The 142501-nt window shown below is 39.6% G+C and overlaps 11 protein-coding genes across 23 annotated transcripts in view; 3 read left to right on the forward strand and 8 right to left on the reverse strand.

The window, feature by feature from the left end:
- Window positions 1-2517: 2517 nt before the first annotated feature.
- Window positions 2518-10596, reverse strand: dhodh (dihydroorotate dehydrogenase). Of its 2 annotated transcripts, none has more exons than XM_028578173.1 (9): window positions 10491-10596; window positions 8153-8295; window positions 7858-8057; window positions 6603-6685; window positions 6025-6212; window positions 4996-5109; window positions 3612-3765; window positions 3367-3526; window positions 2518-3194 (listed from the first exon to the last, which is right to left on the reverse strand). In XM_028578173.1, the coding sequence occupies exons 2-9, from the start codon at window positions 8261-8263 to the stop codon at window positions 3068-3070; spliced, it is 1137 nt and encodes a 378-aa protein (XP_028433974.1). In that variant the 5' UTR covers window positions 8264-8295; window positions 10491-10596; the 3' UTR covers window positions 2518-3067. The 2 variants fall into 2 exon arrangements, with proteins under 2 accessions (XP_028433974.1, XP_028433965.1); XM_028578164.1 differs by having other exon boundaries at window positions 8153-8365.
- Window positions 10597-10694: 98 nt separating this feature from the next.
- On the forward strand, window positions 10695-23405 carry pkd1l3 (polycystic kidney disease 1-like 3). Of its 2 annotated transcripts, XM_028583260.1 has the most exons (24): window positions 10695-10791; window positions 11173-11378; window positions 11975-12070; window positions 12257-12282; window positions 12368-12404; window positions 12522-12583; window positions 12704-12766; window positions 12911-13069; window positions 13160-13272; window positions 13418-13541; window positions 13663-13785; window positions 14440-14659; window positions 14808-14989; window positions 15297-15527; window positions 16116-16217; window positions 17172-17350; window positions 18214-18360; window positions 18444-18646; window positions 20034-20221; window positions 20452-20584; window positions 21161-21356; window positions 21479-21698; window positions 21815-21899; window positions 22909-23405. In XM_028583260.1, the coding sequence occupies exons 2-24, from the start codon at window positions 11264-11266 to the stop codon at window positions 22953-22955; spliced, it is 3051 nt and encodes a 1016-aa protein (XP_028439061.1). In that variant the 5' UTR covers window positions 10695-10791; window positions 11173-11263; the 3' UTR covers window positions 22956-23405. The 2 variants fall into 2 exon arrangements, with proteins under 2 accessions (XP_028439061.1, XP_028439051.1); XM_028583250.1 differs by lacking the exon at window positions 10695-10791 and having other exon boundaries at window positions 10916-11378.
- A 3000-nt stretch (window positions 23406-26405) lies between these two features.
- On the reverse strand, window positions 26406-32559 carry ist1 (IST1 factor associated with ESCRT-III). Of its 6 annotated transcripts, none has more exons than XM_028585206.1 (11): window positions 32452-32554; window positions 31753-31853; window positions 31427-31607; window positions 31171-31258; window positions 30967-31050; window positions 30757-30867; window positions 30458-30655; window positions 29474-29575; window positions 28927-28972; window positions 28174-28358; window positions 26406-28131 (listed from the first exon to the last, which is right to left on the reverse strand). In XM_028585206.1, exons 2-10 carry the CDS (start codon window positions 31838-31840, stop codon window positions 28204-28206), a joined length of 1053 nt encoding a protein of 350 aa, XP_028441007.1. In that variant the 5' UTR covers window positions 31841-31853; window positions 32452-32554; the 3' UTR covers window positions 26406-28131; window positions 28174-28203. The 6 variants fall into 6 exon arrangements, with proteins under 6 accessions (XP_028441007.1, XP_028441000.1, XP_028441016.1 ...); XM_028585199.1 differs by having other exon boundaries at window positions 26406-28137; XM_028585215.1 differs by having other exon boundaries at window positions 26406-28132; window positions 28169-28358.
- A 789-nt stretch (window positions 32560-33348) lies between these two features.
- Window positions 33349-39989, reverse strand: mphosph10 (M-phase phosphoprotein 10 (U3 small nucleolar ribonucleoprotein)). Its single transcript, XM_028586590.1, has 11 exons — window positions 39785-39989; window positions 38054-38696; window positions 37802-37971; window positions 37563-37719; window positions 36465-36606; window positions 36247-36314; window positions 36007-36144; window positions 35803-35910; window positions 35393-35500; window positions 35072-35302; window positions 33349-33758 (listed from the first exon to the last, which is right to left on the reverse strand). The coding sequence occupies exons 1-11, from the start codon at window positions 39868-39870 to the stop codon at window positions 33612-33614; spliced, it is 1998 nt and encodes a 665-aa protein (XP_028442391.1). The 5' UTR covers window positions 39871-39989; the 3' UTR covers window positions 33349-33611.
- On the forward strand, window positions 39862-42169 carry mcee (methylmalonyl CoA epimerase). Its single transcript, XM_028586609.1, has 3 exons — window positions 39862-39988; window positions 40766-41106; window positions 41831-42169. The coding sequence occupies exons 1-3, from the start codon at window positions 39961-39963 to the stop codon at window positions 41981-41983; spliced, it is 522 nt and encodes a 173-aa protein (XP_028442410.1). The 5' UTR covers window positions 39862-39960; the 3' UTR covers window positions 41984-42169.
- A 1105-nt stretch (window positions 42170-43274) lies between these two features.
- fth1a (ferritin, heavy polypeptide 1a) lies at window positions 43275-46699 on the reverse strand. The gene is made up of 5 exons (XM_028586598.1): window positions 46384-46699; window positions 45657-45762; window positions 44860-45006; window positions 44445-44570; window positions 43275-43748 (listed from the first exon to the last, which is right to left on the reverse strand). The coding sequence occupies exons 2-5, from the start codon at window positions 45756-45758 to the stop codon at window positions 43590-43592; spliced, it is 534 nt and encodes a 177-aa protein (XP_028442399.1). The 5' UTR covers window positions 45759-45762; window positions 46384-46699; the 3' UTR covers window positions 43275-43589.
- A 2315-nt stretch (window positions 46700-49014) lies between these two features.
- Window positions 49015-51827, reverse strand: rplp2b (ribosomal protein, large P2 b). Its single transcript, XM_028574622.1, has 5 exons — window positions 51721-51827; window positions 50406-50529; window positions 50250-50298; window positions 49819-49911; window positions 49015-49131 (listed from the first exon to the last, which is right to left on the reverse strand). The coding sequence occupies exons 2-5, from the start codon at window positions 50526-50528 to the stop codon at window positions 49055-49057; spliced, it is 342 nt and encodes a 113-aa protein (XP_028430423.1). The 5' UTR covers window position 50529; window positions 51721-51827; the 3' UTR covers window positions 49015-49054.
- A 5293-nt stretch (window positions 51828-57120) lies between these two features.
- On the reverse strand, window positions 57121-61578 carry lin7c (lin-7 homolog C (C. elegans)). Its single transcript, XM_028575083.1, has 5 exons — window positions 61394-61578; window positions 60597-60715; window positions 60340-60411; window positions 59969-60178; window positions 57121-58204 (listed from the first exon to the last, which is right to left on the reverse strand). The coding sequence occupies exons 1-5, from the start codon at window positions 61428-61430 to the stop codon at window positions 58037-58039; spliced, it is 606 nt and encodes a 201-aa protein (XP_028430884.1). The 5' UTR covers window positions 61431-61578; the 3' UTR covers window positions 57121-58036.
- A 3149-nt stretch (window positions 61579-64727) lies between these two features.
- On the reverse strand, window positions 64728-80168 carry bdnf (brain-derived neurotrophic factor). Of its 4 annotated transcripts, none has more exons than XM_028581794.1 (2): window positions 80037-80168; window positions 64728-66120 (listed from the first exon to the last, which is right to left on the reverse strand). In XM_028581794.1, exon 2 carries the CDS (start codon window positions 66097-66099, stop codon window positions 65290-65292), a length of 810 nt encoding a protein of 269 aa, XP_028437595.1. In that variant the 5' UTR covers window positions 66100-66120; window positions 80037-80168; the 3' UTR covers window positions 64728-65289. The 4 variants fall into 4 exon arrangements, with proteins under 4 accessions (XP_028437595.1, XP_028437584.1, XP_028437603.1 ...); XM_028581783.1 differs by lacking the exon at window positions 80037-80168 and adding an exon at window positions 79326-79398; XM_028581802.1 differs by lacking the exon at window positions 80037-80168 and adding an exon at window positions 79100-79168.
- A 24321-nt stretch (window positions 80169-104489) lies between these two features.
- Window positions 104490-141007, reverse strand: kif18a (kinesin family member 18A). Of its 2 annotated transcripts, none has more exons than XM_028573053.1 (18): window positions 140611-141007; window positions 139081-139423; window positions 136608-136765; window positions 135540-135644; window positions 134808-134918; window positions 134351-134548; window positions 128897-129073; window positions 128696-128770; window positions 128445-128545; window positions 124655-124817; window positions 123990-124154; window positions 123052-123173; window positions 122636-122913; window positions 118485-118541; window positions 113709-114090; window positions 107211-107303; window positions 106907-107004; window positions 104490-105042 (listed from the first exon to the last, which is right to left on the reverse strand). In XM_028573053.1, the coding sequence occupies exons 2-18, from the start codon at window positions 139391-139393 to the stop codon at window positions 104912-104914; spliced, it is 2727 nt and encodes a 908-aa protein (XP_028428854.1). In that variant the 5' UTR covers window positions 139394-139423; window positions 140611-141007; the 3' UTR covers window positions 104490-104911. The 2 variants fall into 2 exon arrangements, with proteins under 2 accessions (XP_028428854.1, XP_028428847.1); XM_028573046.1 differs by having other exon boundaries at window positions 106907-107007; window positions 140611-141005.
- The window catches only part of mettl15 (methyltransferase 15, mitochondrial 12S rRNA N4-cytidine), a 64633-nt gene continuing 63084 nt past the window's right edge, over window positions 140953-142501 (forward strand). For both annotated transcript variants that reach the window (XM_028573067.1, XM_028573075.1), the window contains exon 1: window positions 140953-141021. The gene's annotated coding sequence lies outside the window, so the exon portion shown is untranslated. The remainder of the gene's footprint in view (window positions 141022-142501) is intronic.

Here is a 142501-nt window from a genome sequence, read left to right on the forward strand (position 1 = left end):
GGTTATAATCCCCCCTGTAAATTATGCCTTATGTCTGTATCAATAGTCGAGACATCTCCCTAAAAATAAAACATATCAACCTGCTGGTCAGCTGCCTTTGGTTCTGGACTGATTAAAAAAACTCTTTGAGGAGATCACCTTGGTTTCTGGGATTTTCTGAAATTCAAATACAAAATTCAATTTCAAAACTGAAAAACTATTTACTGTAGGTTCCTATAGCCCTAACAGAGTGATGTAGTTGTATTCCTTAATAAGAAGAAAGCCATCTGACCTCAGTCAATTTCTGTTGTATCAGACTGTGTGTTGTATGTTCATTCACTGCTGTATTTTTTCTTTGTTTCTCTACCTCTGCAGTCAAACAAGAACTAATTCCCTCCTCTTCACTGGCTGCATGTCTACTACTAAGACTTCTGCTCTCCAGAGATAACCGCTTATTACTGTTGGTTCGTCACACTACTGTATGTGATAGAAAAGCAACGCTTGAACTCTCGAACCTCGTGAATACATGCATATTGCTAGATACAATAGACGTATATCATCTCCTTCAAGATGATATACGACCTGACCTTTTTTTTCATGTTAGCTTTCAGACTGGGACAGATAAGGGCTGCCTCATAGCTATGATCGATGTATTATGAGGACACCATGCATCTAAGTTAAAGTTGTGCTTGTCTGTAAGCCAGGTCTCACCTCTCCTCCCTGTGTAACAACACATACAGAATACAAGCCTGTCTGGACCTGGCCTCCGGGAGAGGGAGAAGGAGGATAGAGCTGCCCGGCAGCTCACAGCTGATCCTCACAGTACTGCTGCCTTCACTGGCTATGTCTAATGACTGCTGTTTATTCTGGGATTAGCAGGCGGTAATGTAATAGGCTATGACGGCATCTCAATGTGTCGATAAGGGAGGAAAACCCCAAAATAACAATAACAGCAGCAGCCTCTACCCCCAGTGGGAGGCCATGATAACCACAGCTAAAAAGAACAGAGGAGAGTGAGAGTTTAGCTGAAGGGAAGAGGACTTGAAGGGCTTTCTCTATTGCTGCTGGGAACATAGCAAAGTCATTTTAGTTCTATCAAGGCTGAAAATCTCTTAAATCATACAGCACTCCACTGTTTTGGCTGCTGCTACAGATGATTAGGAAGAATAAGTTGACTACACTCTGTTCAGGCAGAAGATGTTTCTCAGCAGCTCTTCCACAGTGTAACCTTGTTCTTGTTTTGCATATTTTTCAGTCTGTGTGATTCATTCGCCTAAACATGTGCTGTTCTCTGAAACTGATGAAATCTAAGGGCGGTACACTGTACAAGTACATTCACAACAAATACATCTCTTTAAAAAGGTAATGTGTTGATGAAAACCATGTGTAGAACTATATAATATTATTGAGGAGGTGGAGCATCATGATGCATCGTGATATTGAATCGATTGTTGTTGTAATCGAATCACATCGTGATACCAGTGAAGATTCGCACCCCTAACGTGTATGATGGGTTTATGGTGTCGTCATTTATACATATTATATGGTCTATAGTTTATTGTGTATTTTGTTATTATTTTGTTGTATGGTCTTGAACATTGTAGTTACTGTGTCATCTTTTCTTGATTTTTGTTTGGGTGGGTGGGTCTGGGATATAGTCATAGCCGCTTTCCGACCGGAGGGATTTTTGCAGTTCCTAGAACATAAAATTCCTAGAACTCCTTTTTTTCTCGTGTTCCGACTGGACAAACGGGAACCTGTGGTTAACTGTCTTTTCGGAATTAAACTCCATAAGTGTGCCCTGCGGGCTTGACAACCTCGCTGTCCGGCCGTCACGCACACACACACACAAAACGCACACACACAAACGCACACACACACACACACACACACACACACACACACACACACACACACACACACACACACACACACACACACACACACACACACACACACACACACACACACACACACACACACACACACACACACACACACACACACACACACACACACACACACACACACACAGAGGAGAGAGAGATACCCGTTTCTCTTCGGGAGACTTGTTTAAATTATGACAAATATTCTATATACATTAGATTTAGTATTTAGTTCATACTTTTTTGGTGTATTTGTTTTCTGATTTTAACGCCATAAAGACTGTTGCCGTGCTTGCATTACTCTTATTGCATTACCCCTCCTATAGTCCCTATGCGGCCAGTGTGAATGCAAATGGAAAAAACGGTTTTGGGGGAGAGTAGTTAGTAGAACTGCGTAGAAGTGGACTTTTCCTATAACTACGTTCCTGTAACTACTTGGTCGGAAAGCGGCTCATGTTGCAAATTGTATCTTTTGTTGTATGGCCCATAACAATCTCTTTTGTCACACACTTTAAGTCATAATTCCATATTATAAAAATAATACAAATCAAGGCTCCAGTTAAAGGACACAGATTATCTAGAATTAATTTATTTATTTTTTGTTATGACTCATGCTATAACAGTATTTTTACTCCAGTTATGCATCTCCCACACTGGAACAAATATCTTTAATATACAGTTCTATGAGGGAAATCTTTTTATGTCAGTTGTCAGGGATTGGACTTTCCTCTTTCTGTGCATTATCATCTTAAATGTGTCTTCATAAGGTTTTTTCACTCAGCTATTCATGTATGAAACGTCTATTTGAAGATGGTTAACACAATGTCAAAATTTCAACTTCTGTATTAGACAGGTCCTGAAACTAAGGATAACAAGTTTTGCCATTTCATCCATATAACATCATGTCAGATTTTTGTCTTTTTGGCTGTTACAAAGTAACAAAGATGAAAGTCTGAAATACAGTTACAAATGCACCACACCTTCTCAACACAACATCAAAGACTTTTCATTACGGACTTCGCCATAATGTTCAAGTAAAGGAGAAAAACTGAGATTTGGTGCCTGGTTTTAAACAGCTAACAGTTCGGACCATATCTCGTCCTGAAAATCAGGGCGGATGGATGGACAATCGCAAATACTCTGCATTTATTACAGTTCAGGAAAAGTTAAGGATCATGTTGCCTGGTCGGAGGAGATGGCAGCTACAGGTGCGGCTTGTCTGTGTTAACATTTACCATCTCTTTCAGCACACTCTGCGCATGTGTCAACCCATCTGCTCCCCTGTGATCTGCTCCAACTGCCTCTGATACACTGCTGAAACCTTGTTCTCTGTAAAAAATAAAATGCATTTATGTTGAAAATTAAGGAGATTGGTCCAATAATAAGACCAATGTTATTAAAAAGGAACCCCTTAAAAAAGGTCTTTAAAATTACACTAAAAGATTTGACCCTAACTTTATAAAAGAAAAACCCTTTAATTCCGATTCACGGGCATACTCACTTAAGAAGTTGTTCCAATTCTCGCTTTATCTTCGTCACTATGGGCGGACCCTGGTAGGTCAAAGCTGTGTAAAGCTGAACCAGTGATGCACCGGCACGGATCTTATCCATAGCATCTTGTCCACTGGCCACACCACCGATTCCAACAATTAGTATTTTACCTGCAAAAAAATCATAAGTGTATTTTATATGTACTTTCTTAATTCTCCGGTGATCGGAAAAAGTACAGAAAATGTAAATAAGTACCTTTGGTGAGGTTGTACATCTCTCTTACAGTGCTAGTAGAGAGGTCTTTGAGAGGCTGGCCACTCAGCCCACCAATTTCAGACTTGTGCAAATCCTGAAGCGTCTCTGGTCTGGACACCGTGGTGTTAGACACCATTAAGCCATCCACTCTGAGCTGCAACAGACACCAAGGATAACATGAAATGAGTGATGTGTATGACTGCATCTACAGGAGCAGAACTGATGTATGTAGGTGACTTTGACTAAAGACCTCTAATGTGAAATGTACTATGGCAACAAAAGAGAGACAGAGTGCTCTTTAAAAAAAAAAATTTTTAAACTACTGAAGTAGTGCAGTGTTTACCAGAGCTGAGAGGAAGAGAGAAGCCAAATGTTTTCAAATGTAAACTAAAGACAGTGTTCTGGTCAGGCAGATACAATAGAGTACAATAGCAAAACAGTCAGCTGAGATATCAAGCAGCAAAAAACACGTGTGGCTTACATAATCATGTAAAAGAACTCCACAGTGACCTTAAACTGAATACATCTGACACATGGTGATCAGGGGAGGAGAAAATAAAGCTCAAAATCTTACATTTCTTTACAAAACAACGACAGTTAGCAAGTAAATTATTTTTTTTCATTAACCATAAGATTGTTGTGCAAAATAAAATGCCAAATTAAAAACCTTGTGAAACAACAAGGAACCTAAATATGTAACTAACATTATATCAGTTAACAGTGCTATAATTTTAACTATAAAAAGCTTTGCCTGAGGATCTGAGGCTTGCGGATTCAGTAACATTTTTTAAATCACTTATAAAAAACTTTTTTAAAAAGCCTTTTATCAATGTTAGCATAAATATTTAATGGTTTCCATTTTTAATGCCATATCTGTTTTATTTAGTTTGCATAAGAGCATGCGATATTGGGTGACTCAAGTTATCAGTACAGTCACCTCAGAGAAGGACCCGAACTTGAATTCAGTTTTTTTCCAGTGAAACGTTTGTAGGTTCTTAAAGGAATAAAAGAACAACACAAATATAAACACTACATATTCAAGATGTATGTCTATAAAAGCAGAATGCGTAAACCTGAAAAGTATTTTTTTCTGGTATTTTTTTTCTTGTTAGCCAGATTTACATTTAAAAACAAATTAAATCTCTATCCCTCCAATAAAAAAAACTAGACTCTACGGATGCAAGGGACACGATCTTATCTGAATTAAAGTTGTACGTACCCATAAATGTAAAACATGGCAGAAATAAAAAAAAATAATTTAAACATTAGTCCTCAAGGAATAAAAGGAAATTAGATTATAATGAAATTAAATTAAAAACAAGTTATACAATACACTCAAAGACCACATTAGGAAATTAAATGACTGCAACAAATAACTTCCAACCTCAGTGACAACATCAGCAATGTCTTGTTTGTCCTGGGCAGTGAGGTCAGGAGCGATCTTCACCAGGACCGGGGGTTTGCGTTCTCCCTGCAGGGCATCACGCTCCTTCAACACCTGAGCAGATTGTATGAGAATGTGAGTATTTCAGGTAAAGCAGCGGAGAGAGCTACAACTATTGGAAACAAGACAGAAACAAGAGTTATTGTGCTGTAAACCTTAAAAATTCAGCCCATAAATGTATGGATGATGGGCTTAACAACAAAAAAACAGAGTAGTTACTTTCTTTAAATAGCCACTTAAGACCATATTTAAGCTTGAATGCATCCTCTTTACCAATTAAAAACATGCTTTCAAATCCTCACATACATCTTACGATGGGGTTTGATAGCATTTTACAGAATATGAATCCAGTTCTTATTCCGCTAACAGATTCAAATTCAATTTTAGTTAGTTTGGTCTGGATTTATGAACTCTGAGTTTTTTATTACACTCAGTATCATACCTAAACCACAGAGATTCTACTGGACATTACCTGAAGGTAGATTTTGTGTGAAGTTAGTTTTTAAACCGCCATATGATTAACTGATCAATTTAACACTTTGTTTTTTTAAAAACCCAACGTTTGCACTGTCAATTCAAACCAAGAATGAGTTTGAGTCTGCCAGCAAGCTGGGCCTACCCAAGATGTATTACTTTTTCCTCCTTTTTAGTCTTTTCTAAGGAGTTCTTTTGCATTTATTATGAGGGTCAAAAGCTAGTGGTGCTAATTTTGCTCCATAATGTTGGTAAGCTTGTTATGTTCCTTTAAGATGCTATTAAGATTCTTATTGTCATTTAAGACATTTTTTAAGATTTATCTACTGTATATAACGATGACTTTTTTAATTTGTAATTTAAATGCAAGTTCAATATTTTTGAAGGGGAAAGGCTGAGCAACAAAGCCAAATGATGAATTTTCATTGAGTTTACATTTTTGTGTTGCTGTTGGACCACAACCCAGGAATTTAGTGAACATTCAGACAGTCCTACCGTATGTAGGAGCTTGCGGAGCTCAACCTTGCCCTGTAGATCCCGGAGACCTGGCGTATTAGGACTGCTGATGTTGACCACCAGGTAGTCAGCCAGCGGGCCCAGCACTCTTACCCCCTCCAAGTAATCTGCCCCTGCGTTCTGGGACAGCTTGTTCTTCCCCAGGTTGATGCCCAGGGGAAGGCCAGCTATACACACACACACACACACACACACACAGACACACACAGACACACACAGACACACACAGACACACACAGACAAACATGACTCAACTGGGTCAGAGGCTGCTGATGTGCTAAATGAGCTGTAAGCAGGTATGGATCAGTCACAATAAAACGTGAGACAAGGACAGGGCCAGGGTCATCAAAATAGAAAAATTGAACCACATACCCAATTTAGTATTTGGCTTCCCTGTTACAAACTAAGGGACTAGTAAATAATAAATGCAAAAACAGGACAAATTTAGATCAGACTTATTATGGTAATAAAACTGTAAGCAAACTCAATGTTTAAAAAGGAAAACTAAAAACAGGTTGAAATTTTCCCACTGAGATGAGAAGTCGCTGCCTGCTAACCTTTACTTTTCTGTTTCTGTGTGTCTCCCCTAGACTTCAGTCTCTGTTGTGCTTCTGCCAAACCACAGCTGTTGAATCCATACCTGGCGAGAAGTGCACACACGCACAATATGTTAACTTACAAATAACAATAATTTTAAAAGCTACTCAAACAACAAATTGAAAAATAACTTTTACACTTTCTTTTCAGTGATAACCAACTGTACTATACCACATAAATAATGACGTGAAGATGTTGATAACTAAATCTCCCCTTTGGGGCTAAAAATACATTAAAGTTCAGCTTGTTAAGGAATGTGAGTACTGGCTTCCTTCCAGCCAGGGTTAAAGTATCATGATAAAATCACATCCTTTGAACGACACGTCTTGTTATGAAATACAACCTCTATTGCTTTGACAACACACGTAAATATTATGTGAAACTTCCAGGCAGGTTTACTCTTATTTGTTGGTATATCTGTGTGAATGGCAATTTTTAGAGAGATGTTGTCATTGCATTATACATGTTTGTTTAGTGATACATATGTACGAACTAAGAAGATATAGCACTCGTCTTAAGAGTTTATTGTGCAAATACTGTACTGCTGTATAAATGATAGCTAACTAGCTCATCCTTAGAATACACCTAATTAAGTCACTCAATATTACAACCTTAACATAAAAATATCTATAGAATATGGAATCATTTAAATCAGATTTTTCAAGGGCCTCTGGCAAAGATTTATATTCCCAGGTGAATTCGCTCTTGTAATAACTCAACACTATAAATATAAATTAACATAAATAACCAATTTGAGTGTGTATTATGAATGAATATAAAGCTATCCTTTGTTTCGCTCCTTAAAATCTGTGTTGCAAATGAATCCTGCAAAGAAAAAGAGGTAAACCCATGAACTCTTATTCACAGCTTTATAAATGTGAACCCTTTGGTAGCCAACCTGTAGGCAGCATAATCTCTTTAAGCACACTGAGCGATGTGATAAAGAACATTATACTGTACAGCTACATTACCGTGTCCTGCTCGTTTTCTGTCTCAAGGATTTTAACATGAACTAAGACTAATGTGACTCCTTTCCTGTTATATAAACTGAATAAGCTCTTTGTGAGACGTTACATAAAAGGAGGGCATTAATCTACAGAGCATGGTTGATAAAAGAAAATTCTACAATAAAGCAAGCAACTAAAAATCAGCATCTTCAGTTGAGCACACCCTTACAATGTCTATCCCTTTGACAAAAGTGTATCAAAAACTTACCTGTTAATAATTGCATGATCTGTAGTGAGTCGAAACACACGTGGTTTGGGGTTCCCCTCCTGAGGTTTAGGAGTGATCGTACCAACTTCAACAAAGCCAAAACCCACCTTGTACAACCCGTCTATGGCCTCTCCATTCTTGTCGAAGCCAGCCGCAATCCCAATAGGGTTTTTGAACTTTAATCCCAGGACGTTCACTTCCTTTAGATTAGATAAAAACAAACAAAACAAAGTCGTAAAGTGTCTAGGATCAATGGAAAACAAATTGTGAGCAGAAAGTAAGGTTATATACTTACCAATGATGCAGGGTCCTGGTAGCGGTTTAGAGGAACCAGACCCAGACCGATCATCTTCACTGCCAACACATGTGCCGTCTCTGCCCCCACAATCCTCTGCAGCAGGGGCATCAGCTGATTGGCATAAAAACGCTCATCTCCAACTGCAGTGAGGTAGGAGGCAAACAGAAAGCTACCTGAGCCGATGACCTTCACTGCGTCTTTTAACTGCTTCTGTGGACGAGAGCATCAATCATTGTATTCGCCCAAATGTACAATGTACACAAGAAAATGATAAATGCATCAAAGCACTAAAAATGAATGCATTCAATTGTCTTTATAGGATTCACATCACACATAAATGACTGTGGATAGACTTGTAGTAGTTCAATAAAAACATTCACGTTTACTTTGTAGTAAGACAATTTTCACAATAAGTTTGTACTGTGTTTTTTTTATAAGGTTGTTGGGAGGGACTTTGCTTGTGCCTTATGTGTTTCAAGTCAATGAGTTTAAACCTGGAATAACTGACATATCATCAAGTTGATATAGTAAACTTGTTACAAAACCATAGTCATTCATTTGGGGTTGTATTTCTGCAACTGGTGAATGTAAATCCAATATTTACGCTGTTTTAGCTCTGTTTATGGTCTCTACCAACTCCTGAAGAGAATATCTGGCTCCAATGTTGATTATAGCTGCTTTAAAGATGCAGGTTAAGTTACTTAAGGAGTTAATTAGAGGCGGAAGATGCTGTCAGACTCACATTCAGTATGCTGGTTTGTCATTCTCTAGGTCTAGAGTATAGGATAGATAGGGTGTACTAGGGAATAGGGAACTACTTGTTTTGTTCTCTGGATTTTTGTTTGTTGGAAGATCACACTAAAGACAGAACAAGTTTGTCATTCACATTGTTGATATTTCTGTCTTTATATATTTAAAAACAGACAAAGCATGAGTAAACTTTTAATATCCACTGTAGCTGTATATTGGCTTCCAATACCGTTACTTTATCTTCATACACTTTACTTGAGAACTGTCATATACATACATACATACATACATATATATATATACATACATACACTACCGGTCAAAAGTTTGGGGTCACTTAGAAATTTCCATTCCAGACAGAATACCAGCAGAGATCAGTTGCATTGTTTTTTTTAATCAGGGCAGCAGTTTTCAGATTACATTATGTGCTTATATAATTGCAAAATGGTTCTCGACTGTTGTAGACAGAAGTGGCTGAAGAAATGCTTGAAATTCCATGCTTTTTGGTCTAAACGTCATACCCAAATTAAAAGTGGTACAGCTCCCATATACTTTGACACTTAGGGGTGTGCCTGATATCATTGGAAAGGAAACACTCAAGTTGTGTCAGGGTGATTCTAGGCCTTACTGACACAGAGTTACAGAGGCTAGAATGGAGATTTTTTATTTCTGTCCAAGTTATAAATCTGTAAAATTATTAAAATAAACTGCTGTAAACACATCTGACAGGTGACAGACAACACAGCATTAGCCACGTCTCAGCTTACTACAGAAAAAAATTCAGAAGCTAAAAGACTCAAAAATGGATTTTATATGAATTCTTTTCTACAAATATGTCTGTGCGTTTTTTTATTTCTATTTGAAAAGTGCAAATAAAAAAGCCAAAAAACTACAAAATACAACACTCAAATACACAAACAAACCCACATCAATCCCCTTTCCAATGATATCAGGCACACCCCTGAGTGTCAAAGTAAATAGGAGTTGTACCACTTTTAATTTGGGTATGACGTTTAGACCAAAAAGCATGAATTTCAAGTGTTTCTTCAGCCACTTCTTTCTAGAACAGTCGAGAACCCTTTTGCAATTATGTAAGCAAATAATGTAATCTGAAAACTGCTGCCCTGGTTAAAAAAAACAATACAACTGCAGCAGGTATTGTGTCTGGAATGGAGTGGAATGGAAATTTCTAAGTGACCCCAAACTTTTGACCGGTAGTGTATATACTTTTCATTATGCATATATCACTATTCCTGTTATGGAGAAGTATAAAGTAGCATAAAAAAAGAGGCTACTCTGACTTACTAAAAGCATAGCCTACTGCTAAATACATAACTCTAAACATCTGTCTTTGTGCCGTTTTCTTACAATAACCGCCCAAGTTCTCAAATAAAACTCCACAGCGTGTGTTGTTGTATGCAAAGACACAGCAAAGCTAACCTGCAGTGTTTCCTGGCTTAACGTTACTTTTGGGCGGAGCAACCGAGCTAGCAAACAAGAACTGTCCCATCAAGTTTCGTGGCGACTTTCTAAATGATCGCATTCTCCTACAAAAAAGATTAAATTAGATTGTATGTGGAAATACCTTCAGATGTCCCGCCATGGTCGCAGTGCTGTCATTGCATTAAAGGACATTGAATGCATTTCCTAACATGAAACACACGCGGCAACAACTTCCTATACATCCTCTCGCGATATTTCCATCATGGGTTGTAAAAAGCTAAATAGAGATGCAGAGATGTTGGCCATTAGTAAATTTGCTTTTCAAGAGACGAAGTGAAGGCACTGAGTAGCCTATTTAGGGTGATTTAGTTTGAGAATAAGATATATATATATATATATATATTAAGAATATATCATTGTAATACATATGATGATAAGATACAGTAAGTTTTTCATGTTAACAGCAAAACATTTCCTTGGTCAGTATGGCAGGTTCAGCTTTTGTGAACTTTGGTGATGCCAACTTTACTTTGCATCTTGTTTGAGTGTCTGCAGTGATTTTCCTAATGTATTGAGAACATATGCAGAGTTTTTCTGGAGAAAGCTCTCTGATTTCCATGTGACAGACGGAAGTGATCTTGCTCAGCTCCAGCAACAGATCCTGCAGCATTATGTGCTTTAGCTCTGTACATTATTATAACTATGGGCATGTTACTTCAAACCTCTGTCTTTTTGTGGATATCAGTTGGATTTCTATCTTTACCAAAGACGTCTGATGCCTATACAGGCAATTACTCCCTTGCGCGGTGTGAATTTGTTTTCAGAAATGTCTGTTTTGAGTTTGTTGGGGGATCTAAAACCTGGTCCCAAGCCAGGAGCAGCTGTGAAAAGCGAGGAGGGGAGCTCCTGAAGGTGATGAACAGCCCGATCAAAATGTTCCTAAAGAACATCACCAGAGAGGGAAACACCGGCAACTTCACCTGGTGGCTAGGGAAGGGGGTCCAAGGGCAATACCAGGAACCCACCTTATGTGAGTTTTCTTTTTCTTTTTACAGTTTATTGTGTTTTTCACTTGTGATCATTGAAATGAAACAGTGTATGTTCGAGACCTGTCACAATCTTTACATGCAAAGTGGTGGACAGTTCAAGCACATTCAGTTTTTTTTTTCAGGTTGTTTGATTTGAGTCAATTTTAGAGGCCTTGTGGCTAAAGGTTATTCAATATTTCAAAGAGAATTAAGTACACATTAGAAAAATTTAGGAATTTAGGGGTCAACAATTTTGTTGTTGTTGATAAAACATATCTTCCAGCTCCTAAAATATGAGGATTTGCTGCATTTCTTTGCATTATATCATTGATATATATCACAAAATAAATATGTTGTGATTTTGTTGGTTAGACAAAACAAGCAATTTGACTTTTTTTACATTCTTTTTCACATTTTATAGACTAGTTGATAAATAACAGATTAATCAATAGTTGTAGTAGTCAGCCTACTTGTTTTTGTCTTTATTGGGTTCAGGGTAATGCAATTGTAGCTCAAAGCAATGTCCCAAAAATTAAGCTTTTCTAATGACATGTCTGTGTGTTTATGTACACACACATTTATTTTTTTGGCAAAACAGTAAATGCTGAGAACTGCACGTACATGAAGCTGAATCCTCTTAAGCTCATCAAAACATCGGACTGCAAGCAGAGACGAGGCTTCCTCTGCACCCACAGTATGCAACAACAGCTTACTTTAACTCTGTCCTTCTTTACCTTTTGTCTTTCCTTTTTCTCTGTCTCTCTGTCTTCCTTTCTTCTCTTGCATTCATAACTGAGTGAAGTTTATTACAGTTTAATTCTTTTAATTTCACTTTACATGCAATATGCTGTTTGTTCAAAGTTTCCTTCTTGTTTTAAAGATGCGTGGTCTTCTTCAAACACAAAGGTAAGAGATAATGTTCACAGTCGGTAGGAAGCTGTATTAACATCCAGACTCAATTTTCATGCTAGTTTTGTTCTTGTTTTCTTAGCAGAGCACAATCGTGTCTAGTCCTGCAACCAGATCTCGTAAGTTGAATTGAAACATTATGTGTCGCATCAACAATAAAAGTGGGGAATGTAAGAAGTGGGATGTGTATCTGCCTCTCCTACTTTCTCTACATCTCAAACACACTTTGATTTCAGGACCAAAAAGGGATGTAAATGCCATGGCTTTGTCTGTTTCAAACATTCACACACTTCTCCTGGTGAGAGATGCCTCATTAATTTCACATACAGATTGTTTGACCCACAAATCATGAAACCCATTGAATAGTAATAGTAGTTAATAATACCCCAAGTTCACAAGTGCTGTTCTTCTGACATAGGAAGCAGATGCAGAACTGCTGCGAATGGAAACGACAGTAGGGGAGCCAACAAACGACAACAGGGTGGGTACCTTCACTTCATGGAAAGTGTTACATTATTGTTGTTGCATTATTCACCTTTTTTATGCTGAGAGATTAAGTCATTAATTTCTTTAATGTTTTTTTTTTCCTTTTCTCTTTTTTCCTTTCCTTTTTTTCCTTTCTCAGGACAAATTCATTCAGTATTTGTTGAATGGCGTTAAAAACCTTGCTAAAGATTTTTTTTTGCAAAGCAATGACACTATCAGTCACATCATCAACTGTAGCAGTGGCATCCTCCTTCTCTCATTGACCAAATGTGACATCCAGACTAACACGAACCCTACCGTAAGTACTGTGACAGCATTTCACTTTTGTCATCATTATGGCTGGTACACTCAGGTGATGTTGCACCCCCCCCCACCCCCCCCTCTCCAGTCTTTGTTTGAGGAGGTCTTTGAAATCTTTCGGACAGTCGCAATGCTGGTGGGTTTATCATCCAAACAGAGCATTGTCATCAGGTACCCAACAGGCACCATCTATCAGAACACGTAGGTATTTTCTTTCAGAGTATCACTCGTCTGGTATTTCTGGTATTGCAAACACATTTGCAATTTTTAACCATATAAAAATGTCAGCAAGTATGTTTAAAAACTGCTACACAGTATATTCTAAATGTGATTTCCCTCCTTTCAGTTACACACCTGCTGACCTCGGCAATGCTGTGCTGGGTTCAAAGCAAGATGGTGTGTTCATCAAACTCCCCTCATTTGCAGCATTTCAGCCTCAGCTTGGAACACAAAGCACAATCATCGCTCAGGTGTGTGTGTGTGTGTGTGTGTGTGTGTGTGTGTGTGTGTGTGTGTGTATGTGTTATTGTCATGTGTATGTGTTTTTGTTGTCATCTACAGTCTTTTCAACAGAGCTTTTCTCCTTCTTAGATGGCTGTATTCTCACAGAATCCCCATCCATCTAATAACAGCATCTCAGGAACTGTTTGCAGCCTCATACTTAATAATGGAGTATCAGACATAAAGCTGGCCAACCTGCCAGAGATGATAGAGGTACAACCAATTTGAGAATTGGGTATCATTTGTGTCATTTGTACAATAGTGCTAATTTTTGGATGTAGGTGGCAAGCAAATGTGACATTTGCAGAACAATACAGATAATTTAATACCATGATTAATCCATAGAGTCAGTTATTGCAATTTTGAAATTGGCAGAGGTGAGATTAACATGTCACATGACATGAACCAGGAAACAACCAGTTTTATTAGAAAGGTTCATCAGAGCGACTGCACAGAGAGTGAAGCTCTTCGCTGGCAGGTGAAAAGAAGCAGCTAGTGACACCTTGTTTATCAGAGCACTAACCCTTGCCAGATCCACAGTGAAGTAAGCAGTGACAAAAAACACAAAACAGAAGAATTTACTGTTTCAAATTGGGGACAAAAACGTGGTCACATCCTTTGTTTAATGTATTTGAAAAACTCCCTTCAGGCAGACAGTATAGGGTACCCACATCTGTTTCAAATTAGATTTTTTTTTTCTCACGCAATCTATTTTTGTCCAGAACATTGTCGAATTTGCCAACTTTATTGTTTAGAGGAAAAATACCTCTTCTTAATTGTTAAATAGTAAAATATGATTCAGGGCTATGTTTTTGCTTGATTAAGATATTCTTTAGTAATACTAACTTGCTCTCTCTGGTTTTCTAGATCTTTTTGCCTCGTCCAAATGCTTCAATACTGATGAACAGTACCGTTGTGTTGGAGAAAAACACAAAAGCGCTGACCAATATCAACGTCTCAGACGCTAATATGACCATCTTCTTCAGCGTGGAGTCCAGTGCTAATGTGTCCTTGGTTCTTAGGTTGTCTCAAGGGTCACCTCCTAATGATACATATTTCAGCAACACAACCACCTTGAACCTAACAAGTAACTGCCACTACATGCAGGCATTGCTGCATACCATAACCTCTGATTGTGTAGTTACTGAGTTCCTGTAACACTGTCTAGAATAGGAGAGACAATATTTTATTGGTATATTGGTATGAAGTCATATGTTGGCTGATTTTTGCAACAGGAGGCTATCGCTGGATGATAACCCCGAAGATGTTACAGCATACACCTGGAGTCTGGTATGTTGACACTGGACTCTTCGATTCTACTTGGAAGCCAGGTCTGACGCTGAGGATCACTTCTTTTATGAGCAAGTGCTTGTACTGGGACATAGCGAATGAGACATGGAGCACTGAGGGCTGCCGGGTGAGTTTTCACCTGGATACTTTGGCCCTGCATGAGCAGAAATGTTCTAGCAGCACCATTTTAGTTTAGTTTATTTAAGGATTGCTATCAGAAGCACACACATGTGCCTCTGGTCTTCCTGGGGTCCTGAACATAAAGATACAAGACATACAATAAAATTACAGACATTTTAAGACATAACACAATCTCCTAGACAGATGCACAAATGAGAATAATTAAGGACTTAGCAGTACAATTAAATATGAAAACAAAGAGAGAAGTAGTTCCATAACTGACGATATCAGTGATGTGCTGTCTTTCATCTCAGGTGGGGGACAAAAGCACTCCAGAACAAACACAGTGTCTGTGTAACCACCTCACCCTCTTTGGGAGCTCCTTTTTTGTGATGCCAAACTACGTGGACCTTTCTCGCACAGCAGAGCTGTTTTCCACCTTGTCTCAAAATTATGTGGTGCTGGCACTGCTGTGCGCTTTCTTCGGGCTCTACCTGGTCACTCTGCTGTGGGCCTGCTATGCCGACCGCAGGGCACGCTCTAAGGTCAGTCTCTCCTAACAGCTCTCATAAGACGTCTTTTTGTATGTGTGTTTCATACTATGTGATGTTTCAATCAGTGATGGAAGAAGTACTTGCATATTTTACTTAAGTAAAAGTAGCAATACCTCAGTGTAAAAATAAATCCTACATTCTAAATCATACTAAAGTAAAAGTAGCCTACGCAAGTATTAGCGCTAATTTCTCATATCCTGCAGGGTTACTTAATCATAATAATACAACTTATTTTATTAGTTGATTTATATTTTGTATTTATAAAGGACAAGTACAAAATTGTACTAAAGTACAGTACTTGAGTAAATATACTTAGTTACTTTCCACCACTGGTTTTAACCCACAGTCCAATGTTACCATGTATTCAGCTACGAGTAATCTTCCAGCCACATTAGGAAAATGCATACTCTCTTGTTAATTATGAGCTATTTTTAAGTGTGCCGTCTCCCAACATTAAGCCATAAATGTCCTTTTTTTGGAATGGTGGATATTTTGTTTGGAAACCAAACTATTCATATTCATTCCACCTGTCAACACATTCTTATTTATGAACCACCATGTTTTATGTTGAACTGTCAGAGAAAGATGACTCTGCTGGAAGACAACCACCCAGGCGCTCAGTACAACTATCTGATCGGTGTCCAAACTGGCCATCGCAAGAATGCTGGGACCACCGCCAATGTAAGAGTCTTCTTTCATTGACAGAATTATGGTTTGTTCCTATTTACTATTGTTTACTGCTACCATACATCTTGGCTTAAAGATCCATACTGTATGTTTAAGCCTGTTTACAACAAATTGTGTATACTTCAGATTAATGCATTTTCGCCTACTTCTCAGAGTGCTAGTTGGTTCACTTCAAGTTACAATATGAAAATAGTTGATGCTAAACATTTTTAGTATGTTGAAAGCATGGATTCTTTTTAAATCTTTGCTGAGGGAAGCCACAACATTTGAGTTTAACTGAATAGCATTGCATTCACATGTATCTTCTCATAAAATCTAATCCAGAAGGCAACAAGCAAACATAGCCATTGTGAAAAGGATAATGTAAACTTGGGATAAACCCTAAAGAACAGGGTTACAATTTTTAAAGTCTGTCTTAAACCAATAGTAAGGGGCTTATATGAACAACAGTCCATATAGACAGGGGGACTGATTACAGCAAGCAAAACCTTTTTCAACAGTCATATGGGCACCTGACTATTGTTTTCAGACAGACTTGAAAAATTGTGAACGTATTCTTTAACAATTAAAGTAGTTTTTGGGCCAACTCACAAGTCTTTGATGTTCAAACTTCGCACCAACACCTAAATGCATCAGAATGCTGGACCCAGCCACTTACAATAATAATCACTATATAGAGAGGTAATAACTGAATGTGAATACATTGAAGGGCAAAAATGAGGTGTGATTTAATAAAAAAGTTAAATATTTTTTAAAAATCAAGTATGAAAGTATTAAAAATGCACTGATTAGTTTAAATCTATGACCTGGTAGTTATGTAAAGTTACACAATTTATAGTAAATGGACTAAACTATGACACTAAAGTGTGGTCCTTTACACAATCTTGGTTCAGGTCACTGATGTATGAACCCAGTGCTGTTACATCTGTTTGTTGTGCTGTCATGTAGGTGACAGTGAAGCTGATTGGCTCAGATGGCGAGAGTGACATACACATCCTCACAGATCCTGAGAAACCTGTGTTTGAGAGAGGAGCTGTGGATATGTTTCTGTTGGCCACCCCCTACCCACTGGGCGAAGTGCAAAACCTCAGGCTTCAGCACGACAACTCTGGAGGTCACCCATCATGGTACTAGGGAAGCAATTAATACATGTAGTACTATTCCAGAGCAGGGCACAGTGATAAAAAAAAATGAAGTTTTTCAGATATACAGAAACGCTAATTTCCTATAGTTGTCCATGGCAGCTTTCTGAAAATGGCATGATTTGTTTTAAAACAAGTATAAATTCAGTTAACTTGCAGGTTCTTTTTTAGGTTGTACCTTGACGTGAAATTTTACATAGTTGTGTAGTTTTTTATGCCTGAGTTTATTCAGCTCTACACTGGACATGTGAATAATTGGTGGGTCTTACTGTAAAACTGTAAACAGGGTTGTTACAGTAGAGCTGTGTACAGGTAGCTTTTATTGCCTCTCTACAGGACAGCTTGCTGGCTTCTTCACAGTGACACTTTGAAATGTCAGGCCTGTCTCATCATTTAACACTACCTTGTTAACACTTCTCATTAAATACCACTCTCAGCATACTGTTCTCATACACACACTTTGAGGAGAATATATCTGAGCTACAGTATAATATAGAAAGGAAATTGGTCATAAAGAATCGCACAAAATGCTTTGGGCAATATGCAGTGCTGTAGTACTTCCAATATGACCAATGTATCGGAGGTTGATGCTAGCTTTAATATTAGCTTCGCCCACTGTCAAGAAATCCATGTGTACAGTAAGTGGTAAATGGAAACTTAAAAATAAAATACACAACATACATAATATGTATATAAAATTCTCTAATTGTGCTACCATTTGCTGCTCCCTCTTTGCAAAGTTGCCCAGTGTAGCTTAAATATTATCTAACATCTGCATATCTCACATAAAATTACTCTTATGGTAAACGTTTAATGTTTGTTGTTTTATGAATTCCCCTTATAATAAGGTATATAAACAAGGTGACTGTACAAGACCTCCAAACACGACATGTGATTCACTTCTTTTGTGACTGCTGGTTGAGTGCTGACCGTGGAGACAACATGACAAAGAAAACCTTCAATGCTGCCAAGAACAACGAGATTGCCAGCTTCAGGTCAGACCACTTTACACTGCTGAAATAAACAAACTCAGCTCTTGAGGAAATGTCATTTTTGGGTTTCTGTTTTTCTTTGCCAGGAATATTTTCCATAGCAGAACATCGACTGGCTTCAGGGATGAACACATCTGGGTGTCCATAGTGGATCCTCCCTCACGTAGTCCGTTCACACGTGCCCAGAGGGTCTCTTGCTGCATGAGCCTGCTCCTCTGCACCATGGCCATTAATATCGCCTTCTGGAACATTCCCATTGATATGAACTCGCCAGTAGTCTTCAAGATTGGTGAATTGTGGAGTCTTTAATTATTTTAGCTGTTGATTAGCTTCATGTCCTGAAGTGTGAGGTTTCATTCAAGAGGGAAAGCTAATATTTATGTTAATTTCATCAGTGTTGTTGTTGGTTGTTAATAATTGTGTTATAGGTGTCTAAAGATGTTTCTAGAATATAAGGTCACTTACACAACAAACCTACAGTTGCATAAGAAAGTCACTGTATTGATCGTAAAACCTACCAAACATCTAAATTGTAATATAATGAAAGGTTTTCTTCAGGTCTCAAAGTTTTGAATGAAATGATAAAAGGTAGGAGACAGTTTCCGAGCTGTAGGGGAGGATGTAATTGAGAATCAAGTTAATTGGCTGTTGGTTTTCCCTTGATATAATGTATTATCTCCAAAACCTCTGCTTCCACATGTGCAAGTGAAGCATTTCAAACTGTGGAGGCGTCAGCACAGCCTCAGAATAAATGAATATGTGTGGGATGAGGAACTAGAGCCCCCTTTACAAACATTTCCGTAATGTTGACATGGTAGCTGGGTTTTATCTAATTAACTCACTCATTCACATTTAGCCGAATGCAGAATGTCTACACGAGAGAGCTGTTTAGTCAGTCTCTGACCAGCTCTGCATGGTAACAGTAAATGCTGCGGAGGTACACATGTTGATGTCGCCACCTGCAGGCAAAAGAAAGTAATAATAGTTATAAGTAAGCTTAACACTGACAGGCATTCAGGCATGGTAACAGCCTGTGTGTGTGTGTGTGTGTGTGTGTGTGTGTGTGTGTGTGTGTGTGTGTGTGTGTGTGTGTGTGTGTGTGTGTGTGTGTGTGTGTGTGTGTGTGTGTGTGTGTGTGTGTGTGTGTGTGTTTGGGATTTATCATTTTACACTGGGGCTTTTGTTTTCTTTTAAAATCAGCTGGTTGGCATAGAAACACTCATCCGCAGTGAGGTCGGAGGCAAACAGAAAGCTGCCTGAGCTGATGACCTTCACTGTGTCTTTTAACTCCTTCCGTTGACAAGAGCATAACAATTAATACATAATAAAAAAATGTTTTCAAAGGACTCGCATCAGACATGAATTAGCCTACTGTTAATAGACTGGTAATAGTTCAATAGAAAGAATGAATGGTAGCCTTCATTAGTAGTCCTTGAATCCTGTTAGCTCCATTTCGCTCTCCACCCACTCCTAAAGGGAAATATCTGCCCCTTAAGCCAAATGCTCCACAATTTTCACCAGTCAGTCACTAACTTTGTCAGTTTGCCATTTGGTCTTGGGCATAGGGATAGTGAACAGACTTTATCAGAGCTTTAATTAGGTTAAAGAGAGCCATGAAACCAATTCAGTTGCTTCTCATCACTGACACTGTGTCCTTGTTTTTGTTGTATTTCCAGGTTCATTGCAAATCACCTGGCAGGAGGTCATGGTGGGGATAGAGAGTGGTCTTCTCATGTTTCCAATCAACATCCTCATCATCACCATCTTCCGAAGCATCAGACCTCGCGTGATTTCAAAATCTCAAAAAGGCGACTCTGAGGAGAACTTAAGACCCCCTGCAGTTAATATACCAACTATTCTGAAGGTGTGTTTTGCATGATGTAATCTCTAAAGGTGTGACTGTGTTTAGCACTTTTTTTTGTGTGATTTGTGCATTACTCTGATTGCCTCATCACTGACCTTGTAAGCCCAGTAACACATTTCCCATTCAGTTTATGTTGCAGTTACTGCAGGTGCCCTGTGCGGCTTTAACGTCTGCTGACCTTTATATTGTAAAATATTGGTATTTTTTGTGCATCCCTCGAACATCCCTAGGACACAGAGAAGGTGATTTCTTTGGTGAGCAGTAGTCCGAGAAACAAGATGTCAGAGATGCTCAGGCTGGAGTCCACCGCTGACCTCTACCCTGCTTTGGACAGGGTGCATGAATTCATCCAGCTTATGCAAGGTGTTTTTTTTATTTTTGTGTTTTTGTGTTATATATCTTTTTTGTGCACGTTATAGGTTTACAAAGTGAAAAAGCCCAAAGTCCACCCGAAAGGGACTTACCATCTCAAACAGAAAACACTGTTCACAAACTGCTCCAAACAGCTCTATTGTAGTCCAGCCTTTACTTCTGTGACGAACGTGCATCACTTTGTAACACGTTATAATGCTCGCCTAGCTGCTAGCATGGCACGCCCTCATGCTCTGCTTCTGACTGGGTAGTAGTCCTTACCTAGGTACTGTGCATGTGCGACTCCCAACAAAGGAATAGAAGTGTGATGCCTCACTCATAGCTAAAACAGAGAGCTCAACACACAGGGTGACAAGAGGAGCTGCAGCAATGTGCAGTACAACAAAAATATGGTGTTTTTTGAAAATTAAACCATGTAAACCTATTCTGATATCACCTCTAAATACAATTATGAACCTGAAAATGAGCATAATATGAGCACTTTAATTTAAAAAAGTGAGCATTGGAGTGTATATGCTGTGCAGAGAAATGTAATGGCATGCTGGGCTGTATGTAATCCTGTCAAAGGGGAGAGTGAGAGTGACCCCCACTGGGTGTACTGCAGCAAGTTCCTTCTGGCTGGTCTCTGTCACCTCCTGATGTGCCTGGAGAAACTGGATGAAAAGCACTTCCCGAGTCCACAGGAGTACCAGCAGACCCTCAACTTCACAAACCTGCTGGTTCGCAAGGCTGAGATGGTCTTCAGTAGCCACTTGGCCTACTGGTCAGCACTCCAGCCGACACACAGACATAACAACTGAAATATTTGTATAGAGTAGTTCTGGTTTTATTTGACTGGAACATTGTGTGTGTTTTCCTCTCATTCCTTCCTTCTCCTTGGCCCAGCCCGCCTCCCTTAAAGAAGAAGAAGAAGAAGAAGGCGAGCTGCTGGCTGCCCTGGTGGTGTGTGTTCCTGGGCTGGTTCTTGTTGCTGTCCATCAGTGGATTATCCACTTACTTCACTCTGGTGTTTGGCTTGTACTACGGCAAAGAAAAGTCAATCAAGTGGGTCATGTCTCTGGGCCTCTCCCTGTTCCAGAGCATCTTTGTACTGCAGCCTCTCAAGGTGGGTAAATACGGAAAAACTTAAAACTATATTCTTTCCAGCATGCCACACCAGATAAAGGATAATATGACTACATGTAAGATAATTTTCTTTCTTGTGGCTTGTTTTGTTCACAGGTCCTAGGCGTTGCTGTGTTTTTTGCCCTGCTGCTGAAACCTGTAGCTGTTGAGGAGTCTGAAGAAATTGAGCAGGTGAAGTTAGGTAAGAAAAACATTATGCAGTCCATCTGTTACCAGAACAGGTTGCTGTTGGTGAAATATTGTGTAGTAAGTGCTTTGCTCAAAAATGTCATGTCTGCTACAATGTGTCATGCATTATGTAATCTTTTCTTTGTCTTTAATATTGTCGGTATTCATCTACCTGCGATGTTTAGTACTGAGATCTGTTTTTCATCATCCTTAAAGCTGGCACAATCAATATTTTACATTAACAATGGGTCAAATGAGTACTGTAGGTAACAAACCGACAGAGAATTATCACCCACCTCTGCAGTTCCGCTCGGCTCTTGTCTTTTAATGCATTGTGTTGGTTTTACAGCCCAAACCTAAATTGTTTTTGTTCACTCTCAAAGTGTTGTTTTCGGATGCAGCAGACTTTGAAACCCACTGTATGCTACCTGCTCACTACCAAACAGCAGAGTTAGCAAGTAGCTGGTGAACATAGTGGAGCATTTATCTGCTAAAGAGCCACGTATTTAAATGAGGAGTTGGTGGAGACCAAAAACAGAGCCCCATGGCTGCTGTATGTGTAAATAAGCAACTGTAACACATTGATAAAACGTTTGCCATGACAGCTTAAAAGTGATAATATGTCTTATAAATAATATGTTTTATAAACTAGCAAAAACTCCTGAGTAGAAAAACTACCTTCTAGGATAAAACGTGAGATGCTGGATTGCAAGATTAGAAAAAGCCTGTAAATTTCATTTATCGCATAAATTGTTTAGTCCAAACTACCTATTCATAATTCATTAAGCAGACAGAGGTATACATTCCATTTTCTTTCAGGTTGACTGCAGAGAGCTCTGATGTAATGATGCATATGAAATAGTAAAAATATTTGCTTTGACAAATATAAACTACTGACCCTTTTAGTTTCCTGCTTCTCCCGAGTGACTTTTTTTTTCCTTAAGTGTATCGGTGCATTCTTCCTTTAGTTAAAGAGCAGTAAAGTACTAAGAGTCTTACTGTTCTTCTTCTCCATTTAACAGAGCAACAAGACAAGTGTAGACGGTACTCTGGCAGGGACACACTGTGAGGAAGCTGTATTTAGCCGGATAAGCTGTCTTCTCCAACGGGCACAGCTGTGACCCACGGCACCCTCACTTCTTAAACACTCTTTTGCACTTATTATTAGTTCTAACTTTCTGGATATGTATAAAAAATATATTCAGTTTTTTTGTATGTGTACAGAATTTCCAAAGCCTGAAACGTGAGTCAGAGTAAATGGGTAATAGGTTGTTCTAGCATATCAAAGTGTTGTTTTTTCCAAGTAATTTACTATCTTTGATGATGCATATGTAAAGACAATTTCTGGTTGCTTTACTTCAATTCATGTCAACATACAAAATTAGTAGACTCCATTTAGAGCTTTAAGAGACATTACCTGCACCTTTAGATATCGAAAACTGTAAGACATATCATGAGCTCTTTGAGATATTTTGAGAGTAAACTGTCTTCAATCAATCAATAAAGTAATGGAATAGAAGCCCTGCTAGAATTATTGAATTTCTTTCCAGATATACTATATAAAAAGTATGTATACAATCTTTCAAAGACAAAAATATATTTATTTTGTTCTTTTTGTTAATTTTTGAGTTTATTTAATTTGGGTTTTAGTGGAGCATTTAGTGTTCCATTATCATTATGAACAATATTTCAAGACTCAACAAAGCGAGAAAATCCTTACAAAATGATAAAAACCTTACCATATTAATTATTGGCACAAATTAGTTGCTATTAGCAACTTTGAATAATTGATATGGTCGGCATTCAAAGACAACAGCCACAGCCTACTGCTGTTAACATGACTAGTCGTACCATTGTATCAAGGCTTTTAGAAGAGTGAGAAGGTGCTTTTATTGTATTTTACAAATGGGAGCTGATTATTAATTTACCACTTTTTTTTAAACCTTCATGTCACTGTAATTCATGCTGAAGGTGCATGTCATAACTTTTCATCTTACATGCCTACTTCTATGCGATTCAGCCTGTCCTCCTGTTGAATGATTGATGTAGCAGAACTAACTACATTTAAGTTTGTGCTTTTGGTTTGGGAATACAAGCAGGTCTGCGGATGCTTTAATGCCCTGTCTTAGACCTCCTGTTTTTATTTAATCACTGATTTTTTTTTTTTTTCATTTATTGATAATGTGTACGTATTGTATGTGTGAACTTGAATAAACAGATCTATATTATCTTTATTATTTAATACCCTAATGCATTTAATCCATTAGTGACTTATAACTAAAAGAGCTGAAGACATATCTTGCTGTCTAATAATTTACTATCACTTCTGAAAAAGGCAGTACATGACCTACTTCACTGACATTCTGGTTAATCCAACAGCCCACACCTCATTTTGTATCATTTTTCTTCACAGCACTCCAGCAGAGTCGCTCGACCCACATTAATGTCAAAGTAATTGGCTGATACACACCTTCACTGAATAAAAGGAGGAGGTGACGTCAATACCGCTGTGTATTCTAAGCTAATAATGAATAGTTTGTTACCAATGAAAAGCTGCAAAACTCACTGGCTCAAAGATCAGATATGTGACATTGTGACGCTTAAAGGGGAATTACGCCCATTATTTCCATACATGTTATTCCTATGGTCTAAGACAGTCCAAAAATATTAGTAAACATGAACAGTTCTCTCCTAAATCCAAACTAAGTGCTAAAAATCTAATTTGTAATGCCGTCAAGTATGAAGTATGGAACTGCTCCATAGACAATGAATTGGGAAAGATGTTATAGATGACACAGAGTACTAAGGGGAATGTTCTTTGTATGGGTACACTTTTGGCAACACGTTTTAGAACTGTGATCAATAGAATAATGCTCATTTGGGTAAAAATGTAGGTCCAAATAAATATTCTCCCATTCATTGGCTATGATGCAACTCCAGACTTTATACTTGATGACATCACAGGCCGAAGACTTACTTCTCTGGTTTCTGGCTCTAAGAGAGAGTAGCTCATGTTCACAAATATTGATTGAACTTTCCTAGACCATGGAAATAACATGTTGGAATTTGTAATTTAAGTGATGTTCCCCTTTTAAACTTTTGTTAAAAAGTCAACCCAAATAATTTATTTTAAATGAAATAATTTGAACTGCTTCGCGTCGGGGTCCTGATCACCCTGTCTGGGTCAACCTCCTCGCTCTACATTATCCTTACTTAACATCTAGCTTGTGTAGGTTGAATGCACTTATTGTAAGCCACTTTGAACAAAAGTGTCAAATGCATGCATGTCATGTAAACTAATATGCTTTGTTTATTCAACAAAGCACTGTTTAAAGAAGGGTTGACGTTTCAATCTTAAAATGTCCTGCTCATACACACAGAAAGCACAATTCCGGGATTGGAGAAAAACATGCTCTGGTTTATTGGCATTTCTTTAAACCAATCACAATCGTCAAGGTGCCTCTGCAAAATAGCCTTGGAAAGGAACTTGTTTTGGTGGAACATGTGTAGTTCAAAAGTTGTTTTAATAGTGTAACAGAAAACTCAGATTGGACAGGTAGTCTATGTAGCTGTCTGGATTTACCCTGCAGAGATCTGAGGAGCAATTAACCATAGTCCTCATAAATCGACCAGAGTTTAAAATTCCAACACAATGAAAGCGGAAGGAAACGGACATTGGCAAAAATAAATGCATCCGGCGGAATTTCCTGCAGCACCGGAGCAATCCTGGAATGAACATCATGGATATAGACTAGCAAACACTAGACTTTGAGTATTTATACCCTACCACCAGTATTTGAACCACCATTTTAGTTGTATTGAGTCAAATATACTCTCTTCTCAGTCACAGCTTGTCTTTTTACAGACATTGAATACTGATTGTAAGACTTAATGAAAAGAAGAGTCCACAAAAAAAGACTACGTCTACAAACATGACTCCCCCAACTTACAGTCTAACTCTTCAGTCTCTTATGCTAGTGGATATTGTCCAAAATCTTATTTCCAAATGCCTCATCTGCTACATTCTGCATTATGCAATGAGTTCTACAAACTCAACAGAACTGCAGATCTATCTCACCTTTCAAGCTATTTATCTATATCCTAAAGTTAATAGGTAATAGTCTGAATGCTAACAGTTACCACTATGACCATCTTCCCAGCTGCCCTTACTTGTGCCCTCTTAAAGAAATGGTTGTCTGAGTTTATCTTCAGGTAGCAGGTAGAACTTGTCTCAATACGATGCAGGCTTGTCAAAACAGAATTATTGGGATCCATAAAGAAAGTAAACAGAATCTGATCAGAAATAATAATAAAAAAAAAAAAAACTAAACATCAAAGATAAATAATCCACTTAATCTATAACTAGAGGCTTGTTGTAGGTCACGGCTACTCATATTTCTCTTTAGGAATAACTATTTCACTTTACACTAAGGACCTCTGCTGGTTACCATTCCACATTACAGCATTATAAAGCAGAGGAAGAGTTGTAAGCAAATAATCTAAAAAAAATCTTACCAGCTTCCAGTTCCAAATAATCTTTTATTAAATTTTTGTTTTAGTATACAGTGGAAAAAAAACTCATTTTTTGCAACAAGACACCATTTTGTGTCTCAATGTTTATCATGAAAGAACAATCCAACATATATAAGACAGTGAGCAGATCACAGTTCTGTAGTGTTAATAACGTCTCTCTCTACTTTATCCAACATATGTAAAACCTATCAATAAACTGAGTCTATCACCCAGCTGGAAAGCTTTTTAATTTGCTTTCCAGAGATTGCTGAATCATGTTATTCAAGGCCATCGTCCATTTGCCATGAAAGCAGAGCTGGGTGGGGTTAGGTTGCAGTGACGCGTCACGTCTGTATGTCAACAAAACCTTGGAAGAAATACAAACATCGACCTCTATTGCCAGTATAGGTGTTTTTTCAAATACACAAATTTCAACTTAACAGGTTTTTAGAGAATTGCATTTGGGCAAAGCTAATAAAGGAAAGTGTAATCTAATCAACTGGGAACCAATACAGGTAACCTGTATCCAGTCTTGATGGACAACAAATGCATAATCCATAATAATACAGACTGGCAAGGCATCCGATGAGAAATGGTGACTAAGGCAAATGCAGTGGTGTTGCACATACAGAATAAGACACATGCACACACGATCACAGAGGACTAAACCAACCGATCAATATTTATATCAAATCAATCAAATAAGGTTGCTGTGTGGCTGCTCATGTCTGCACACATTTTGCTTGTAAATTAAGTACTTTAACAATAAGAAGGTGCATGTATTTGACATTCAAAGGGGCAAAAAAAACAACCTTTATTTGGAGCTACTGTATATAAAAACTAGATTTGTCAAATATGGACAACTCCCTACTACCAAACTTTATGCTTTACAGTTCAAATCATTCCTGTAAATAGGTCTATATATCTTTATTGTATTATATTACAGATTTCCATACACTATACCCCTGTAACAGGTTTGACATGTGTCCCCATGAGCTTTTCCTGAAGAGCTCATACACCCCTTTTTTCTAGTATAAATAAACCTTGAAGAGAGGGTTTTAAAACATCATTTCCGCAGTGACAAAACTGCATGACTGCGCAAGACACTGAAAATATGGCTTCCATCAGTCTCGATACCTTTATGCGAAGAAAATTGTTGTGTATTGTGCCCTTAGCTCAGAAATTATCTCTAGCCTTTGTTACCGTGAACGCCAGCTTCTCATCAAACTGGGGCGGCCAGTCGGGCCCGTTTGACTAGTCTGAGCCTGAACTGAGGGACACAGCATGTGCAAGGTCAAATCAAGGCATGTACTGTAAATATTCGTCAGACCCAAAAAAGTCTCCCGGAAAAACAATTAAAATCTAAGTTATATAGTAGATCACACAGACAAATTGGAAACGTTAAAAGTCGGTATGACCTTAAATGAGAAGGAGTGAACAGCGGCCAACACCCACGTGATTGCATGTAAGAATATAGATTATGTGCCCTGTAGAAAGAAATTAAAACATGTGGCAGTCACTGGTACTGCCAACTGAAATGAGAATTCTGTTAACTGACAAGGTCATAATTATACGAATGAGGTAAGAATACATATTTGTTTAATATCTATTTAAGATTACTTCACCGTGGAAGGTGGAGAACTATCCAAATCGGAATCATAGCCTTGAACTTTTTTTCATTTCCTGTTCTGAGCTGCGTAGATGACGGCACAGGCCTGTGTGTGTGTGTGTGTGTGTGTGTGTGTGTGTGTGTGTGTGTGTGTGTGTGTGTGTGTATGTGTATGTATAGACCAGGAATATAGCAATTAGGTCTTCTTCTTCAGCTCCTCGAACCGCCGCGTTAAGTCGTCAAAATCAATGTCATCCGAGCTTGTGGTGTTTCTGCCGAAGGAGGATGTGGGGAGTGTGTCGGGAACAGAGGGGAGTTCTGGGAGAGCGTTGTTGTCAAATAGGCCGGGACCTGGAGAGTAATATATGGTATTTAATTCAATTTATGCAGCAGTATATCTGGCAGTTTATACAACAGCAACAGGCAATGATAATGGCTTTGTGTGCGAATTTAACCAGCACATAATGGAAAGTCAGAATAGCAGAATTACTCAACAGGAAATGTAAATATAGGAATGAACAAATGTTTACACAGAAGAGGGATAATTTTAATACTATTTCAAAGATCTAGTGAAATCCTATATTTTTCTTCTTGTCAAATATCCTATAAAAAGACAGACCAACAATAAATGTATCCTAAGTACAGCCTGTGATGCCTCTCTGACACAGACCTCCATTTTAAAAACAGAACAGCAACATTGGCACCGTAGCTTGTTTTTAAATCAATACCACGTATGTTCCCAACAAATACACTATATACTATTATTTGGGTAACATCTGCTAAAAACTACAGTACACTAGGAACCGTTTTTTTTTTTTAAATAAATAAAAAGGCATTTTTACTAAATGGGTTTATTTCTTACAGTAATAGAAATATAGAATATAGGCAACCTTATACTTTAACTGTTGGCAGAACTCACCTACGGCCTGCGAAGGAACAAAAGGTTTGACGGTTAGGTCATCAATCTGAAACACAGAAAATGTGTAAGGGATAGTGCAACCTTCATATTGAAATAAAATAAATATTTGTTAGTGTTCAGAAAGAATTAACAATTTCATTCAACGATACAGACGTAAAGACAAACAGTAAGAAAATAAAATAAAAAGGGAAAATAGTAGGGCTCTTTTCTTTTTTTTTTTTAAACAATCACCTTTAGTGTGTGACACAAAAACTTTAGGACTTAACTAGCATCAGCTGTCTCTAAAATGCACTAAACACTCTTACCTGTTCATTTTAATCCCACTCAGAGCAACTGATCAAGTCAAAGTTAGTAGTTAGTGTTAGCGGTTCATGCTAACTATATCCATGAGGATGAAGCAGAATTTGGGCCTACTCTGAGACATAGTGTAAATAAGTAGAAAACAGGCAAAACTGCAAGCAAGTTGAATGAACTGCTCTTCCCTGAGTGGTGCCCTGCCCTGTCCGTCTGGGAATGGGGCATGGATGGGAAGGGTTCAGTCACTTACAGACTCGTATGTGGGGGGACATGAGGGCAGCTGAGGGGGCGGCCCTCCTCCCATGGGGTGCTGGAAGTCATTGTAGGTTCCAACTGGAGCATTATACGGTTCCTGGAGGAAAACAGTCAGGTACAAGTCAGCGGGAGGCAATAGACTACTGTAAATGCATAATTCTCCTCTCTTTTAGGATAAGAAAGTACAATTGTGTTTTGAGATCATACATCACATTTTGGGTGCCATCATCGCTGGTAAAACTACATCTTTTACACATCGCCACACACGGTCATATCATCACAATAACCGTCTTCAACGCAATAATCAGCAATGGCTGGGAAGGACTAACTGCTTAGAAATGGGCCAAAAACTTAACTTTACTTCAGAATAAAATGGGTCGTATTTTGTTAAAAGGGTATGTTTATTCAAATCACAAAACAATAAATCACTGAAGATAATCTACAGACCTCTTTTTCTGGCAGCTTTAGTTAAAAAACAGTTTCAGGAGAAATGTCCAAAACTGGCCCCAGTAATATCACCGTGGACTTCTTTGAGTAACCAGGACAGTGCTAATGAAAACACATGTTGCTGTTCAGTTTTTTTTTTTTTTTTTTTTTTTTTTTTCTGTTCAGCTTTGAGCACCAAAAACAAAATTCCATTAACCTCTGTCATGGTGGGATGGTAGCCAAAGTTCTTTGTGGTGATATGGGGGAACTTTCCCTTTAAAGCAAGTTAAAAAATATGGCAAAAACTCAAATGATGACCATCTTTTAAAAAGATATGTTGTTGTATTATAAACATGTTTTAAATCATTAAAGTAAATGTTTGTTTTAACTCTGTTTGAGGATTTATAATAATCATCAAGATAATCATACATCCCATTAATTTTGGCAAAGGTAATTGCACTCCATGGTTGGTAGATATGACGATACTGTATATACTGTGATGGAAGATTTCATCCATGTAGCTTCCTCCTATGAAATGAAAATGAACTCTTACCGCTCCTTTGGGAGGTGGATAGTTGAAAGCTGTTGGCATAGGCATGGGCATGGGCATGGGCATAGGCATGGGCATAGCTGCATTGGGAGCAGTGAAACCTCCACCACCACCCCCTCCTCCTCCTCCTCCTCCTCTTCCAGACTTCTTGTCATTGTCCACGTCAATCAGGTCTGCATCTTCTCCAAGAGACACCTCGGGCTGTACGGAGACAGGGGTGGGGATGAGTGGGTAAATAAACACAATGCATAATGCACTTCATCCTTCATAGTGAGTGATAACAGATTATTTTTAAGTCTTACCCGGACCATAGCATCAGGTTCATATGGCACATTATAGTTCTTGGCGATCTCTATCAGGTAGCGCTCCACCAAGATCTTGGGAGGGGCCTCCACGCCCAGTTTATGCATCAGCTATAAACACATCAGATATTTGATTAGGTCCCGCTAAAAAATTACCAGGCTAAAGGTTCCTGCATTCTTGGACAGACAGTCGGTGAATAAATTGCCTACCCTATCATTGACCGTGCCAATCTGGTTCGTCCTGCACAGCTTGCCGTACTCCTTGCTATATTTTGCACATAGCTGCTCAGATACCTGATAGAGGCATTTAGAGATAAAAATGTCAAGAGTGGCATATTAGGAATAAATGGACAGAACTTGTTCAATATGGTTATGAATGCCATCAGTACTATGTTATATCTAGACAGTACTTACAGTTCTTAGTTCAGACACCTCTGCCTGGAGGCGAGGAGCTGCCCAGATGAGAGTGGACACTGCCTCCTGTAAGCCTGGGTCCAGTTCCCTAAGTGGAGAAACAGAAAAGGGTTTAAAAAGAAAAGGCCAGAATGACAGCCAGAGATGAAGTTAATAGCAAAGTGAAACCCCCACATTCCCCATCGTCAATTCATGTATATCATCAGTATGTTCAATACAAGTGGTATTAGTTCACCTTGTTAGCTAAGTTACTCACTTCATGGACTGAATGAGGCCAAAGCGAGTCAGCAGGAGGTCACAGTAGAGCTCCAGGATCTCCATGGCTTCCACCATATAGTCTTCTCTGATAATGTGCTCCACACGGATTCGTGCCCGCTCATCCTTTCCCGATGACAGGTAATCTGCGATCTCTTTCCTTGCCTTTTGAGCAAGCTCAGCTTCATTTAAAATTTGTGAATGGAAGTGAGAAAAGGTAAACTGTCATTACTTGGGATAAATAGAAAAATGAAACAAGAACCCACTGATTCCACATAATCAACTGTAAGAGTAGTACCAGGGTTTTTAAATCAGCCCAGGACTTACTTTTCTTTTTCTCAAGGAGTTTGAGTCGGTTAATGACCAGCCGGAGGTTGACTCTTAGCCTCTCTGCTTTAAATCCTCCTCCCAGCATGATGATAGACTATAAACAGGGGAGCATGAGAGGAGCAGAATCCATACAGGAAGCATACAACCAAAACCAACCTACATAGTCCATTAACCTCGCCCCCACCTCTGATCCAGTGAATCACTTTATCATGTGAGCATGACCAACCCATCCCAACAGAATGACTTCGCATATTTAGCTAATCATAACAAATACAACACACGCGAACACTTTTAAGGCACCATTAAACGTTTAAAAGCTCAAATTGGTAACGTTAGCCTTAGCCTGACGCGACCGACAGCTGACGCGGCTACCTAACGTTGCCATCTTATCTAGCTAGCTAACAGCTATTTCATTTCTCGGTTTTTCATTTATTCACTAAACCACGCTATAATATAACGTTAGACGTTTAGAAACCAAACCCGGGGTCTGTTTTGCCAACCCTGACTGTTAGCTAGCTTTTGCTTTGTTAGCAGGCTGTTCTGTCATCGTTTGCGCTAACTAACGTTAGCTAACGTTACCAAGCTCTCGCTCAACGATAGCAGTCAAAACAAACTGATAAAACATACTTTAGTTTGAAGAATTGTTCAATCTTAAAGCGATCAGCGGTTAATAAATAGACAGTTTATTTAACTTACCTGTAAATATCAGTGAAGCGTACACCAACTTATTTGGGTTTCTGTCTGTTTCGTCGCCCGGTTCACTTCCGTAATGATCTTTAGTGACGTCATGGGAATTTTACCTCAAGGGGGCGTGGTCTTCATACTTTCTGTCAAACAGGAGTCAACCAGTGTGGTTTGCTAATTTTTTTTTAATAGAAACAGTTACTACTTACAACTTAAAGTAGTTTTTTTTTTACTTTTACATTATTATATTTAAGAGAAAAATATTCCACTTTCTATTGCACAAGAAGGTTACCTACACATTACACAAGCTAATTATGTTAGATTTTACATAAAAACATAACATATAGTCAGTCTCTAAAACGTGATGGGAGAAACTACTCAGCAGTATAAAATTAGCTCCACCTCCAATAGCTACTTTAAATGCTGCTTACATGTTAATTTGTCTGTAATAATCCAATATAATACTTGTGATAAAATCAAACTGAGGGGTCAATCTGCAGAATGTTTTTTTTTTTTACTTTTGATACTTTCACTACTAATACTTCTGTGCTTATACTTAATGCACTAGTCAAAAAGTCCTATAGGATTTTCATTGTTTCCAATAGAATCCTTTAGGATTCCCATACATTTCTACAACTCCTAAAGAATTTGTATTGGAAAAGTTTTTCTTTGAGGATTTTCAGTCCAAATCTTTTTTTCTCTCTTTTTTTTCCTATTGATTCCAATAAATGCTTTAAGATTTCTATACATTTTTAAAATTCATAAAATAATTTGTATGCCCTTTATAAGAAAAATGTTGGTTCTTGTAGGATTTTTAGTCATATTGGAAATGGTTTTTTTTTCTTTTTCAATTGAATGTCACATGTCAAATCTTTTTTTTTTTTTTTCTTAAAACTCTGAAATGTAATCTGTCTTTGAGTACTTTATTTCTGTTCCTTTGTAAAGTATCTCTCTTCATTTGTGTACCACTATCTTACTAAGGCAAGAGTATTATTGCTTATACACCTTGATGTCAGACCCCCCCACACACACACACACACACACACACACACACACACACACACAAACATTTAACAGGGCCTTTCGAGATTTAATATATTGCAGCCCTTTCTTTCTAATAAAAAAGAATCTGAACAAAAAAAACAATCTTCCACAACAAACCATCACAGTTGTTATAACTTGAGTTTGCTGACAGAAATCTCTTTGCGTTTCTTCTTTGAAGACTGGTCCTTTGCACTTTTGATCTGACTTTTAACCTGGTCCTGCAGTTCAGAGAAGAAGGCTTGAGACGACCGCAGAGCCTTGTCCTTCCCTTCATCCTGAGAAGAGGGGAACACCGTGTTAGTTGAGTCATCTCAGGAACCTACATAGTTTAATTCATTATCTAAGAATCAATGTAATGGATATTTTGGCATTAGAAGGTGTGACGTGCCTGGGTAGTGGAAGGAGATACATACTACTAACACATAAGTAACTAAGTACCAACACCATAATGTAAGAGTACTCTGTAACATGTAAAAGTCCACCATTTAAAGTTAAACAGAAGTATTTTTAGCAAAGTTTTAAAAGTTGAAATATTTGTTATGCAGCTAAATAGCTTCTATTACAGGGTATTCACACCAAAAAAAGCGATCCTGTGATTTGCCACAGGGTTGTGCGGCGGGGGGAGTGTCCATGAAACGGCCCATTTGTGTTACGTCCTGTTGTGTTCTTAAACCCCCCAACAAAGCATAAGTAAACTTCATATTTCACAATTATGGTTTTTCCGTCAGACCGTTTATAGGTTATATTATTGGCCATGGCAGCGTGGCGTGGGGTTGCGTTTCTCCAAAAGTTGAGTCATTCTCAACTTTTCGCCGTAGGCCCGCTGTGTTTTTTTTGAGTGTACCCCCTGCAGCACCCCCCGCTGCAGCCTAACCTCACTACCCCCATCAAAACGAATGGAAAGACCTGCGTTTTTGGACGGCTGACGCAGGCAGTCTGAACGAGGCCTTAGTGATATATTACTACATGTCATGTGTGATTACTATTACAGAGGTTTGAAAGGGTAAACAAGATTTTTATGTTGTAGCTGTTCGAGAGGCAGCTAATTTTAATTATTTTATATACTTTTGGGTAGTTTGATGAGTGCATGCATCATATGTTATAGTGTTCATAAGTTCTGTGTGTAAAATATTTATCACTAAAGTAGCTAGTGACTATGGCTGATACATGAGGTGGAGTAGAAAGTACAATATTTCCTCTGAAATGTAGAAAAGTATAAAGTGGCATAAAATGGAAATGCTGTAAATAAAAGTGAAATAAAGTAGCTCAAAAACGTACAAGTACAGTACTTAAGTAAATGTACTTAGTTACTTTCTACTACTGGATTCAGTCTTCCCATTTTCAACATAATTATGTAAATAAAATCCAGTGTGGGATTTGGTCCACTTAACTATTTGGGGCACAGTCAGTGTTCATATCATCACAGTTGTCTTTCCCCCCTTTATATCTTCTAATATATATATTATTTTTTTTTTTGGGGATAATTTTGAACAGGCTAATTTTCTACTCTGAGGTGCATGACAAATACATACACTGAATGTATACCGTCCTAAGTGATGTGTTTAAGAACATGAGAGAAAACACTCACCTTCAATATCGTGGCTTTGCCTCCTTTTGTGAGTTTTTTCAGGTTTTCTGTGACTTCAGCCTTGGATGGCTTTTTGTTCTCGCCTGTTTTACTGGCCTCTTTAAGTTTCTGTCTCTTTTCTTTCTCCTTGATCTTTAGACGCTTCACCATCTTCTTGTGGCGTCTGTCACGCTTCTTGTCCGTTGATGTCTTCTCAGTATCACCCAGAATATCTCCTGCTTTGTTCTTCTCCTTTGGTTAGAGGAAAGCATAGTTAGAAACACTTTATAACTAAATGTAGCAAGATAAAAATAAATGTTGGAAAATGGATAAGTGGCAAACCTTGACTTCTTCTGGTGCAAGCAGCGTAGCATCACTAGCGCTGACTGGAGCCACCTCCTCCATTGTGATGGTTGGCAGGTTAGACACCACTTTGACCTCGGGAACAGGCTGTGGACAAAGGGCAACATGAATGTGTATTTTGATAACAGTGCATCTTTTCTCAAAGATCTGTTGAAATATTTAGTTAGTTAATGTATTTCTATTCCACTTTATGCATTGGCTTCATTTACAGACATGTTTTTCGAGGGGATGGCATGCCCAATATGTTTTTGCTAAATAAGCCTGTGATTTCTGTTGAGTGCTGACACTAACTTCTACACGTTTCAGATGCTTTCTAAAAGAACCCTCAATATTTTAGGCATATTTAGCCCATTTCGGTTAGTGATGTCAGGGGGCTTGGTTAAACTTACCGGTTTAGGTGTGAAGTGGAAGTTGGAGAGAGCATCCAACTTGAGGAAGAGTGTGTCCATAAGCTTCTGAATTTCTACATGGGATGGGTTCTCCTCCTCTGTCTTTTGCTGAATTTTAAAAAAAGAAATACAAAAAGAATGATGCAGCACAGGTTCATATGTATTGGGGTAGCAGTCAAAATAAGATAAATGTAAAAGACAAACCTGATTCTGCTTGAGGTATTCCTGCTCGTAGACTTCTGCTAGACTCTGTTTGCTTTTCTCATGGTCCAACGTTAGCCTCTTTTTGTACTCAAACACCTCCTCTTTGGGTTTCTCCTTGCGGACCACATCATCAAATGCCTTACACAATCACAAGTCAAAGGCAGTGGGTTATAATCAGGCAACAAAAGAAAAACCTTCTTTTTTTTCCAGACAATATAAAGACAAGTTATTGTGACTAACCTGGTCTTTAATTCTCTGTTTGATGATGTCTTCAAGCTGTAGCGTGGTTTCCTCTGTGATACTAGGGGCTAAAACAGCAAAGATAAAAATCTTGTTATCCGATTTAAAATAGCAAACAGAAAAGCCATTTTAATAACCTTAATTAAATAACAAACATAAGACTGGCATGAGGATATGTATAAATCCTACATGAGAATGCAACACACAAAGTCACTCACCCATCCTGGATGTCTGCTCAAACTCCACATGTTCCTCCAGCATGCTGTTCTCTGGTCGAGTCTGTGCAGTCACCTCTCCGGACAACTGCCAGGGCTTCTCTGCAAGAGCTGCTTTCTCCAACTCGTCGATCTTCTCTGACATCTTCAATAGGATATAAAAAAAAAAAAAAAATCACGATTAGCGTAGCCTGAAAAGCCAGACCCACATCAAGATGTTGGGTCTGGGAACTCACCATTGACAGGGCTCAATCCGAGGGGCGGGATAAACGGTTGTCTTTCAAATTCCCTCTGCACGCAATAGGATAGCGCTACAACCAGGCAGAGCAACGAAGAAGGTAGCGAAGATAGTTTATAGATTAAACTTTTGCCGTATCCGACTCTATACACGATGTGATTGGCCTGACCAAAATTTGGTTTTTCCAGCTCGCAAGCCAACGGACAGTGCCTAGACTGACCCTGGCTGCAAAATACATTTTCTGCCACTAGGGTGCGTAGATTTCTAGGCTACGATTAGTGGGCATTCATACTGAAATCAGCCCTGCGCTAAAACAACACAAGGGGTTACATTGATAGGAGCTTGTTGCCTCAGGTACCGGTAAGACATGAAACATAAACCAGGAAGTCCACTATGAAGAACAGATCCATGGGTTTAAAGGATTCTCAGGCTCTTTCAGACATACAGCCCGTTACGTTAATCTTATGGCAAGTAAACATGCCTTATGTCTGAATAAGCATCCTGGTTACTTTTGTAATTAAATATTTCCTGATTGAAGCACTCATTTAGCATTTTATTTAGTAAGACCAAATTAAACATTGGTGCATTAGGGAAGCTTGGCCTAATTGTTAAACAGAAAAAGGGTTTCGTAGAAAACAATTTGGATATTCCTCAATCGGAAGAATAAAGTATTGTTTTGGTAACTGGTAATTGTTTTGAAACTGACATTTTTGGCACAATGCCGAGCCCTACAAGCAGCACTGTTGCATTAATAACTTTATGGTCTACAAGTGGTGCAAAACTCACCCACTAATTATGACTCGTGCCACATTTAAGCCACACAGACTGTCAAATCAAATTAGCAACATTCGAAACCTGATTACCTTTTCTTGGCGTTTCTCAAATGATGACTTTGATTTAGACTTTGCTGAGCTTGGAGTTTTTCCTCCAAAAATGTCCTCCATGTCCTCTCCCTCACTGTCCTCGTCCCCAGAGAGATTAAAGGTCACTTTCTTATTAGATTCTTTAGTCTCTTCATCCCTGGCAAACACAAATATGCTGGAATCAACCAAACATGCTTCTCCCACACATAATGATATGCATTACATAAAATCACACTTACTCATCTCCGCCTTCCTCTTCACCATCATAATCATCTTCCTCGCCATCTATTTCTTCTTCACCTTCTTCTTGGCTTTCATCCATGCTGTCATCCTCGCCATCTGCTTTAGCTGGTTCACTATCCACAGCATCAAAGAAGTCCTTGTACTTCAGATTCCTGGAGCTCTTTACCTGTCAATTTAAACACTAATCAATACATTTTATACCATTATAACACAATAAAATAAGTGAGAATAAGTTATACAATACATACTGCGTTTTTCTTTTTCTTTTTGGTAGAAAGTACTTGATCTAAGTCGAGATCGTCATCCTCATCGGAGGGCAGGTCCTGAAAATAGTCTAACTCATCTTCATTCTCGTCCTCCTTTCCTTCTCGCTTGTCCATATCATCAAGAAACAACTCCATCTCTGACAGTTTGAAGAACGAATCATCAACCTCAGAGGGAATAACCTTTGTTTTGGAGCCTTTCCTTCCAATCTCCTTCTTCTGTTTCTCTCGCTTCTCTAGAGCATCCACATCAAAATCTAAATCAGAGTCCTCATCTGTGTAATCCTCTGCCCCATCCTCAGCCTCCAAAGCCATTTTCTTAGACTGTCTAGGTAGTTCCTCCTCCTCTTCTTCATTATCATCTTCATCATCAGTCTCTACTTCTTCCTCCTCTACCAGCACCGTTAACGTTTCATCTGACAAAGCCTCATCAGCTACATTTTTAAAGTGTTCTAGTACGGCGTTGTTCTGCAGCTCCAGCTCCTGCCAGATCTGCTCTTCATCAAAGTTTTCCACCACCAGCTGAGCCAACGGGCTGCCTTTAGAATCTGCAGGCTCCTCAGCTTTGTGGAGGTCGTACAGGGTCTTAGTGAGAGAGGTAAAGTCTGCTGCCACTCCATCTTGAAGGCTAAAAAGATAAAAACATACAATCAGTATGGCAAGTATGGTGTATTATTGAAAGTAAGATGGTGTTTATTTGTATTTGTCCAAAAGACACCCAGAGACAAGATGAGAAGAAGAAGAAACATTATTCATCACATACAATCATACAGTACAATGTAGCGAAATTCAATCTCTGCATTTAACCCATACTAAGCATTAGGAGCAATGGACGCATAGATGTGTGAGTGAGTGTCTTACGACCAACTTATACAGATAACATTTTAACTTCCCATTTTGCAGTGTGTAATTAAGAGTCTCACCCTACATTACGCTGTTATATCTTATCTAAGTTATCTGTAAGGTTTGTGAAACTCGATAAACATCAAATGTAGTGAATTAATTAAAACTATGACTCCTCAAGTCATGCATCTTAAAAGCATTTTAATATTTTAAAGTTTTTTAAGTTTTGTTCCTCTTTGGTTACACTACCACAGCAGCTGGTTGTTTTGCAATATCACAATCAAATCATCCCATAACGTGCAGCATTTGCTTATATTTAACTTGTTTCTTCCACTATTTCACCACTTTGTTAATATAGTAGGGACCAGCTGTCCCCTTATGTCAAACATGCTTAAAATGTAAAACTAACAGAAAGAAAGTGTAGATGCAGGATAGTTCAGATTTCTGTGATTGTGGGGGTTATATTTGAGTTAACATCTTGTCTTTTTCAGTGGAGTTATGATTTGAGAACCTCTTTTAAGAGCCCAATAACTAAAATTGAAAAATAAACCCAACTTTTGAACTTTAAACCTGTGGTCATTGTGCTTTGACTGCTTGGTCCACGACATTAAGGTCCAGATAAAGAACACCTTGGGTAATTTGGTTCCCACACAAGTCATCCGTCTAAAGACATGCAGATATCATACCATGGAAGTTAATAAGGCGATTTGATAAATAATAAATACCCTCCAAGAAACACGGTGCTGACGCTAGAAGTGCATGCAGTTAGCTTTAGCTCCAGGTTAGCTAGTTCTAACTCGTCTCTTCAAACATGCATATACAACATTTAACAGCTTTTTCAACAACACAAACATACAGACAGCCAACACTTGCCTAAGAAAGTTCTCTGGCTGTGCTGTGTTGACATTTATTTTCTTTAAACACTCCTCCAGCACGCTCCAAACATCTCCACTAGCCATCTTCTCTCCCACATGTGTGACCGTCTGTGTCGCAGGTAAATACGCTCGCCGAAAAACTCTTCCACTGCTGTTTGGTTCCGAGATACAAACATGGCGTCCGCCGTGCTGAAGGTTGCAGGTTGGTTTGTGTCAACAAATACATATCTACCAAACGCATACTTATATCAGTATGGTCGATTTCTTTTTTGTATAACCTCAAATGAGACTGCAGCGTTGTCGAACATTAGCTGCGTTACACTAAGTTACTGTCCAAGTTAAACCCGATGTTAATGTTAACGTCATGGGTTTGTATGTTTGGCTATGGTACTTTTCGTGTTTTTGTCAAAAAAAGAATTCATCGGAACTGAAGACATTTAAACATAATAAACATGTACACACGTTTTTTTTTCAACTCAGATTTGAAATAGTAAAATTGACCTAACGTAACATTTTGTGGAATGCCACAGCTTTTGCATAAACGTAACTCCCTAGCGGAGTATTTGATCAGTGTTTTAACCTATGCATCAGTCATTAAATGCATGCTATGCAGGCAGTCAGACCTTGTTCAAACCATAAACTGTATATTAGTATTTAGTCTATGGTTCAAACCCACAGACCTTTATTTTGAAATATAGTGACGATTCCAAAGATACCAAATGTCAGGTTTAGTTTGGGGAAATGTGTGTAAATTTGTGCACAAAAATACACCTAGAATATTTCCATTTGATGGAGTGGTCAGCCATAACAAAACATGTCTTTGGGTTCACTCTGTAAACAACATACAGCAATTGAACTTGTTGAAACAAGCTGGTACATAATATATTGTATATACTGTCAGACAGTGTACAATAAGTCTGTAGTTTTAGGACTAATATTCTTACAACTAATCTCACTATATTTTAACCTGTTTATTCAGTGGCAGGTCTTTCCAGATGTTCTCATCTCACACTCATGAGGGCACATTCAACGACATCACCCCTCCATCAGGGTGTTCCTGGATCACTGTGGAAGCTGGGGAGGCTAAACCACATTGCCATCGCAGTCCCAGACATGGAGAAGGCCACAGCTCTGTATCGGGACGTGCTGGGGGCCACAGTGAGTGACAAGGTACCCCTGCCCGAGCACGGCGTCTACACTGTGTTTGTGGAGCTCGGCAACACTAAGCTGGAGCTGCTCCATCCTCTGGGGGAGAAGAGCCCGATCGCTGGCTTCTTACAGAAAAACAAGTCTGGAGGAATGCACCACATTTGTATTGAGGTGAGACAGAAATAATAGCATGTCGTAGGGATTACACTCAGTGGACACTTTATCAGGTACACCTGGTCAGTATTGGACTTTAACCCTCAGATAAGCTTGAATAGAACGTTGTCACTGAAAACATTATCTGTCATAGCAGAATACAGTAAGTACAGGTGTAACTGGCAACATTAATTTAGGCTTTGTTCCCTTTGCAAGTGAGTCAGCTGGCACAATGGGCTTTTTTGACAGCAGACATTATGACGTGTCATTCTTGGAAAAGCACAGGTGTTATATTATTGATGGCTCTGTTCTGTTCAACTGTCCATCACTAGTAAGCCATGAAAATGTGAAAGTATGAACAATACCAGGACCCTGACACCAAAGTAGCTAAATAGAATTTAGCCATCACTAATTTTATTATTTACACTTGTGCTTTTCTCACTGTCACAGGTCTGTTTGAATTTTGTCCGATGAAGGTCTGAGGACCAAAAGTTGTGTTAATTAAGTGAGTTCAAGCAGTAGTCAACCGGTATTAGAAACAATATTACATAAGTTGCCCACATTCTATACCTTATCTGAACCACTCAGTCCTCTGTTATACTTTGGACAACAATACAGCAAAAACTGTACATTTTCTGCACTCAATTTCTTTACTGTGCAATAAAGATTATTAGTATGATAGTGTGTGTATCAGACTAACCAAAGTTAGAAAAATAATTTACAGTTTTCCTCTTGGTTGCAGGTAGACGACATTAACTCTGCGATAGCCGACCTGAAAGCAAAGAACATCAGAACTCTGTCAGCAGAGCCCAGGATAGGTGCTCACGGGAAACCAGTGATGTTTCTCCATCCTAAAGACTGTGACGGTGTGCTGGTGGAGCTTGAAGAAGCATGAACATGTCAGTCTGACAAGGATTGTTGTTAATTCACATTTGTATGTTCCACAATCAGTTTGACAACAAATGTTTATTTTGTAATATTGATCTATAGCACTTCAGAAATGTGCCTCAAAGTTATTCTTCCAGGTCTGTTCTTGACTTCCCTGTTGTGTTGGAAATAAATTGTGTGGTGTTCAATGGATGTCAATTTGCATTTGAGTCAGGAATCTAACTTGTCTTCACCCCACTATACTTCAACAAAAATTAAGATGACTATATGGGTCAGGCAGAACATAGGCCAAATTTCCTAATCAGATTCACAATTTTTGACTACAACAAAGTTTAATATTAAATAAAATATTAAAAACGTTAGGTGAAACCGAAATAGGAAACATACTTAAGTTCAGAGTGCAGTACAGTTAAGTTGGCCAAAGATTCAAAATCAGACACGTTTTCTTGGCATGCAGTATAAATAGTGAATATAAACACTTGTTTCTCCTTTATTAAAGTTGATTGTTAATTAATGTATTATTTAAAACCAGGCCTCTAAACCACTAGGAGTGACTCTAGTACCAACAGTCGGTATCCCTGAACTCGGGATGGTGACGCAGACCTACGCACAAACATTTCATTTACACTTCCTGTAAAATGTTTTACGTTTCTGTGTTAGAAATCCCCTGATCACTTGACTTTTTATAAGCCCTAGAGATGCTCCAAACGATCAACATACATACTGTAACTTTTAAAATGAGTCTTTGGAACCAGGTTTGGAAATACTTGGGCACAAAAGAGACAAGTGACAATTTGCTAATGCCTTAAACGGCAAATGATCATAATTAGTTTCACGTCAAGCTATTATTTTTGGTGTATATTTTCTAGGGACCACAGGCTGAGGAAAACAGTAATTATGTTCTTCACATTTAGATAAACATTGTGATTATTTTCTCAATTACCAGTCTCTGGAGTCTCATTCAGCTACCAAAATGTTGGCTGTCCATCAGTTTAAATACAATGCCAATAGTCAGATCTTTAAAAAACATGTAATTTGAAAAGATAAAAAGCAGACACTACAATAGAGGAGTTCTTAGTTTGCTCACTCGAGTGAAATCATACTAAAAAAGGTGTCAGCCGTGACTGCCTAGTTCTGTTTTCTCTGGTAATGGAAGTGAAACAGATTATTAGTACTACCTGTTTGCCGGTGGGGGAATTTTGCGGTTTTTCAGATACAGAGCTCAATAGACCATTCAAATGGTCTACCATTTTTAACATTTGGATCAAAAAAAAAAAAAAAAAAAAAAAAAGACTAAATCAGAATCCAGAGGGTTCGTTTTATTTAGTTTGATTAACAGCTGCTGGCATAAAACACAGCAAATACATAGCAATGACTTAAGTATAGCTGACAGCAAAGAGAGAAGTGGAATATAGAAAAGTGGGCTTTGAAGGTAAAAGCGCACAGCTCTGGAAACTGGGGATTGGTGAAGTAACTGTAAAGTGGGATCAGCAATAGCAACATGATATGATGTTTAAATGACTAGCAGATGGCTTCTTATGTGGAAAACACGTGAAAGCAAAATACCAATATACATATATGGAAAGCTATTGCAAAAGGTGATCCGGAGGGATTTAGCTGCTTTCTTTGCCCAGGGTGTGTTTGTCAAACAGGTACTCTGCCATGCCGTTCTGAGGAGCTCCCATGCGGCGCAGGTTGGTCACCCAGTCTGCCAGTTCTTTGATGGACTTCACCTGCTCATCCAGGTAGTGTGTCTCGATGAAATCACACAACTAAAAGAAAGAGTTTAAATCAAATTAGAGAACTGAAACACACTCACTGAAGTGAACTGAAAGAATGCCTAATATGGCATGGTCTTTGTTTTGTTTTCATTTACCTGCTAAAATATTTTGAAATTAACATAAGCAAAGATTACACACAAATTTGAATTGACACTTTCGTGAGAATTCTTTTCCGATGGTACAATCATTAAGTCTTATTTTGGAACCGTTAAGTGAGTTATAGCTACGTCAAATCCACTGGATTTGAAAACAAAACTTGTTCTGTATATAGATTTATATAAAAAAATAAAATAAAAAAAAGTAAAGTCAGCAAACTGTACATTTGCTTTAAAAACAACTCAGCTGTACTTTGTAAATCCCATATAGGCCACATCAAAGTCTGACAGGTGTTTTCACATCTTGCAAAAAATAAAAAGGAAACCTGCAGAATTTGCAGCTACTTTGCATCTATCTCTATGTTTCTTGAGTGCAGGTGTCCAACCGATGTGCATGTCTTAAGTTAAATTCTATAACAGGCTAATACTGCAGGGGCTATGCAAGAGCTAACTAGAACGGTAGCTGGATCTGCTAATGTCCTCATTAAAATACTTCCTAGTTATTTTAATTTTGGATTGGTGGTCTCTAAAATGGGACATAGAAGAAAAGAAATTGTATGGTGCTTTGCAACCATCAAGCATCAACACTCACATGTGGGTCATTGTGATCAGAGCAGAGCTTGTGCAGGTCCAGCAGTGACTGGTTCACACTCTTCTCAAGCTGCAGGGCACATTCAAGAGCCTCAACTCCACTGGCCCACTCATCCCTCTCTGGCTTCTGAAATACAAAGCAGGTCAGGAAATCAGCGAGACACTTATTAATGAGAGGTAGGAAGCCAACGACCCAATCCAGACAGTGGGAGAGGGGGTTTGCAGTTTAACGGGTCGCGTTTGTGTGTCAGTAAAAGATAAACGATGCATCACACTCACGCCCTTTGTATCTTTATGGCCTTATGTTACCCTCCCAACACGCGCTATACGATACCCCATTGCTTTAGTTAAACACACATTAGGCCAATTTATTAATAAAAAATAAAAAACACAACAACATTTGAGCAAATTTATACCTTGACATCTTTTAAGAAGATCCTTCCGCCCCTCTGGTTCTGCAGTTTCATCAGCTTCTCAGCATGTTCGCGCTCCTCGTGTGACTGATTGCGGAAAAACTTGGCAAAGTTGTGCAATGCCTGGTCATCCCGGTCAAAGTAGTATGCCTGTGAGGAGGAAAGAAGGGAATGTTGGAGTTTTAAAAAATGATCAATTTCATTTCCTTCAGGTGAAGAACCTAAAAATTCATGAAATGTGGCTCAAACACATATACCAAGATAATTACACACAGCTAAAACTAGCCCTGGATGCAGAGTTTAATACGCTGAAATTCTGTTATAAAATACATTTTCCAACAGTAGCTTCCATCTTTTACAATTCATCTTAACTGTTAAGCACTGTGTTGCTTCTATTAAATAGGTTATACTACTAATATATTTTATTTAGTAGTATATAGTTTATTTAAATGAAGCCCATTTTTTAAGGTCAGGAGATGCACTCTCTGCCCTGTCTCTATAAATATATACTGATCTCAAAAAGGAACTTCAACCTTTGTTTTATTACTCAGCCACACAACAATGATTTACACTCAGTTTAAAACACATGATATCAAACGGACACATAAAAGCTCAATCACTCAAACGGCTGCTTTGACAGTAGCTTTTATTCTTAGCAGTGGGCTATACAGTCAAGTTAAAAAGGAATTGGATGACTTCTCTATAATAACTGGTATACAGTTCCCCTTATGCTGTTCCACCCTGGGTTTTCCACTTATCTTTGTTCACACTTTTTTCTTAACTATTTATTGGACTCTCACCATAGACAGGTAGACGTATGAAGCATACAGCTCCAGGTTGATCTGCATGTTGATTGCAGCCTCGCAGTCCTGGTGGAAGTTCTGTCTCACCTGGGAACTCATGGTTCTGAAACACCAAAAAAAAAAAAAAATCCTTACTAGACAAACAAACCACACTCAAAATTATACAACTCAAATTTGTCAAATCTCAGGCAGAATCTTGTCCCTGAAGTAAAAGCTAAGAATTGCCAGAAAATCATATTAACATTACAGTTGGTTTTACCAGCTCTAATATGTTACATTGGCATCAAACATCGCATGTAAGTACGAATTAGTGATAGCTTTAAATCGCGATTATGGCAAGCCGTTTTAACGTGTAACCGAGTCACACTCCAAGCTATCTGTAATTACATGATAGTTAGATATCCAAATGCTCATAATGTAATCCATATCCAGTCTAGCTATTACATGTCAAAACGACTTACCATGCAGCACTGTTAGAACATACAGTTCCTCAATGGTTACAGTTTAGTTTGACAAATCCAGTGTAAGAGATTACGCAAAGGGTGGAGAGCCAACTGCGCTAAGGCCACAGTGGCGGGCGGCACGAGATAAACAACCGCACCAGTAACGTTATCGTTAAGGTTACCTTACTCTGCTGAACATAGACCAACGTTAACATTAGTCGTCGGTGTAGACAAACAAATATGCGTACGAGGAGACATAAAACTTAGAGATGAACTCTTACCAAATCTTAGCGGCAGGTCTTCTTGTGGTGAGGTCGAAAAGCTGTCTGAGTGGCTAGCAAAACAAACAGTTAACGTTAGCTAGCTAGCAAGATGAACGTGTTCAGGATAAACGTAGCTAGCTGATGTTTTAAGGTAATTCAAACTTGATCAGATTGTTATCGATGGTGGTCTGAGTTATCAAAGCGATTTGCAGGTCTTTGAATACAGTTGAAAGGTTGCCGTTCAAGCACTGTTGAAGCAGGTAACCTTCACTGTCCGCTAACAAGAAATCGACTGCGAGTTTCGGCCTGAACCTCGGCTCAAAAACAGATGGTATGGACCGTGACGTCACTGCCAGGAAGAGGGAGGGGTATGACCATAATATACAAAGACACGGAGAGAAGGCCTGTAAAAAAAGAAGAAAAAGAAAACTTGGTGACATAACATGTTTGTGTATTTTTGTTGATATAGGTTCTTTATGTGTATAAACGCATGTGACGTTAACTTTCCCCACTGTTCTTTTTTCTAAACCCAACCGTCCCGTTGTTGTTGCGCATCCCCCGCAGACCGCGGATCGTGTCCCTTCTCCGTTCTTCTTTTCCTAAACCCAAGATGCTTCCCATTACGTGCTGATCACCACATATCTACAGCATACAACTTCCTCTATCCTCAGACCTTCAACATAAATAAAATAAAAAAAACTGTTAGAGCTACCATCTACTCTACTTTTTATTTACTTTATTTTGGAAGACCTTTCTATTTTATGCTGCATTTCTTTAAATTCTTCCATTTCTTCTCCTGCACTGTAACTTTTATTTTCATAATTTATTTGTTATTAATATTTGTGAAAGTTTTTAACTGCTCTTTAATGTTTTATGTAAAGCACTATAAATTGCCTGGATTGCTTATTATATATTATATATTATACAATCAAAGTTTCCTTGCCTTTCTGACTCATGGCATGATTCAGCACATTAGAAAACTTTGAAAAGTTGGGGATTAAGTAACAGTCTTATAGACGCACACGAGGACATGACTAATTGGTGTATTGAGACGTGCAGTGTATTGTGTCCTGTTAAAAGTTCATAGAACAGTAAAAAAAAAAAGTTGTTAGTTGTTGCTTTTTCTATCCTTGACCAGGCTAGATTCCCAACTTGGCTAAGCGGGCAACTGCCTCTGGGTACCAAAAGCCCCAGGTTGACAGGTTCTGTGTGTGGCAGTTGGTTTGTGGTAATCTGATTAATTGTAATTTTGCTTGTGACATATCCATTAACATAATAAAGGCTGTATGATGGGTCCTGCTTTATTACCTGATTTTAGGCCTTGTCTTAAAAAGAGGTCCTGTGTCAACATCTAGCGTTAAGGTTATCTTGATAGTATAATATACGGGGCGGGACTTTGGCTTTATGCTGTGTTATGGAAAAACTCAGGAGCAGGACTCTGGAAACGTGAAGAAGTTCAGGAGACTTTGATGACTTACTGTACACAGAAGCATTTAATGAAATCTCGATCAAGGACATTTAGGCTTAAAAAGTAGTTTAACCAGAATGTGGTGCTGTGTAGTGCCATCCCAATTCTAACGTTCCTGTCTTCCTGAAGGAGTATTTAAACTCATGCTGGGCATACAAGATTTTAGAATGTACCAAATAAGGTCCTTTATCACTCCTCAGCAGCATGTGTGAAGATGCTATTGGATTATTTACAACTATTCTTACCTACATAACAAGTCACGTTATAGGTACCCCAGATCACATCAAGCAGTTTCATCTGTGACTGTCTGGGTCAAAGAGCATCTTATCAAGTGTTTCTATGCGTGTTGTTCCTGCAGTTTCACTTGAGGCAGAACTGCCTGTTACTGTAAATCTCCTGTCATCCATGGAGAAATTTTCACATACCGTTTTCACATACTATACTAGCAGTGCGTACCAATTTGGCAAAAAAAATGTAGGATGTAGTATGCAGTATGCAAATAAAAGCAAAATCTGCAGTATGCCAAAAATACCCAGATGTAAGACTGATCCTAAGAAAATCTCCATTAGGTACTGCATACTGCAGTATGTAGTAGGTGATTTCAAACTGTACATAAAAATAAAGATTAAAATCTGGTTAATGGTCTGGTGTTGCTACATGTAAGCAACATGTGCACATAAAGTTTGGTTGTGTCCCATTCTTCTGAAGAGGAGGGAGTAGTTATGAAGAATTCACACTTGTTATTGAGATTAATCACCTTTTAACTGGTTTTGATGCGGTTGTAAATCCTGGACATCCAGGACGTTGACCCTTGAACCATATGGACTGAAAGCATTTAGTGACATGGTTTGACCCAATTAAAACACTGAACATTTGTCTTTGCTGTTCAATTTCACAGATTGCTGATGATCGCGGTGCAAAACACAACACGCCATCTGTCGATCACTGGGATCATGACTTGACTAGCTGCATTAGTTGTGTTCTACAGCACAATTACTGCAGGTAATACTGCATAATCTATCATTGCCAACTTCTACACATTTAAAACATTTGAGATATAAGTGGCTGCTTTTTAATCTTTCAGGAGGCTCACAGTTTTCATCCCGTTTTTTTTACCCTATTAAATACCAGTAACATTTGATTTACTAGGTCATTCTGCAGTGAAAAAGAAATTCTAATACTTTAGTTTTTTTATAAATTTTATTCAAGTTTTGAAAAAGTTTAGTCGAACAGGCCGAATCCCATGTCGTCATCGGACTCCTCAGACTCCTCTTTCTTCTCTTCCTTCTTCTCCTCAGCTGCAAAACAAAACACGTATTATTCCCTGCTATAGTCACCATAACATCTAAGGAACAGCTAAACTCATTCCGGTGCCACTTAAATGTCTGTGCTGCTCTCTGATGCACCGAAACCAACGCCGCAGGCAACAGAAGCATTGCTGCATGTCACGCTAGTAAACACTAACGTTACACTTGTCACTGGGTAACGTTAGCTTACCGTTAGCTAGTAGCTGGATTAAACACTTAAAATGCTGACATCTAAACTGTGCCTGTATTTCACTGTAGAGGATTCCAACACTGTGACGTACAACCGTCTGCCACTAGACACAAACTAGTACTTGGTCACAAATACCCTTTTCATGTTTGTCATTTAACCACAATTTACTGGGGAAAGAAGTAATTCTTTTTGAAAGTTAATGTTACATTTTTAATAAATCATTTAAATTCCCCTTTTCTTGTGCTGATCTGAAAATCCATCCGCTCGTGAGTTTTGTGATCCGCTACAGCCCTACCTACATGACTTGTAGCAATCTGGTACATTCTGTCAGGCTAAAATTATGTAGATTTGTCCAATTTAATTCCATGAAAAACTAATGATGACTAACCGATTTGGCCGCATGTAATCACATTAACATACAAGGTGAAGGCAAAGGCATCGTGTGCCAAGTGATGCTGACAAACAAGGTGCTAAGCTGCAAAGCTCACCTGCAGGGGCAGCGGCTCCGCCTGAGCCAGTGGCTGCAGAGCTGGCAACGGCTACAGCACCACCAGCTGGCACGCTGGCCAGTTTACCGTAACCTGAGGAGACACGAGTTGGCAGACATTAAGCACAAGTGATAACATTGACTCAGCAGCCTGAAACAAGATAGAGGTGAGACATGGTATGTTGTTATCATTAGATATAATCTGGCAATTTAGTCAGTAATACTCAGACATAGCTTAAATAATAATTTAGTATTTTTCGGGTATCAAAGTGGGAACATGTTTAATCTCTTATCATTTTAGCCAATCGAAATATGAACATCAATTCCCTCCGCCTGCTATACATCCTTTTGCTACAAAAACTGTTTTACTGATTTCCATCTAAAATAAAAATCCATCACTAAACACAGCCACGAATACAGCGACAAACTCACCTGTGGTGATCACCTCCTCCACATTCTTGCCTGTGAGCTCAGTAATGACCTGTTGAGAGAAATCACATTTGTGAATATCACCAAGGCAATGACTAGCCGCTGGTAGAAGAACTGCTGCCACAACATCAGATACACAAAGTGCAGACTGCTATGTACCTTGTCCAGGCGTGTGTCATCGGCCTCAATGCCAACACTTTCCAGGATCTTCTTGATGTCCTTGGCCTCAGGGTTGCCATTGCCACCCAGGGCAGCGAGCAGGTAAGCAGCTACGTAACGCATCCTGCAAAAATAACCAGGAAGGTGTAACAATTGTGAGTAGGTGTGTTAATCACAGACCAGAAACTCAAATACAAGACATGTACGGCCACCTTTCAATTTTCTAAATAAAATTAACCTCACCACATTGTCTTAAATTAACAGATTTAAGATAAACATTCAAACCATAAATGTGGCATGTACAAAATGTAGTCACTGCCTGTGCTCTAAGCACTTTGTGCTGCAAAATAAAATAATTTCCCCAGAAGGGATTAGCTATACATTATTTCTTGTATTAAAGTTGCTAAAGAAACAAGTCATCAATTGGAGACACCTATTAGCAAAAATCACATACTAAGCATTAGCGTTTGTGAGGCGCAAACATTTTTAATCTGATTTTCTACTTTTTTTCTTATCTAGTTCAGAAATGATTCTAAAACAGACTCACATGTATTCCATGTTTCACAACTAATCAAAGATTATTCAAAATTCTAGTCTGGCATCATCAGCAAAGGCAAAACATTTCCCTCTCATTTCTTGATGGCTCACATCTCGGATTACAAAATACATTTAAAATTAATCTGTCACATATTTAATAATCTTACTTTGTTCGTAACGTTACAGAGAAAATAGTTCTCACTGGCTGTACTTCTTAATGCTTACTTTATTTAATTGCGTCCTAATAATCCTATTTAGCTGACTGAAATATAGCCGACTTGCACTTATGCAAATGTATTGCATATCACTTCAAGTTAACAAGATTTGAAAAGGTTTTTAATTGAATTGGCATGGCAGCATGAGCAGTTCAGTGGTGATTTTCTGACCGTATGCAGGATAAACTAATAACTTAGCTAGATGGCTAGGCACTAAATCTATTGCGTCTTTGAGTTAGCGACGAGAACCCCACTTTAAGCAAGTATTTAGTATAAAGTCCCTGTAGTGAAAAATAGGTGAATTTACTTAAATAGTTTAAAACGTGAAAAAAGAAAAAACTAGTTTTACACCCATGTGGTAGCGTGTTCTTCAGTCCCGTTAACATTAGCTGGCTAACTTGGCCGCCACTGACGTTGCAGTGCAGAAAAGGAATAAATATTACTAAAATGCCACACTTTAAGGATTTTCAGCTACTGGGGTTGAAAGTTCACTCATTTATTTGGATATCACGTGCGTTTCCCCGGTGATGAATACATTTATAATATCATAAAAAGACACTCACTTGAGCTAGACGGCGAACGCGTGTTCACTTCGAGGTTAGCACGGATAGAAAGGAAGTTACGTCACGGGAAGAAGGCGAAAGAAACCTCGCTTCTTCTTCGTGTTCAATAAAAGACAGGAAACAGGTGACTCGCTGCCTGCTGTTCCGGAGGGTCATGTCGACTTTAGAGGGCTGCAGGTTCCTCCATTTCAACCTGCAAGTGCAACTGAAACTCTGAACGTTAATGATTTTACACTGCGAGAAATTCAATATCAGTATAGAGCCTGCTGATATCTTATTGTGCAGTCATAACCGTAAGTTCATTGTAAACCTCTACAACAACTGTTTGATGCATAAGGTGTAATATCTGAAAAAAAGAAAGCAGAAAAGAAAACCACCAGTCTGTTGACGCTATGAAAAACAATCAAAAAGCCGTGAAATGCAAGAGTTTTTTATTTGTATGTGGCATTTTAACTATGATCTTCCATGATAGATAGTTGGAAACCTCCTTTTTGTACTTAAAAAGTTGACCTCTTCAGTTTATTATAATTAATAGACATTTTATAATTGCCTCTGCATTTAATAATTGCTTGAACAGAGCGATCATTGATATTATTAGTAACATTTGTGCTTTTCCTGCTATGACAAGTCACAATGTCTGATGTGAAAAAGGCTTATAAAACGGATTCATAACAATAAACAAATAAAGAGTAGGCTACTTTGATGCTGAAAAGGATACCAAAATTCAGGTTAGCAGGAAACTGCATGGAAAGAACAAGACGTAGAGACTTATGACAGGGAAAAATCCAAAATATGAAGAAGCCTTTCCCGCCCTCCAGTTCATGCCATGGCCAATATAACGGTAAAAAACGGGCAATTCGGGCAAATTATTACCTGAATTTATCATTTGGAACTAATGCAAAACATGCAGTATAGGGCATGATAGAAAAAGTAAGAAACCTCGATCTTAGTCCATCCCTGTAATTTTTTTATTTCTGCTAGTTTTAACTGTAAGGTGTCCAGTGCTATTGAAAGGCGCCCATAAATGAAATGTATTATTATTATGAAACATGTTTTTTGACCACAAAATTGCAGGTTTAAGAGAAAAAAATATTTATTTAAACTTAATTTTTTTTTTAGAAAATACTCCCATTTGAAGTCCAACTGTCACATCCATTATGTTGGGACTGCAATGATGCTTCCATCAAGTTTCAATTTCCTTCTCTGAAGTAGTTTCCTGCTTTTCATACAGTTAGAGCAAAGTGGAAGGGAAAACATGTATTTGTGTGGCTACTGCAAAGAACGTCAACAAATAAGTGTTAGATGTGTCAGAAAATAAACCGTTTGAGAATTCAAGTTCACTCTGGGTTCATTTCTCCAACAGTATTTGACAGCAAAAATGTTACATTTCCCTCTACATCAAAAAGAGCTCTCACTGTGTGTCGTGTGCATGCTCTTGATGCTGAATTTCCATAAAACATCTACCACATACAGTATGTGTCAGGCATGACAATAATTATGAAGAGTGAAGACTCTTATGCAGCATCAGTACATCTTCTAAAAGAACAGACAAGTCTTACATGTTTGGAACAAAGCTAAATGATAAGAGACATGCCCATAAACACCTTATTGTTTTGATTATGACGTGTTCTCTCACTACTCTTTGACTGCCTTTGATGGTTGTTCCCAACGTTATTGAGCCTACAACTAAAATAGATCATTTATAAAGATGTAAAATATGTTCAAGGAGACCTTTAAAAATTTAAGTACTGTTTATTTAGCCTCTAGTCCAACTATTATTTTGATCTACATCACAACATTTTACATTCCACATCAATGTAACACAAAATAACAACACAGTCTACAGGTAATCCTAAACAAGCACAAACAAACATTTTAAAACATTATCAAAGTTTTCACAAATGTTGCAAGTTTGGTCTTGGTACTAGAATGAAATAGAAATCAGTTCAGATCTCAGAAAAGAAGTACCGACGGAGGACAGTCTGTAAGTTCATACAGTCGCGAGATCTGTCCTACATCAGTGCTGCTGTTCGGAGAGGCTTCGCTGATATGGCCCTGGTACACAGTCAAAATGGAAGTACCAATTATTCCTGGTATTTGTTTTTAGGAAATCCACTTATAAAAATTTGAGAAAAATATCAAAAGAAAACTATTATAAAAAATACTCTATTGACCATATCGACAAGGAAAATGGGTAGAAAGTTGAAGGGTACTTCACAAATTTTGCAACTAAGTTAGACAATGGTCAGTGACATTCAGTGGAGAGTGTGACTGTGCAATACAAAGTCTCATTACATTTTTTTCCTGATTTACTATTCATGTGCGTAAGCATTGATTCTAGCTAGCTCATGTTGGATAAAACACAATTAAAAGTCAAAGACAAACTATACATTATATTAAGACATTTCCACTTTTATGTACACCCCGACTCTTCTGCTTCAAAACAAAAGTATGCTCAAAGGAGCCTATGCAATGGTATATTGCTAACCACTTCCACATAAGCCTATTCTTCTACATGTATCCTCCTGACAATCATTAATTAGATATCAAGGCAAGGCTAATATCACATGGAAAATGCCAGTGCAACTACTTGATGGTGAGAATGTTACAATAACAAACATTGTAAATGTTTCATTAGATTATGTAACTCCAATGTGTCCAAGTACAGTGTTCCCAGACTTAGACATTTGTCCATACCACACAGACTTAAAACAGTGAATTCCAATAACATTCTGCAGTAAAATGATAATTATTTTGCACCATTACTGGATATTCCCAAAGTTTTTCAATGACCTTGCATAGATAATTTATTTGCATTCAGTTTTTGCAGTACTGTGTGTTTGTTTTATTTTATACTTTGTCCCAAAATTCAGCATTTTTCGTAAGGAGTAATTACAGGGAGCACACCCACTAAAATACAACTGGGCTATGTGGTCATCAAGTATTATCATTTTTGTCTTGCAAAATTTAAAGTAATATACAAGTCGATAAAGATACCTTCCACTGACTTGAGTGAAGATAATCCTGCAGGTTAATGTAACATTTAAAGGAACAGCAGACTTTAAGTAATAATGGACTTTATGTAGAGACTGTAACAAACACAAGTAGGAAGCCAGAGTGATTTGTTTGCTCTAAAGTTTGTAAGCAAACTGCAATTTGAGTTCCAATTAATAAATAAAAATGACCATCACAGCTAATACTCTTATAACTAACCTTGTTGTGGAAATGCACAGCACAAAGGAATATTTTGGAAAAAAAGATTTTATTTATTTCATGCCAAAAAGTACCTATGTATCTCAATACTTTTGAATGAGCTGTTTACAATTTGCTGGATGAATTGATATCATCATAGGAAGCTGCCCTTATTGATCATTATTTATGTTAAGAGATGGTGGATAAACTAACAAAAACACCAAATGAAAAACTACATCACAAAAGCAGCTACACAGGCAATCAGTGACCTTATTTAAGATGCATTGGTCACACAAACTGTATTGCTATTTAATCAGACATTGTCATGTCAGTCATGACTTAGTCCCGCTTTGCCAGACCCTCCTCCAAAGCGCATGAAGGAGGGTCTGGCTACTCCACAGCATTCGGGGATGGGAGGAAAATGTGCTCTGCTTTAATGGCATTTCTTTAAACCAATCAGAATCGTCATGGGCAGCGCTAAACGGCGCACAGAGCCGCTGCAAAATAGTAATATAATAGATAATAGAGAGAAACCTCAGATTGGACAGATAATCTAGCTGTCTCAATTTACCATGCAGAGATCTGAGGAGCAGTCAACAATAGTCCTCATTAATCCAAATTTAAAATTCCAACACAAAGAAAGCGAAAGGAAATGGAAAATACATGCATCTGGCGGAATTTCCCGCGACACCGGAGCAATCCCGGAAGTGGAATGCCAAGGATATAGACTAGTCATGACTCAACTGGATATCAATTTAACACTACACTGCATTAAAAAGGAACTTGTTTCTGAAAAACGGTTTAACATCAGAGGACAAACAGTTGAGGAGACTGAAGCTGCACTGAAGGCAAAGGTTTCCTGCTTTCATACACTGCCATGTGTTTCTGTTACCTTATCCACCATCTATTTACCTCTACAGTTTATCAGTTAGATTAATCACATCTACTTTCATTGTTTCTACCTTCCTGCCTTAATGGTGTGATGTCTTGATCCTAAAACTGGACAAAAGTATGGCTTAGTCAGCAAAAGCCTAGTTCACATTATGCTATATACATGTTACTGCATCTACCATGGAAAGAAAACACTTTTGTGAATAAATCTCTGAAATTAAATTTAGTGGGAGTATTTTGTTGTCCCACACACAGAGACACACTGGGGCATTGAACAGGGTCATTTATATTGAAATTCACTTAATATCCCCTTGCTGGGAAAGCAAGAACATACTCTCAAATACTCTTTTTTTGTTTGAATATTTAAATATTTTAAAGAAAACCATGACTTACAGAATGTTTGATTGACATGTTGCATGTAGACATAAGGGTAGGGTTTGGCCTTCTCAATCAGGAATAAAGCATTAATATTCCACGAGAAGGAATATCCATATGATAGCTAAACATGCATTCTGCAAACACTTGAAAACTATAAAAGCCTTGTTTTAAGGGTTGTAAATGTGGGAGGAAATCCTACATAAGTTTACTGGGGTTTATCGACACGTTTTGACATTAACCTGCTTAAAAACCACATATCAAAACAGATGACTGTTTGGCAGTATTCAGTAACAAAAATGTTTGTCATTATCATTCTTATTTTAACATATTGTGCAGTTTGTATATTACATACATTACAGAGTACATGGGTGCCACTAACATGTTGGGAGTACTCTTGTCTTTGAATGGAGTGCAAGCCTCCTAAAAGTAAATGGTTATTTAAATTTCAAGACATTTTATCACAGCACCAGTGTCATTTTTTTGTCTTTAATGCAAAGCCTTTTAAGATGGACTACCAAGATAAAAAAGTTCAAATGAAGTAAATGTTTCATTTAGGACAAACTTTTGGTTTGCAAGACATTGTTTAACAAAATGTGAAAAATTGTATAAAAAAAACACAATCCCCTAAACGCTTTGTAAAGTCAGAATATGAAGTCGCCATACATATCAGCCATGATATCATCTGCTAATTAATTCATCAAATCACAATGATAACATCTCACATTAGGCATTATAGTGACCTCAAGAGATTGTTTAATACTAAAGTCTTGTTTTTCCTTATTTTGAATTTTTACTGAATGTTTCAAATACTTTAAACAAAGCTCAAAGACAAATTGTAAGTGACTTGTCACTAAGTACTTTACCTGGCAAAAAGGAAAAACATGACATATAGTACATTCCTGATTTATGTCAAGACAAATTAATCAGAACCTGAAAAGGTTTTCATCTCATGTCATGCTGTCAGCAAGGTCTTTGCTCATGAAGGTTTATTACTTTGATAAAAGCAGAAATGTCTGAGTCTCTGTGGAGGCAGGAATTTAGTTCAAAAGTTGCTGAGACCCCATTACATCACTTACAGTACCTGCTGAGCTTTTTATGGTGTGGTATGACGTTAGAAAACTTAAAAAAAGAAAAGAAAAGGTAAGCCTCCCTTATTTCCCTTATTATTCAACATATAACCATCTCTTTTTAATTAATTAAAACTGCCATCAACTCCTCTAAAGCTTCCCTTCTCCAGACATGCCTGTAGAGTGGCAGCCAAAATAAAACTGCACCTTTAAGTTTGCACAATTAAAAAGGGTTTTACATAAGTCTACCATGTATTTACATCCAATTTGAGAATAACAGATGCAAAGCAGCAATTCCTGCAACAAGCATTTCATTACCAGTACTTGACTTTTAAACCATTAAAAAAAAAAGGAAAATATAAATGGTGAAAACAGTACATAAGATAAACGTGTTTGCCCTTAGGCACTTGGCTGCTGTGATAAAATAATTAAAAACACTACATTTCCAGTCAAAGGAATTGTGTAGTTGGTCTCAAAAGCATTCAGAGTTGCATTCAAATTGTCAATTTGAAAATAATGCACACGTGTGAGAGATCACCTACACTGACAATCATGATCATTATAGTGTTTGTCTAGAGTTGTAGTGTCCAGTGTAACAATGGTGAATATTAAAATGATACAGAAAAGGGTAGAAGCACAATAAACAGTATGTGTGAGTAGGAACTAAAACTAAACTTTTGTGTTTGTTAAGCTTTTTGGGGCAGGGAAATAAGAAAGAGACCAGAACAAATAGCCAGAAGGCTATAGGAGGAGAGACATGGGAGCAGAGCACCAGAACTAAAAAAATCCTACTGGGGGTAGTTGTTTTGTTGCCGGCGCTTCGCCGACCTCATTTTCTCAAAGCGTGACTCCATTTCCTCTAGGACTTTGGGGGTGTACCTTACAACCAGCTTCACTGTGCCCTGAGCTGCTTTGAGGAGTTCCACAGCTTTCTCGTGGTGCTCACCTTCCACACTCTGGAAAAACACAGAAACGTAGTGTAAGATTTTTATCAGAAAGGACGTTCAACAACTGTAGTTTAAGTCTATAGTTGTTTTTTTTAGGTTTTTAATCTAAAAGGCAATATAGTGTGGGCACTTGATAATGAACAAGGTATGTTGTAACCTATGGAAGGAACAATAACCTTAGTGCTTTATAGGTATTGGAGTGAACATGATTCCAACATTAGGTTTGTCGGTCAGTTTCGATTTACCATATAACAGTTTTTAATTTGGAAATTCTAATGAGAGAACAAACTGAGCAATAAACAAAATCAATTGGATGTCTTAGGCTGATCCTGGAATGTTAAACTAACTAAACACTAGGGGTGTGCAAAAAAAAAAAAAAAAAAGAAAAAAATCGATTCACATTTGTATCGCCACTCAAGCTCTACCAATTCGAAAGATGATTCATATTCCAAAAATCTATCAATATTTATTTATTTTAAATTGTATGTCTACTGCAGTCACATGGGAAAAGTAACTACATTTACATAGTGAATCGTTTTTTTTTAAGATTATGCCTTTATTTGGATAGGACCGCTGAAGACGTGTAACTATTCATTTTTTTTCTTTAAATTGAGAATCATTTTGTATCAAAAATCAATTTTGAATCGAATCTTCAGCCTAAAAATCTATATTGAATTGTGACATTTTCTGAATCGTGCACCCCTACTAAACAGATCTGCCAAATAAGCTTTTTTTTTTTTTTTTTTAAACAAAACTAAATTTACATTCACAGTTTCTTATCAGAACACATTGTGTGTATCCTTGAAGTCTAATAAACGTGTTGAATGCATTTTCCTTCCTCATAAAACATTCTAAGAGCCAATTTTCAGAAGACTTTGAGATCTACATTGTTTACATCCATATTTGCTTGCTAGCAGTCTTCTCCGTTGCCTTTGTTTGCGCATTGCTACATTTATTGGTTACAGTTCTTACAACCACCAACTGTTGACCAGTGGAATAGCGTTAAACCATCAGCAGGACTGAGTAAGCGTCACCTACATGCACGGGGGAATGCTTGAGTGTGCCCACTGACCTATCGAGGACCGACTCTTAAAAACACTACTCCATAGCAATACTGAAAAACTCCACAGGGTACCTTTTAGATGTAGTTCTTCTGATAGCTGCTTTGTGCTAATTCAGTGTGCAAGGTGAAGTGACTGTTGAAAATCACTAACATCATCACCATCATGATGGGAAAAACATTCTCTGTTGCCTGATTTCTGGAGACAGCTCTGTCCTCCTTGAGGGCGACCATAGTAAACATGAAAAGTGAGGGTGTGAGGCAAATTTCTCATTTAGGATATTAGGCTATACAAATACAATTGACCTGACTTGAAGTGTAGAAGTGAATTTGAGAAATTAAATTGTTCATCTGCCGTTATCGCTAAGTGTTTAGTTTTAGCACTTGGTGGATAATACAGCCGATTTTACAAAAACATCAACTGAAGTACGTGTCATAGTAAAGCTTCACATTTAACATCCTGGAGTAATGGTGCGTTGTTTTTGTCTTGTGATCGCGACTAGTAGCTCGAGTGTGACGTCACATCCGTGTCGAAAAACGAGAAACAAACTCGGGGTCCTCTGAGTTCAGACAACTTGACGAGTCTTATATAGACGACCTTGGGGGCGTTCTTTTGCAACTTCCGGTTCGTAACTCCGAAAAACGACTCGTAAATCGACTTCGGTGGACAAAAAGAACGCAACATTAGTCTTGATTGTGTGAACTGAACGTACCACCCCATTAACAGAGAGAAGCTGGTCGCCTCTCTTCAGTCCTCCATGTCGGTCAGCGATGCCTCCTGGGATGATCCGTGAGATGTATATAGGTGAGTTTTGCTCCTTTCCACCCATTATGTTGAAACCCAGGCCTTCTTCTGTCTTGGGCAGTTCCACGACACGTGGATGCGAGTGTCCCTCACTTGCGGCAAAAGCTGCCACAGTAGCCTACAAAATAAACAAAGTGGTGTTTGCAATTACACTGCATTTACTGCACTCAACATGCAATGGGAAGTGTTCAACTAAAGCGCCTTTAAGAAACAAATGGTCTAAAAATTAAGTTTACAAAAATATTCTTTTGTATTAGATGGTATTTGACTTGGGTCTACCTTGGCTGTGGCGTTGGCCCTGACCTCAGGACTGCTGTTGATGTCCACTGTTTCGTACACGTGTTCATAAACCTGAAGAGAAATTGTTGGACAATATTTTGTCACATTCCAGCAAAAGCTGTCCACATTTTCAAAAAAGGTGAACACAAAGTTATCCATCCAAACCCTGTTTTTAAACACTTATGTCACCAGAAGAGAACGGTGAACTAATCTCACAGTTAAGTGTTTTAGGAAAACCAAAGATAAAAGTGTCTCACTTCTCTGACAGCGTTACAGAATTCACTCTGTAAGACCCTCTGCAGCGCCTGCAGCTTCTGGGGAGGCACTTCCCCTGTCCTCTGGAGTTTATCAAGCAGTTCAACAGCACGGTTAATATCTGTTAAAACACACACATACACACGATTAATCTTTGCTAATTGCTCCTGTAGCTGATTCTAATTGGATCATAACCTTCCTTTTAACATTTTGGTGTAACGTTACCCAATAGCGAAGAGATCGTTTCACATAGATTTACTTGTGCTTTCCTTTAGCCTAGCTAGCTAAGTTAACATTATATGTGGAGGCTTGTGTATTAGCATACACAACAGGAACTAATGTCAGCATTTTGTTGAAGGAAGACTGAGGTTGAAAACTAGTCTGTAATGTAAATGTTTCCTCCTGCTTATCCTCACAGCTTGTGATGATCAAGATGGTGCAACAAAGTGTCTGAAACATCAATTACATAGCTACGTTGAGCTTTTAACAAACAAGATAGCTCAGCTGACCACTGTCTGTTGTCACTAATAGCTACTTAGCTAAGTTAGCTAAGTAAAACAATGTTGCGTTTCTTTCGTTCGGTGCCTATGATATAACGTTACACGGTTAGTCAAAGCCATAAAGATGTCCTGCTATCTGCAAGAAATCGTTAATGCAACGTTGGCCAACTAAACAGGAAACTATTCGGACAAAAACTCTCACCAGCTCTATTTGGCTAACGCTAGCTAAGCTAGTTTAATGTCTCTATGGATCACAACAAATATTATTAAGCTAACGCTAGCTGGCCAATTAACGTTACCTCTTTCCAACCGCACGGGCTCCCCAAGCGATGCCATTCCTGAAATGGGTGGCTTTTTGACGTCAGATGGATATTAAACGCTAGAGATGGAAAACTAAATATGGTAATCCTGGCCAACGTTACGTGCGCTTAACCGAGACGATAAATCAGATTACCCAAATTAGCCGGCTATGTGTCATGGTGCGTTCACGTAACCCTCGTAAAGTGTATAACCCAACAAAATAATCATGTTATATTCCATAGCTCCTGGATGCTATTGAGCAAACACTGAAGGCCTCTTCCCTAACTAATGTAATTCAGTCAATATTTTATTTCCAAACAATACGTAATTAAGTGTAATGTAATACTTTATGCAGGCCTATGCTACGCCTTATAGCCTATACTTTATACAATGCGTCTAGTTACTTCTTATAACTGTACTTTTTGTTCTGTTAATGCTGCAGGGACATGTTGACATTTGTTTTGGGATTGCTGTATTACTATTTTTTGGAAATTTGTTAATGATTCTCTGTCCGACTTGACTAGGTTGAGCTACTAAAACGGGGGAAAAATGTGTTTTCTTGCTGTTTTGTCGCTGTTTGCTTGTTTGGTCATTGTATTCGTCCATATAGTCTGTATATATTGCGCCTAAAAGACAATGAATATTTAATCAACAAAAATGTAATATGCACAAATCAAAAATGTTATACATCACACATACCGATACCACAAAATCACCCATGACATGTAGTGTAGCCTAGTGTAGTGGATGGAAGTTATTTCTATTCTTGAGGATCCTTCCTTCTTACACCTCTAGTGCCTTGGTGCATATTTCGTTTCTGGAGTCAATTCCCACTCTAAATGTTGTATACTACAGTGACTCAGGTTTAACTTTAAGGATATGTATTGTGTTTTGTAAGTTGATTTGGAATATGGAGAGGGGTCATCCTTTGGTGCCTCGTGTCAAAGATTCTCACTATTTAACGACACATATTTAGCATTCATCTGTTTACTAGCGCATCATTCATTTAACAGCTGTGCTGCACCTTTACATGGATGCTCATAGCTCAAGGGATGCTACATTCTGTGTATTGGTGACAAGCAGAAGCGTCTTTGGCTTTTTGCTGACACTTGGGAGGAATGTTCTTTCTACTGGCCTCTACTGGTTGACTGCAGCACATCTTGAGAAGTCTGCAAAAAAAACTACTGCTGCACTGCTCCCTGTGGGCTGAAACTTTCAAGCATGATTCACCTCTGACCACACCCTGGTTGGTGATGACACTTTCAGCTGATGAAATACACCTGCTTTGACATCACCGATTGGGGTGTGGCCAGAGGCACAACACACTTAAATGTTGGACCCTCATTTAGTGGAGAAGCAGCATTTATTGTCCTTTTTTTATACAATAGGCTCATTGTTTTTGTAAAATGTTTCTTCTTCTTCTTGTTTTGTCTTTAAGCTTTAGCTACATCATACTGTAAGATCTATTCACATGCATAATTTATGATAAAAAAAGACAATATTGGCTTCATTCTGACTCAAAGACTGGTCATTACTTAAGCTTAGTTAAAGAAAAAAATAGCCCAAGGGCTCCTATTCATGATAGATGGGAATACCTTGTCTAAAATGCATGGAAAAAGGCGTGATTCATTGTCCTGTAAGCTGAGAATGTGTTAGTGCTCAGACATGTTGTTTGAATTAAATGAAATCATTCCTGTTCTATTTTAAGGTGGATTTTCTTTGAAGAGCAAGCCAGAGCAATTGCTTGTCTTCTTGAGGATGAAATAATAACATAGGTAATTATTATTGTGCAGCTATGACAATAATCCTCTTTACCTTTTATTAGAAATTTCATGACAAAAGATCATTTGAGAGACACTACTGCATGCTTGTCATCTTTCTCAGAGATGACGTTGAGACTCTCTATCAGTTCTAAGCTTCTGTAAAAGAAAAGTAACTTACAGCATCTTCATCAGCCTCCTCTGGAGGATCCAAGAAAGTGGAACATCTTTTCCTCAGTTCATGAGAAAAGTTGGTTTTCCAAATCTCAAAATACCTGATCTGGTTCTCTTCAGAGGTCACACTTACCTTTAGGTTGATGATAAAGAAGTAGGTCTACATAATTGAGTGTCTTCTTTTTATGAAATATATTATATTTATATGGTAAACTGTTGAAGTGTTTCATAATATCAAGATACAAAGTTGAACACATTTTATCGTACTACGTACGACCTTAAACTACAGCGTCTAGACTTGGCAAGCAAGGGGTTCTCACTAGGTAATGCTCACTATGAGTTATATTCTGCTGGAGGGAATGTTAATATGAAACTGCAGTAGTCCTTTAACCCAGATACCAAACCAAGTTTTTCCTTCTGATCACAGTAAATGTACAGCTGCATAAAATCTGTGATGATGGTTCTTTTGTAGAATATTTAAATATATGATTACCATGCACTAATGAGAAAATGTTGGGTGTTTTTTTTTTTTTTTTTATGTACACAAATGTATGTGTGGGTGTATCCATCACTTTCAAACCCTGCCTACTTGTACTAGGCTACACTTGTGATGTTAAGTTTTTGTAATTGTGAAATACTGCATTTGCAGCTGGAGTAACAACTAAGTAAAACACTGAAAAACTATGTATAAACACAAAAGTATCAAAAGACATACAGTAGGTTTGTGTTCCTGTAATGTGCTGATAGGAGGCAAGACGTGTCCTTTTTCCCTCCTCAAAGTAACACTGAATAACACAAAAAGCTGCAAAATATACATTCTTTCCACCCATGGCAAGAGTCATTCTCATTATTGCTATCACTATATATTACCCAATGTGTCCGGTGCTACTGAAAATACATTATTTTCTTGCAGCCTGTAAAACGTATTGAGCATCATGATCATTCATGATTTTAATTTGGTCATTCTTTGGCAGCGTTTGTGCGCGGGCACGTGCATGTGTGTGGTGTGTGTGTGTGTGTGTGTGTGTGTGTGTTTGCTTCATTTCCTCCCTGCCTGCCTGTCTGTTTGTCTGTATAATAAAGTTTATCCTGCCTGGAAATGCAATGTTGAAACTTTATCGACATTGATTTTGTTTTTCAGTTGCCTATAGTCATTTTTATTTCTTCAAATATTTCAGTTTAATATTGCAAACAACTTCACAACATACAAAATGAATAATATTAACCCAGAAACATGTCAATGAATAGATTATATATATATATATATATATATATATATATATATATATATATATATATATATATATATATATATATATATATATATATATATATATATATATATATATATATATATATAGCTTTTATATATATATATCTTGTCCTCTGGTGGGGATAAAAAAATAAACAGCAAAGCTTTGACAACAGCACCTTGACATAGTATGTAAGTCCAACATTACCTTGAGAAGTTTAGAACAGTAAACAGATAAATTACTTGAGAGGAAAATTGTTTTCTGCTGAATATGTAAACGGAATGTTTTTTTGGTCAGCATCATATCATTTTTTTTGTAAGTGGAGAATTTCTCAATTCACAATTGAAGCAGCATGCAAGCTTTTGAAGATGGAACTGTCCTCTCTCATTCCTTGCCTGTTTTTTCCCTTCATTTTCTAATTCTTGGCAACGTAAACAAATCACAATGTCTTGAGGGATGTGATATAGTAATTTAAACTGGGCGCAAATGACTGATCAGATTTTTTTTAATTGTTTACAAGGTCATGAATATGTTCAATAAATAGACTGTAGTATCACTTTTACTGTATAAACTTCATCTTTTTTTACATGCAGTCCATAAAATTTTCATTTGACGGAATAATTTACCCTGTTATGTATATATACAAATAGATATTTTCTCTTTATTCTCTTTTTTAAACTCTTCAATAAAATCTATACATTTTATACACTATCTCCCTCTTTTAATGGTCAATGTGCATACACATGAAGTGTCTATCCTTATAAACCGCCAGGCAATCTTCTTTTTGCTATCCATGGTAAGCGCTCGCACGTAGGACTGGGTTGTCCTGCATTGGGAATTATAATGCCGCTTGTCTATTCCTCTGCAGCCCTCCTTTGTGTACCCCATGGGGTTGCATTTGGTCTCATAAAAGTATTGCTTCAGTTGGCCATTGGGGACAGGGACCTTTTCCATGACGGTAACTGTCTGCCCAGACATGTCTATTGCCGTCTTTTTATCCACAGCTGTCACCCACTGGCTAATACTGTCACACACACTGAGCTCTCCGCGCCGAGACGGATCGGAGTGTCGCCGCACCCTCATGGACATATTAGCGGCATCCAGATAGTTTTTGTATTCCTCCAGAAGAAAGAGCAACGGTGGCTCCAAAGGCACTTGGTTGCTGATCATCACCCGCGAGTCGTACAGGTCGACATCCTTGGTCTCTGTGGTAACCACAGAGGATGGGCCCCCACCTCCCTGGCTCTTATAGGCCCCCTGTCCCAGCTGTGCTGCCTCTCCCTCCACCTCCAGCAGCTCCTCTATCACCTGCTCAAACGTGTCTGTGAGTGAGGGCAGTTCCCCGCGCTGGCCTGGCCCACCACCACTCTGTGGAGTCCCATGGCCTCGTGCGGCCGTCGCAGCAGCGCCCAAGTAGCCTTCCGTCCGATGGCCCCGCATGCCCGGGGCATCTCTCAGGGGCGCAGCTCTCATGCAACTGAAGTATGAAATAACCATAGTAAGGAACAGGATGGTCATCACTCTTCTAACCTGGTGGAACTGGAGGGGGAGAGAAAGACAGAAAACAAGAGGGGAGGAGTGTGTGTGTGTGTGTGTGTGGGGGGGGGAGAGAGAGAACAAGACTGTAAGACAAAGAGCATTTTCAATGAAGTTAGCTTATTCTTGATCCATAATGCACCATGTTAGCCTTTCTTCTGATTTATACCTTTTACTCTTTCTTTGCAAGCCGTAAAAGAGAGCCAGTAGCTTTGGAATAATCACAAAATGTTTTTATTAAACTGATATTGGCGCTGTGTCATCAGTGTTTTCAAATTGTTTGCAAACTGTAATCACTTTGTTCCTATGTGAGGTCTGGCTTAGATTTTTAATTTGTTGGCAGCCGTGCACAAAAGCTGTGCTGAGCTTCAAAGAGATTGCCTATTACAAAAGATAAGATCACATTAATAGATGTCACTACATCCTTACAGGGTTGTTATTATTATTTATGAGCTTTTTTTACTGGTTTGTTAAACTTTACAGCGTGTTTCTAGAGCGGATGAGGATGTGTAATTTTATAATAGCCAAACCTGTCACTCTTCCCTCACTGCCTGAATCATTGTGTTGTCTTGTCAGTTTTGACAGCTCTGACCTCCCCCCATTTTGTAAACTTTATAAAAGACATGGTAGAATTTGCTATCCTTAAACTTTTTGTTTATTGGGGCAAGTAGTTACCCGAATTGTTAGATTATATAATATAAAATAATAATAAAATTGACAGGTGGCAAATAATGGATGCACGTGATAGTCAATTGTGAACTGACACACAATTTGGAAAGGCTCTGTGTTGACATAAGGATATGGTTTTGTTTGTTTTGTTTGTTTGAAGAGCTCATGTATTATCTTTTGACTATGACGTTACCCCGCAAACAAAATCACCATTATCAACACTCAGGGAACTTCCAACATGGACAGCACTTACTGATCAATGTTGTGTTTGTGTCAGCTCTGACAAACAACGCTGCTGCAGTATTATTCATCTTTTTTGAATGACTGGTCTCTGCTGTAATACTGGTCTAATACTAAACCTTACAGTCATGTAATGGAGTTTGTTGAGGGACACTGTTTGTTTTGGGCAGGTGGATGGCGAGAGCACTGCAGGATGAACTAACAGGATGTCATGAGGAAACTGAATGAAAGATGTGTCATCCTCCCTGCACTGTAAGGTACCAATATCAAGCAACTCACAAGATAAGCAAAACACTGTAAGAGAAGGGGGGAGAACCAGGTGTAGCGGAAATACTGTACATACATCGCCTGAGCACAAATGCATCCCTTACCTTTGAGAAGCTCTAAGATTCACAGAAAATCAATGAATTGGTGGACATCCAGCAGCCCAAGATATAAAAGCAACCATAATGAAAAGAAAATCTAGATCTTGCTTTCCACAGGGGCTCAATTTAAAAATAGCCTGACCGAGGCTTTGACTGCACTCTGCATGTCCCAACTTGATACAGGAAAACACGGCGAGCAACCACACTGCTGCCTCCACTCAGGACGGACACGAGGACCTTTTACCGTAAGGGAGGAGCAAAAACCCCACCTTAAAGCATTTGTTTCATTCCTAATTGGTATCAGGGGCTGTGGCTGTAATTAACCAACTGGTGACTGCCATAGAGATATCTCGCCTAAAAATAGATGTGCTGGGAGTCTCACAGTCTCTATTCAGAATATCACATCCTTCTTCTTAATGAGCCACTCATTCCCCGAGCTCAGTGACGTGCACCTCCAGAGTGCGTGTGAGTGTGTGTGTTAGAGGGAGGGCATGGGGAGGGGCTGGTTTGTATGTGTTTGCAGGGAGATGGGGGGTATTTTTCCTCTCACCAATTAAAGCAACATTAAGGGAAAGCCAAGGATAAGGAGCTAATTATCAATTTTTCATTAGATACTGTTAATAAATCCTATTTGTCATGCTTATTAACCCGTCAATATTGTTAAGGTTTTGGTTCCAATAACAAGTATTGCCTGTGAGGCTTCCCAGCACAGAAATAATGTAGGTTTACGGGATCGAGGCCAGTCACGAGCTTTATGTGTAGGATGCATTTAGGCTAATATTATTATCAGCATCACGCTCAAATGGTTCCACTTCCATATGACGGAAATGAAGGCAGAGGGCTGATTACTGTTAGGCGTCAAACTTCATGCTGGAAATGGTGCAGACGAAGAGTGCTGCATCTTCCGTAACAGACCACAGGGGTAATGTTGCAGTAGCAGGGGGTGGAGAGAGTGCCAGCGTCATTTCGCAGCATAACAACCACAGATGACGTCTCTTCCAGGTCTCCATAGGGGAGAGAATGGAGGGGAGGAGGTTGCTGGGGGTAATGCCACTCAACAGTGTGCAATTGCATGCCGTTCCCCTGGGTATCCTCACACCGGGAACAACAAATGATTTTATTTCTATCTCTGTGATTTCCTGTTTCCATCAGGACAATCAATATGGCTTGTGCTCTCAATCAACATCCTGTTAAAATTCGATAAAGCCAATGAATCATTTAATTGCTGTGGGACTGGCGGAGAATCTCTGGCTTATATCTACTAGAGGCTAAATGTGACAACTGATTGGTTTGCTCTTGTTTTATACATCCAGTGAAGGAAGATTTTATGTGCACTGCTGGATTTCACAGTTAATGAAAAAGTGGCTTGCGAGTTAACACAATGAGCATAAATAATAAAGTGAGGGAGGAACATATGGAGGAATGTTTGGAATAAAATGTACTTTTTTGGCTCTAGCTTTGTGACGACGGGTTTGGTAATAAAAAAATATCTTACACAAAGAGGTGGTTGGGCACAGTGCCATTTCTTTTATCTCATATCTCTTTTGTCTTTCTTGTGTCTCGTGTTATTGTTTAAAAAAAAAAACATTGCAAAATGAAATCCAGATAGATCACACCAATCCAGCTGTGTCACATAATAAACTAAGTGTCATGGCTGTCCAACTATGACAGTTCTTTTGACCCAACATGTAAATAGAGATAACAGGAAGATAATGCCTGCAACAACCGCTGCAAACACGCCTTTATTCAAGACAATGCGCCTAGAGCATGAAACACCCCAAACAATAGGAGCAGGTGAGTGTGTGGACTCTGTCTACAGGTTGGCTTTGAGGTCTCTAGATGACCACCTGTTCATCTGCTTTGAGAGCACGGCTGCATGGTGGGGAAATGTAACTTACCCTCACATTTATTCTCTGTGCCAGGTGGGGATTAAAGTGATAAATGCCTCCTTTGACAGATGCTGAAAAGTGTCTCTAAAGCATGAAAGGACTAGCACGGCTGGTATTACTACACATTCAGTAATGTTCACCAGCCTCTCTGCACATGTCAGCACACTTTATGGCTTCATCTTCAAGAACAGCGTACATGATATCTTAGGAACCGTTAGAAGGGGAAAATAAACATCAAACAGGAGAGATGAAAGAGGGAAATGTGCCCACTACATTTGAATATAAATGTATGACTTATAGCAACATTTGTTCTCTGCCTCTTACACTTCTCCCTTGTGGGCATGTGTCTTTGTTCAATTCTTCAAGAACAGTGTCGGGTTAGAGCTATTTACCTAGCAACATGTTTTGTCACGTTCAACACAATGCCAAATGTTCAGTAGAAAAACGTGCAGCGCATGATATCAACATTTCTACCCCAGGACCCCTGGTGTGCCACAATGCAGCACTTACTGTATAAAAAGCGAATTGGAGTTGTCTGCAGTAATGGCTGACACATGTGGAAGCTTGCTTCCTTGAGATCTGTTTTCAATCTGACACAGTTTCAGAGCACGTTTAGTAATAGATGAGCATCACTAAGGGATTATACCTGGCCTCCACGCCAACCCCGGCCACAGACAGCCCAGCATTCAATAAGTGCTGAGTGAGCAGTGCTATCCAAATGAGTTGTTACTCTCTCACACTGTGTGCAACAGTGGACAATTGAAGGACTAACAGTAGCAACACAAATAGTATGTTAAAATCATAACTGAGGCTACATACTCATCCTTAAATGTGCAAACTCTAATTTATCAGTGTTAATGTAGCTGGTCTAAAATTCCCAATTATAATCTTAACAAAAAAATAGTTAATTTTAACACATGAACCAACTCTGAAACAAGACCACTAAAATAATCAACAGACTTATGACTCCAAATTAACAGCGCTGCATTTCCAGACATTGTACACTAGATGGCGTGTGAGACCGTGAAATAATAAGAGGTCCTTCTCTTCTCCCTCCATACACCTTCCTCCCATCTCTTTCCCTCCCTCCTGTAATACACGATAGATAGATAGATAGATAGATAGATAGATAGATAGATAGATAGATAGATAGATAGATAGATAGATAGATAGAAAGAAAAGAAAGAAAGAAAGAAAGAAAGAACATCATCTTTTTGCAGGACGCACAGACAATTTGGGTTGTGGGTAATTATAGCCTAAGCTATAAAGTTCACTTACCGGTATATGGGATTTAGTCCCAGCTCTGACAATAAATTTGGCTCTAGTGTGCATTTTTCGGAAAGTACATCATTAACTCATCATTAAACCATCATATAACCAGCCCGTGTAGGCCAACTGCTAATCCAGATATTTTCACTCGAAGCATTCAAAAATGAGCCAGCTTTCCACCACTCTATAAATGAGACTTTATTTTAATCATTCTGGTCGGTAATTTGAAGTTATTCAGCGCGAGCACACAACACCAAGAAGTAGATCCAACCGTGCATGTTGGCCGACGTAGCTGGGCGTTAGGTCTCGGGTTTCCTATAAAGTCTTAATGAGTTCATCAAAGCCCCCTCTCTCCCAAGCAACCATAGAACAACTGTCTGGAGTTCTTATGTTTGTGTGTTCACGGCGCAGGAGGGTCCGAGATTATAATATAGACTAACAAATATCCCGAACAAAGAGTTTATTGAGTTATTTATAAGCAGAAAGTTACCGTTAAATGTTCCAAAGTGGCAGGTTTCCACTTTGTTACTTACGAGACATAGCCTACTAATATAATAAACCACATTTGCTCAGCCTGCTCTAATAATGAAACAACAGCCTTTTATCTCTCGAGATTAGGCTACATCTGCTGAGCTAGTGCTCTCCTCTGGAAACCCAATCAACATAATAACTCCGTTTTTTATTAATGAACGAGAGTATAAGGTTACACATATCCACTCTCGTCTGTTCGCAGGATAACCGGACTTGATCGAGCTACTTTTAGACCCCCCTCCTCCCTTACCTCTACCCCCCCTAACACACACACACACACACACACACACACACACACACACACACACACACACACACACACACACACACACACACTTCTGTCTTTTCTCAAGCAGCAAATTTAACAAGGCCGAAGTGCTTAAAACAACTTATCGAAAAACAAACACACACATAGCCTACCTTTTACTGCCCAGTCGTAAAACAGACCATTCAACACCAGGACAGTAGTGTCATCTGGGAAGTTTTGGACAACTCCCTGAGTAATTTACTTAAGCGATATTTTCCTCTCTGTGCCGACAAGCTTCAGGATATCTATTCAGCTTTGGAGCAAATAGATTAAATTATTGATGGTGGAAATTGCATGGATGAGGTAATGCACTCCCATGGCTGCACGGCTCCTTTGGAGATCGTCTGAAACTGAAGTTGTCGCATGCTGAAACGCAGCAGCAGCAGCAGCAGCGGCGGCGGCAGCAGCACGGGATGAGAGACCTCTGGAGCTGGAATGAGGAGCCTCTTTGCAACTACAGTAACTTTACTACACAATGACGCTGCAACATGTGACCTGCCGCTGGCTGACTGGTCGCCGCAAAACTCCTGTTTAAACAGCCCCGAGGCGGAACTATTAATGCGCTTTCAGCGTGCATTATGTGCTTTTGTTTGTGCGCATACCGTGCAGCCTGCACCCACACCATGTCTGGCAATATACTGTGTAAAGCACGAACGAAGCCTCTCCTCTTCCGCATTTCGCTCTCTGAGGCGGCATTTCTTTTTGAAGGCTTTGCGTAACAGCGCGTCTCCACCAAGTCGTGATCCACTGCGTGACATTTAGAGATGGCCTATTTGTGTAAAATTAGATATTCGGAGAATTAAAAATAAGCATTTCTTGTTCTTGTCTGCAGATAGTGAGGAGGCTTTGTACTTCATCAAAATATGCTTTAAGAAAGAAGGTATTTGCGTGTAAAGTGGGCCTATATAGGCTATTTGTGCAGGGTTCTCTCTACCTTTTAATCTATTTTAGGCATCATAATGCATCCTACATCCTTGATATAGCCCAAAAAGATGTTCTCTATATAATGTGTAATCCTGAGTCATTTCTATTATAAATAAACCCATGAATATCAGCTTGAAGAAGGGCTTATGATTTGTGAACTGTAAAACGCAAGTGGTGTTAAAACATTTGGATGGCAACAGGCACTGGAGGCTAACAAAGATGTGAACTTACTGAAAACAATTCTGCTTCTCCTTGCTTTTAAAGTGAGCCATCTCCACAACAGATGGATGACTCCCCTGCAAGTGCTCTGCAGTGTAGTAACCAGCTTTCACAGGTTATTATTACCAAATGTCAGCTAAGCTAACGCATTTAAATTGGATACACAGAGCACACTTGGAGATAGAAACTGCTTTGCTTCTTGAGCCTGTTCCCCTTATCAGGAACAAACTGGGAACAATGCATTCGCTTTATAATGCAGAATTCAAATAAAAATGTCAGTGGATCCACAACCTTTCAATGGGTGATGAACGTTTGGAAACTCCACCTCTAATGAATACAAGAGTGAGCATAATGGGGAAATAGCAGCTCGTTATCCTTGTGACTTGGCCCTGGTCCAGTGCAAAGATTTATTGTGATGTGTTTGCTATATTGCCATCATGATTCTTCCCTGCACGAGCTTATGAGCTGGAGCGCTCTTGTTTGGCATGTAGCAGTATGGGAGTGGATGCTCACACCTGCTTAATGAGTCACTCCCACCTCCAACACACCCGGGGACATGCCAAGATAGATATAGCCCTCCCTGAAGGCTCACAGGAGGTGAGGGCAAACTCTGGATGACAAAGAGTTGCATCAGCAATCACTGAGCGACATGACTCCAAAGAGCACACCAAAAAAATGCACACTGCACAAGGGGGCTGTTCCAAACAAGTAATTCATAAATAAATCACTTGGCATCTCATTAGAAGAGCAAAAACAACAACATGGTCTCTCTCATTTCTGCTAATGCAACACAACTGAAGGTGGCGTTTGAAGAGAAGTCTTTTGGCTTGCATACGAGGACTGAATTTCTGAATGAAATGAATAAAATGTCTAATAGCTGGGAGCAGAAAGGAGTTGTGAGCAGTGTTAAGGATGTTTCTGACTCATCCAATTGAGGGCCAAACATAAGCATGACAGCAGTGGTCTGAGATAACCAGGAGTGTTGCTGAAAACTGCTAAACCACTATTTCATCAGAACTGACGCAAACAACATATTTCGGTTTAAGACTTGTCAATACAGCACTGCGAACAATTATTCAAACTATCTGAGGAGTTGGGAAGAAACCATGTTATTTGGCAAATTTCTACAGGTTTTAATCACCCCATTCATGGCCAAACACATGTGATTCACAGTAACAGTTGGGTAAGTCTCTCCTCACATCTTCCCCGCTCACAACCTTTCGCCTGTGTGTGCAGCAGAAAGAAGAAACAACCACAGGAGCTGACAACACGACACACTTGTATAACCTTTTAAGGCTTCTCTTGCCAAATGCAGCACGCTGCTGACAGGTCCGCACTGCCGAACGCTTCACTTAACGAGTAGAATTATACCTCCTTGTGCCAGAGAGGAACAGTGTAATGTGGACAAAATGACGTTTGTGAAATATCATTTTCACTGGGGATAAAGGAAGGCGATGAGGGTATTTTGATCAAAGTGAAATTGCATTCCTCTTTCGAGAAAACATTTTGTATAAGGTTGGATGACGTCAAACAAGACGACAGGGAGCTGGAAAACAGTTGAGAAAACTCCAGACTGGTAAACAGGTAAACCCTGTACAGGCCTTTTATAATCACATGCTGGAGTGAAGAGTTAATGTTATCCCTCCTGTGATGACAATAACCTTTACTGTAATCATCAGGTAGACACAGAGGACCAGTCTTCTAAGCTTCATATACACTCCTCCTTCCACATCCTCATACAGATGATACATTATTTCTATAGTGGCACAGACTGCAAATCACTCCATAGCCTATTAAGCCTCTCGCTGTCTCTGTCTGTCTGTCTCTTTTCTTGGTTTATGCCTCCCTCCTCCCTCTCCCTCCCTCCTCTTCCTCCCCCCAATCCAATATCACCACAGCATCAATAACCTTTGCATGGCTCACTACTGAATGAAAACACACCAATCATGCCACACAATTCAGAATTGATGAAATATTTGTTATGAGAACTCAGAAAGCAGGCATTTTTTATTTGCTACACAAGTAAGGCTGTTCGAGAACTATATCAATGGCTTGAGTATGCCTTTTGCTTGGTTTAATATGACATATATGCCACAATAATGCAACTACAGATATATATATATATTTTTTTTTTGTTTTACCAAATAAGGAACAGACATTCATTTCTACTAATAGAAATGCAAAAATCAACCTATAAATTAGTCCAAACATCATTTTTAGTCTACCTGACACACAGGAAATACAAATACATGTTTTATTATTTCGGGAAGTTGCTTGAATTCAATGATGTGCCGCATGTTCACATGCTAAAAGACACACGTGAATGGTTTGCCGGCATGAACGAACATTTGCGCGCGCGCACAAACACACGCGCACACACACACACACACACACACAGCATCAACAACATCATTGTAGATCCGCAGTGGTCCGACGTATAAGATGTCTGTACAGTCTGAATAACTACAGCCACTGTGTATTAATAACTTGTCGTGGGCTCCATCACTGTAAAATCACAATCCCGCCACTGTGACGAATAACTGATAATTAAAGATTCGGAATTAAAGGTTTAAGGCTTTGCCTCCTGCCAGAACTTGTATAAACAAGCCTGTTAATTGGATGAAGGTGTTGGTGATGAAGATGATGATGGTGGTGACTAAAGCATTAGCAGCAGCGACGGCGGCGGCGGGCGATATAGCCTACATTTCCATAATGATCAAGATGATTAATTTTTTTCGCTCTAAATATATCGTGACGCCCGCCTAGCCCTGAGTCGAGATTTCCGCCATTTCCGCCCGAAATAATCAATAGCCTATTTATAATTTAGATATCAGACATCAGCTTGAATAAATAGACAAGTTAGGCTATTACATTTCATGAATGAAAGCGGTGTGGAAAAGTGTGGCAAGCCCTCCGAAATCGAGTTTTATTAAAGAGACACACTTATTTACATTAAAAAGAAAATTGAACGTCCTCAATTGAGAACCAGATTTCGCCAAATCCCTTTAGCCCCCTGAGTGCAGGAATTGATCGCAACGGAAAAAACGACACACAAAGGCCAACATTTACATGATGAAAAAACAACAAACACACTATGAAACAATCTAATAGAATATTAATGTTAATCCTTATTTCTGCAGAATGCATTTATTTTTTTTCGTTAAATAAATAGGCCTACCGAAAGAATTTCATCTGATTTTTTGCAATGAAACCTACCATCAGGTTTGTTATTGACGCCCACCCCAACTCTGCAGAGCTGAGAGTGCTGAGAGAGAGAGAGAGAGGGAGGGAGAGAGAGAGAGAGAGAGAGAGAGAGAGAGAGAGAGAGAGAGAGAGGGAGATTCTCGGTAAAGATAACACACGCGGAGACGCACGCACACAGTGGCGAGCGCACGCAGGCGCACGCCCGCACACAAACACACGCAGCGCCATTTATGGACTGATCCGCTGACGTACATTGCAGAAAAGTGCTATAAAAAAACCTTCATACATACAAAGTGTGTCGTGCCACCCCACAGACCCCTCCTAACCCGCCTCCGCTCATCCCTCCTCCTCCACCCAACACGCCCACGCCCACACCATAATCCCACGCCTCAGTAGAAAAAAAATTGAATATTAAAAATACTGCTACATGGCCAGAAAATAGGCATTCTGCGAAATAGATGATATTTATAAACAAAATACGCCCGAAAATAATGCTGCAATAAAAATAATTTTACTCTCTTGTGGCCACTGGGAATACAAGGCCAAACATTTCTTTAAAGTAGGCTATCACAATTTTCCGTTTGGTTAGATAATTTAATGTTTGATCATAATTTGTGTAATAAACGCCTTTGTGGTACTGATGAGCCGGAAACGTAGCTATTATAGTTGCGAAGCAGCCTTTATTAAAGGAGAATTTTTATGAATGTCGGGCAGCCTAATAAGTAATATGATCTATTTTGGTTTAACGGTCATATAAAATGAGTTATAGGCTATAATATACAGAAACCGATCTGCGCGTATTACATTGGTGGGTAAAAAATGACCGAAAACGCAAGCGGAGAAGTCAAATAATTCAAATGCAATTATGGATTTACTGGATACATTTGTTTTGGAGTATTTATTTTAAAATGCAGCCTTGTAAGAGGAATCTTGATCACGACAGCCAGTGGGCGCTGGGGCTTTTCTCTTCTCTTGCAGTTGTTTTGCCATGCAACTGCTTCGTCTTGGATCAGAAATATTAAATCTTTGACCAGAGGAAAAAAAAGAAGACGAGAGAGAGAGAGAGGGAGGGAAGGATGGAGAGAGAGAGAGAGAAAGAGAGAGAGGGAGGAAATAGACAATATCCACCGCTTCTGCATCGGTGCGAGACGAATTTTTAGGCTACAAGTCCTTCAGGAGAGCAGTGGAATAAAATCCCAGAGCTGTTTTGTGTGATGATTATCTAAATCTTCGGTTTCACTTCATAGATTTTACGCGTGCTTTAATACAGAATAAAAAAAGAAAGAAAAAAAATCGATGCCTCCAGAACAATTGCATATCAAGCCATCTTATCTCTCTCCATCACATTCAGCCATAACATCTGTTAGTGGATGCACTTTGACCACGCCCATCTTTATTGTAATTTTACACAGGAAATAAGGGAACAATTTATATACTGTAAAGGAGACTCGCTTTGGAAAAAACCCGGCAAATGACACGAGTCAAAGCGATTAAGAATTAATTCATCTTTTTTATTCTCCATTATTCATTCGTAGCCTGCGTTTGACAGGACGACAGAGAGCCGTGTATGGACAAAAGAGGGGGGTAGGGTAGCAGGTGAAGTGAAAAGCACCTTATGAATGAAACCGTGGAGCGGTCGTAGTAAAAACACAAGTGATTTGATGGCGATGACGGGAGGGGGGGCCGATGGAGGGAGGGAAGGAGGGGTAAAGAGTATGGCTATTTTTGGTCGATAACAAAATCCAGAGGGTTTGATATCAAGACAAAACATGAATGCTGCAGACCAAACAAGAAAAATAAGCATAGATAGATAGATAGATAGATAGATAGATAGATAGATAGATAGATAGATAGATAGATAGATAGGTTTTTGCTGACAATTTTATGCACCAGCATCAGTACTCCAGTTCGTGCAGGCTGGAAGGATCACTGCAGCGTCTTAAGTCCCGTATTGGGAGCATGATTAGGCACAACGCAACGATTACGCAAATTATGTTGCAGCAGACAGTGTTCGGAAACTCCAAAAAAAATAAAAAAATAAATACCGCTACAAAAAGCTCTGTTCTTACAATCCCAAGCACGAAAACGAGTTCCGATTCAAACGCTTCACATGACCCAAAGCCTATATGAATGTGCACGCACCAATCTTCTTATAAATATAACTTTCATTTTAGAAAAAAAGAAGAAGAAATAGTCTATGAAATATTGGTCACCTGGATCGGATTTCATTTCGGAGGTATTTCGGTAACTGGTGCCCACAATTAACACACTGCCAATGCGAAAGCTGCATGCTGTAGTTTTAAAGCCGAAGTTCATTTGAGAAAAAGGCAGAAGAAGCCCGTAAAGACGACAGGAACAAAAGAGTGACATGAAAACAATGGATTGTGCTCTTACCTTTACAAGGGCTGACAACCACTATGTGCGTGGTTAGATCTCCGCGACCAAGACTTGCATGTCCCAAAGTTTAACGCAGTGTGGGGGGGCTTATAGGTACCGAGAATGTGGTGTGCAAAAGACCAGACGACCTGAACTTTAAACTTTCACAATGCTCTACAAAAAAAACACATCTTAAAGCACAAGCTCTTTTAATGGCAAGCGCTTTTCTCTCTCTTTTTTAATTTTTTGAAAATGTGCTTTTCCCCCCTCCTCTCTTTAGTATCCCGTTTATTTTCCTTTACAGACCACAGGCTCCCTCAGAATAAGCTTACCAAAAGTTGAAAAAACAATCCCAGGTTTGGCAAAGGGGGCTGGGGAGAGAGAGAAAGAGAGTTGGCGTCCACACGGCGGTTTAGTCCATGCACTACTCCGGTGCCTCTGTCCAACGTGCTGAAAGCATAACACAGCCAGGGTAACTATGGGGCCGAAAGAATATCTATATACTTTTGTTTGAGTGCCCACTTTAAACAGTTTTTTTTTTTTACTCTGCTGCTTCCCCGCGTCTTGTCACGTGTATTGCCCCCCTCCCCCCTCCCCTCCACCTTGCCAAACCAGTCCTGTTAATATTTCATCACGTTGGTCGGACATTTCCTTCCAAATAACAGCACCTATATCACAAACGCCGGTTCAATTCAGTGTACTGTCGCCTCGAAAAAAAGACTCCACTCTCACGCCAAAATGACAACTGGCAACGATGATAAGCAGCCCTATTGTTCTTAATGTCATGCTTATGGCAAGTGTCACAGGTAAGTGGCACATGTTGCTCTTTTTTTTTTTTTTTAAACACGGGCACCGCACAAAAAGAACATACATAGATGCATAAAATATAAAGCTCTCCCTGCCAACACACACAGCCCTCCAAGACTCTAGTCTTCAGCCTACATCACATCACACACATTGCGCGCAGACACAATGTAATATTTCCTTACCTCTGTCACTGTACCGGCATACCCTGAGCCGAAGAAATGCCACACAATCTTTTTTTCACACAAGCTTTGTCAACATCAGCCTCATCAGACATGGGTCTCGATACTGAGTTTCACAAGTAGCCACTGAGTCCAATCCTTCCAGCAATGCGTTGCCAGACTAAATAGCAAGCACGACTATTTACTGGTAATCATCCTTTATATGCTGTGGGTTTCCATTGCTACTTACCATTTTCCCCTACGCTGTCCTGGAGATAGAAGTGTCTTAATATCCACTCACTCCAAAAGATGCTGGTAGGTAATGTGTCTTGTTTGAAGTCATCATATGAGAACTTCTGCTGTGCTCAGTAGATCGCCCACCACTTCGCTGACTTATGAATCTAATAACCCTTTGCAATGTCGGCGTGCTTAAACTCTCTTAGGCAACACCTTGGTGCCTCTACAGTAAAGACAAATATCAACAAGCCCGGGTTGTCAGAAAAAGCCTGTACAGATATACGTAACACCCTCGCCCGGACAACGCCATTAGGGGTCTTACGTGATTGAAATAAGCGACGGCAATCCAAGTTTATGGGGATACCATTCCTGACTGATCGCTCGTTCACTGCTTCAGATATTTAAATCCGCATCGAGCAACAATAACAGACACATAAAACTTCTGAGACATATCCATATTCACGTGTTTGTGTTATAGACTGTTAACTCCCCATTTGGCGAAGGGCCATATAGGCCTATTACTCATACGCACAACTGGTCATTTAGATTTTTCAAACACAGACGATGCACGGCCAGGTTGTTTTTCTTTTACAAAACAAAAATCACATTAATAGCGCCGGTGTTTGCCTGTCAAGTTCTTGGGGGAACTTGTTGCTGCTCAAAAAGAACCCCCACCTCCGCTATTTTGTTGTTGTTGCTGGACCAAACACTCTCATATACTTACATTGTCAAATTCTGTGATGCGTTTTTTTTCCCGGTCAGATATAACAGAAAAAAAGTTAATCCACGTCCTCCAGAAGCGTGATTACACTGAGAGAAGCGACCAGAGCGTTAAAAACCAGGAAGGATACTTTTAGATCAGGAATATCTGTAAGTTTAAAGATGAAATCTGTTTTCAGTAAAATTCCATCAGTTGCACTGCCAACACTCAGCCATCTGATTGTTATGCAGTGACGCTGTGCTTGCAAGTTAACATGAGTAATAGGTGATATTTGCCTGACTCTTTGCCAGCATCCCAAACTTTCTAGAGTGTTTGTAAGAAAAGTGTCATTCTTGTTGTATAAATTACTTCTTTTTTTTGTCATAGTTTATGGAAATCAGCCGCATTGGTGGCGCGTTATTGCAACCTGTGAATGTGTCTGCAAGGAAACAATAGCACCAATCTAACACATCCTTGGGCTTTTCTCAAAAAAAAAAAAAAAAAAAAAAAAAAAAAGCTGCTCATCAAAGTGTTAAAGGTCACTTGATTGTGGGTTTAAAGAGGGAAGGAAGGGGGATAGGGGGGGAGTAACTTATTTTCTTTGCAGTTTGTGTCAATACATTTCTGTCTCAAAGACACAAGATGGCATGATCAGATAAAATTAGAATCGCAATAATTTTTTTCTAAGAAAAATATGTACTTTTTCATGTACCAAACAGACAACAGGTGCTGGACTTGAGATTCTCACACTCATTACAAGCTACTAATAAAAGGGACTGACGTAAAGAGAGAGAGATAACACATATCAACAACGCATGGCGTGGACAGCATGCTGTGGATGAACAATTCCCTTCATTCGCTTCATATGATTAAATGATCAGGATGTATGTGTCCCATCACCTCTCGGGCTCCTACCATCATCCTACTCCCAGTCCTTTTTGCTTCCTGACGTGGGAACTGGACTTGCTCCTACTTGTGATGTTGTTAACACTTCCTCTGCTCCCACAGCTTTTCGCAGACTCTGTTACTGACTCATGCTCGTCCCTTTTTCACTATCCATGCCCTCCCCCACACTCTTCAACACAGTATCTTATGGCTGAGTCCGAGGTCACAGATCAATCACTTCATCCCCTGGGCTGCATATGACGGCATGGCATTTTGCTCTATGGTCTGCCAAGATACTTCACCTCTTTTGAGCTTACTCTTGGAACTTTTAAGTGTTTGAGTGTAATATATTTTGGCAGTGGGAGTGTTATTAAAATGTGTAGCCAACGGGCTGCACCGTGGGATAAATATGGAGATGAATGTGTACCATTACTGATCTCTGTGGTTTGTAAAGAAATACTGAGATTGGTATATACATTGATATTCATTAGGTACAGTAAACAGAGCGAAGAAGATGTAAGAGTAATAGCAGCAATAGTTGCATTTTAGTGGTTGGCTCCTTACCACTTTTTGTTATTACTATAACTTTGTTTTGTAAAATTGTCTTTAGTTCCAAAGCCGCCTTCAAAATGTGATCTTATGTGATTTAATCCAACAATCTGTTTATGAAAGCCTGAAAATAAATCCCAGCTCCACCTTCTCAAATGACAACTGTACAAAATGAATCACTAAAAAAAGGATTGGTAAAGCCATTTTAACACTGCAGTCATCATACTTCCCTGTTTACATCTGCTAATTACATTTGGGCCCTGTCTGGTCTCTGGAATCATTACTAAAATGTAAAGTGCCAGCCTTAAATTTTGAGTCTATCAGCACTTTCCTTCCCTGTCGCCGTAATGACAACTATTAGGCTAGGATGGATCCAGTATGTGTATCATTACTCTGTCTTAATCTTTGTTCCATAAATATTGATAACAAGAGCCCCACGCCATGTGTTACTAGTACCTGGAGTTAAAAATAGAAGGCCTGCTGATGGCAGGTTATCTCTTATCATCAGATCCCCCCCCACACTCTACCTCTTGTATCTACAGGAAGTTGTGCTCTGGGACAAACAAAGAGCAGACAGAAAACAACAAATACTCTGATTACATGTCTTCTGCATTCACCCTTAAATGGTCAAACAAAGTGTAGCTTCTGAAAAATAAACTGCCATGTATATAAAGTCTTCATCATTTACATTAAATGTCTTCATAATGAACCAGTCAAAATAGCTTAATCCAGTTACCCCTGTTGACAATGTGCTTCTTGCTGTACATCTGTCATTCTGTCATGCAGCTCCATAATATTTCTGTTGAGTGAGGAATTAATTATCAGGCTTGGTCGGTGACTCAGAACTCAGGTCTTCAGAAACAAATGCAGCCCGTAAATAATCGCCCTACAGCCACTATACTTCACACTGATTGCGAGTGCTGCATTTGTGCTAATTTCGCTGTTCTATGTATAGTGTGAGGGATAGTGTCAGGATGGATGATATTTGGGTTGCCCCAGTGGCTTGGCAGGCTGAAATTGAACTGAATGTGCTGTTATGATATTGAGGGTTTCTATCTTGCTTTGCTGCTCACAGTATCACCCGTCTTCACCTAGCAATCTTTTACCAGTTAAACACCTGACTGTATGTAAACTCTGTCTTTAGTGCCTGAGGGGAGAAATCTGGAGCTTTGGGTGTGACATACAAGTGCATTTGATAGCTGCCTGTCTGCCATTAGCTTTATGACTGCCTAGGCGAGACGGGTAATCTGGACCTGCCATTGGACGAAGAGGCTGCCAAACTAAAGTACACAACAAGGAGGGTAAAAACTAAAAATATTCTCAAATATCTTGGATAAGTTGCATTTCTTGGACAACAAAAAGAGTGAACACAAAAATAAAGATCCAAGCTTGTCTCCGACAATCCAACCATCGCCCCAGGACTTATTCATGATTGAAAATTAATGAAATGTATTTTAAATCTACAGCGTTGTGCACTGAGATGAGATTGTGTTTGTGTGCTTGAATGTGTATGGAGTGGTGCAAATTTGAATAGATGTATTTGCATCTTGTTGCTTAGCCAAAGGCATTATTGGTTCCCAGTGGTAGTGACCTGAAATTTTGCATTCACGGCAACTCTGCAAATGGTAGCCCCTTAATGATCAGCCAAATATTACACAGTAGAAGTATGAGGCACTGACCTTCAATGCAGCACATATATGTAACACACGTCGACAGAGATGTTCACATTTCATGATTGTCTCTCCTTTTTTCCGTTTTTCTGCTGAACTCTACGAGGAAAGGAGAAACAATAATATTTAAATCTGTTTGCATTTAAAGTGCAATGGTTCAGATTGATTTGCTGACTCTGGTCATTAATAGTCCTATTTGAATGCCACAATGCCTTCGAGAAGTCAGACATACCATAATCATTACAGTCGGTTTTGGTCACCACACCAGTACAATACCAAGAGTGTGGTGATTTTTATAGCTTGCAGATGTACGGAAGCCATTTCACAGCAATACTGCATGCATACTGAGTAGGTAGGTGGTAGATTGCAAGTTCAGATATTCACTTTGTGTGATTCAGTCTGACACCAGTGATGTGGACGGAAGAAGCACACATCTGTCGACCTTGTGATGGATTTCTGAATTGGACATTGAGCCCACAAACATCTTTTACTTCGAATGAGCAAACACAGGCTTCCTTAGTTTGTCAGAATAGTAACCACTAACCATTGTAAATACTTTGCTGTTAAATCCAGTGTAAGCCAACTTAAAAATACAGTCAGACAAGGTCAGCAACCCCGCAAAACTCATATCAGCGTTACTCAGGCTTTAAAACCAAACAGCTTTTTCAATGTTTTTATGTAAAAGCCTGATTTTCTGACCCCCATAGAATGCGATGGATATAATCTTTATCTGCTTAAGCACTTGTGGGAGCCCAGGAATGGACGGGTCAAGAGTTTTAGCTATTTTATTGGTCGTCTGAAATAAAAGACAGTAGGAGCCGCCTGCAGAGGAGGTGGAGGCTCGTGACTTGGAGGCTGGCGGTCGAAATCCCCGGACTGACTGACGAAAGCTGCGTAGGGAAGCAACAATGTGCTCTGCCTCTCTGCCAGCAACCGTCAAAGTGCTGCTGCACAAAGTCACTGAAGTCCCGACTGTTCAGTAACAACAGTGTAAGACTGTGGACGTATACTGGGCAGCTCCCACGTGTGAGTGTGTGAGCTTTCTCTTTCTCTTGTCTGGTTAAATTACTGATTTTAATAAAGTGTATGTTTGGAGTTACACTCAAACACGATGGAGAAATCCTCATGTAACACATACTTAAACTTCAAAACTCATTCTTGACTGTGGAAACAGCAGTGGAGAAAACAATCTCAACAAGAATCAGAATTGACTTTGTCATTGTAAGTAGATACAACAAAATAAAACATAAAACACACGCACAAAGTCAATTTATTAGCTGTTCCGATAGATCTTTTAGTGAGATTGTTTTCTCAATTCCCAATTATATTTACTGTGATTTTTCTTGTAAAATGCAGATGAACCTTACTGTATACTAGTCTAGAACTTGGTGGAAGGGTGTAGCATGGAACAAGAAAGAACCCATTAACGTTTTGGAGTGGATGCGAATCACGGGGTAGATCTGCAAATTATTTTTCACTTTTGTCAAATTTGCGAGATAGGGCATGGCCTTGGCCGAGGTCTGCGATCTCCGAGTTCTAGTTATCATTTGTTTTCATATTTGTACACCTCTTTACCGTCTGTTATAAACATCAACATTTCTTGATAAACACATGTCACATGGTCAGGTGATGTTTTTCATATCTGAACTCCCTGTCTCTCTCCCCCCCCTCCCCGTACAATAAAGTCAAACACGATTACCCATTTCAGTTGACAGACAGACAGTAGGCACAAAGTTTAAAATAACGGTCTTAAAGGGAATAAAAGCTTTGCAGTGAATGGTGAGGGAATTGTTAAGGATAATACAAAGGAGTGGGATTTCTCGTGCATTTGTCTGCGAGGGATATCCCAGCCAAAGTTTCTCTATACATCAAAGGGCCACCGCAAATAAAAGCACACTTGTCAGGGGCGAACAAACTGCCTCCTTTGTGCCTTCTACCAGCCAAATTCAGGCACACAAAGCCTTTGGATGTACAACACTGCAAAGAAGACATACTATTCAGATGACATGCTTTGCTCTCTCTCTCTGGTGGTTTGCTGTGTGCTTTTGTCTGCCCTGACCAGGACAGATATATAATATCACTGGATCAAAATCCTTTCAGTCCCTTTTACTCCCTGTTAAAGACTCTCGTTACACTCCCTCCCCCCTACACTCCACTATTCTTTCTTTTCTTAAACAAAGTAAACTTGATGCAGCCAGATAACACTTGCAGCCCTCAGGCCTAATGCCCAAAAAATGAGTCTCAGGTTCATTCAGGTTTTTTAAGCAAAGAGTCTTGTAACAGACTGTGGTCAGACAAACTGGACACGTTTCTCTGTCGCCGCGACAAATCTTTGTCCGTTTTGGTTTAAACATCTGTTGCCTGCATCTTTTACATTCCTGTGAAATTAAATTACTTAGAAAGTTTTTCCATGTCAACAACAAGAAGAAGAAAGTCATCTTACCGCCCGCACACACTCTGACACGACTCACAATTACGCACACACCTGAATCACATATAACTCCATAAGTCCACCCAAGTACAAACTAAAACACTGATACATCACAATGAGTGGGTGTTTTGTGGGAAATCTTGTAAATATTCAAAAAAATTACTTGCTTATCTATTTTAATCAGGGCTGCAACTAACCGTTATTTTATTATCAATTAATTTGCTGACTTACCTTATTAATAGCTTGTGAAATATATATTAAATATAAAACCAATTTAACAAAGAAATATTTCAGGTCCATTTTCTGTCAATCAACTAATCAAGAGACTAATCATTTCAGCTCTCATTATAATATTTTGACATATGCATTATTGCAGTTGTACATGTCTTGATGTTTATTTCAGTGTATTTGTCCAAATCGTGAACAATATTCTCTATTAAATGACGGGTGACAATCAAGTCTTCATTAAGAAAATGAGATTTATAAATCTGGCTCATACATTTGCTGTAGTTACTGGGGATTCCTGGTTGAGGAAAAGAAAAAATGCAGCACTGTGTTCAGAATTTTACTTTTACTGTGCATGCAATGAAATGCTTAATGAATAAAATACAGCTGCCATTGTCACGATTATTATTATCACAGCAGTTTTAGCTGCCTGAGAGAACACATTTATTATTCCTGCCAGTCTTGATTCTTTTCATTATAATGACACATTTACCCAAGAAACTAATTTCTGAGTAACATATAATTATTGATTGGCTGGAAATGTTATATAAAGCCCAGTATTATCACAAGAGAAGGGAGCCCTTCTTAATTGTAACGTATGAGTGTGTGTGGCTATGAAAACATAGTTTGATTTCACAGGATTTCTATGACATTATGAGCTATTTTAGCTTGACTATTTATTTTTTTACATTTAAAAAAACCCCGTCAAGGCACACCTAAGCTCACAATAGCCAGAACCACTGCTTCACTCTGCCTTAAGAGATTTCAGTGTGTTGAATAAAGCAAGTCTCTGAGTGAATGCAATGACTCATCACCAGGGTCATTTGCCTTTCACTGCAAATGAGTGTGGGTGTCTGACTAACTTGCAGTTATAAGCTGGATATTGTTTTTTAATCATGGGAGAGAGAGAGAGAGAGACCTAGTTTTTGTGTGTATAGTACGTATGAAAGAGAGTGAGTGTGGCTGTGTACAGTATGTATGTCAGAGAGACAAAGACTGAGGGCCACATTTTGAGTCTTTGAGACGTGATGTGCGCCCGGAGCCACACGTGTTATTTATCAACCAGCTGCTTCGGCCTGGAAGTGCAGCTTCCTGTCATCTGATGGAGAAGCCCTCTCTGTGTCAGCCTCCCTCCCTCCCTCCCACATTCATTTGAGGGAGGAACACACAGAAGGTGGGAGGAGATATGAAAAGTGTGGTTGGGTTCACACACTCTGTGAAGGCTGGTTTTAAGTGGAACTTTTTTCATCTCTACAAAGCAGGTACAATGTTTTTTTTGTGCACGTTTTTAAAATGAAAGGCTATTGTGGGCAAGAGAAAATGTAATTAAGTTTTAACTGCAGAAATCCAGCCCACATATAGCTACTATAATATCCATGGTAACACTTTAAAAGGGTGTGCATAAGTTGGAAACTCCTGAAAACTGACATGATCATAAATTTAACTTTATGATTGTTGTCATTAAGTGTCATTTAATCAATAGTAACGCCAAAGGTGTTGCCAAATTCTGAGAAGACACTGTCAAATGCTTTCAGCAGTGTAATATCACTATTATTACATTTTTATTATATCATTAAAGGATTTACAAAACTGTCATAAGGGTATTCAAAAGTTTAATAATATATCCACGATAAATAAAGATACAAGAAGATATGTATAAACATATATAAATAAACCCACACAGAAAACACTACAAATTAAAATAATAATGAAAAAATAAGATAATACTTTTAAAGCTAAGTTGTCATGAGAGAGAAATCTCAATTTTATTTGCATAGAAAGTGACATTATTACGCAAAAAACATAAATGCCTCAAATAAAGTTACTAGTTCTGTTTAGAAAAATATTTCTTCTTAACACTAGAAACTGACAATTTGGTTGTTTTGCGATTATTGGCGGTTCTAGAAGCAGCAAGCCAGCTGGCACCACAAAGCACGCTTAGCATTCTAATGGATTAAAGCACCATTTATGTTGCATTTTAACATGTTTATGAAAAACGAAACCCTAGTCAACAAAAACTTGTAACATTTTAAAAATATAACTAAAATAGGTTTGGACTTTTTGTTTCATGTCAGCTACATGAACTAGGAGCTATCAGAGCTAACAGAAAATTTCCATTTTCTTTTTTTAAGACTATGTTTTGGGGCTTTTCCCTTTATTACATAGAGACAGTAGATAGGCATGAAAGGGGGAGAGAGATGGGGGATGACACTCAGCAAAGGGCAGCAGATTGGATTTGAACCCGCGCCACTGCAGGAGTCAGCCAACATGGGGCGAACACTCTTACTGGGCGCCATGAAAATTTCCCTTTTCTAAGTTATCAATACCACATCAGAGGGTCATTCAGATGGATTTATTGATTGTAAAATGCTATACACACAACTTATAAAAGCCAAACTATTTAGACATACAGTACTAATAAGAATGATAAAGGTGTTAAAAAGCCCCTGATTTGCTTTTTTGGTCTTTTAGTGTGTTATATAGTTTTTTGTGTTTGTAATAGATGTATAGTAAAAGGACAAAGATAAAACACATTTTACTCCAAATGGCGCTTTCTCTCCCACAGACAGCACTTTTTCTCAAATGCCTAAAAACGCTTCGCTCACATTCATGTTTGATATTCCTCAGTTAGTGATGTCACTGATTGAGAATGCCAGCCCAGTTTTTCATATTTGCTGCCCATAGGTGCTGCTTGAGCAAGCACAGCCCACCCAGTGGCTTGTTTGAATTTGGTTGACCAATCACAACAGAGTTGGCCAGATGACCAATCAGTGCAGACTGGGCTTTTCGGGAAGGCGGGTCAAGAGCTGAGACATAGGGCCAGATGTAAGTACATTTGCGAATGTAGCGTTATCGGCACCATGGCCAACCCGCAGAAAGCGCACAATGTGATACTTCAGTTTACGTCGTATTTACTGAACCTGCAGTTCATCGGGTAATCAGCGCCTTTCTCCGCCCACTATACCATAAATTTCGCTGTAGCAAAGCGTTAAGTACTGGTGCTATGATACGGCTGAGTGCAGACTGCGGTATTCCCACTGCTGATGCTATGATTGTTTGAAATGATCGTGATGCCAATATTTGTAATGTAGCGAGGAGATAAGCAACTGCTGGAATGGAATGTGACCGCTGAGTCGGAGATTCAATGTCATCTTTGATTTCTTTCAGTAACTGTAATATCGCATGGCTGCTTAATCTGTAACGTTTAATGATTTTGTGTTCACTCAACTGAAAAAGTGTGATTCTTGTGGCAAAAATCTTTTCAGCTTGTCTCCTTGGCCTATGTCTTCGTCTTGCTCGGATTACTGCTGCCATTTCACCAGGAGGCGTATGCGAGGAAACCCGCATCCAGGTTTACACCTGCTTTTAAAAGGCAGATCATTTTCATCGCAAAACAGAGGCGCGCTTTCACGGGCGGTTTTTGTACATACTGCGGAATACATAATTAGGCGCAATTTTCGCTTCCCCACCCATCTCTTTTTGTGGAATCTCCCACTTTCCCCTTGGCCCTCCCGTGAATGCATATGCATGACACGGAAAAGCGCAATTTGCGATTTTCAGTTCCTGCGACAGGCAGTCTGCGCTTTTACCTCAGTGCGGCCTGTTTGTACATACCTCGCCATGCTTTTACACGCACGTTGCGAAACAAATACACCTGAAGTGGGCGAAAAGCGTTAGTACATCTGGCCCAGAGTGTTTCAGGCAGAGGAGCTGCAACAATGGGCAGTATGAGAAACATAATATGTTTTTTGAACTTCAAAGCAATGTAAACCTATTCTAGTAGACCCCTAGAGAACAAATATGACGCTGAAAAGGAGTATAATAGGGGCTCTTTAAGTTGATGTGCCCTAACAGGTGCAACACAACTAACAGGAAAGTGATGCAGATGTGAATCAAGCACAGTCTGTTCACACCATCACAGTCCTGAGAGGAGGTCTAATCAGGCAAAACAAGTGAAAACACTGGGTGTAACATGGATGTGTAGTGGCTCTAACTTTATTTGAAACAGACAGACTAGGCCTGAATACAAAGTTGTTCAATTGGAAAATAAAAAGGATGTCAGGATGGATAAGGGGCCTGAGGTGCTGTGTTGTGGTTACACTTTCCCCTGCAGGTGGACTGCTCGCTACTAAACACATAAACTTTGCCACACCCCAGTGCACCAGCAGGCAGTCGCCTACACCGCCTTGTGTGCAAGCTTTACATGTTTTACTAAGTGGACAGCCTGGTTGCTTTGTGTTTAGCACTGTTGCCCCACAGAGAGTAGGTACTCAGTCAAAACAGCCTCCGGGTGGAAAACCCTTCAAAGGGGTCGCAGGATAAAGCTGAGGGTCACGAGATAGTAGCATAGGAAAGCAGATAAAAACATTTTTGCTACTACACAAAACATTATTCTTCTTCTCATATTTTCTTTTATTGCGCATTACTGGATGATTGTACCACCTGTCTCTAAAAGTAATTAAATAATTTTAGAAGTTTAAAGGTAGCAACCACCCTCCCATGGTCATAACCCGTAGACATATGCAATCTGTGACAGAAAACTACTCATATTACTTGCCTCCGAAGATGTGCATGCTGGGTATAGGGGTAATATTCCTACCATTTGTATCCCTGGGCTCAAAAATAGAGTTCATCCCCAGGCCCACTGCCACAGAGATTAAAAAAAGTCTAATTTAAGACATAGCTCTTATACATACAAGCACCACTTCAGCTACATTGTCATCGGGTGGAAAAATCCCCCACCCCAATTTATGGGGAAGAGGTGTGAAAGGCTGCCGGAAAACAAATATCATTTGAATGTCTGCATATTCCCTAACCATCCTCAAGAGGTGGAGTCACCCATACACTCAGTGTGCAGTGTTTCCTGGAAGTTGCGGTAAAGGGTAATGAGCATACACTCATGCACTGTTTAATACCAGTAGGTTTGGGAATCAACCCTGTCTCCATGGCAATTGCTGCAATGATGACAAATTTGCTGTTTCAATAAACAAAATGACTAAAGCATTAAGTGATGTCTCATTGCTGCGTGCTTAAGCAATACAGTCCTTACATTACAAAGAAGGGACACATTAACACAGGAGGATATTTTACACCCTGTTTCCTTACAGACAGAATAAAAAAAGAATTGGTTTAACAGGGTTGGTGGGTTCAGAGTGTAAGTGAGCAAACTACTTCATATTTGTAAGGCTACCTGCACCATAGAGCTCATTCTCCTGAGGATGAGTCATCCACAGGCTACATACAGTACATTTGAGGTGGGCATCGAATAAGCTCCTGGAGGAGAATGTAGAGGGGCAAAGAACACTGCTGAGCCATCACAGCTGTACTGATTTTCTGTCACATTGTTTCACAACAGGAGACATTACCTGGTAAAGGAAACTGTAAATCTCACCCATCCCCCCACTATAACCACTGCTCAAGGTCCTGTCAACAGTCCGCTGTGTATTGATAAAGGGAACCAGGTATTTGCTGCCACAACGTTTCCTCGCAAAATTTGTTTGCGGAGTAAAATAAAGAGGGAGATTCTAATATGAAACATTCCTGAAAACAAAATGCGAGGATGTCAAACAAACTGATCAATCAATCAGATACCTTTCTGCAAAATAATCTGTTTGGTAACTTTCGACTGAGAATAAAAAACAATGTGCCATTAGTTTTCTCTGATTTCTCATCCTTTCTGTATGTGACAGACAGTATGTATACACATAATGCCCTTTGAGGACAACAAACTTCTTTGTAATCTTTTAATTTCCACAGCAGGCACTCATTTTAAAAATGGCTAAATCATCTGAGGCTCCCAGTATTTATTCAAAACCTGCTCCTGGACTAGCGATAATTTTCACTGGCGATTAATCTGTCAAATTTAATAGTTAAAAAATGCCCATCACAATCATTTTGGGCTCTCACAAAAAGCCCAAGATGACCTCTTCAAATGTCCTGTCCAAAACCCCAGACGATAAACAACTAAAATGATTAACAGATAATCAGAATTGTTGCAGACTGATTTTCTAAATCGACCTATCGGTTCAGCACTAGTTTATAGCTCTGTAAAAGTGTAATTTATCAAGGCTTACCTTATCCAGAATTACTATGTCTTTTTGAGTCAAAGTATCTCCCAAAAATGTGCTCCAATTTTATGGACCATAAAGCTAATTTTATTTTATACTTATAGTATGTCAAATCATTTGCTTCCCACTGTCAGATGCACTGGAAACAAAACGTACATGGTGTAAACAACAATCTTCTTAGCACTGCTTTACATGCCAAATCCAGGGTGCATCCCAGGAATTTCCATAACCCACATTTAAATATTTGCATCAAGCATCACGGGACGGGACGATGAGCAAAAGCAACTCTTTGCCTTGTTGATGATGCTGGATTTTTTGACTGAAAATCAAAACACGTTGAATTTTCAGATTTTTCTTTTTAATCTTTTTTTTTATTCAAAAATGCATCAGTGTTCCCCCAAAAAGAAGAGCCGAGGAGCATAAAAAAATATTCACATCAACATGAGACACAGTAAGCTGATGACGTAGGTGACATTTACACAAACTTTTAGGCTTACAGGTAAAAGCAAAGACATCAAGCAACGCTATCAGTGGTAAGAGGACAGACAGTACTGGTGGTCAGCTCTCCACAAGTTGTTCCACTGTGACATACTGCTTTAAAGTATCAGGTCATCTACAAATGTAGACGGGGCGAAAAGTTCACAGTTGTGATGTGCTGCCTTGTCGGAGTCAGGAACATTGTAGAAGGAATCGCTTATATTTGTTTGTGGTAGTCTCATTCATGACCATTCACAAATATAAAGGCTCTTTGGTAACACTTTACGTGAAGGTATCTACATAAGAGTGACATGACACTATCATGAACACATGAACCCTAACCCTAACTCTAATCCTAACCTGTCATGACAAAAACATGACATGTCTTGACCAAAGTGTTATGTCAAAACGTTTATGACTTGTTTATAATGTTTATGACACGTTCATGACAGTGTCATGTCACTCTTATGTAGATACCTTCAAGTAAAGTGTAACCGTCTCTTTTCAAACACTGACATTACCAAAACATGCTCCCAATTATATTTAGGTCAACACTCAGTGTTTCTTGAATCATAATTATAATAAAGAATCATTATTTGCATATAATATATTTTATATAATTATTTGCATCAGTGCTTAGTGTGTTAGCGTGATGCTATCTGGGGGGTGTGGCAGGTTAAATGTTGCTTCAAAAGCAACATTTACAGAATGCCTTCACTGTGGTCCAAAACACGTTGCTACAGCTGAAACTTGTGCTCAATACAGAAAAAACCAAATGTATGCTCTTCACGGGCCCTCGGAATAGACCACTGAATGTTCCCTCAGTGATTACTTTTGACGGACGTGAAATACAGACTGTTACAACTTATAAGTATCTTGGTATTGTAATTGATGATTGCCTATCATTTAAGCCTCATGTTCACTGTCTAGTGAGAAAATTGAGGCTAAAATTGGGTTTTTACTTTCAAAATAAGCTGTGCTTTTCTTTTAATGTTAAAAGACGGTTAGTGGCATCCACTTTTTTTATCTGTGCTGGACTATGGTGATATATTATATATGCATTCATCTGTTCAATGCCTTCATATGATTGACGCAGCCTATCATGCATCGTTGAGATTTATTACTAATTGTAAAGCTCGCACCCACCACTGTGAGCTTTACTCTCGTGTAGGGTGGTCTACTCTGGCCACACGGAGGCTTTGTCATTGGTACACATTTATATATAAGGCTATTCTTGGTGTGCTTCCATCCTCTTTATGTTCACTTCTTATGAAAAAAAGTGCTGGTCATTATTCTCTCCGTTCTCAGGCTGTTGTCTTGCTTTCTGTCCCACAGGTCAGTACTGAGCTGGGTAAAAAGGCCTTTGTCTATTCTGCTCCCTTTACATGGAATTTGCTGCAGAATAACTTAAAACTTAGTAAATTGATTCCTTTGAGTGCTTTCAAGTTAAGAATGAGGTGTTTTGAGTTGAACTCCCTCACTTGTCAATGTTTTTAACTGCAATTTCCTTGTAAGTGCATAATTGGCTTTCAAACTGTTTCTATTAATTTAATTTATTTGTCTTTATTTTCATGTTTCTTTTTTGGTGTCTTTGTACGTATGTAATGATGTGATGTAACTTAGCTGCCTATCTTGGCCAGGTCTCCCTTGCAAAAGAGATTTTTAATCTCAATGGGCTTCTCCTGGTTAAATAAAGGATAAATAAAAAAAAATAAAAAAAAAGCAAATGCTGTTTCATCTGCATGTAAAATCGTTTTTAGCAGCCCCGTCTGTTGTGTTTATAACCACTCATCTCCGAGTGTGCATGAGGTTCAATAAAAGTTATTATCTCTGCAATGAAGAGCAAAAAAATAAAACAATAAAATCTAAATTCACTTGTATGTGCTCCAGTGATTTGGTGATGAAAATAAGATGGCTACATGTTGTAACATAATAAGAATCAATTAAAAGTGCTCTGACTTAAGGGCGAAAAGCTATTAAAGTCACTGCAATCTTTGTTTAACGATACAAAAATAGAGTTAACGACTTTGTGACGCATGTGCACAGAGGTGTTTTTTTTACTAACAAATCACAAAACATGGCATGTAATGTCTCTCAGGGAGGCAAGATAAAACAACGGGTCCGACATGATCTGAGATTCTACCTGCAGTTGCTAAGCAACACCCACCTCCTACCTCTCAATCTGTCCCATTGGTCAGCAGGAAAAACGCACATGGAGCCCCATTGGCTAAGAGAAAGTTAATAAACTTTAGCCAAGACCTGCCTCCTTGTGTGCGCACACACTCTCTCCCTCCCTCTCTCTCTCTCTCTCTCTCTCTCTCTCTCTCTCTCTCTCTCTCTCTCAATCTCTCTCACACACAATGAAGAGATTCTTGTGAATGAGAGCATGAGTGTCAGTGCTTGCGCAGTACAGTGCTGATATGTGCATTGAGCTCCTGAGCTAAAAATAAAGATCACACTGAATGCTGTGCCACTTAAAGTTGCAAGACTGAATTCAAAGTGACAAGTCTCTCCAGACAGAGCAATGAGGTACCACCCTCATCATAGATCCACGAGGTACTTTTTGGGTATTTAGTATAGACTTCTAATAAAAGCTTTTTTTTTTTTTTTTTTGGCCTTTATTTTTGACAAGACAGCTGAAGACACGTAAGGGGAGAGAGAGGGGGAATGACATGCAGCAAAGGCCCGCAGGTTGGGGTCGAACCCTGGCCCGCTGCGTTGAGGAGTAAACCTCTATATATGGGCACCCGCTCTACCAACTGAGCTATCCGGGCACCCCTGTTCATCCTTTTTAGCTATTAGTTTCAATCATTTATCCATTATATTTGGGTGCCTGTTTCAACCATTTATACTATTAGCTAACTATTTCAACCATCTATGCATTACTTAGAGCCAACTTTATCATTACTCTTAGCTAACAATTTCAACCATTGATTAATTACTTTTAACTAGTTCAACAATTTATACATTTCTTTTCTATTACTTTTTCCTTTAAGTTTTTGCTAATAAACTGTTTAGCCATTAGCCCTCTTCTAGCTATTTTATTCCATTATTTCTAGTTCATTGTATCGGGCCTGTGTCCATATTGTTTTTCTCTGACAGAAAAGTGATGGGGAGCGCTTCATCCCAGCTCTTCATCAAAAAGCACTGGCTGCACCTAGGATTTTTTTTCTATGATGACATTATTTAGCTAGGTAGCTAACTTTACGCTACGTTGTTAGTCTGACTCACTGGATGTAGCCTGTTGGGATAAAGTCTTCCATTGGTCGCCTATTTTAGCTGGCATTCTCCTCCCGTTCCGCTTTCTATTTTGCAAGGCCCGGGGGTTAGCACCACCCAAGGCGATTGTGATTGGTTTAAAGAAATACAAACAAGCTAGAATGTTTTCTTTCCGGTAGAGCCTAAATCCAAGGGGGTAAGCTTTGCTTCAGAACTCGAACCTCCGATGGCGCCATTTTGTTGCTACAAAGGTATCACATCTTGTTAGCATTCCACTGACCGCCATTTTTTTTTTTACGTCACTTGACTGTGAATAACTTTACATCTGAAGCGTTTAAAGACTCTATTTGTCCATTGTTTATTTCTAAAGAAACACGACAATGTATAAAAGGCTCCATTACCTTGTACCTCACGTTATAGCTCCGTAGCAGACGTTTTTGTAAAAATAGGCTAACGATTGTGTCATAACCAAGTGACTTACTGTCGCACAGTAGAGGAATTACCGTACAGTACAGGAGAAGCTCGCAGGCAGTTTCGACTTACATTAGCTGTTTAGGTTTAATTACTAATGTTAACTAGCATTTCAGTTAGCAATAATTAGCCTGTGCTTATCTCCTACACTCTCCGTCTCTGTAAGATTGGAAATGATTGAGATTTCTCTTGGCACAGCTACCAGAAGACTTACAACTTTCAGACACGTTGCTCACGTCACATTTACGTTGTCTCTGTCAGTTGGAGGCTGCGCAGTAAAGCAAGAGATCACCGGAAAAGTGCTTCTGATAGCCTTCACTGGTCTCCGTCCAGAGCAACGGGGTCTATTGGTCCATTATATATATGTCAATGCCTAAATCAGATCTGCTAGAACGGTCCATGTAGTTAGGTTTAGGCGTGGGGAGTAGGGATTATTTAGGGTGAGGGTAAGAAAACCAGGGTAAGCCAATCAGAGGCAGAATAAGCGGGCCACAAAGCACGTCCTTTGACGTCGCCACGTCTAGCAGATTCGATCTAGCATCTATCAGGGTTTTCCCCTATCCCAGAATGTTAACTCTTGCAGCCAGACATTTCTCCAGCACTGTGGACATAGGTCTGGCAATGGAACTAAGGGTTGACTACACAGCTTACAACAAGCTTACAACGTGTAGGGTAATAAAAGCAGAACACTCACCAGCAACATTCAGTGTCCAGCCAAACTGCTCCCACAATGGGCTTTTCTGTCGTTGTGAAAGTTGCCTGAAAAAGAGAGACAGTGACAAGAGCTCTGCGAAAAAAAATGCTTTCTACAGGTACACTCCCAATAATAATAATAAAAAAACCCCGCTATATGCTAGTTTTTTGGCTAGCAAAAAAAAAGGTTAAAGGTCCCATATCTGTCTGATTTTTTACAGTTAAAGAAAATGTCGGCCGTGTGGAAGTATTACTGTGTCAGAGAAAGATCAGCGACATAAACCGCCACCAGCAAGACTTCTTGGTAACCACAGCATTTGAGAAGAAACTTCCCCATAGACAGCACCAAAGCTAAAAGGGATTACTCACAAGGTGATGGAGTTAATCGCATTAAATGACCAAAAACTACACACAGCCCAGTCGTCATTTTGCCGAAATCTAGTACGCTGTTAGCCTGACGTTGTCATATTCAGATTCTAGTCAGAATATGAGTCTGATACTGCTCCATTGGGCTGTGATTATGGGGCGTATTTCAACCAAAAAAATGCCTCTGCACTCAATTGGATAGACCTACAACCAATCAGAGCAACAGAGAGTCAAAGGCAGCCTTTGACCAACCCCCGAGGAAGAGCGCCATGTCTTAAAGCAACCATGGGCTCAGCGGCCAACGGTGGAACAGCACTCCTCTGGCCCAGAAAGACTTTTCCCAATGACTTTGCATTGCGAAAGAAACATATATTTCTATGGAGGAAATATTTATTCATAATTCAAATTGAAAGTCCAAAGAGAAATTGAAAGTCCAAAGGGAAAACAAAGCGAGATCAAATTAAAAATATTATTATTTTTAAAATTTTCCATTTGGCTTTGGCTTTTGAATTTAATATTTGGCTTTTGAATTTCAATTTATCATTGGCTTTTAATTTTCATTTAATATTTGGCTTTTGAATTTCAATTTAACATTGGATTTTAATTTTCATTTAATATTTGGCTTTTGAATTTCAATTTAACATTGGATTTTAATTTTCATTTGGCTTTTGAATTTCAATTTTACATTGGATTTTAATTTTCATTTAATATTTGGCTTTTGAATTTCAATTTAACATTGGATTTTATTTTCATTTGGCTTTTAAATTTCAATTTAACATTGGATTTTAATTTTCATTTAATATTTGGCTTTTGAATTTCAATTTAACATTGGATTTTAATTTTCATTTAATATTTGGCTTTTGAATTTCCATTTAACATTGCCTTTTCATTTGGACTTGACACATGTCAATGTAAATGAGGAGGCGTGGCCCAAAGGCTGGTGGGAGGGTCTGAAACCAAAGGGGTGCAGAGGCACCTTATGAGCAGCAGGGGGAGCTTACTGCTGAGGAGCACACTGTTAAGCATCTGTCTGCAGATTCACCACTAGGATAGGTCATCGTCCGAACTGCGACCTCTCCTTTTTCTTTCTCTCATTTTTTTCTCCGGGTGGTGCGCGCGTGAACCATCACCTTATCGTGGTGGAGAGGTTTGTGTGTCTCTGTGAACCTGAGGGCTGTGTTGTCTGGAGCTTTGTGCTCCTGGTAGGGTCTCCCAAGGCAAAGTGGTCTCAGGTGAGGGGCCAGACAAAGAATGGTTCAAAAACCCCAATGAAAAAGCTAAGCAGAGATGGAGTGACCCTGCCCGGAGGAAGCCCGGGGCCCCGTCTGGAGCCAGGCCCAGACGGTGGGCTCGTCGGGCGGCGCCTGGTGGCCGGGTTTGCCACGGAGCCCGCCGGGCACAGCCCGAACAAGCTACGTGGCAACTCCCTCTCCATCCCATGGGCCCACCACCTGTGGGAGGAACCGTTGGGGTCGGGTGCGATGCCACATGGGTGGCAGTGAAGGTCAGGGGCCTCGACGGACCAGACCCGGGCAGCAGACGCTGGCTCTGGGGACGGGAACGTCACCTCTCTGGGGGAAGGAGCCGGAACTGGTGCGGGAGGTGGAGCGCTACCGTTAGATCTGGTGGGGCTTACCTCACGCACAGTCTTGGTTCTGGAACCATACTCCTGGATAGGGGTTGGACTCTTTTCTTCTCCGGAGTTGCCCAGGGTGTGAGGCGCCGGGCGGGTGTGGGGATACTCACAAGTCCCCGGCTGAGCGCCCGCTGTGTTGGAGTTTACCCCAGTGGACGAGAGGGTCGCCTCCCTCGCCTGCGGGTTGTGGGGGGAAAACTCTGACTGTTGTTTGTGCATATGCACCAAACAGGAGTTCGGAGTATTCGGCCTTCTTGAGACCTTGACTGGAGTCCTGCATGGGGCTCCAGTGGGGGACTCCATTGTTCTGCTGGGGGACTTCAACGCACACGTGGGCAATGATGGAGACACCTGGAGGCGTGATTGGGAGGAACGGCCTCCTGATCTAAACCAGAGTGGTTGTTTGTTGTTGGACTTCTGTGCTAGTCATGGATTGTCTATAACGAACACCATGTTCGAACATAGGGATGCTCATAAGTGTACCTGGTACCAGAGCACCCTAGGGCAAGGTCAATGATCGATTTCATAATCGTTTCATCTGATCTGAGGCCGTATGTTTTGGACACTGGGTGAAGAGAGGGGCAGAGCTGTCAACCGATCACCATCTGGTGGTGAGTTGGGTCAGAGGGTGGGGAAGACTCTGGACAGACCTGGTAAGCCCAAACGTGTAGTGCGGGTAAATTGGGAACGTCTGGAGGAGGCCCCTGTCCAACAGACTTTCAACTCACACCTCCGGGCGGAGCTTTTCGTGCATCCCTGTGGAGGCTGGGGGCATTGAACCCGAGTGGACAATGTTCAAAGTTTCCATTGCTGAAGCTGCAGCGAGGAGCTGTGGTCTTAGGGTCTTAGGTGCCTCAAGGGGCGGTAACCCACGAACACCGTGGTGGACAACGGTGGTCAGGGAAGCCGTCCGACTGAAGAAGGAGTCTTTCCGGGATATGTTATCCCGGAGGACTCGGAGGCAGTTGCAGGGTACCGGCGGGCCCGGCGGCTGCAGCCTCTGCCGTGAAAGAGGCAAAGCAGCGGGTGTGGGAGAAGTTTGGAAGACATGGAGAAGGACTTTCGGTCGGCACCAAAGTGCTTCTGGAAAACTGTTCGCCACCTCAGGAGGGGGAAGGGGGAACCATCCAAGCTGTGTACAGTAAGGATGGGACACTGTTGACCTCAACTGAGGAGGTAATAGGGCGGTGGAAGGAGCACTTTGCAGAACTCCTGAATCCGACTAATACGCCTCTATGTTAGAGGCAGAGCTGGAGGATAATGGGGATTGTCGCCGATTTCCCAGGCGGAAGTCACTGATGTAGTCAAACAACTACACAGTGGCAAAGCCCCGGGGATTGATGAGATCCGTCCCAGAAATGCTCAAGGCTCTGGGTGTGGAGGGGCTGTCCTGGTTGACACGCCTTTTCAACATTGCGTGGAAGTCTGGGACGGTGCCAAAGGAGTGGCAGACTGGGGTGGTGGTTCCCCTTTTTTTAAAAGGGGGACCAGAGGGTGTGTGCCAATTATAGGGGTATCACACTTCTCAGCCTCCCTGGTAAAGTCTACTCCAAGGTGCTGGAAAGGAGGGTTCGCCAATAGTCGAACCTCGGGTTGAGGAGGAACAATGCGGATTCCGTCCTGGTCGTGGAACAACGGACCAGCTCTTCACTCTCGCAAGGATCCTGGAGGGAGCCTGGGAGTATGCCCAACCGGTCTACATGTGTTTTGTGGATTTGGAGAAGGCGTATGACCGGGTCCCCGGGAGATACTGTGGGAGGTGCTGCGGGAGTATGGGGTGAGGGGGTCTCTTCTCAGGGCCATCCAATCTCTGTACAACCAAAGCGAGAGCTGTGTCCGGGTTCTCGGTAGTAAGTCGGACTCTTTTCAGGTGAGGGTTGGCCTCCGCCAGGGCTGCGCTTTGTCACCAATCCTGTTTGTAGTATTTATGGACAGGATATCGAGGCGTAGTCGGGGTGGGGAGGGGTTGCAGTTTGGTGGGCTGGGGATCTCATCGCTGCTCTTTGCAGATGATGTGGTCCTGATGGCATCATCGGCCTGCGACCTTCAGCACTCACTGGATCGGGTTCGCAACCGAGTGTGAAGCGGTTGGGATGAGGATCAGCACCTCTAAATCTGAGGCCATGGTTCTCAGCAGGAAACCGATGGAATGCCTTCTCCAGGTAGGGAATGAGTCCTTACCCCAAGTGAAGGAGTTCAAGTATCTTGGGGTTGTGTTCGCGAGTGAGGGGACAATGGAGCGGGAGATTGGTCGGAGAATCGGGCGCAGCGGGTGCGGTATTGCATTCAATCTATCGCACCGCTGTGACGAAAAAGAGAGCTTAGCCAGAAGGCAAAGCTCTCGATCTACCGGGTCAGTTTTCGCCCTACCCTCACCTATGGTCATGAAGGCTGGGTCATGACCGAAAGAACGAGATCCAGGGTACAAGCGGCTGAAATGGGTTTCCTCAGGAGGGTGGCTGGCGCCTCCCTTAGAGATAGGGTGAGAAGCTCACTCATCCGTGAGGAGCTCGGAGTAGAGCCGCTGCTCCTTTGCGTCGAAAGGAGCCAGTTGAGGTGGTTCGGGCATCTGGTAAGGATGCCCCCTGGGCGCCTCCCTAGGGAGGTGTTCCAGGCACGTCCAGCTGGGAGGAGGCCTCGGGGAAGACCCAGGACTAGGTGGAGGGATTATATCTCCAACCTGGCCTGGGAACGCCGGATCCCCAGTCGGAGCTGGTTAATGTTGCTCGGGAAAGGGAAGTTTGGGGTCCCCTGCTGGAGCTGCTCCCCCCGCGACCCGACACCGGATAAGCGGACGAAGATGGATGGATGGTGGTGCGCGCGGTGTGAGGTGCGTGTCCGCGCTATTCTCCAACATGGAGCCTACTCACAACTATCACTCCTGATTGACGGCCTTTTGTACAGCCCGTGTAGGCTACTTTTTCAGACTTCCAGCTAACAGCGGTGTCTGTGAGCATCACCGGCCGGCCAGCAGGGTGGCGATCCCGGCCACCACCAGCTGGCTGTCCCGTCAGACTGAAGCTTCTGACAACATCGGAGAAAATGTGCAGTTGGCCATCAACGTTTGTAAAATTGCCCATATTCAAACTCTACACAGTTAATTTATCGCATAAAAAAAGTCTCAATAGTGAATTTAGTGGTGGAATAACAGATGAAAATTGTAAAAAGTTTCCAGTTGTTTGCTGCTGCTAATATGGCAAACTCCGGATCTAGATTATAGAATCGATTGCTTTTTTATGATAGTTGTGAGGAGGCTCCATGTTGGAGAATAGCGCGGACACACACCTCACACCGCGCGCACCACCCGGAGAAAAAAGTGAGAGAAAGAAAAAGGAGAGGTCGCAGTTCGGACGATGACTATCCGGTTGAGATTGTGTGTGTGCGTCCTCGAGATCTGACCACGCACAAACACACGCAAGCAGAGCTACCCACACCCATGTTTCTACTGTTGCTTAATTAAATATAACATCAAAAGAGAGAAGTTGTCTGAGTCGTGTTTTAAACAGACACACCTGGGGCGAAGTTGGGAACCAGAATCAGCTTTAAATCCAGTGCTCACTAACACGGGCCCAATTATAGTAACTACATGAAAACTTCACGGGCCTACATCATCATTTTCTATCATGTGAAACAAGACCCAGCCTAGTGGTGAATCTGCAGACAGATGCTTAACAGTGTGCTCCTCAGCAGTAAGCTCCCCCTGCTGCTCATAAGGTGCCTCTGCACCCCTTTGGTTTCAGACCCTCCCACCAGCCTTTGGGCCACGCCTCCTCATTTACATTGACATGTGTCAAGTCCAAATGAAAAGGCAATGTTAAATGGAAATTCAAAAGCCAAATATTAAATGAAAATTAAAATTCAATGTTAAATTCAAATTCAAAAGCCAAATGAAAATTAAAATCCAATGTTAAATTGAAATTCAAAAGCCAAATATTAAATGAAGATTAAAATCCAATGTTAAATTGAAATTCAAAAGCCAAATATTAAATGAAAATTAAAATCCAATGTTAAATTGAAATTCAAAAGCCAAATATTAAATTCAAAAGCCAAAGCCAAATGGAAAATTTAAAAAATAATAATATTTTTAATTTGATCTCGCTTTGTTTTCCCTTTGGACTTTCAATTTCTCTTTGGACTTTCAATTTGAATTATGAATAAATATTTCCTCCATATATTTCAGCGGATCATTTTTTTGGGGTACATCAACTTACCAGCCCGAACACTTAAAGGGTCCTTGTTTAAAACGTCACGTTTTTAACATTCACTAGTAGCAGAATCCAGAGTTATTAAACTAGGTATGATTAACGCACTGCCCCTCCCCTTAATACATCCATGGCTTCGACAGAGCAAAGGCAGAGGCTGCAGTTTCCATGTTGTGCAGACGGTACATTTGTGATTGCGGTTCTCTGTTCCTCTTTTAAAATGAATGCGCTGTCGATATCTTCTATAAACGTGATGGTGGAATCTACACACCTCAATTCTCCGGCGGCAGCCACCTTTGTTGTTAACAAATTCAAGTGCTCTTTGGTGACGTGGTTGATTACGTCACTGTTGATGAGCTGTCCATCATTATTTAAAGCCCACCCTGGCAACTTGATTGGTCCGAACACATTCCTGAGCTACTGGCTTGTGTGCATATGCTTAGCCTCACAGCAGTGGATTGACAAAGATTTCCACTTGATAAAAGCAGTGTTACACTTCAAGGATAATATATATATATATATATATATATATATATATATATATATATATATATATATATATATATATATATATATATATATATATTAGGGCTGTCAAAATTAACGCGTTCATTTTTTAATATTTAAGTTGTTAAAAAAAATTAACGAAATTAACGCAGCTGTGTTTGTTTACTTCATGTGGCGGCTGAGAAACGTAATACGTCTACAGCAGGCGGCGCTACTCTGTATTGTTGCCCAAGTAATGAAAACCGGCAGCTGATTGGACGAAAGCGTCACATGGGTTTGTTTTCTCCAGAAATCCAAAGCCAGACTGTCATGGTGGCCGTTCAGAATACGATCTCATAATTGTACTAAAATAGTTCACTGAAACATGTTTCTGAAAACATTTTAAGCGAGAAATAGGCCGTAAAGTTGCTGAATCTGTCTTCATTTCAGAAGATTTTCGTCAGATTTTGAGAGACTAGTCACCTCATTCCGCTCGTCATTTCCGGGTGAGTCCCGACTGAACTCTCGGCTCGTTGGAGATGAACTGCGCCTCGCCTGTAAAGTAGACGAGAGCAGGCGACAGCAGGCGGGGACGGTGACAAAAATCTGCTCTCAAGTCAGACAGTTTCTAGCCGTTTCAGCAGCCTTCAGCAGGACTAAATAAGCCAAATTGTTGCTGCTGTTGTTCTGAAAGATATTAAACATTCTGAACTTAGCAGAACCTTTCCTTGTTTGGTTTTTTCTTCATATTTGCAAAGTTAAGTGATTTAGCATTTAAATATCCATTATTATAAGCTTCAGTCTCAATTTAAAAAAGCGATTAATCGCGATTAATTACAGCAAATTGTGCAATTAATTAGTTAATTTTTTTTAATCGATTGACAGCCCTAATATATATATATATATATATATATATATATATATATATATATATATATATAAAAAAAAAAAAAAAAGATTTATGTTTAGCAAAATGTTTTTGTCGGGCTATTTAGCTTAAGTACTGAAAGATTATTGTCGAGAAGGTAACATTGTCTAATTCAGCACAGAAAAGCAGATACATTTTAGAAAGGGATTTAATTATTCGAAAACAGACAGATTATGTTACAAGCACTTTTATTATAAAATATCTATAACCCCATGTTATGAACTGTACAAGACAAAAAAAGGATAAAACATTCCAACATCTCAGTGCAGAGCAGTGTCAGTTTTTTTGTGTGCAGCTTTACCTCTGTTGGGGTCATGTATAATCTTCCTCTGATATTAGCTGCCCGGGAAAATATGGTCACCTACAGGACCAATCGTTTTTTTAGACAATCGTTCAAAAACAATGTACATGCATTCGTCGAATGAACATCCAAAGGACATGTTGTTTTATTTATTTGCTGTTAGTATGTGTTTTAATGTATATTGTAATATTATATACAGTATTTTGAAAAGATGAATTTAGTTGGAAAAGGATGGAGTGAAAATGTTCATAAAGGCAAAATGGTGTGATTCAAAACACCACGTTTCACGATATTACATCCGTTTGCTCACTCGTTTGAAGTGTTGGGACGTTTTATAGAAAATGGACTTGGATTTCTGAGGTTCAAGCAGATTTCCTTCAGAAACGCTCCTCACAACTCTTCGAGGCTTGTTCTCCTCTGAAACTGGGGACAGACACCAAACAAGGAATAGTATCAAGAATTAACACAACTACATAATGTGCAGAAATAAGAATCATGACAGCAGGTACAGTCTGGAGGTATGAAAGACAAAATAAGTCTGATTGCTGACAGCAACTCACTACTGAAAAAAACGTTTTGGTTTGGTAAAATAGAAATTTCATTGAAAAAATATCTTAAATTGCGAGTATGTTTGCACTCTTGGTCATGACAGTCTGTAGTGAGAATTATTATGACTGTATACGTAGTTTGTCTTAAAGGGGTGGTAGATTGCAAAACCGATTTTACCTTGTCATAGTTGAATAACGACAGTTTAGTGGGTAACTAGGACATACATAGAACCTCTAAATCCCATTGACACCTCTTTCCTCTGCAAATCTCACTATTTGAAACTGCCTCTGAAAACGGGCAAATCTCAACAAGCCGCCAAGTTGACGTCAACTCGGCAGCTCCTCCTCATTTGGCTCTAGTCTCTCTCTTTGTCACGCCCCAACATTTACATAGGCTACACAACTGACCTGAGATCAGTTAGTCTTCTGAATCTAGGTTGTGCAGATCTCAGAAATTGTATACATTGTTCATCTGCTATTTTACCATTAAACTCACTTCTGAGACTTTTTTTATGCAAGAAATCAACAATGTAGAGGTCAAATATGGGCCGTTTTACGAAAATTGATGTCTAATTGCAAATTTTGTCCGACTGTGTGTCGGAGTTCAGCGGCCGGTGCTGCCTGTGTTGTTGCCTCGCCGCCTGGCCTGCCTTCCTTCACAGACCCCGGCCTGCTGCGAGCTCGATTGAGCTCCGTCACGGCTGGCAGCCCACAGCACTCCATACCCGCGCAAAGTCACCGTTTTGTGGGTTAATGGACTACCAAACGCCGCTGCCTGGACAGAGCTCGAGGGCCTGCAGCTCCCCTCTTCCCGCTAGCTAAATGCCCGGTGTGTGTGAGTGAGAGCGCGGTCAACAAGCTTGTTACGCCAGCAATCTGTTACCACAGGTTCCAGTTAATCCTATAATGTGTGTATTCATAATGTGTTGAGTTATTTAAACAAACGATTGGGAAAATAAACTCTTCTTGTCCGCGAGTCTCACTGATAGAGCCCGCGGTGAGCTGGAGTCCATCAATGAGAGCTAGCTAGCCTCCTCCTAACGAGACCTCCGAAATTCACAAAAATGCCTTAAAATAAAATCGGACACAACGGTTAGCTTTACAAAACATTGGGGTAGATGTTATATAAGTGGCGTGACGAAATTCAAACCGTAAATATATTATAGTTATGCCGGCAGCCGGCCGCGGAGCCCCGGTAGTGCAGTATCCACAAAGGGTGACTTTGCCCTGGGTATGGAGCCCAGCAGGCTGCCGCTTTCTCGTCAGACTGTGTGGAGCTCCTAAAGTCCGACACGTCTTACCAAATTTGCAATTAGCCATCAATTTTCGTAAAACGGCCCATATTTAAGCTTTATATAGTTGATTTTTCGCATAAAAAAAGTCTCAGAAGTGAATTTGGTAATGAAACACGCTTCTCTAATGTGTGCGTATGGGGATTCGCTCAACCAATCAGCGCGCGTCTCTACGTGTGTGTATGGGGATAAGGCTCAACCAAGCAGCACGCAGATCATCTAAATATTCATGAGCATACCATATTTGGAAGAAAAGCTCTTGTTACAAATAGGGCCAAAACACAGGGATGCATAAGGGCCAATAAAATATCAACCAGGCCATTTTCAGCCCAACCAATATTACATACCCAATTAGGAGACCATAAGGAACAGTGTGAAATACATTCTATCACCCCTTTAAGTGTCTGGATGTCTTCTTCAACAGTGTTTTTCTGGGTTGACACTTACCAGCAAAACGATGCACTCTGAGTGGTGCGCGGGCCACTGAGGCATCTTTCTTTATGCGCTTCGGTGCAGAGAAACCCTGTGTTAACTCTTCTTGGATGCTGCTAAAACGAAGAAAAAAAAAAAAAAAAACGGACAGTGAAAATATTTTAAAAAAAACTCCCTCCTAATAACATTAGGAACTGGCTATTCATTTTGGGGAGCTTTAGTCTGGCAATAATATGTCAAAGAAGAGTGTTTAATCCACAGCCGGTATAAAATAAGATGATTTACATGAATGTAAGAGAAGTAGTCAGAGACACATTACCAGTTAACTTTACGCTTCCCTTGTGCAGCAGACGTCATGTGCATGTAAGTTGGGTTGGCCCGCCTTAAGCCAGGTAAAGACGGGATCTGTTGTCTACAGAGCAGAGGTTCACGTTACCATGACATCTTTGTGGTTTAGACTTCACATATGAAACATTTGCATTCAAAATCATAATGCTTCCTACTAATAATTCTGTTTGTGTTGTATTGCAAAAGCTATGTGTATACAAATCTGAAGTTTGATATTTGATCCTTTGTTTCGATGTACCTGCATTCAGAAATTTGCATATGAAAAATGTGTGGGCTCTCAGTGGGCCTCATGGCACCTCCAGGTACAAAACGAGTAGATCAATGTGGTGACCACAATTTGATCTAAAGAGCCGACTTGTTGACTATCCTTTTGGAAAAACAGCTGATTGTTGTGCACCATTTTCTCTCACTCTCTCTCTTCACGGAGAAACAGCTGATCAACGATCTACTAGCAACAGTGTAACAGAGCTGTGTAGCATGTAATCAAATATATAAATTAAAATAGGTTGAGTATAACTAATATTTACATATAGGCCTATATACAGATCAGTCTCAGGTTGAAACTTATAGTTCTGAAAGTTAAGTTGCACAACTTAAGGTAATGTTTATGTAGGTTTAATGTATGCCTTAGTTTGAGGTTATTGCATTTCAGAAAATATTTTCTTTAAAAACAATGTAATATGGAACTTAAAGTTTAGTTTTTTGAGAGATGATATTGTAAGCTAGCTATGTGAGACCGTCCCGATCTCGCGAGCTCCAGTTTTCTACTCACAGATCAGTCTGGCATCTTGAGATAGAGAAAGTTTGGAGCCGTTCGCCAAACGACCGACCAATCAGCGTTGTTTTTGAGGCGGGTTTAGGTGTGACGCAACGAGAAGCGACTGTTAGTCTAAACAACATGGCAGCTTCCACGGATGAGATGAGCGATAGAAGAGAGGCATTTCACCCGACGCGTGCGGCAGGCACTTTCTGCAAGTAGCCAGACAGTGGGACATTGAACACAATGTCAGCACACTGACCACTGATAGTCCACGCAACATGACTGCAGCAGCCAGACAACTCTCATAGTATATGCCTTGTGTTGCACATAGCTTCCACTGAGCAATTACATTCTCTCACACTTTATTTATTTTTTGTTTGAATTTATTTTTTGTTTCACCCCGTTTTTAACCAACTTAGTAGAAGGGGATGTTTTTGTGAGCCTTTATTTCCCCACATGTGAGGTTAAACACAATTAAATTGTTACATTTAGCTGACCAATGTACTTGTACAATGTGTCTGTTGCTATAATGCACAAGGTTTGTGTTGAGCTGCTTGAAAAAAAAAAGGTATGGTTAGTTAACCTTTACAAGTGTAAAGTGGGACACTACATTGTGTTAGTATTACCAAGTAATGTTATATCAGATCAATATGCCCATCTGTCTGCATTATGGGCTTGAATTTGCCATATTATGCTTTTAGCATATTTATTGAGCATACAGTACATTTGAGGTTATTCTGGAGAATATTCCAGAAAGTATTTGTCATCGTTTTAGATTGTTGCAATAATAATAATAATAATAATAATAAACATTTACATTAAGCAAGCTTATTTGTCTGCCGCCATGTTGATAAGAGCATTAAAAACTTGAAAAATATCTTTTTTTAAAGTACATTTAGAACAGATAAAAAAAGATGTGCGATTAATCGAGAGTTCATTATGGACAATCATGGGATTAATCACGATTAAATATATAAAGGTTTCGTTAAGTCCTTTACTCTAGATTTGCGATCATCATTTACACGGTTAACACCATCTACAATAGTCTTTGCAGGACAACTTAGTAACCAAGTGCTCTCATAAAGTCTGGATTAGCCCCTGTCTTTAGTAGGTTAGGAAAAATAACTCCTCAAGATACAGTATGATTTTGGGAAAGAACAAATGTTTGCAAGCAATTGGCATTTACTTAAACGTACAATATGTAACTTTCTGCCGCTAGGGGTCTCTCAACCAAAACAATGAACGGTAAAACTGGACTTTTGATGACGTTGGGAAGTTGCGTGGAATTATGGGAGTTTTTAGTGTTAAACACCTTCGCTGTTGGTTAGAATGCATCAGTTCACGGACAAGTTTACCCATTCAAGTTTATTCACGTTACGTTTAGTAACGTTTATTCATGTTATTGTAATAAAATAGCTGAAGTTTCCCCAACATAATTACGTTTTCTTGATTAGATTTTTATTTGTAGCTGACCAGTTAACTAGTGAGCCAGCAAGCTAACAGTAGCCAGCAGCTAAACCACAAAATATTTCACACATCAATGTCACCTTTTGGATGGTTTCAACACCGGGGCTTACGGGGTTTATTGTAACGCTAGCTAGCTACTAAACAAGGCTGAGAGACGGGTGTGGGCGGGGATTGCCGGGGGAATCTCTGCGACAGCGAGCCAGGACGTTCGATGCCTGTTGTGCAGCAGCAGAACATCTCCCAGCTGCCCGGAATTATCTCCCATTCACTTTTCAGTAATCTTAACTTTTCGTTTTGGTGCTTAACCCACCTTTTGTCGGGTTAATTTAGCTAACCGTAAAGACAGCTAAACGCGAAGGGGGGAGAAATTCGTCAGATTTTCGGCACATACACCGGTAGCGCTACGGACATGTAGTTACTGCTATGGATGGCCGCTGTTGTGATTCGGTGCTGGGTCTGATATGGTCTGTTTCCCGACGTATAATTAAACTGCCGTTAGCGTTATAAGCACCAGGCACTGGAGATAAGTTCTGGCCGGGGGTTGCTGTAATGAAAGTAGCTGGCTGATAGCTGACTGGGGGCTAACGGTAACTAGCTAGCTATATGTATCGGGGCTGTTGTCAGCTGTCATCCCGACTGAGTCTCTCTGCGCCGGGGGAGTGAGGCAGACAGACCGGTGTGTGCTAGCTGGCTAAAGTGAAGTTATTCGTGGGTTAGCTCAGTCCTGTTAGCTGTGGTTGAAACAGTCATACTAAAAATAACTATTACCGTGTTGAACGATGTTGTAACCTCATAATGTTACCCACAAAGCATTAGCATCAACGTTAGCACATTGTAGTAACGTTAAGCTGGTATTGATATTGAACTTACAAAATAGATAAGGTCTCTGTTGTATTACTGTGATAAAAAGTGAGATGTAATTAATCACAAAATGATGCTGTATGGCAAAAAAAGCACAGTTACAAGTATCTTTTTTCTGTGACATTGTATGATTTACAATTACTCCTGAACGTATCATCTTGGTGCCAGTGTTCTGAAGGAAGTTAGAGTAACTGGAGGGTGAAAGGTTATAGGGCTGGGCGATATGGACCAAAAGTCATATCCCGATATATTTTGGCTGAATATCGATATACGATATATATCCCGATATTTTTTTCCGCAAAGTGAGAGCAAATGTTCAGTCAAAGCCAAAATCAAATATGACATGTCACAAGTAGTTTCATAGAGACAGTTGCAAAATCAAATAAATAATAAACCGGTTTCTTCACCTGGTTCATGATTAAATGCTCAGCTGTTCAAATAACAATAAAATGTAAACCTAAATACTGCATAACAGGAGTACCTTTTTTGAAATCAAAGCTCCATATTTGTGATTCGTTCCAAAGGTCAATTAAGCTTTTGATATTAATATAATCTACTTTGTTCAAAATGTAATGCCTCATGCCTGTAAGCCTAGGTTTATAGTCCCATTCTTCCACTTGATACTGCTTCCACTTAAGTAAACTAAAAGATGAACTATCGACTACAAAACAAAGAAACTAATTAATGTGTTAATACAAAGAATATTTATTATGATCGGTTCACAGATCTGAGTCCAAACGGAAACTTCACCCTTCTGAACTAAGAGTTTCTGCTTCAAGGTGAAGTTTAAAACAGACTGAAATGTCCAGGCTCATTCCTCCACTATTTATTTCTGTATGTATTTATGCGTTACATGTCATTTTAACGGGCACTGAGCTCCAGATCCTGCAGCTGCAGACGGTCTCTGCTGCCCGCTGTAGCTTCTCTCCGTCCGCCTGCCGCCGGCAAACTTAGTGGAACTTTCCGCCCGATATCGACATACAGGTCGCCCTGGACTACGTGTAAGATCCTACCGATCACCACTCTGTCTTTGGCTGGTCCGATTTGGATCAGCGGGGACCCGCGCAGCAGCGAGGCAAAGCTGTGTTTTTCCCGGGGAAGAGACGCTGCGGCCGGCCACGGAGCTCTCCGCCTCCCGCTGCCGCCGGAGCTCAGGTTGCTGGTCGGCGGCATACATAATCATAAAACACATTGTCACCTGTTAAATGTTATTCATTGCTGTTTGTTCTTTTCATTTCCTCTATCGAACATAATTAAGCAGTACAAAAGTCCGGCATCTTTAGCGTTGATCTGAATGCTTCGCACCCCTGTTCCAAGATGGCGGCGGTTTTGACGTATGTTTAGAACCTCAAGGCGACATCTGTGTATATATCTATGGGAGCAAGGATCACATTTGAACTATATCGATATATGCGATATGGTCTAATTCCATATCTCATTTAAAAATATATCGATATATTTTTAATATCGATATATCGCCCAGCCCTAAAAGGTTATATGACGCCACTGACTGGCGACTAAAGGAAACGTGCCGTGTCTGAAAATAAAATAACAGATTTCTCTGGTTTTGGGGGAAACATTTGGGATAGTGTAAGAACACAACTCATAAAAATATATAACATAGGTATGGTCGTTTTTAGACATTTTAAAGCAGAAATGTTACATATTGTACCTTTAATTGAGGCGATGCATTTTGATTTTGAGGTCACTAAGGAACAAATAAAGTGATACACGCTCAATGTGTTAATGTGAGGGCTCATCTGCTTGGAGCATCATTCACTAACACAAACCCTGTCTGCTGCTATAGCTCGAAATGTTTCCTATTCTTTTTGCCACTTTTCAGCGGACTTAAGCCTCTTGGCCCAATGTTCCAGTCTGGAAACGTACTGCTGGTGAGAATACTTATACTGTTTGCACTCTAGTCTCTGTCTTGTTTTGAATAAGGTTTAGGGGATTTACCACTTCTGAATGGTTTAGTTATCCAGACTGAGCATCTTCTACACAAAATCCTTCAATTGCTTTGAAACTTTCAGTGGGGAGCCAGAGGGAGGTTTTCAGATTGTTTTTAAGCATTTTATGAACTGATTTGAGAGATGCCTGTGTTCGTTCCCTCTGAACCATTTTTTTCTTTTAAATGTAATAGATTTTTGTTATTTTTTTCTTTTAAAAATATAATTCTTCTTCACGAAGGCTTGCTTAAAATTTTTATTTTATGCTTTAGGGGAGTAATGTTTAAATCAAAATGTGTGATACAAGAACTGTCTGGGTTTACAAGGCATGAATAATGAACAATCTTTGAGTTTTTTTTGTTTGTTTTTTAAAGAGTTAGGAATTTTCCAAATATTGACAAAGGTGACATAAGGAGTGTTTTCCATCTGTACCAATTTCTTAAAACCCCCCCTCCCCCCCAAAAAGTGGGGATGGCCCTGACGTTTTCAACCCAACGAGAGAGAGTTAATGACATTCATTATTTGTGTCTAATGCATCAACCTTTGATGCATGAGACATCCAGATTATGAGTGCAGCCCAGAGAAAAGTAGATGAAAAACTGAGAAATACAACGGCACGTGTGACATCAGATAGCAGTTAAGGTTAGGAAAAAAAGGCTTAGAATTGAGACATAATTAATGGCATATGTCCTATAGAAGAACAACTAACTGCTCCGTATATCATAGAGGTTAATTTAATGATTCCAATATTGCTGGTATAATTCTGCTTTAACAAGGGGGCCAGCTGAGAACACTCCCTGGCAAAGTGTCCAATGTTGAACAGTACATGTTGAGATAAATTGTTTGGTGAACAGGATGCAAGAAATTATGACAAATAGCTCTGATACATTGTGGCAGCTGCTGCAGTTTTTCCCTCTGAACTTGATTTATAAAAATGTAGGCTATGTCTACAGTTAGATTGTGATGTTACTTCAGTTTCGTTTTCTGCTGTGACAGTAGTATTTATTTCACTTTTTCCCCCAAAGTGTCTCAGTTCCCATGAAGATAAGTTTTTCCTAAAGTCTTACAATATTTCCTGTTCATGTTCAAGAGGAGTGTACACTATTGTAGCAGTACATTTTGGAGAGAACATAGGAGTGCAGTAGGTGGTATTGTGGGTGTATCAATGCATTGGTTTACACAACTACTTCAAGGTGTTCAAAGTCTGCACCATATGGACTGTCAAGAGAATCAATATAATACATATATAGAGTCAAGAGAACTGTAATCCACATTAAAAGCCAGCCTGAAAACTGACTTGTAATGTTATCGAACTGACTTCTAGAAGGGAGAAAATATCTTCAAAAATCATGTGAAGTGTGTCTAAATAATCATATACACTGTCAAACATCTTTAAGTCAAAAGAAAAGTTAAGACATGAATATTTTCTCACCTTTTGGTAGGAATCTTGTTCCCGTCATTGGCCTTGGGAGGATGGAGTAGTTGACTGGGAACTGAGAAGTCTGTTGACATCGATGCTCGACAGGGACTACCACTACTTATTATAATGGTTGCATTGCTTGCAGTTTGATCTTCATTGTCCAGAACTTCAAATGTCACATTGGGATCCATGGTGCTAGAGGAGCTTTGTGGCAGGGCATGAACAGTTTTTTGAGAAGGTTCTGGTGTGCACTGCATTGGGAACATCCCTTCCTCAAACACTTGGGCCTTGGTGGCGGTCCGGGGGCTTTGCGGTGGCAATGACGCAGACAAATTTCTCCTGATTGGCATTCTGCGCAGAGGTTCCGGTTTCATATCTGTCTGTTTACCTCCACCTAAAAACAAAACAATTAACCACCAACAGTTATCAAAATTAAACAAATGATTTGACACAAGGTCCCAAATTGATTTTATTTTCGATGTCAATTAGGTTGGGAACATTTCAATTACAATACCAACTTAGCTTGGATAATATAAGAGATTCTACAAATGTACAACAAAAGGTTCCCTCTAAAATGCTGCATTCTTAAAAAGTATCAATGTTTACATTAAGAACTGACCCCAAAGCAGTTACATTACTGTCCTTTTTTTTTTTTTTACTAAACATGAACACACAATGAAGTGCAGCTCTACAGACTCTACAGTCAGTAGTTTTGAGAGACATTTCATTTAGATATCGGTTTGTCTATATCGTCAACGTTTCATTTCCGGGATTGTTTAGGTGCCGCCGGAAATTCTGCCGGATGCACTTCATTTCGGTCGGATGTCCTTCACCTTCCGCTTTCTTTGCTTTGGCATTTGAAAGTCTGGTCCATTTATGAGGACTATGGTTAACTGCTCCTCAGATCTCTGCGGGGTAAATCGAGACAGCGAGCAAGACTATCTGTCCAATCAGAGTTTTCTGTTGCACGACTAAAACAACCTTTGAATGTGCACATATTCCACCAAAACAAGTTCCTTCCCGAAGCTATTTTGCCGAGGCATAGTTGCTAAGCGCTACCCAAGACTATTGTGATTGGTTTAAAGAAATTCCAATAAACCAGAGCACGTTTTTCTACTATCCCGGAATGCTGTGTGAACTCAGTTCCGGGATAAAGTCCCGTGGGTTTTGCTTTTCTGATAATTGCAGTGCCCATAGTGCAACTGCATTGTGTTTTTAGCTGCAAATTGTTGTACGTCTGCGTTATACAGCAATACAACCAAACTTTTCACCGTTTAGCTGTCAGCATCTTAACCGTGTGCAGCTACTAGCTAATGGTAGTAAGTAAGTATTAATTAGCGTCACATGCAGCGATGCTTCTGTGTTCTCTAATGTCGGTTTAGGCGCACCAGAGAGCAGCACAGGCATTTAAGTGGCACCTAAATCCGCGTTGCTATTTGGTTCGGTAGATACCAGTTGTTTAAGCAGTAGTCAGAAACTTCATCCAACTTCCGAGTAATCTGAGTCATGAATGCTCAAGTCCGATTTCAGAAATCCTCCAGTCCGAGTCGAAGTCCAAGTCATCAGTGCACGAGTCCAAGTCGAGTCACGAGTCCCGAGAATAGTAACTCGAGTACTCCATCACTGGAATGTTGTATCTTTTTTCTGTGCTTTCCTCGCTGGTTTGAAGTGGGCGGGTGAGGTCACATACTTTCATGCACCAATCAGGCTTCAGCAATATTTGAATCAAAATCTGATTTGTGTGTTGTTCATTAGGGATGTAACGATGCATCGTGAATCGGTTAAAAATCTATTTAAATGTGTAAGGATTACAAATCGGTGGAGATAAAAAAGGAACCGTGATGCAATTTTTAAACAGCCCAGTGGGTGACTCTAGATAACGCTAGCCTACCATTAGCTAGTAATGTCTATCCGCAGACTAGCTTGCTGAAGGTGTTCCTGAACAACGTGATCCACGATACTGCCACCTAACACCGAGCACGCCAAAAGGAAGGTGGTGACCGCCATGGATGTGGTGTACACTCTGAAGAGGGAGGGTCCTGTACGGCTTTGGAGGTTGAACCTTATACAACTAATCTTTTGCCACATTGTCTAGCTTCATTTAAAAATGACAGCAACAAAAACTTGTACAGGTTGCAGAGCAGAATGAGGTTAAATCACCCTGTCTGCATCACATTATGAATACCATTACACTCATGGCATTTCCTGCAGGAGTGTGGTGGGGTTAGGGACAGGCCTAAAGGAAAAATGCCAGCACATGAAGGAAGTAAATGCAAAGGTGAAGGATTTAGACATTGCCTTAAATACCAAAATGCAATATTTAGAAAATGTGAGTCAGACCTCAGACAGCACACCGAGTGAGGAGACGATGATAAATAGCCCTTTTCTGTGGCAGAGGAGTTGTCCCTAGCAATAAATGGCAGCAGAGTTCCTTCAATCACATATTTTTGGCTTGTAGGGGATTAATACATGCATGAGTTGCTATTTCTGGTGGAAGCTGCACTGAATTAGGGTCGCCTGGTTGCTGCTTTCTGTTTTTTATAGCGCGCCTTTTCTGGTTGGTGGAGCAGGAGAGTTTACGTCTGTTGACGTTTTTTCCTGCCCTGCTGTGGATCTGCATTTTCATGAATGAAGCTCAAGAGGGATTGGGAGGGTTAGATGCTAGACAGACAGAGAAAACATTTGACGGTAGGAGGGAAAGAGAGGTAGAATAGAGGAAAAAGCCAGACTAACAGACGTTTGAAGCAAAAGGGACAGCAAAAATCTAAGGAGTAAAAAATAGATAAGAGATAAGTGAGAGGTAGAGAATCGACTGGAAATATAAAAAGAACAGCATAAACGGGTCAGTGGGAGGTAGCTGAATGAAAAATCCTGAAGCTATTAATAAATGCATGTCTGGACATGCCTTAAATCAACACTAAATTGTGTTCCTTCAAATAGATCACTTTTGTGTGATTTGCTATTATTAAGCAGCCCACAAAGAGTTAATGCTCTTTCAAAACCCTAACACTCTCCAAAACCGATTCAATTTGATTGGCTTTGCAAGTTGCAGGGTGGAGCTATTTCTCATAACATGCTGCAGTGACTACCATTAAGAGCTAAGGAAGCAGTAAGGGACTGCCAAAAAGCATCAGGATAATTTCAGAGCAGTTTGTCTGAATGCTAAATAAACACCTTTTTTATTAAAATATCTGTTATTTCAACTGTATATTATTTAGAATTTGTCAGTAATCGACCGGCCATTTAACATAGCTGATAATGCTGCACATGTATAAAGTTGAACTTATTGTGTGTATACTGCATGCATGTATGAATGGTAGCTCTGAAATTAAGATGGACATGGTGCTTTTCAAAGATGCAAGTGTGAACAAGTGAATGCATAATTGAGGAGGATGCACAGTTATGATTTTATTAGAAAGATGAAACTGTGGGTACATGACTCAAATAATGGGAACAAAGTGATGCAAATACACATATTTGAATAAATAACACTGATCGTACTATATGATAATTCACTAATATAAAGCTATTGTTAAGCCTCTAAAAGGCTTGCATGTATGTTGTGTTAAAATGGAATGCATGTCTAGACAGTTAATTATTTCATAAGGTGCTTTATTAAGGTGATTTATGCATGCCGATATTATTGACATAATGTCAAAGTATTTTCATGTCTGGTACATTTAGCTATAATACTGTACAGCTGTATCCACCATTGTTGAAGGTACATTATGCATCTAAAACTCTTAGCTATATTGTTTGTATGCTCTTGATTAAATTACTTACTTACTAGATTTATTAAGTATGATTCTAGTATTTTAGAAGGTAAGAAAGTGTTTCTCAAATACCAAATCCACCCAAAGTTTCACTGTGGGTGTGTCAAATGCGGAATTAAGTTAGAGTTTGGCCATTTAAGGTTTCTTGCTAAAATATAATAGCTCACCATAGTAATACAATTAGAGTGAGTGGAGGTGTCGACACTTGGAAAGACTACCAAAGATGTTTTGGCAAAGAAAAATTAATTTATGACCAAATGGGAAAGGAACATTAAAACAACTGGTATGACATGTAGAAAGAAGGGTCAGACAGGACTTATATTAAGTTGCAGGGAAATTGAATAGCAGTAGTGACAAACTCCCTTGTGCATTCATGTTTCATTCACATTCAAGGAACACTGGTCATCTGGCAGCAGTATTTATTTCAAAAGTTAAATTTCCCACAATATGTTTCAATGAAATGTAGACCACCTGCAGTAAATATCATTACAGCCAATTTGAACTGCAATATTTCACAAAGGTTTTTGTGTTACATTTCCCCAAAGGTTCCATGTGTACAGTTTTCCCTCTATAAAACTGGTTGTGAGTATTCACATCATTTCATTATTCATGTTTTGGCCAGGGCAGAATGTCTGCAGCACAAGCATAAATCAAATTATATTACATGCCTGACTTTTATTGTTTATTTTACTACTCTGAACAAGTCCTTTTACTTCAACTGCTAAAGAAATGTTCGACAAATAAAAAGTCCCACCGCAAAGTGGAAATTTCGCCGTACGCAAAACAATTGAACATTTATATGGCACATTAAAAACAACTTTATGACGCGTGTGTTTTCTGCTTTAATAAAACATAGCATGATATCTTAAAGTGTGTTTGGGCAAGTGTGATGGATTGAGTGAGAGGTGACAAGGAGAGAAGTGAATGATTGAGGGGGAGGGGGGGATTAACAGGCATGCAGGGGATTTAGATTAATGACTACATGTTGCATGACTGGGGAGAGGAGTAGATTTACCTTTTGGTGATGGAGCAGCATTGCACAGTGATGTTCTTTTTGTGCGCCCCTCTGCACCTGATAATTAAAAATGATAAAGAGATTCAAGGAGAAGCAACATCAACACATCATCACAATTACGACAACACAAAAAGCTTGAAAAGGTTTGCAGGTTTTTGTGGTTTTCTTTTATACTAGCTTACTTGTACTTATTAGATTGGAGTTTGAAAGTCGGTCAAAAGTATGCACTGAAAATATTAAGGCAACGTTGCTTTTGGACATAAAAATGTACCAAGGTGAAACTTTAACATATTAAAAAGAGCTACGATTCAAGGAGTTATTATTGTGCAGACTGTACCAGACATTCAACCAGCTAAACAAATTGTGATTCGATCAAGTCAATCTGGCTATTGTACAATGTTCAAGAAAATCAAATCTCACACAAAAGCCTGCGCATGATGCACAGTGCACTGTGGCTCAGGCGTGAAGTCATGAGAAACAATTGGCATTTATAATGAACTGCACAAAGACCAAGTCAACGTGGAGTGTTTTGCGTCTTAAACAAACATCTTAATAATCTTTCATCAATGATCCACAGGAGGCTGAAACTAATATAAGTATACAGCGGTTTTCAAATTCTCGCCCCCTGACCTGACCTGACCTATGAATGACCTAATGTCGTCTATCTTGTCATTTAAATACCGTAATATTCTGAATAAAACAGTATATTGTAAAAGGAGCATGTTAGCAGTAATTATTATTTTAACAAAAGGTGGTCAATCAGGGTATTGTGCGGTCAGCTATTCCTTTAAAGGGGTGATAGAATGATTATATAGAGTATTTCACACTGTTCCTTATGGTCTCTTAATTGGGTATGTAATATTGGTTGGGCTGAAAATGGTTGATGGTTGATATTTTATTGGCCCTTATGCATCCCTGTGTTTTGGCCCTATTTGTAACAAGAGCTTTTCTTCTAAATATGGTATGCTCGTGAATATTTAGATGAGCTGCGCGATGATTGGTTGAGCGAATTGCCATACGCAGACATTAGAGATGCGACAGAATCTCATATTGCAGACACTGCAATGTTTCATTACCAAATTCACTTCTGAGACTTTTTTAATGCGAGAAATCAACTATATAAAGCTCAAATATGGGCCGTTTTACCAAAATTGATGGCTAATTGCAAATATGGTAACATTTATGGTAAGTGTCGGACTTCAGCGGCGGTGCTGCTGCCTCGCCGCCCGGCCTGCCTTCCTTTACAGACCCCGGCCTGCTGCGAGCTCAGTTAGGCTGGCAGCCCTGACAGAGCTCCAGGGGCCTGCAACTCCCATCTTCCTGCTAGCTAAATGGCCCGTTGTTTGAGAGTGAGAGCGCGGTCAGCGCGCTTGTTACACCAGCAATCTCTTACCACATGTTACACACAATGTCACGCCACTTAGCTATACAACATCTAAATGTCTTATAAAGCTAACAACGGTGTCTGATTTTTTTAGTTTAGCTAGGTGTTTCGTTAGCTGCGACTGTCACTTCAATCCTATCTATGTGTAGCTACAAATCATGGATAGTTAGCTTTATTTTTGGTCGTAATTCGAGTAGATTTACAGTTCGAATTTAGTCACGCCACTTACACATCTAACTAAATGTCTTATAAAGCTAACAACGGTGTCCGATTTCAAGTTAATCAATATTTGTGAGCTGTAAGGGTTTTGTTAACTGCGACTGTCCCTACAATCCTATGTGTACAAGATTGCGGCTAGTTAGCTTAATTTTTGGTCGTAATTCGAGTAGATTTACAGTTTGAATTTAGTCACGCCACTTATACAACATCTAACTAAATGTTTTATTAAGCTAACAACGGTGTCCGATTTCAAGTTAATGAATATTTGTGAAGACTAGCTAGGTGTTTCGTTAGCTGCGACTGTCCCTTCAAGCCTAGCTGTGTGTAGCTAGCTACAAATCACGGATAGTTAACTTCATTTTCGGCGTAATTCCGAGTATATTTACAGTTTGAATTTCGTCACGCCCCTTATACAACATCTAAGTAAATGTCTTATAAAGCTAACAACGGTGTCCGATTTCAAGTTAATGAATTTTTGTGAATTCCAGAGGAATTCTAAGAGGAGGCTAGCTAGCTCCATCCAGCCGCAGGCTCTCTCAATGAGACTCGTGGACAAGAGGCGTGTATTTCCCCAATCCTTTGTTTAAATAACTCAACACATTATAATTACACACATTAAAAGATTAACTGAAACCGGTGGTAAGAGATTGCTGGTGTAACAAGCTCGCTGACCGCGCTCTCACTCACATACACCGGGCATTTAGCTAGCAGGAAGAGGGGAGTTTCAGGCCCTGTAGCTCTGTCAGAGCAGGGGCATTTAGTTGTCCATTACCCCAAGAGACGGTGACTTTGCGCGGGTATGGAGTGCTGTGGGCTGCCAGTCGTGACGGAGCTCCAAGTACCTCATAGCAGGCCGGGGTCTGTGAAGGAAGGCAAATGTTGGGGCGTGACCGTTCTCTTAATACACCCATGGGCTGACAAAGGTTCCGGTTTTTGGGAGGTTGACGTCAACTTCCAGCTTTGTTGAGATTCGCCCGTTTTCAGCGGCAGTTTAAAAATATGAAATTTTCATAGTAAAGGGGTGTCAGTGGGACTTTGAGCTTCTATGTATGTCCTATTTACCCACCGAACTGTCGTTATTCAACTATGACAGGGTGAAATCAGTTTTGCATTCTATCACCCCTTTAAAACAGTTGCTATGTATAACAGACCGTTGCTATTGACAGAATTTTGATCATAGACTTTGGAGGACAATTTTTTAATTAATAAAATTATTTTTAAATCAATATTTTTGCTTATACGGAGCTCAAAACTCTGATCAATGGATCAAAAAGGGAGAGAGAAGATGGAGGAAACGGGGATTGCGGTCAGTGCTATTGGCAACAGTGCAAACAGAGCATTACTTAGCTCCATGGATAGCTCACTTGCTGGGGCAACCTGGCTTTTGCCGGAAAGTAGCGCTCATCGGGGTAAAGTTAACCGTTCTGAGCTGGATGCAGGTGTAACACACACACACACACACACACACACACACACACACACACACACACACACACACACACACACACACACACACACACACACACACACACACACACACACACACACACACACACACACACACACACACACACACACACACCAGTTTTGATGAAGTTACGGCAATGCCGATAACGTCATGGTGCTGTTGACGTTACACTTCCTGTGAGACAAGCAGGCACAACAGTGGTTTATATGCCCTGGGGACTGACTGACAGGCTGAGTTTGCAAGGCAACTTTATTTCTACAGCACCTTTCAGCTAGCATGGATGCCAGCCGAACTTAGCCCCGCCCACAAAATTTGAGGTCGGGAAGTTAGAATCTGAGTATGACCACGTCAGGCTACCTTTCAGCAACAAGGCAATTCAAAGTGCTTTACGTGAAACTTTAAAGAGCAATTAAAAACGGTCATGAGGAAAATAAAACAATAAAAAATAATATACAAATACAAGAATAAAAGTTTTATATTATTATAACTTAATAGGTTATAGGGAGGGGTTTGGGAGGGCTTTTATTTTTATTTAATTTCTGTCCATGTAAAATATTCTAAATAAATAACAATGTTGTAAGTAAATAGGATAAATAGGTTTGGAATTATTTTTTTGTAATTACAGAGGGAAAGTACTGAAAAAAGTACCGTTGGGTACCAGGAACCGAATTTCAGGTACTGGTACTGATATTGGTTCAGATTCGAAAGGTGCCCAACCCTACAGGCTACATGGTTGTACACTGTAACACTGAAATAATTTGTGGATTAATTGATCGAGAGAGAATTAACAGACAATTCTATTCTTTTAATTAATTTATGTAGGAAAAATGCCAAACATTCACTGGTTCTAGTTTCTCAAATGTAAGCTCCTGCTTTTCTCTTAATAAATAAAATTATTATTTATTCAATACTTTCAGGCAATTTCAAGAAATCACTTCGTGTGATTTAATGGGCATTTTTCACTTTTATAAAATATTTTCTAGACTAAACAAATCATTGTTTAATAAAAAAGAAAATTTACATTTATTAGTAAATACTTATAATTGACCCTACTAGGATGATAAAAGTATGATGACTTACTGCAGGGGCTACTCTGGTGGTATAGCAGATGTGAGAAAGACAAGATAGGTGCCAACTCGCTGCGGCCCACCTCATTTGTCTCCTGTGACTCCTTTCCGATCCCTTCACCTTTCAGCTGTTGCCCCAACCCTTCCTGGTCTGCCCAGACCACGCCTCTCTCCCTCAACACAAGGTGCTCTAGTTCATAGTTCTCCATCTCATCTGCAGCTGTGACCTGCCCAGCCGCCTGCAACGCAGAGTAGTGCCGGCTATAAGTTGGCAGCAAGAGGTTCACCATTCTGAAATGCAATGGAAAAATATTACTGAGACATTTCTTCCAGGAAAAATCTGAGATAGTGAGGTGGAAAGCAATTTCTTCAGCTGCACTGAGTAATAGTTAATTCAATAAGAATTGGTTCTAGGTATCGTCAACCTACTTCTGCATACGCCTGTTCTCCCGATCCTGCAGTGCAGTGAGCTCGACCATCTGCTTGATGTGTTGTTTGAGATCATTAACCTGTAGCTCCAGTCTGTGACAATGTAGGTCCTTATTTAACACCTTAACAAAAGGGAGAAGTGAGTTCAGAGAGCAGAAATGATAAGGCAATAGCCATTCTAACATAATAGCATATTGATTTACCACTCGGGTGGGCAGAATTAAAAGAAACAAAAAGCAGTTGGGGGGGTCAAGACATTAGAGAGAAGATGCAAAGTTCTGTTTTCGTCCATGTTTCAACAGAAAAGCGGTCTACTCAGGGTAAGGGAGAGGAAGAAAAAAGAAAAGGACTCTGACGTAAAGAAACTACGAATCAACAGCAGAGAGAACATTTGACCGGTGGGTGCGTCATGGTTCTGGGTCAGTTCCTGGAAAAAAGGATAAAGAAGAAAAAAAATAACATGGGCATGGTTTTAGGTAACTGGCTGCTGTGTGAGGGATGAGTAAAGGGTATTGATTTATTCTCTTCAGTGATCCACGAGTGAGCTGGAGAAATAAAATGAGCACGGTTCTAATTACTGGAGAACAGATGGGAAGAAAACAAAGACAGTCACGACACCAGTAGAGACACAGCCTACCTTCCAAAATAAACAAACAAAAAACACCAAGCGATTAGTTTTGAAGGATGTAACCCACATTGGGAAGTTTTTCACTATATCTAATCAGGCTCATTTGTGTTTTTACAATGACTCAAACTATTTCATCCAGTCCACAATGTTATTTAGTTTCTAGTTTTACTCACTATTGGTATATAAGTATATATACTAATCAATTTACAGAATTTGTAAGTCACAACAAAAACACAAATTTGCCCTTCAATCACTCTGCACTCAACACTGTTTTTAAGCACCAGTAAATGGGCCAATTAGTTCTACTTACCTCTGAGGTCTGATCACTCGACTTCAGCAGCTTAATATCATTCTCAGCACGATGAAGCCAGCCGTCATTGTCCAGGAAACGTGTTTCTGCCTCCTTTAAACGTTTGCGAATATGTTGCTGTTGAGTGCGTAAGGCGGCAATCTTCCGCTCGTGCTTACACGTGGCCTATCAAAAGCGACAAAAACAAACGTCATTTAAGTCATATTACGAATCGCCCATTGTTTGTGCAAGTATTAGTATGACACACTATTAACTGTGTATGTGGTCTTTAATTCAGATAATTCTAAAATATTAAGAGGTTGGAGAGGTTAATCTAACACATTTTTATTTTTTCATCAAAGTTTTAAACAGACGGTGTAGCACCACTTTTAGGCAATTTGTTCCCACAGTTTAGTTTGTTTTGGATGACAGTGAACCATTCTACAAAGTTTGGTACCAAAATGTCTGGAAATTTCACTTTTTATATGGCATTTACAGCTGGGACTAACAATAGGACTCAAAAGGCAGAGAGGAGCCAGGAGATGGGAACAGTGACCCTGTCCTGTAGTGGCGTAAATGAGAGGCCAAGACAACTATAGAGAACAGAGAAGTGAAATGATGACTCAGCAGCTGTTTTTCTGTAGGGGATGATGGAATCTGTGGATAGCAGCGTAAGCATCAGATACCTTCTCAGTCTTTTCTTTGGCACAGAAATATTGGACCTGCAGGTTGTCGTCCTCACTGTACCGCTGGCGCAGCTCATTCTCCTTCAGTTGTCTCTCCAGATCCAGCTGTTCCTTCCTGATTTGGGCACGGTCTGAGAAGATTTGCTGCAGAGCTTCAGACACCCTAGAGAGAGAAAAGAGTGATGATCAAATGTTACAAGCTTTGCATTAAAAGGGCTCTTTAGGTAATTTGAATGAATGTCAATGAATGTCAAACTTTATAAAAATGGTCTAAAAGCAAGTTGGCCATCTCATTTTATTTCATTAAAACAAGAGAGCAGGTTAATTAAAGGAACAATCTGTGATTCAAATACAACAACAAAAGGGTCACACTACAATAAAGTAAACACACTTGTAAATCACATCAATTATGAATTGGCCTGTGAAAGTAGATAAATAAGCACACGTGTAGTCTAATGGAATTGGTTACCTTATAATAGCCTTAATAAGCTGTGTCTTTGTGCAGCTGTAAGGCTCACTTTTAGCTGGTACTGTCAGAGAGGCATTTATTCAACTAAATTTTTGAGGCTCTAGTGGGGTTGTTTTGGACTGTATTATACTGAAGTGTTTTATCTTGTCTACTGATTCACATACAATGGACAGATTATTAGAAACACCTCTCAGTATAATACACTCCAATAAAACATCACTATCATCACAGAGATTCAAGCCACACGTAAGGCCGGCCACACACTGGCTGCGTGGCGTGAGCGTACCGTTTCTGTTGCGTGTCAGATGCGTAGCGTTCTATTTCTAGCATGCACGCGTTTTCGGAACGGCTTGAGATGCGCCTGAGACGTGCGTGTCACGCAGGCAGTGTGCAAACTCTAATGTGTTAACATGGGAGCCAAAATAAAAACGGACACGCCACGCAGCTGATACGCTCATGCCACGCACCCAGTGTGAAGCCGGCCTAAGGAGCAAATTTATATGAATTGCTGTGCCAGGAGCTCTTACAAACCACTTGTTCGTGCATTAATTTATCCTACTAAAGCTATGAGATAATTAATAGTTTTATCAACACATTGAACCAAGTTCAAATACACAAATACAGCCAATAAAGATAATGTAAAAATACATCAATATTTTTTACATCAAATGTTTGCTATTCCCCACAAATAATTAACAATGTGTTAAGGCTTGAGTTATTATATACTTAATAAATCAATTACATCAACCTTTTCATATAATCTAGAGCTTTCACAAGATGCCAGTTCTGTTCGGACTGAGCCACAAAGATATTCTTAGTTATATGATGTATATATGTATTCCTGGAACAGAGTTGAGGTGATGTTGAAGTGGCTGTCTGGTTGAGTTAAAGCAGGAGAAGAGACAGGAGAAGCATGCAGGTAAATAAGACTGGAGAGCTGTCACTGAAATGTGACTGCACTCTTCAATGTAACTCCAGTGACGTAGGAGACATCGTGGCCTTGCTAGACTGCTGAATTTTTAATAGCGTGAGAAGCGTGCAGCCTCTATTCAGAGCCTCTCACTGTGCGAGTTGTGAATTCTGATGCCAGTGAATGAAATGTGTGGGAGTGAGACTCATTCAGCTTTTCCTTGTCCCCCGCCCCCAACCCAAATACCCCGACAGATGCCACTGTATGCCTTAAAGATGACTAGATGGGATGTGGTTAATCTGATTTATATATATAAAATTAAATAATAAAAAAAAAAGATAGAAAAGAAAGTTAAACAAATGATGATTATAGCAGTTATATCAAACACTAGTATACTTTTATACACCGAGGTAGATACTGTATATTTGTGGCAGGTACTTAAAAAACACGAAAGTGTAAAGACCAGCATTCCAGAGTTGCTTTTTTTTTTGGGCCTCGAAGCACACCTGTTTTTTAATCCAAAAAGTTAAATTGTCCCTGACTAGATTGAAAACCAGCAGTACTCAGTCCTATGTAATGTTTTTGAATTTGTCATCCTGTAACAATTAAAGACAAATAACATGTAAGCATTGACATAGCAGCACTTTACAGGATAACAAAAAGGAGTTTTAAAACTACAATAATGCTTTTACCTTAAATTAAAGAGATTACAGAGTTTTTTCAGTATTGAAATATTGGTATGCTGCAGAGCTAAAATTCTTACTTAGGTGCTGGCACAATATTGCAGTTTTAATTCCAAAACAATAACACACACACACACACACACACACACACACACACACACACACACACACACACACACACACACACACACACACACACACACACACACACACACACACACACAAATATTTTCTTTCTCTGAATGTCTCTCCATGAAACAGTATTAGTACTAGTTCCTTTTGAAAGACAATTTTACAGTGGGACATTAGACTGTTATAAGTTTTCCAGGAAGTAACAGTTTTCCAGGAGGTTCAAGTGCCCATTACACAGGAAAGCGTTTCATAGGAGTAAACAAAACAAGTGGTTTAAAAAGTTTTTAAAAAGTGAGGCGTGTTGTGAGCTGATCAAGAAAGGGTATGGCAAATGACCTTTTATCAGCAATTTAGCATAAGTGGTTGAGGTGTGATGATATCTCGTCTCACGAAAATGTGACGAAACTTCTCATTGAGGTAAAAAACGTCTTGGGATATTGGTCACAGGTGAAGAGCAGCAGCCAGTCTGACCTAGCCTAGAAATCTAGACTCACCCTAGTGGCAGCAAATTTTATTCGCAGCCAGGGGGGTCTAGGCACTCTCCGTTGGCTTGCGAGCTGGGAAAACCAAACTCTGGTCAGGCCAATCAAATCGTGTATAGAGTCAGTGGGCAGGCTTATGGCTGCTGGGAAGGGCGGTCTTCTGGAAGACTTGGAGTTATGCTTTTCTTTGAGAAAAGAACGGCACAGAAATCATTCTTAAAAAAGCAAGATGTGTTCGGAGTTTTGCCGACCGGATACGGCAGAAGTTTAATCTATCAACTATCTTCGCTACCTTCTTCGTTGCTCTGCCTGGTTGTAGCGCTATCCTATTGCGTGCAGAGGGAATTTGAACAGTTTATCCCGCCCTTCAGATTGAGCCCTGTCAATGGTGAGTTCCCAGACCCAACATCTTGATGTGGGTCTAGCTTGACAGGCTAAGTCTGACATGGTTGGTATTATAACACATCTGGTTTTGACCTTTAAATTAGCATAGAAGATCCCCTGCCCCAAAGTTGACTCTGAGTTCACTTTTGCAGAGGAGTAGCGGAGCTGCAATTGTAAAAAGCTGCCTGTAAAACCCGGCGTTGGAATGTTAGAGGGTATGGCAGCTCTCTCTATTTTCCACCGGGCGCGTTCCGGAGGTGCCGCAATCCCCGTGAGCAATTGCGGCCATTTAAGTCAATGATTGATATTCCGCTAGCTGCGTCATGGCGTGTGAAGTAGCTCTACGCTCCGTTAAAGATATGCGCCAGGTCTTTTTTCACTTGAGCTGCGGGGCTTTGAACAGCCAGGCAGAAGTGGAATAGTGAGACCATCCAATCAATTTACCAAAGGACACCCCCAGTTTAGTTTACTGTCATAGGAGTAAAAAACTAGAAAATATTTACAGCTGAAATCAGAGAATTTGGATTTCTTTCCCCCATAACAAATGACTCAAACAGATTATTAAATTAATCGCCAACTAATTTAATCATCTGTTTGAGTCATTTGTTATGGGGAACTAATCTATACATTTTTGCAGCTCTAATGTTTACAATAAATTAGTTTAACATGTAAAGAAACAAAAACTTATATGTCTCAGCTTACACTCTGAATCATTTATGTACATGCTTACCTTTTGAACTCTGCTTGATTTTGGGAAGTAATCATGTTAGAAGCCCCAGGCACCCTGTTCTTCTCCTCATATTCTTTTAGTTTGTTCTTCAACTGCAGAATCTGTAAAAAACAAAAGAAAATTGAAATACAGTAGCAGTAATTATGACTCATATTCAAATGAGAAATTTTAAGTCTCAATAAAAAATATATATGGAGATCTTCTGGATTTAAGAAAAAATGAGCATGGTAGTGTTTGTTGTATAATTTTACCTCTTGCCGTTGCTTCTCGCATATCACTGCATACTGGCCAATGTGACTGTCCAGGCTTACAACATTGCTCTTCAGCTGATAGGTAAGAGTACAGAGAAAAATGTAATGATTTAAAAGGAATTCTTGCATCTATTGCCCAAAGAAACACAACAGTTATAGAACCATTAACAATGAAAACAATAAGATACATTTAATACTAACCGAGGACTTAATCTCCTTGGCCCTGTTGGCATACTTCAGTGTGTTGTGGGTGTCATCATATGACTTGGATGATGGGCTAACATTGGCAATCATAACTGTCCTGCAGTTGCCCCCCAAGGAGTCTTTAAGTAGTCGCGTCAGCTTGCTGTCCCTGTACGGTATATGAGTCTTCTTACTCTGAAACAAATGAGAAAAGATAACATTCGGCAAAGAAATAAGACCATTTTTGACATTTGGATTTACTTTAAGTGTACGCAAACAACCAGCTCAGAAAATCTGAAATACTCTTGTGGTTTCTTTGAGTTTACTTAGAAAATGCATAAAATGAATGTTTGAAATGAACAAATACAGAATTCAATACTTCAGATGTGACACGAAACAAAATTAAATGAAGAAAAAGTGCATTATTTTTGTGGTATGCAGAAGAGCACAAATGTGAGGTGTGCCTTGCTATTCATTCTCCATCTGGACAAGCTCCACAAGAGAAGCTTGGTCATATTACACTATTTGGTGGGGACCAATAAACTGTAAACACAATTCAGTATGGAGTGTTCATTTTAGAGTTAAAACAGGGAACAGCCATCCACAACACTGGTCTGAAGTCTTTCTGCACCTGGTCTGTGAACACAGCTCAGTCTGGAATAATGGCATTAGATCGACTACAGCTGCTTAGGTGAGTCACAATCTTGTGGGTATTGGGATTGCAGAAAGTCACATTAAAGTTAAGTAACAATGTAGTGTAAAATGATCTCTTTTGGGGTTAGCAGCTGTGCCTGCACTTCTTCCTGGAAAAATGCCTAAGCCTACATCTGGATTCAAAGACCTTAGTTTTCAGGTCCAGGGAGTTTCAGGATAGCCGTGCCAATTTGGAAAATCTCCTTTTAATAAGAGCAGGCATTCAAACTTATTCTTCTAGCAAAGTCAGTAACTCGTAGGAAAGCTTTCTCTAAGCAAAGTCAGTATCTAAAAATAAACTCAAATGTTTGTTTTGACTCCATTAGGCTGGTCGATTAAGGGGAATCTATCACACATTCAGTGTAAAATGACCCCCTGTAATTTTCTGTAATGTCCATCAACACTTTCAGTATGGACGCAAAAACAACTGTTCGGACTGAACTGGACTGCTTAGTGGAAAGGAATGGAGAATGGGAATGGAGGGATGGTCAAGCGAATTTTAAGCGAACCTTTGAAATGTTGCAAAAAGAAATGCAAATTAGGTGTTTCCATCAACTGGTTTGGTGCGACTAAACTAGGCTACAGCATATAGTTTCAACGCTACAGTTGGCACTATAGGCTACGCATGGCTGTAAACCACCAGTAAACAGAGTAGAAGAATGAGAGGTTGCTAACTGGAAACAAAACAAGTCACTTTGGCCATCTAAATGATAAAATGGAGGGGTCTTTAGGAATCTGGTTCAGCAAGTTTTAATTTTCCTTTCATGTGAGTTAGTAATGGCTACTGTCTGAAGGCGACGATATGCTATTGAATTATCCAGGAAGACGCCGGCAGCAGAAACAGCTGATCAGTCATGCGAGTTTAGTTAAATGTTCGCTAGGGGTGGTACGGTTCATGAAAAAACACCCGAACCGCTCGGTTCGCTAGTCTCGGTTCGGAGCATGTGTGTACCGCACGGTTCGTCAGTACACTGTTAATGTGCACTAACCACTTACTGCCGTAATGCCCACTTTCGACACCTATGTTAAAACACTTACTGGAAATGACGAGCGCGATGGGCGTGACAAACGCAACCCATGGCAGCTGATTGGACGATTGCGTCACATGGGTCTGGCTGGTCCCTAATTTCAAAACAGACTGTCATGGCGGCTCGTTCAGAATACGATCTCATATTGTACTAAAATAGTTCACCGAAACGTGTTTCTGAAAACATTTTAAGCGAGAAATAGGCCATGCAGTTGCTGTATCTGTCTTAATTTCAGATCAACAAAGGTCAGTTTAAAAGATTTTCGTGAGATTTTGAGAGGCACCGAGCCGACCGCTCCTCAAGTGGAGTGGGGTGCCACTGCTGCTGCAGGTCACGTCACGTGCAGAAATGTCAAGTGGGAGAGAGGCTGCCCAGAGCTGGAGGATGCGCCAGCGTTGTTTATAGTCTGGTGTGTGGGAACATTTTGGATTTCATGTTACCAATGATGAAATAACACAATATAGAACTGCCACTGTGTGCATGTTTTGTGCAACATGCATTCGATATGCTAATTTTAGCAATATGCTGAAGTATATTCTGGAGTGTTAAAGATTAAAAGAAAAAATAACAAGAACCGCACAGAACCGAAAACCGTAATACGAACTGAACTGTGGGTTTTGTGAACCGTACCACCCCTAATGTTCGCTAAGCAACTTATTTGGCAAAGGCGTTTCCATATACCATTTAGTGCATCAGCTCTTTTTCCAGGTCCCATGACATGGTGCTCTTTGGATGCTTTTATATAGGCCTTAGTGGTCCCCTAATACTGTATCTGAAGTCTCTTTCCTGAAATTCAGCCTTGGTGCCAAATTACAGCTACTAAAGCCAGTCCCACAATGGGCTTTCCTTAGTATGTGCCATTTCTGTGTTTGTAGCCATTGAGGAGGAGGAGAGAGGGTGTGTGTGTGTGTGTGTGTGTGTGTGTGTGTGTGTGTGTGTGTGTGTGTGTGTGTGTGTGTGTGTGTGTGTGTGTGTGTGTGTGGCCTTGACCAACTGCCACTTTGCTGGTTTGAAAGCCATGATGCCCCTCTCTCATGGGTGGGCCAAATTCTCTGGGCGGGCAAAGCAGAGAAAGGGGAGGTAACCTTGCTCCTTATGAGGTCATAAGGAGCAAGATTCCAGATCGGCCCATCTGAGCTTTCATTTATTTAAAGGCAGAGCAGGATACCCAGGGCTCGGTTTACACCTATCGCCATGTCTAGCCACTGGGGGACCATAGGCAGGCTGGGGGAACTCATATTAATGTTAAAAAAAAAAACAACTCATAAAGTGACATTTTCATGCCATGGGACCTTTAAAATGTTGACAACCACATAGAGCTAGGCAATTTATCGATATTATATCGTGATATGAGACTAGATATTGTCTTAGATTTTGGATATCGTGATATGGCATGAGTGTTGTCTTTTCCTGGTTTTAAAGGCTGCATTACAGTAAAGTTATGTCATTTTCTGAACATACCAGACTGTTGTAACTGTTCTATTATTTGCCTTTATCCAATTAGTCATTATATCCACATTACTGATGATTATTTATCAAAACTCTCATTGTGTAAATATTTTGTGAAAGCACCAATAGTCAACACTACAATATCGTTGCGGTATCAATATCAAGGTATTTGGTCAAAAATATTGTGATATTTGATTTTCTCCAGCCCTACAACTACACACACCAATATTTACAAAAATCTCAGCTTTCTCTGAATGCACCATTAAACAAGATTGGTACGATCAAATTCAGCCACTTTGGACAACATTTTCAGAAAGCCCCTTTTTGGTGGATGAGAAACACTGGCCTTGTGTGAATGGAAGGCCAAAATGGAGAGAAAGGATGCTGCGTCAAATGTATTCGCATTGGTTTGGACATCGCCTAAGGCAAACAACTTACAACAAAAACCTCTGTGCGGCATAGCATAAGGATGACATACTGAACAGCCCAAACAGAAGTAGCAGACATTCTCCTTCACTCAAACGAATGGCATGTCAGCCCAGACACAAGTGGGGACATTCTTTCCTGTAAACAATGGTCGCAACATGAATTCCTTGTCTGCCAACAGTAAACACTGCAGCACCAATAACCATGGAGATAGGGCGGGGAAGGAGTGGGGACTTGTGGTGGGCGTTGTAGGTTGAGTAGATAAAAATATGAGACCATGACTGCAACAGGGCAGGGTATAATACTAACTCAACAGTTTTAACGCTAGAATAAAGTAACCCGTTAAAGAAGGATCACATTTCAACATGGCCGTGGTACATTTGCAGAGCATTTTCTAAATGCATGTGGCCTGCTTATGTTCCTTGAGACTGGTGTGTAAAATGAGAAGACTGCTTGACAGGTTAATGTATGCAACTGGAATGAAATAATACTCAGTTGACTCTCCACTTCACCGGCTCTCAGTTTCGGAGGCTAGTGCTGAACTTCATATACCTATAGCCATCATAATCTTAAGAACGTGATGCAAAATTTCCATATGCACTACGATTTGCTGACCAAATAAAAGCATAAAAACAATTCTAAATAGAAAACATAATTTAAAAAAACCTCTGCACATTCACTATATTTGTACACTGCCTGCAATGAACTGTCTGGACAAATCTACATGGAATACATTTTAAAACGTGTTGTGAATGTGTGTGAATTCTTTGTCAAATTGTCTGTAAACATGGCATTAACATCTGTAGTTGGTGATAGAGAATACCTAGTAATGACACATCCAAACTATACAATATAGCAGTACAGATTACTCAGAACCTAAAATTCCACTATATCTAAATTATATACAAACGGACTGTATCTTGTGTTTTTCTCTTTGCCATTTTCTTTTGAAGTCGGGTTACTTGTTAATTTGTTTAATGTTGGTGTGTATTTTATTACTTTTATTGGTTTAAACTGTTGAATCTTGCTTGATTTTTACCTTATTTGTAAAGCCATGTAACATTATTTCAAAAGTTTCTAAATAAATCATTATTCTAAACATTTTTTAGGCAGTGAATCACAACACAGTAGTATATTATTTGTTACCAAGCTAACCAAACACTTTGTTCAGTTTCTACAGTCTGACAGATGCTGCTGTGCGCAGCTGTCTTCGCTAACCAAGAGGCGTCTTCGGTGCATTCTGAGTTGCGTGAGTGAGAAAACAACACCAAGCACACAACACCGTTTGAATGTGAACTCTTTTGAGAACAGATCCCTAATCTTAACTTCCAGCTGTCACTGAGACATCTGACAGACTGCTCCCAGCAAAACCAAAAATGTTTGAAAGAAGACCATATTTTCCAGTTTCTCCTTTTCCCTGATTTCTGTATTACTAGAACGAGTCCACAAGAAAATTAAAGTATTTCAAGGAACGAGTAGGCACGCTGGTACTGGGGCATAATGATCTTGAAAAATGTGAACAGTGTTTGCAACATAGATTGGTCCTGTAAAATGTTGCCATACATCCCTTGACTATTTTATGACCAGAGCATTCATTAAAATTACATGGATATAATCACCATTCACAAAAATATGAATAAATATTACTCTGGATAATTTCATTGTGTACACTTTCTTATTTTACTCCCCTTATTTTGCATAAATGCATGGGAAATGCACCAGAAATCAGGGAACCAACTTTTTACAATGCTGTGAATCTGTATTTATGGTGACTGTGATTTAATCACTAAAAATAAAAGTACCTCTTCATGTGGTGTTAGTGTATTTTTTCAACCCTTTGTATGTTATATACAGTATATGTAGGGTATGCCTTTACCTTTGGGTCAGCAAGAGCATTGATAACATTTCCTAGGGCAAGGAGTGAGCGATTAATGTTAGCACCTTCCCGCAAACGTGCCCCTTTGGCGTTTGTGGCGCTGGCTCTCTCCGAGCCTGCCAGATCAATCAGGCTCATTTTGGCGACACAGACATTAGGATTGAGGCTGGCGATTTTGTCCTGCTGTCTTAAAAATATCTGAAAAAAAGAATACACAACTTTCAATTTAAGAGTATCAAGAAGCAAATGAATTGTTAGATGTTCATAGTGAAACAAGATACTTCAAATACTTATTATCTTAGTAACTGCCCATTTGAAATTAAGGCGTGGGAACCGTATGCTTTTGTATTTTGCATTTCTTCTTTTGTGAATTATTGTCTTTTTATGTTCTTATGTTATGACATCATGCTAGAGCCTATGTATGTCTTGAAATTTCTTGAACACTGGTTTGAAATACCTGAAATACAGCATGGGACCGGGAAGAGGTGGCATTCATGTCAGTGGGGTGCTGTGTCCTGTTGCGATTGCCAGAATCCAAAGCCTCAAGAATGTGCTCTGCAGATTTGGGCTGTAAAGAAAAATGAAAAGTCATAGATGGTGTGTGACCCAGTAAAAGGCCCCATTTGGAACCATCACAGTATATTTGCAAACCACAGCAACAGAACAACATTAACATTACTCAACATTATAATGTTTGTATACAGTGCCCAGTTTTATAAAATAATAACAATATATGGACAGTATGTTTAATAAAAGCTTTATTTGTTGGCAGATTTGAGCATTTTCTCAGTTACAAAGTTTAAGTTTCATTCAAAATGTTTTCTTCCACCCTACCTCCACTTATTGAGAGAGAGGAAGCTGCTACAGAGAAAAATGTCCCTGAATTTTAACATTTACACTTGTCATAGTTAGAGGCAACTGTTTTGAGGGCTATCTCTTACCTCCACACTATCTTTTAATAATGTCTTAAAACCAGAAGTAGATTTTTTTTAAATATCAATGGCTGCAGGGGAACCCATTTTTTGTTATCTACTCTTGTATAACATCTCCAGACTTGGAAAATATGATTTTCTAATTAAAAGCATTACATTATGACTGAGGGAAATCTAAATTAGGCTGTAATAAATTGATATTGCAATGACACCAGTCTTTACCTTAAATAGGCTCTATGATGCATGTTGCTACTAACCTGATGCAGTGTGAGGCCCTGAACAACCACTCCTTTAGAGCTGTCCTCTCTGACTGCAAGGGGGCCTGCATTAGCCAACAAGTCTCTGATCTGTTCATTGTAAACCTGTAAACAAAAAAAACAACAAATATAACTGCAAACAGCTGCAAATTCTAGGGCTGTGCTCGATTAAAGAAATTCTTAGTCGACTAACAATCATTCAGTTGTATCGACTAATCGATTAGTTGATTTAATCGACAGATCTGTAAATCTGAGTTTCTCCGCAAAGAGTCATGCAAAAGCACCACTTTAATTCTTGTGTTTACCAGAGATGTGCTCGTACGTTTCTTGGAAATAAGTCATTCAGCATGAAAAAAGCATAAAACATGACTAATCGACTAAAGAAATCTAAGTTGACTAAGACCAAAACGACCGATTAGTCGACTAAACGACTAAGAGGGAGCAGCCCTAGCAAATTCATCAAAATAATGTATGAAAAGGTTAAGGCTCTGTAAGGGATAGGAGTCAAAGTATGAGAACAACTTTGACACAAAAGATTAAAGGTCCCATGGCATGAAAATGTCACTTTGAGATTTTTTAACATTAATATGCGTTCCCCCAGCCTGCCTATGGTCCCCCAGTGGCTAGAAATGGTGATAGGTGTAAACCGAGCCCTGGGTATCCTGCTCTGCCTTTGAGAAAATGAAAGCTCAGATGGGCCGATCTGGAATCTTCTCCTTATGAGGTCATAAGGAGCAAGGTTACCTCCCCTTTCTCTGCTTTGCCCGCCCAGAGACTTTGGCCCACCCATGAGAGAGAGGCATCCACCTTGCCCCCCCCCCTCCTCAGTACATACACAGAAATGGCACATACTAAGGAAAGCTCATTGTGGGACTGGCTCTAGTAGCTGTAATTCTGCACCAAGGCTGAATTATGGGAAAGAGACTTCAGATACAGTATTAGGGGACCACTAAGGCCTATATAAAAGCATCCAAAGAGCACCATGTCATGGGACCTTTAACATGTCCTTAACAAATACATGAACATGAACAAAACAAAGAGAAAAACAATAAAGATTCAAATATTCACCTCAAGATATGAGAATGCAACAGCAAACTCTTTCTCCTCCTTGGCATCATCCATGCGTTTGAACAGCTCTGTCATGGTGCGGTACATGACCCCAGGGTCATTTTGCGAGCCTAGCATAGTATGTGTCTTGCCGGCTCCAGTAGCACCATACGCGAACACTGCAATTGAAATAATATATATAATAAATAAAATAACAATGCTTATCGCAACAGCTACAACATCATACTACTTTGGATGGAGCAAAACCACAAACTGTAATGTGAAAAATGGAAGCATCAAACATGTTATATTTTAAAACGCTGTGCTCATTGTGAAAAGACTGGCGCAGGTGCCTGATAAAAATTTGGATGTTATAATCAGCCTATATTTGAAAGTGGGCCTGCAGTACGTAATACTGTCACCACCAACACCAAATGAAAAGCTTTAAACTCACATAATTGAACCAAATACAATTCTAAAGTTCTTGTTGTTCAATTGTGATCTATCTATCTATCTATCTATCTATCTATCTATCTATCTATCTATCTAAAGCCCAGAATGACATCCTCAGATGTCTTGGTTATTCAGTTTACTGTCATAGAGTAAAGAAACCAGAAAATATTCACATCTAAGAAGCTGGAATTTAGAGAATTTCTAACTTTAATGGTTGACAACTAATCGATTGATGTTTGCAGCTCTATCAATGAGTTTAGGCTAAATGACAGAAACACCTTTCTGCATAATGCAATACAGTTCAACAGCACCACATCTACAGCTACTACATAGGTGTACCTAATAAACTGTCAACTAAGTAAATATTGTTCAGCAGGATGAATATTGTTCAGCTGATCCAGGCATCTTTCAATGGATCAAAGATGACTCTCTAAAGCCAAATTTGTTTCAGGCCCTGTTTACAGCGGGTACACTAGCTGTCGAAATTTCCCATTTGTGCTGATTTAAAACACTGGCACTGCAAAGCATTGTGAGCTAGTGACCAGAGAGTGAACCCTGGAGTAAATTAACAGCAGCCAGAAGTTTCAATTAATGATACGGCAGTATGAGTCAGCAAGCCATCTTGAGAAAAAATTATTAATTAAAAACACGGCTCTAAAGTTGTGCTGGTGTGGCTCATAACCGCATTTGAACTACAGTATTTGGTCATGCTGGGGTTAAAGAGAGACGGTCAAAAACCCCAAAAGTTTACTACAACAGCAGATTAGGTAATTGTATTCATAGCCCCAAAGAGTTATAGTGGGACTTTATTTACTGATTACTTTGGCTTTCCCTCACAATACTTTTGCATATATTTTGCAATACATTTTGCATCCCTTCAAATCCATAGAGGAAGGTGAGCTGTATTATGAAACAGTCTATTTATTAGATAAACTGCCCCTGGTTCTGACAACAGCACGAGTATGGGCACCCTCAGCTGTGGCTGACTTAAGGCGGATTTATGGTTATACGCAGACTCTACACAGTGCCTATGTACGCCTACATGAGTGGCCTATGCCGTTGTGAGGATTTATATATGTGCTGTGTCGCATTTCTCTTTAAGGGAATAGCAGAGCTGCCAGTATGTGTGGGGAGTATGTGGTAGAGCGAGTGAGAGAGTGACAGGGATTAGCTTCAGAATAAGTACCGACTGCAGCAGTGGAGACGGAGAAACAAAGTGTCTCCCCTGTGCTTTCTGACCACGGTTGGCAAGCTGGCAACCTCTCTACACTGTATTATTATAACCAACTGCTGCCGTGTCTGACAGTCTGTGGCTGTGAGTAGGGCTGGGTGATATGGAGAAAATCAAATATCACGATATTTTTTGACCAAATACCTCGATATTGATACCTTAACAATATTGTAGTGTTGACTATTGGTGCTTTCACTAAATATTTACACAATGAGATTTTTTGATAAATAATCATCTATAATGTGGATATAATGACTAAGTGGGTAAAGGCAAATAATACAACAGTTACAACAGTCTGGTAAATTCAGAAAATGACATAACTTTACTAGAATGCAGCCTTTAAAACCAGGAAAAGACAACACTCATGCCATACCACGTAGCCATGGGATGGATATAGTTTTGACTGTTGTAATTGTGGTTGTAGCCATGGCTGTGTTTTGGTACGATTATGGCTGTCACACATTAGTTTTTAAGGGCTGTAACACTGACTACACGCAGGGGTTGCTTTCGTGCAGTGAACCGACATGATTGTGCTGGCTGAGCGTTGTAGTAAAGCTACTGTATTCTTGAGGTTCTTGCAAGTTCAAATCCTGTGTAGCTGAACAATGCTTTCTTGGCTAATGTTAAACAGTAAAGAGTAGTCACAAAACAGCTGCCATAACCAAATCCGTACAACCATTGATACAACCACAGATGCACTCATAGTCTGAGCAATAACTATGTCCACAGCTATGGAGGTTCAGTTGTTCTTTTTTGCCATTTGGGGATGCCAATACGTTAACACAAAGCTTGTACATATGCATTTGTTACCTGTGCAGTTAAATCCATTCATCAAACCGTCCAACACTCCTTTAGTGGTGCTCTCAAAGATGTCAACTTGAGTAGAGTTCTCGCCGAAGACATGGTCAAATACAAACTTAAGGTCTTTATTAGCCCTCTTGTTGATATTTCTTCTTCGTACTCTTTGTGACCCAAAACATGATATGTCCTCTTCCTTGGGGTCAAATATGAGCATGTGGTTATCAACAACCTGGACCACATTTCTGTTTTCAAGTTTCTCACTCTCGCTGGTTGGCCTCACCCGAACAACCACTTTAACGTGGCTGCACACGTCACTTGCCATTGTGGTCCCGCTGCTGTGACTTAAGTGTTGCTGCAAAACAAAAAACAAAGGGTTAACTACATTTTCTACATTGCAAACACCAGGTTAATTATACATTTTAAGATCAATAAATCACACAAATTGAGAAAGAAACGTGGACAGAAGGCCATAAAACTTATCCTCAGCGACTTAATAATTAATATGCTTGCTAATCAGAGTGGATCTAATTTTTCCACATAACCAGGTATGCAAAACTTGGATGGTACAGGTGGTATAGAGCGTGATTTCAATATAGTTAAACGATGGATGTCCTGTATGAGGGCTGGGAGCCATCCAATAAATAATACTCTACTGAAGGTTGAATCGTTTAGTTTTGTTAAAAAATGTTTTAGAGAGGTCTTGATTCAAAATGATGGTCATTTTGGAGGTTGTTGTTTGCAGTGCTGTGGAATTTCATTGCTTTGTAACTAACTGTGAAGTAAAACAATTTCTATCTAAAATGATCTAATATTTAGCCCGTCCTCATTGATATAAATAGGGTTCTATCTGTTGTATAAATACAATGAGTTTAGCCAGAAATTACGTTTCCTAATAAACTTTAAGAGTATAACTTTAACTTTACATGTGCAAATTCACACTGATGTTATTTAAGACTGGGTGTGCAGTGCGTATGTGTAACGCTAACATTACTAGCATTAACGTTACCTTTATGCACACTGCCTATCATTGCACATGTAACAATAGTATTATCATGCGCCATTGCTACGCATTACAAAGCAACTAATGGACTAACGAATCTAACGTTAGGTGGCAGTTTCTCCCTTATTAAAATCCAAGATGTAGCTAGCTAACGTTATCGTTAAATCTACCGGTAGCGTTACATTGACACAATGAGACTTAATAAAGGGATAATAATGTTAACGTTAACATTAAATTCGAACGTTGTCTAACAGTTAGCTAATGACTAGAAACTTATCTCAACTTAAAAACAAGTCACGGTAAAAGATACGAGATAGTATTGTTACTGTAAGTTAAATGCTACTAAACATGTTAACATAGCTAACAATTGGAATTAAAGCACAGATAATACGAAACAATTAAAAGCCAGCCTATTAACGTTAACTTTGCAGGTGTTGGCTCCTGCTAGCTAACGTCAGCTCTCGCACAACTTCCAACGGTAACGTTAGGTTAGAGCTGTTTTGTTTATGTCGAATGCACGGTGTGCGATTATGTCTTACCTTATGTCAGTGACGGTTATCTTTTATTTTACCACGGTAACGTTTTCTAATGAGACACAAGTAGCTCGTATTGGAATAACAAATTCGTTAGGAAAGCTAGCTAGATAGCCGGTCATAGCGCCAATATTTTCAAAAACAAGCCCTCTTCCTCTGTCGCAGCAGATTGGATGTGAGTCGCTGGTCATTGGGCGTGCCGGAGTGACGCGTCGGACATGCTGCTGCTGAAGGCGGAGCTACTCTCTGGTCTACTACTGTAAACGAGAATTTTTTTCCCAGGCATGTCCCGCCCTACGGTGCCTTTCTCTGCCTCTGATTGGTTACCCTGACATTCTTACCCTAACCCTAACCAATCCTTTTGCTTAAACCTAAACAACCCAACCAGAGCAGGCATCGAGTAAAATTTGGCCTACGGTAAGCTACTGTTTACTTCTTGAGGTGAAGGCAACTTTCTCCGTCGCTGCTCACCTTAGTTAAACATTTTTAAATGTAACTGAATGTCCTTATTCTTGAACATGTTCGACAGTTCCTGTAGCTAATTGCTGTAGCATAGCAACAATATGTATTGCATCGCTCTATCGTCAGGTGTAAAACGCAAAGCCACTCCTGATATAACGTTACAGCTATTTAACGTCACACCCTCACACACGTGAGAAAGAGCAACGAATAATGTACTTAAGGTTGCATAACACTACCAAGATATAGCTACGCCAAACACATATTTAATACTGTTAGAGTGTGCATGTGTACCTCCACTCATGCACGTTTTCTCCACGTTAGCTCTGGTGTTTTTAGCAAGATAGTTAACATTAAGCTAACCTGCTTCACACAAAAACTGTGCTTTTGTGTGGCAACGTTAACTGTTCAACAAAATAGCAATGTAAACTTGATTTCACGTTTGGTTGAATTAAACAAAATTGTTAACAGCTATCAACATCCACGTTTTGTAAAGTTATGCTATTGTGACCTTTTACCATCCCCTAGTTAATGTCTAGAGGTGGGGCGTGGTTAAAATAATGGACCTTTGAATAAATACCTCCTCCTTAAATTAAATAATAGCATCCCTATTATCCTTATAATTATTCCCTACCTTTCACCCAATTGATGGTACTGGAGAGGAAACAACACATGGGACGGGCTGTTTAATAAACCAATATGTACAATGAGACAAAGGTACTATTAATTTGTGATGATGGCCTGGATAAAAATATTTAGAAAATTATTCATAAGTGATAATAAATGTACAGCATGCTCAAAACAGTCAATCCTTTATTCTCTTCTATGCTCTTCTGTTAAAGGATATCTTACCTTACCAGACATGAAATATTTTTGATTTGCATCTAGATGCACACACCAGTAATGTGATAATAATAATGTGTATAAAAAGTTGATTTTGATTCCCCTAAAGATACAGCAGGTATGGCCCACAATCTGACAGCAATCATGCATTGTCACTCAATATTTTATTGCCATCTCTTTAAATACTGTGTAATTATTTGCTACCATTGAACATTTGGTTTGCGTTCACCAATGCCATACGCAAACTTGTTGAATTCCTCATTAGTATGGAGTTATATTCCTATCTTTATTCAAGAGCGCATTCTTTCAATTTGAGAGCATTTCTCACTGATATTACGTTCAGATTTTGTAATAATTTCCCTCAAAACCTTGCTCTCACACTCAAATGGTCATGCTCGCGCTTGGATTTGCTCTGCTTGTGCTCAAACTTTGTGCTCGGACTCAGATATGTTGTTTTGTGGACAGATTTCCTGCTCTCAGCTTTGAACCTTCTTTGAAATCCAAGCGCGAGCATGACCATTTGAGTGTGAAAGCAAGGTTTTGAGGGAAATTATTACAAAATCTGAACGTAATATCAGTGAGAAATGCTCTCAAA

This window comes from Perca flavescens, chromosome 1, assembly GCF_004354835.1.
Source record: "Perca flavescens isolate YP-PL-M2 chromosome 1, PFLA_1.0, whole genome shotgun sequence".
Classification (NCBI taxonomy): Eukaryota; Metazoa; Chordata; class Actinopteri; order Perciformes; family Percidae; genus Perca; species Perca flavescens.

Bases quoted from the DNA above. Each gene is read 5' to 3' on its own strand.
- dhodh (XM_028578164.1), bottom strand. The intron at 6,686-7,857 runs GTAAGTTTTTGA...ACTTCTCGCCAG, and splicing joins GATCATGCAATTATTAACAG to GTATGGATTCAACAGCTGTG. The intron at 3,195-3,366 runs GTGAGTATGCCC...TATTTTTTACAG, and splicing joins GAATTGGAACAACTTCTTAA to AGAACAAGGTTTCAGCAGTG.
- pkd1l3 (XM_028583250.1), top strand. From the start codon at position 11,051: ATGGGCATGTTACTTCAAACCTCTGTCTTTTTGTGGATATCAGTTGGA. The intron at 12,283-12,367 runs GTAAGAGATAAT...TTGTTTTCTTAG, and splicing joins GGTCTTCTTCAAACACAAAG to CAGAGCACAATCGTGTCTAG. The intron at 12,584-12,703 runs GTGAGAGATGCC...CTTCTGACATAG, and splicing joins ACATTCACACACTTCTCCTG to GAAGCAGATGCAGAACTGCT.
- ist1 (XM_028585222.1), bottom strand. From the start codon at position 31,840: ATGCTGGGAGGAGGATTTAAAGCAGAGAGGCTAAGAGTCAACCTCCGG. The intron at 31,259-31,426 runs GTGAGTAACTTA...TTCTCCACTTAG, and splicing joins GGCCTCATTCAGTCCATGAA to GGAACTGGACCCAGGCTTAC. The intron at 31,051-31,170 runs GTAAGTACTGTC...TGCCTCTATCAG, and splicing joins AGGTGTCTGAACTAAGAACT to GTATCTGAGCAGCTATGTGC.
- mphosph10 (XM_028586590.1), bottom strand. From the start codon at position 39,870: ATGGCTAGTGGAGATGTTTGGAGCGTGCTGGAGGAGTGTTTAAAGAAA. The intron at 37,972-38,053 runs GTATGTATTGTA...TTAAATTGACAG, and splicing joins AAAAGAAAAAGAAAAACGCA to GTAAAGAGCTCCAGGAATCT. The intron at 37,720-37,801 runs GTAAGTGTGATT...TGTGTTTGCCAG, and splicing joins GAAGAGGAAGGCGGAGATGA to GGATGAAGAGACTAAAGAAT.
- mcee (XM_028586609.1), top strand. From the start codon at position 39,961: ATGGCGTCCGCCGTGCTGAAGGTTGCAG. The intron at 39,989-40,765 runs GTTGGTTTGTGT...CTGTTTATTCAG, and splicing joins CGCCGTGCTGAAGGTTGCAG to TGGCAGGTCTTTCCAGATGT. The intron at 41,107-41,830 runs GTGAGACAGAAA...TCTTGGTTGCAG, and splicing joins TGCACCACATTTGTATTGAG to GTAGACGACATTAACTCTGC.
- fth1a (XM_028586598.1), bottom strand. From the start codon at position 45,758: ATGAGTTCCCAGGTGAGACAGAACTTCCACCAGGACTGCGAGGCTGCA. The intron at 44,571-44,859 runs GTATAAATTTGC...TTTGTATTTCAG, and splicing joins TCTTCTTAAAAGATGTCAAG to AAGCCAGAGAGGGATGAGTG. The intron at 43,749-44,444 runs GTGAGTGTTGAT...TCTTTCTTTTAG, and splicing joins CTGATCACAATGACCCACAT to TTGTGTGATTTCATCGAGAC.
- rplp2b (XM_028574622.1), bottom strand. From the start codon at position 50,528: ATGCGTTACGTAGCTGCTTACCTGCTCGCTGCCCTGGGTGGCAATGGC. The intron at 49,912-50,249 runs GTGAGTTTGTCG...GTGTCTCCTCAG, and splicing joins GGAGGAGGTGATCACCACAG to GTTACGGTAAACTGGCCAGC. The intron at 49,132-49,818 runs GTGAGCTTTGCA...TTTGTTTTGCAG, and splicing joins CGGAGCCGCTGCCCCTGCAG to CTGAGGAGAAGAAGGAAGAG.
- lin7c (XM_028575083.1), bottom strand. From the start codon at position 61,430: ATGGCATCGCTTGGGGAGCCCGTGCGGTTGGAAAGAG. The intron at 60,412-60,596 runs GTGAGACACTTT...ATTTCTCTTCAG, and splicing joins TCTGTAACGCTGTCAGAGAA to GTTTATGAACACGTGTACGA. The intron at 58,205-59,968 runs GTACGTTCAGTT...GTGTTTTTCCAG, and splicing joins TTCTCTCTGTTAATGGGGTG to AGTGTGGAAGGTGAGCACCA.
- kif18a (XM_028573046.1), bottom strand. From the start codon at position 139,393: ATGGCAAGTGACGTGTGCAGCCACGTTAAAGTGGTTGTTCGGGTGAGG. The intron at 122,914-123,051 runs GTAGGTTGACGA...ATTGCATTTCAG, and splicing joins GAGAACAGGCGTATGCAGAA to AATGGTGAACCTCTTGCTGC. The intron at 107,304-113,708 runs GTGAGAAAATAT...TCTGCTCTGTAG, and splicing joins AACAAGATTCCTACCAAAAG to ACAACAGATCCCGTCTTTAC.